This window comes from Nothobranchius furzeri, chromosome 2, assembly GCF_043380555.1.
Source record: "Nothobranchius furzeri strain GRZ-AD chromosome 2, NfurGRZ-RIMD1, whole genome shotgun sequence".
Classification (NCBI taxonomy): Eukaryota; Metazoa; Chordata; class Actinopteri; order Cyprinodontiformes; family Nothobranchiidae; genus Nothobranchius; species Nothobranchius furzeri.
In genome coordinates, this window is record NC_091742.1 from 14,379,779 (window position 1) to 14,511,162 (window position 131,384).

General features: G+C 41.5%; 5 protein-coding genes across 13 annotated transcripts; 2 read left to right on the forward strand and 3 right to left on the reverse strand.

Moving 5' to 3' along the window:
- Positions 1-2,187: 2,187 nt before the first annotated feature.
- Positions 2,188-31,910, reverse strand: gtf3c2 (general transcription factor IIIC, polypeptide 2, beta). Of its 3 annotated transcripts, none has more exons than XM_054748161.2 (20): positions 31,729-31,910; positions 31,106-31,204; positions 29,349-29,880; positions 29,164-29,279; positions 25,959-26,116; positions 25,809-25,885; positions 22,828-22,905; positions 22,314-22,409; positions 22,010-22,237; positions 21,818-21,929; positions 21,620-21,737; positions 13,016-13,047; positions 12,789-12,918; positions 12,498-12,642; positions 10,692-10,853; positions 8,521-8,599; positions 7,846-7,974; positions 4,683-4,889; positions 4,431-4,538; positions 2,188-3,140 (listed from the first exon to the last, which is right to left on the reverse strand). In XM_054748161.2, exons 2-20 carry the CDS (start codon positions 31,128-31,130, stop codon positions 2,958-2,960), a joined length of 2,715 nt encoding a protein of 904 aa, XP_054604136.2. In that variant the 5' UTR covers positions 31,131-31,204; positions 31,729-31,910; the 3' UTR covers positions 2,188-2,957. The 3 variants fall into 3 exon arrangements, with proteins under 3 accessions (XP_054604136.2, XP_070400460.1, XP_054604135.2); XM_070544359.1 differs by lacking the exon at positions 31,729-31,910 and adding an exon at positions 31,324-31,544 and having other exon boundaries at positions 22,314-22,406; XM_054748160.2 differs by lacking the exon at positions 31,729-31,910 and adding an exon at positions 31,324-31,544.
- Positions 31,911-34,961: 3,051 nt separating this feature from the next.
- znf512 (zinc finger protein 512) lies at positions 34,962-45,699 on the reverse strand. The gene is made up of 16 exons (XM_015947760.3): positions 45,560-45,699; positions 43,898-44,032; positions 43,752-43,804; positions 43,614-43,669; positions 41,407-41,975; positions 39,572-39,649; positions 39,418-39,486; positions 39,190-39,314; positions 38,819-38,905; positions 38,596-38,694; positions 38,359-38,526; positions 38,091-38,288; positions 37,897-37,998; positions 37,661-37,723; positions 35,762-35,860; positions 34,962-35,680 (listed from the first exon to the last, which is right to left on the reverse strand). Exons 2-16 carry the CDS (start codon positions 43,995-43,997, stop codon positions 35,105-35,107), a joined length of 2,442 nt encoding a protein of 813 aa, XP_015803246.3. The 5' UTR covers positions 43,998-44,032; positions 45,560-45,699; the 3' UTR covers positions 34,962-35,104.
- Positions 44,308-61,993, forward strand: LOC107377859 (uncharacterized). Its single transcript, XM_070541845.1, has 16 exons — positions 44,308-44,337; positions 44,587-44,748; positions 45,468-45,859; positions 48,063-48,192; positions 48,326-48,376; positions 48,515-48,626; positions 48,970-49,084; positions 49,875-49,943; positions 50,183-50,208; positions 53,696-53,887; positions 54,555-54,757; positions 54,868-54,886; positions 58,762-58,953; positions 59,179-59,381; positions 59,509-59,530; positions 61,089-61,993. Exons 1-16 carry the CDS (start codon positions 44,308-44,310, stop codon positions 61,184-61,186), a joined length of 2,016 nt encoding a protein of 671 aa, XP_070397946.1. The 3' UTR covers positions 61,187-61,993.
- Positions 61,994-64,217: 2,224 nt separating this feature from the next.
- Positions 64,218-80,849, forward strand: LOC107377860 (triadin). Of its 7 annotated transcripts, none has more exons than XM_015947765.3 (33): positions 64,218-64,469; positions 67,551-67,763; positions 68,565-68,615; positions 69,531-69,653; positions 69,726-69,752; positions 69,836-69,862; positions 70,134-71,738; positions 74,436-74,567; positions 74,640-74,807; positions 74,878-74,937; positions 75,598-75,636; positions 75,790-75,831; positions 75,902-75,967; positions 76,036-76,071; positions 76,149-76,196; positions 76,304-76,357; positions 76,425-76,472; positions 76,809-77,084; positions 77,538-77,582; positions 77,649-77,687; positions 77,820-77,852; positions 77,985-78,029; positions 78,092-78,130; positions 78,232-78,279; positions 78,379-78,408; positions 78,477-78,512; positions 78,588-78,641; positions 78,724-78,756; positions 78,826-78,942; positions 79,863-79,907; positions 79,981-80,004; positions 80,299-80,343; positions 80,466-80,849. In XM_015947765.3, exons 1-33 carry the CDS (start codon positions 64,451-64,453, stop codon positions 80,615-80,617), a joined length of 3,819 nt encoding a protein of 1,272 aa, XP_015803251.3. In that variant the 5' UTR covers positions 64,218-64,450; the 3' UTR covers positions 80,618-80,849. The 7 variants fall into 7 exon arrangements, with proteins under 7 accessions (XP_015803251.3, XP_070400466.1, XP_015803255.3 ...); XM_070544365.1 differs by having other exon boundaries at positions 76,809-77,057; XM_015947769.3 differs by lacking the exon at positions 78,588-78,641.
- A 10,314-nt stretch (positions 80,850-91,163) lies between these two features.
- On the reverse strand, positions 91,164-120,908 carry clvs2 (clavesin 2). The gene is made up of 5 exons (XM_015947770.3): positions 120,359-120,908; positions 117,792-117,966; positions 95,161-95,271; positions 92,949-93,181; positions 91,164-91,402 (listed from the first exon to the last, which is right to left on the reverse strand). Exons 1-5 carry the CDS (start codon positions 120,745-120,747, stop codon positions 91,309-91,311), a joined length of 1,002 nt encoding a protein of 333 aa, XP_015803256.1. The 5' UTR covers positions 120,748-120,908; the 3' UTR covers positions 91,164-91,308.
- Positions 120,909-131,384: the final 10,476 nt, after the last annotated feature.

Sequence of the window (131,384 nt, forward strand, 5' to 3'; positions counted from 1 at the left end):
TGTCTGTTCTGTGAGTTAACTTATCAACATATCAAGAGTTCAGGTCGCGTTTTAAGGTGTGAGGGATTGTAAAACTGTCTGGGGGAAGACACTGTAGGTGTCTGAGAGGTGAAACCAGCATTAACCCAACTTCATTGCTCATTCATGCATTTTGCAGATGCTTTAATCAAAAGCCACTAACAGATTACCCTAACAGACTTCGGTCTGTTGGAGGAAACCAGGAAATCCAAAGAAAACCCTTACTTACATAAGGAGAACCTGCTAGTTCCACGCAGAAAGGCAACAGTTAGGATTTGAAATCGCAACATTCTTGTTGCTAAGCATCAGTGCAACCAACTGTGCCACCATTTAGGTTTTCACAGCATCAGAATAAAAATAGATATAGATGTATTGATCATTTATTGAACCACTTCAGAGATACTTATATTGCACACATTGATATCGCGATATTGACACATTTTCAATATATATCGTAATGCATCTTTTCTTTTATTCTTGTATCTCAAAATATCCCAAATAGTCATATTAATTTCCTAAAAGAAGTGTCCCCTGTCACTCAGAGCTAACTCTAACCAATTAATATTTCAGATAATGGAATTAATCTTCTGAGGACGGAGTTAATTTTATTTCTTTATTGATTAATCAATAAATAAAACGTCAAACAAAAAATGACATAAAACCAAATTCTGAAAAACTGCAACAACGGTTTTTAACTAAAACCAGAGAATGTTGTTGTGAATATACTTGTACACATTCATAGGAATGTTTCGTCTGCTGTTTTTGTCTTCTGTCCACTGCAGTGCCTTCTGCGACACCGGCCAATAAAAAGAGGTCACCTACAAAATGCCCCGCCCACAAAACTGGCTCTTGTTTCCAACAAAAAAAGATTATTTAAAAAGTTTTCAGAGCAAATAAGGAAGTATGTGAACAAAATTTCTTGCTTTGAAAATAAATTTTTTTCTTTTTGAATGCAAAACTTTTTAGATTCAAACAAACAAACAAAAAAAAACATCACTGTTTGACTTGTATTTCAGTCTTTTATAGACAAATAAAAGTATTTCAGGTGCGCTTTTTGTTTGCAGTTTTTCAAATTTTGGTTGAAACTTTGTCATCCTTCATTTGAAGTGCTTTTTTGATTGATTTATAAAGAAATAAATTAAACTCCATAGAATGCCTTAAAGCTTTTGAACCTTTTAACAGAAAAAGAGACATTAAAGGAGAAGTTGTGGAAGTTTTTTATTCATCTTCCAGGAACTGAAACACAAGACGTTAGCTGCTTTTAACTAAAGACCAGAGCAAGTTTCACGCAAGCCGTATTTAGTCCTTAATAATTCTGCTAATTCAAAGGAAAAATCATAATTTTCTAAATAATTGTTTAGTGAAAAAAGCCATGGGAGCAGACGACGTCTCCGTCGTGCTTCTGTTAGGTGTCGATGTCGTAAAGAAGAAGCAGCAGATTGTGAAAACGTTGTTCGTTCAGTCAAAAACACTTGCATGGTTGTTAGCTGTTGTTTAAATATCACAATGAGACGTTTCTTGTTCAACTGCCAATCAGAGAATGTTGACAAGCCATGTGGAGGATTAATGAAAGAATAAAAACTAAATATGCATCTATATTTTACTGGATTTTTAAGGAGATCTTGTATTGTTTTGGAATAAAAATGCAAACAAACCCAACAGTTATGATGGGTTAATAGGTTTTATAAATCATGGTGACGTTCTGTAGAGGCTTTGTGAAGTTTTACTCTCTAAAAATGTTTTTAATTCCAGAAAATGTTTTTTTTTGTTCTGAAATGTCTGAGAATGCCATTTTTGTGCCGTTTGTGACGATAATGCTCTGTCTGCGTGTTGTAAATACAGTAAATATTGTGTATTTTTCAGTGTCTGACTTTGTGTAAATACATTTATCTTTCTTGTACAATCGGTCTGCATAAAGTCGGTTAAGTGTGAAACTGCGTAAAACCACACGTCACAGCTGTGAAGCTTTATTATGATGTGCTGCAGAAGTTCTTATTGCAAAGTGAAATAAAAAGCGTGGACATGAATGATGGCTGGTTTATTTGAAAGGCATCTGCGGCAACAGTCCAGCAGGAAGAACATTTGTCTGTGCAACATTTAAAAGTACCAACAGATGTAGGTGATGGACTTTTAGTTGCTTCATATTTATAAGTCCTAATAATAAAATCAGTTAATAACTTTAGACACAATCCTCTTTTTTCTGAAAGTATCAGCTTAAAACCATGAATTTAATCTGGATATAGTTGCACCAAAGCAGAGAAACTACCATCTATAATTCACAGTTTCTCTGTTTTTCTAAGGGTGTAAAAACACATTCCAGCATATTTTACAAAAACACATTTATATCACTGCAGAACAAGATGGAAACAACAGAAAAAGACAATAAAATGTGTCTATTTTAAATGTAAACCTGAAAAAATTCAAGTATTTCCTCAAAATGATGTAGCCTGAGTTTGTTTGCTGCTCCTAAAATAAAAAAATATATAAATAAAACACAAATTGAGCTAAAACTCTCAGTTTTTTCATAAAATCCTCTAGAGATGATGAGGAGGATTGCTTTATACAAATACGCCATTAAATAAAAGAATACTTAAGAGCGAAAAGTAGAATTTGTGTGACCAAGAACGAATAATAAAAAGGAACACCTTCATTAAACCAATCAACTAAGCAGCCGTCCAGGAAGACCGGGGCTAATTTCAAGGTTTAAATGACCTGTACCAGGAAGTGATGATGATGTCACAGGAGGACAGTCCTGCTCCGTCATGCTTGAGCGCTAATTTAGATTTGTTATTTACTTTGGGAACATACTTTAGCTTTTCAGTGCTTTTTATTTGCCCAGTTCTCGTTACACATGTAGTGGTGTTGGGGTATTTTTGTGCAAACTGACACATAACATATTTATCTGGATAAAACCTGACAACATGATCCACCTTCTGCTGCTATAGCTGCTCCTCCCTCTGGTCTTTCTGTGAGTAGAGTGCGTTGAACTGAGTCTGGGTGCCAGCAATCATCTTCTTGCACTGAGAGGTGACCAAACTCCTTAAGCAGTGAAGTCTCACCAGACCTGTCTGACCTCCAGAGGCGAGCCAGAGATGGCTGCTCATGTTTGGGCTGAACCGTACCTGAAGACAGGGAAGGGATGGTTTAGGGGAAGGTTCTGGGAAAAGCGGATGCATTTCCTGGAAGGGATGTAATCTACAGCTGGTGTTGGGATCTGTAGACGACACGATGTTTGTTGAGGGAAACCCAGTAAGTTTGTTTGACCTAATTGTTTTTACTTTACTAAATACTGTCGGGTGATTTTACTCAGACATAAAAATATTCTAACACATTATTTCACTTTTTATTTTATTGCATCTATTTCAAACAAACTGTTTTGTAACTCTTGGCTAACAAAATGTCGAGACATTTTGATGTAAAGGGTGTTATAATTTAAAATTTTATTATTATCAAGAACGGTAAAAATGGACCTTCCTCATGAACTTTTTTGGGTGTGAAATTTTTATTCCCTTGAGCCGTTTTCAGACTCTGAACAATATTGTTTTTGAACATTCAGCAGAGAAAATTTTATTTCTGATTATCATCAGTCACTCTGAGTGTGTCATGCAGGCTGAACATGGAAACAGTCTCCTGCACCCATCTCCTGCATTAGCTTCTGACAACATCCCAGACTAACATCTTACGTCCAGCCTGGCTCTACTTCCTGCCCTGGTTGTCACAAGAATAAAATATTTTTAATAATGTTATATTATAAACAAATAACATAATAACACAGCTTCAAACTTCAGACATCAGATAAAAATGCTCGTTATTTAGTCTGAGGAATGAAAACATGACGCCATTTCATGGACGCTGTTTTTGCGATAATTTCTAAACACAAGTGGACCGGATATGAATCCCTGAGGGACACCACATTCTTTAGTTTTAACAGTTATAGGAGTTTTTGATATAAATAGAAAACATTTTCTCTCTGAATGACTCAGCTGTCATCCTCCGGAAGTCAATAAAACAACCTCCTCCCACCATCACTATAAATCCTTCTGGTGTTTGTTCATTGTTTTCTCTGATCCCTGTCGGCTCATGCTCTCCGTCTCCCTCCCTATTCCATTTATTACCTTCAGACAAAAACTGAGGCATTTTAAGGGTTTTTCCTATAAAAGCGAGTCGATCCGTTCACCCCGAAGGGCAAAGACACGCCCTCAACTCTTGAAATTAGACTCATCACATTCTCAAATGGTTGCTCTCCATCTCCCCCTTCTTCCTCCCACTGAGAACGACAATTTTTCCTCATTTTCCACATCATCACAGCTGGCCTGACTTTATAGCTGCCCATCAGAGGAGGACACGACTCTCAGCTGTCATTCTGGTATTTACCTTCCAGAGGAAAATGAAGACGGCTAAAATGTTTGTACCTTGTGTAGCGCGGTCAAAGGCATTTCATCAAGATCCATCTTTAATTTTCCTTCTGTGCTCTGCATGCGTTTCCACAAAGCTCGCTTCTCTATTCTTTCAAGGTTTGTCTGGAAGTCAGAGAGAGAGGTATGACAAAATGATTACACAAAGAATACAGCAGCACCACTAAGATAAAGAAAATAGCAATCACAAATGATTTTAGAAGAGGAATGGGTGTTTGCATCCAAAACAACCGAGCAACATGGGTGTACCATATCAAAGTCAGAAAACTGCACGAGGTGTCTCTTAGCAGCATCTCTGTACGTCGGACCCATCAAAGGACGACTCGCATCGTTTCTAACTCCACCTCCCTCAGAAGCAGCATCACCTCCTTCCTGTGCAACATGTTCCTCCTTTTCAGGACCTTCGTGATCATTTTCAGCTTCATCACGTAACATCTTAGATGTGAAGTACGCAGGCTGAGGAAAAACAGTTAGATAGGTTGGTTGGTTTTACTTCAACTTATAATTTTACCAATCAAACGTAAACAGGTGTGGATGAAGCTGTTGTTAAAGAAATAGTAAAAAAAAAAAAAGACCAAAATAAGTTGAAACTGACAAAAGTAAAAGCTAAAAAAGTCAGAAGTCGCTTTCAAATCATGGCTCAATGGAATAGTGAATAAATAATAAACTGGCCCATTCAAGTGAGATGTCCCACTTCTCCAGAAGGTCTTCATATTGTTGAGGTTATTGGACTCAGAACAGATTCAACAGAGCAGGTCCACATTTGTGAACGTTTTCCTTGGTTGCTTAACGTTTGTGTCTGTGGCCATAGAGCTGCTGCAATTCACCAAAAAGCTCCATTGTTGTCTCATCATGATGTTCTAGAAGCCTTTATCTTTTATTCTAGCTGGAGACGGGCTTCCAGTCTTTTTCTGGTTAGAGATGGTTTTCTAGACTTTTCTTTTAAAGTGACAGTGTGTCTTCCCTGGCAATAGGGGTCAGTACATATCCAAGCCCCCACAAAGCGGTTGAAAAATTGAAGCAAACGCGGAAATGAAATAAATTGCAGTTCCACCCTCATCCACTAGGGGCTATTGTCGGAAGGGAGCAAATCCTCATTGACTCCCATGTTAAAAACACCAATTTCACAGCAGAAATAAACATGTTTACAGCCTGGTACCAAAACATGTTTTTGTTTAAATGATCTAGTTTACACTCATGACAACTCTGAGGGGGGTGAATTTTTTTTCTCACTCTTCTGTTTAAGTGTATTAAGAGCCTAAAATTCTGTATAATTAATGAGCATCAGACCCACGTGACCACAGAGCTAGCTCCGTGGAAAGGCCTCAGTAGAGCCTCAGTCTGGCTTGGAAACTGCTCCGGGATTTTGAGTCTCTGTGTTTGTGTATTCTGTTTTGGATATTATTTGTGCAATTGTTGGACAAAATGACTTGCTGTGGCATTAATTGCACTAATAGAGCGTCCAAGGAGTCTCCACTTCATTTTTTTCGGTAAGCAAAATTATTTTTATGTATTTTAGGTCACTGCCGAGCTGAGCTAAGATTTTAACATGTACTGTTTAACCATGAAATTTAAATGTAATAGGGTAAAACCCAGTGCATTTAACATAATGCTGCACTTTAGAAAATGGGTTGAAATATAACATGTTGGTGGAGCTGGGTTCCGACTATCAGCTTGTGGAGCTCTCGGGAGACCAATGTTTTCCACCCGTTTCTCCCCTCCCTGCAGCTCGGCGCATCTGTCTGATCGCGGCTTCTGTCTGCTGCGCGGGCTGCCAGCTTGTGGAGCTCTGAATGGAAACCGATGTTTTCCACCCGGTTCTCCCCAGCGGCAGCTCTGCGCATCTCAGATCGCAGCGGCGCTTGTCTGCTGTGCGGCTGCCGGCTTGTGGAGGTCTCGGAGACCTCTGTGTTCCACCCGGGTTTACCCAGCGGTCAGCCCGGCGTATCTCTGACTCAGAAGCTCTGGTGTTGTGCACAGTTAACTCCGGTTGTAGCTAGGTTGCTACCTCCGTTAGCTTAGCTCCCACCTCCGTGTTAGCTTTGGGTAAGCTTCAGGTTAGCTTGTAGCTAGTTTGACCGGGTGTCGTCAGTCGATCCCAGCCTTACAGCCCCACCCTCAGCTCCACCTCTCTTCCCTTTTGTGGAATTGTCTGGGCTTGACGGAACCTGTGACACGGTCAAAATGGCGGTGGTGGCCACCTCCCATTTTTCTTCAAAAACGTGTTATTGGAGTCTATGGAAACCCACTGTCCAAAATTTATATGTCGATGTACATACCTAAATCATTGCAAGCAAGCACTATTTTTGTGTTCAAAACTAGACCTTCCAACGGATGGCCATTAGGGTCAAAAATCCCTGGGAGCACAACCTCCAGCAAAATAACAAAAGCATCAGACTCCCAGGGCTTCCCCAGCACTTCATAAGCCTGGCGGCCCGCCAGGCTAAGCGTCATGCCCCGCCCCCCTCCCCGACCCTACCGTGTCCACTGACACGAACGGCGCAAGGAAACTAGAGCCCTCCATCAGCTGATACTAGTGAGAAACAGCAGTGGAATGTGTGCAACCCCCCCACCGGGACGGAGAGCGCGACCCCGCCGTTCGATACCTTTTGGGGCCGTGCCGACACTAAAGTGTAAGCGCCAATAGTCCCTCCAGCGTGTCCTGGGTCTTCCTTTAGGTCTCCTCCCAGTTGGACGTGCCCGGAAAACCTCACCAGGGAGGTGTCCAGGAGGCATCTTAACCAGATGCCCGAGTCACCTCAAAAGGCTCCTTTCAATGTGGAGGAGCAGCGGATCTACTCCAAGCCCCTCCCGGGTGACAGAGCTTCTTACCCTATCTCTAAGGGAAAGCCCAGCCACCATGCAGAGAAAACTCATTTTAGCCGCTTGAATCTGTGATCTCACAGTGACAATTATGATTTTGTCTGTTTGTAATAGAAATAGCCCAAAAAATTTGACGTAACATCAATGTATTCTGAGAGGTAGCGCTAGATAAACAAGAGTGCATTTTGCATGGGTGCTGATATTAGCAAGGCTCACAGATGTGGAGTTACCCAAGAGGCAGTGGTGTAAACGCAGGGGCAGAACAGCATGGCGATCCAAACATGGATGAAAAAGGCTTTTGACCAGAGTGGGTGGAATCAAGTAGTGACACAATTAATCATCTAAGAGTAAAAAATGTACTTCCAGAAAAAGTTACTTTGTTTGAGCAATAAGGTTTGAATTTTGTTTCTGTTGATGTGTTTTTACAGTACAAGCGCTCTGTTTGTGTTTTTTTAATGATCAAATATGGTTTGTCTAGCTTTAGCACCCAGCAGCAGCATCAACAGTAAAGTAGGCCATTTAATCCACATCATAACAGCTTTGTTACAAAAAAGGGCTAAAAACGAGGAAAGAACAGATTTCTACTTACAAATCGTTTCAATATTGTTCGTTTGATGTGAGGAGCGGCGTACTGAACCACTGGTAAAAAGGTGAAAATCACCTCACCGAGCGCGTCAGCTGATAGCACACCGTTTACCCACTCGGAGTAAGAGAGTGACTGGAATGACACAAACAGACCAATCAGCAGTCAGAAAACAGTTCAAGGATCAGTTCTACAAAGTCTAACTCAAAAATGTCTTTGTTAATTAAATGAAAAGCACATTTAGATTTTCAATAATTTCTAAAAATACCAGAAGATAAAGTGAAGCTCCTTTAATGCGGGTTATCGTGCAAAACCCCAAATCTCTATTTAAATATTTTCAAAGCTTCAACTTTCTCTCAATCTAACATCTAATTATTCAGAACAGCTGTAAAAGGTTCCCGAGCCTTAAAAGTGTCTCAAAGTTGAATTACTGAAATAAATGGACTTTGAATCATATTCTCATTTTTCAGGTGTCACCTGTAAATAAACAAATTAACATAAATATTAAAACACTCAAAAAAGAGTTGAAGCCACGAAGTGAACTATGAGACGTTTACAGGTTAAAATCAGCTTTAGTTGGCCTTTACTTTGTAATCTCCATTACTAATTTATCATGATTCAGATTACAAAAACAGAGAGATTGTTTTGGGATTGGTAATCCTGCTCATATCCAACACTCACCCACACAGCGATGCTCCGAGAAATAGCAAAGTAGGTGTTCAGGTTGTGGTCCAGGAAATGGACTCCCATGGAACCATGCCTAAAACAAAATCCACACAAATTTCTTTACAACTTAATAAATGAATACTGACTAAGCTAAGAAAGTTAGCTGGATTGGTTTTGGATCTGGTGAGACTTTTAATCAACTGCTGGGTGGAAAACTGGAATTCTTGGATCTTAAATCCCAAAAACAAACGATGTTCTGACCTAGAGTCCTCAGTTGTCTCCACGTACAGCCCTGTCACCATTACTGGCTTTAATAGCCCACAACATGGTTATTTACAGAAAACCCAGACATTTTCAAGTTCACATCTGAGCATAAATGACAACATAAACATTTTAAATGTTAAAAACCAGCCTCCAAACGAACCCGATCGGTAAAACCAAGACTTTGTTCTCAGGTCCTGAACTGAAGTGTGCAATCACATGTCTGCCTGAACTTACATCATGTGGAAACCAGTTTCCAGTTAAATTCAAACCGTATCACAAGCTACAGTATACTGCACACGTTTATTAGAGCTAGCTTGAATGCTAACTTGGCCTGCACTAAAGCTAGTGCTAACTTTAAGCTAACCTTGACGAAAAGGGATTTATCTTTTGTGTTTTGGAGCTAAATCATTAATCGTTCAACCCTACCTCTCATTTCCACCAGACGCGTGAGCGGTGTGCCACATAACAGAGGCCATTTACCCCTGAGCTCCCTCCCAACAGGAAGTGTTTAGGCGCTAAATGACTGTGAAAGCTAGTCCTGCGAGATCTCATAATCACATAAGAATTGCAACAATACGCGTGATTTCAGAGGTTCACAGAATAGCAAGCAAGGAGAAAGATGGCTGCATGCATCCAAAAAGTGTATTTTCTGTTCTGGTGACCTTCGCTATGAGGTTTCACAGAAAACAACACACTTTTTTTTTTACTAGTTAAGCAACTGGAAATCTGCATGTGACTTTTATTTTGAAGGTTTCCAGTTGTTTTACACTGCTTTTGCATTTGACTTCCTGTCTGGCCTGATGTGAACTATAGGGTTTGATGTGTAAAAAAAAATAGACTTGAAACGTGTTCTTATGCTTCTGGGACGGGGATGCTTCACGGCCCGTGGAAAGGAACCCATCCACTATAACGGCGGCTAATTGTTGCAAAGTATGTTCCATGACGCTTAAGCCCGAGTCATGCTTCTCCGTCAGCTCCAACAGGGAGAGACGCACGCACGGATGGAGGTGTTTTGCCCTCAGACGTCTCCGTCTCCTGGGGAGTGTTGCAAAGCAATTGCCCGCCAGGACAACAGAGGGTGTAGCGCTGTTCTGTGGTATCCTGTCATGTATCTGGTCCAACATAGTGTGTTTATATTGTGTTTTTTTGTATATAAGAGACTTTTTAACACAGATAAATTTGTCTCTCATTCTCCTCCACCTTTTCATGCGCTCGCAACCTCTAAACCCACGTTTCCTGTCATTTCAGTCTACAAATAAAACGCTTGCTGCGTATCTTTTCACTCCTCCAGTCATGGGGGAATGAAACGTTCATGTTTTTAGAGTTTTTTCGCGAGGTATTCCTCAAGCTTCTCCGTGCCTGCCGCTAGTTATCCTCGGCTCTCTTTATGTTTTTGAGGGCGCAATGGCGGCGGTGTAGACAACAGCGTCGTCCTGACCAATCACAAGCTTGCGTTCTCCGTCTCGACGGACGGAGGTTTAGAAAAGCGAGCTCGACTCCGTCCGTCCTTGCGGGGCTCTCCAGCAGTCCCGCAAGGATGGATAATGGCATTGCGTGTCTCCGCACTGACGCAGAAGCATAACTCAGGCTTTACGCATCTGATGGAAAAGAGGGGTCTCGCTACATCTCACTGTTAGCTCCGCTTTCTGTGTGCGGTACGAGACGTGGCCTTCAGCTCCTTCCCAAAGGGGAGGGGGAACAAGAGTGGGAGCTCTAGCTGTTATCTCCCCGTCTCTCCTTGATGATGTCATACTACGGACCACAGCTTTATAATACGCTATAGAAATTTCATGTTTTATTATTTCTTGATCATAAATCCCTATCATAACCTGGTCCTTTGAGCTGGATAACTGAATTACAAACTAAAAGTTTTTGCACTTTTCTAAATGCAAATAAAAGTTGTGACAGAGGTGGTTTCTTACGGCACGAAAGCTAAATCTTTGGCCTTCATGACCCCCGGCATATCCAACGGCCAGCACATCTCGTTGCTCAGATATCGTCTCTGGACCTTGATGGGCTCAAAGAGTCTCCTCAGGTCCCACGTCTTCACATAGCGGTCCTCACCTGCTGTCGCCAACAGGTGTCTGAGACGGAAAGAGAGACAGACACCGATATCAGGGATTTAAAAGAAAGTTTGTTTCAGCACCAAAAAGGCTGAATATGAGAAATTTCATTCTAGTGCAAAGTTTAAGGTAAAATCCATCATTCCTGCTTCCATCGATAAGATCTGCTGGGAGCGTCTGCCATAAACAAATGACGACACGGAAATCAATACACGTTTCAGTGGTGGATGAGCAAAAGAGGAGAAAATATGACAAATTATTCACTTCGCTTCTGAGAAGAAAAGGCAGAAAATAGAAATGGCTGCTTTATTAGCAGGCGGTTTAATTAAAAACACTCATCCAGACATGAAATTCATTCTAAAGTCAAAGAGAATTCATCAAATTATTCATTCAAGTACACGTTTTACTGTTAAAAACTAAATAATCGTGGTGCAAAGAAGAGAAAAAGTGTCCAGAAGGTCATGTTTTATACTGAATTAGTTCCAGTTGCTCCCACAGATGAGTGATGCTGCGTTGCTACTGACAACATTCGTTTCCCAGAGGCACTTCTGCAGTGAAAATGATCCAATGTGAAAATAAACTGTATTAACTGGTGCTGGACTCAGCGCTGCCTGTTTGGGATCAAACGGCCTCATTAGGACGTTTTAGGAGGGAACTGTAGCATAAAACAGAGGAAAATACACACTTAGTTTGCTAATGAGAGCAGAAATGTCAAAGGCAAGATCAGCTGATGCACAGACGTTTAGAAGCTGAAGCCGTTTTTGAAGATTGATTTTTATTTTGTGATCAGTGTTAAAACACGAAAGAAAGAAGTTTTAGTAGGAAATGATTTTTAGAGCATTTATTAAAGCAGATGTAATTCAGAAATGTAAAAAATACATTTAAAGTAAATTCTGCTGCACCAGCGGACTGCCCGGGGATGTGCCTGACTTTAAATCGGCTTTACCAAAATCGGCCGATACACACATATAAAAAAATATCGGCCTGATTCATCGATCTACCCCCAGTTCAGATGTTCATATCAGTAAAACCCAGAGTACCTCAGGGGTCATTACTGGGACCTCTAGGGCAGGGATCACCCACCCTGGTCCTGGAAGACCAACATCCAGCATATTTAGTTGATTCTTTGCTCCAAAACACCTGATTAAATAGTTCAATCACATAATGAGCAGCTCATCCATCCCTGCAGGAGCCTGTTTATCACTCGCTGATTAAAATCCGATCTGACGAAGCAAAAAAATCCTCTGAATTTTAGGTTTTCTGCAGAGCTGCATGAGCGTCTCAACAGCTCAGTGGCCTAGTGCTAGTGTCCGCCCTGAGACTGGGAGGTCAGGGTTCAAATCCTGGTCGGGTCGCACCAAAGACTTTGAAAAAATGGGACCCAATGCTTCCCTGTTTGACACTCAGCATTAAGGGGGTTAAACCACCAAATGGTTCCCGAGCGCGGCCGTGTCTGCAGCTTACCGCTCCCCCAGGGGATGGGTCAAATGCAGAGAACAAATTTCACACACACATCAGTGTGTGTGACAACTAATGGGACTTTAACTTTACTTTAACAACAGGTTTGTTAAGCAGGGATGCACGGTATATTAGTACATATTGGTATTGTCCGATTCTAGTAATTTTCTAACACATCAATATCAGAACAAAGGATGAAGAACCTACCTGGAAGCAGCACAGAAGGTCAGAGCCCTCACCGCTTGGTCATGAGCAAGTATGCACCTGTAAGGCAGAAGGGTCAAAGACCTGTCTGACTCTCGCACTCGCAGCAGAGCAGACTTCGTTGAAAGATCCCACAAACCGACGATACCTGGAAAGAAAAACAAGAACTCAGAACACAAAACAACTTCAAACTAAGTGTTTCCAGCTGAAAGGAGAAGAGCGAGAGTAGCTACAGGTGACTCGTGTGTTCGTTTTCAGAGTCAGAAGCCGTTCACCGGGAACATCGCTGCATACCATCGTAGAATCCAACAGCCATTATGTTGTGTGGTTTCTGAGGCAGCCAGTCCATAGAAAGGACCTGTCCACTCTTTTCTCTGCGGGGGGCTTTGATGGAGCCTAACTTCAGCGTCATCACACCTCGCACCTGTGGAGAGCAGCATCACTAACCAATCCGACGTTTAGGCAGAAGGTGATTTTAACATCGTAAAGCATAAAAACGAGAAACAGACACGAACTCCTACCTTGTATATTGGTGGATTAGCGTCATCTTTTTCTGTGAAGACACACAGACTCAAGTAAATTAATAGAACTTAACAATAAACCCTTAAAATGATAAACCTAGAACGATTTTTAGTAATATGTACCAGAAAACATTTAAAGAGCAAGTCACCCCCCAAATCTACTTTTTTCTCCCCGATAAACTATATAAATGCGTGTCTAGTCGTGCTGCAGACACGTGTAGTCAATAGTTTTGCACTTTAGTGGATTTTAGTTAAAATGTAAATTTTTTGCCTAAAACTGTCAGTGTTGTGTCGTTGTCAGGTAAAAACTGCACTGCATTTGAATTGAAATCTGCCATCGCCATTGGCTAAGAGGTACCCTAGAACATTAGCTGGTACCATATGATGTCACAATGTAGTTGTGAGCCTGTGTGTGTGTATTTGTCAGCTGCTCCGCCCTCTCGGTCTGCTAGACAACAGCATTTGTTGCATTTTTCAAACAGGAAGTGGAAGTGGAGTAAGAATCTGGAAGTGGGTGACTTGCTCTTTAAAGAATCCTACTTTCAACCTTCACAGTTTTACAGATGAAAATAAACTAAAACCATTTTGAGACTTTTTACAAATTCAAGAACCTTCAAGGTGACTTTTTAAGATTTCCCAGCATCTTATTTTAATGACGTTTCACACAATCGTGTTTATTTATTCAGCAGAAGCTTTTATCCAGAGCATCTTTTTGTGGGTACATGTGTTTAGTCTATGGGTGGGAACTGGGGCACCCAGAGAAAACCCACAAATCTTAACTCTGCAGAATGGTAGCAGCTGGGATTTGAAGCTGTAACCTTCTTGCTGCGAGGCAACAGTGCTACCACCAACATGCCCGCACCATGCCTTATGCACCAAACATCCGGACCTTTCTGGCACTAATTCAGCTGTGAAGACCCCGATGGACTCTGTTGTGCTTAAAAGATTTAAAATCCAATAACACAAGAGGGTATCGGACTATTCTAGATCATTAGTTTTACCCTTCTCTACTGATTAAGGTTCCTGTGAGTTCAGATCAATAGTGTCCAGTTCATCGGTCCGCACCATCTATCAGGTCACCTCTATCTAAGAAAAACACAAACTGATGCTCTCTGACCTCTGCAGCTCTGGACCAGGCTTTTACATCCCGCTGATGTGGAACAGTCTGCTGTCAGACAGAAAATCCTCTAAACGTTGAATTTAAGTATCGCCTCCAGTTTGAGCTACAATATCTCATGAGCCACTGGATGGATTTGATTTAAACTCACAACATTTTCACTGGATGTAAATCTGCAACTAATTCACTTTTAGAATCCGTTTTACACGTTAGCCAATTAGGGGCTAACACACACACGCACGCACACACACACACACACACACACACACACACACACGGGCACACACGCACGCACACACACACACACAGACTCACACACACACACATGCACGGGCACACACAAACACACACACACACAGACTCACACACACACTCATGCACGGGCACACACAAACGCACACACGAACACACACACACACACAAATGCGCACACACGCATGCACACACACACACATGCACGGGCACACACAAACACACACACGCACACACACACACACACACACAAACAAACGCACGCACACACACACACACAAATGCACACACACACACACACAAATGCACGCACACACGCACACATGCACGCACACACACACAAATGTGCACACACAAACACACACATGCACACACATGCACGGGCACACACAAACACACGCACGCACACACACACCCGCACACACAAACACACACACACACACACACACACACACACACACACACACACACACACACACACACACACACACACACACACACACTGAAACAGGAGCACCGGAGCTGTTTCTCCCCAGAAAGCGACTCGCGGGGATTCCTTCAGTCATACTAGAGACCCCGGCACGTTTACTGAAAAGACGAGTGAGACCCTTTAACGCGACAAACCCCAAGTGAGTCATAGATGAGTGACAGAGCAGGGATGTGAGACGAGTCGTCTACAAGAGCTAAAATTCATAGCTTCCAACACTAACAACCCACTCGGTGATGCATCTTTTTGTCATTTCAATTATAGATCCTCATCTGATGGAGAGGGCTGCTGTAAATTATGTGAGCTCGGGATGCCGTCTCGCGTTCACCCTTTTGTCTGCGTCCCTCCCTCTGCACATCACCCCCCACCCTCCCATTCTGCAGGTTTAACAGCCTCCGCCTCTCATTCACTTGCGCATTCATTCTGGTGACTGGATCGACAAAAGCCATTTACAATTATCTGTTGCAAACAGCAGCAGGCTGGTGGAAAAAGACCAGCACACACACACACACACACGCCAATTTCACCTTTAACCTTTTCAGGTGACACAGAAAAACAGGAATGACATCACCTATGACCGTATAAGATGCATTCAGTTACGTTCATCATCAAGATGAAAAAGGTAAAAAATATAGAAAATAAATAAATCTTTTTTATATTTTTGGTAAAAACAACTGCAGTGTGTGTTTGTCTAGGACCACACACACACACACACACACACACACACACACACACACACACACACACACACACACACACTGTCAGTTTTAGAGTCTCCAATTAAAAGGTGTCCAACAATTCAAAACCACATTTACCTTGTTGGTGAACATTGGTGGCTCGGAGTGTCAAATGTAGCCAAAAGTCTGTGCCACACCCCAACATTAAAGGGACTTTACGGAGTTTTGAATTTTTATGCTCGCGATTGCCCCCTCAGGCCAAAAGCGTAACGGCAGCTTCAATAGTAGGCTCGTGCACGAGGCGCGCATGCTGTATGTGCACACTCCTTAACACCTATGGTCACGAGCTTTGGGTAGTGACCGAAAGAATGAGATTGCGGATACAAGCGGCCGAAATGAGTTTTCTCTGCAGAGTGGCTGGGCTCTCCCTTAGAGATAGGGTGAAAAGCTCGGTCATCCGGGAGGAGCTCGGAGTAGATCTGCTGCTCCTCCACATCGAGAGGAGTCAGTTGAGGTGGCTAGGGCATCTGGTCAGGATGCCTCCCTGGTGAGGTTTTCCGGGCACATCCAACCGGGAGGAGGCCTAAAGGTAGACCCAGGACACGGTGGAAGGACTATGTCTCTCACCTGGCCAGGGAACGCCTTGGGATTTCTCCGGAGGAGCTGGCCCAAGTGGCTGGGCAGAGGGAAGTCTGGGCCTCTCGACTTAGGCTACTGCCCCCGCGACCCGACTCTGCATAAGCGAATGAAAATGGATGTATGCATGGAGTGTTGGGTCATTAATCAGGGCTCCTGGGACACTGTGAGCCCCAACAAGGTTTCACTGTTACATAAAGACTCAAAGACCAGATACCAGTTTTAAAAAGTTGTTCTAGAACCTGTTGAGCAACAGGTGTCATTTGGCCTGATTGGAAACTGGAAAAGAACACAAAGCCTCCAAAGAAACATTTGAACTAGCAACCTTTCTGTGAGGCAGCAGTGCAAACAAACCTGTAAGTGTGCCACCAGGAACCAAACGAGTGTGTTTTTCTCTTATTTCTATTTCATCCAATATGCACTGAGCTGATGGAGAAGCTCTCTGGAAACTGAACCCAATGATCCATGACTGGAAAATAAAATGGAAACCAGAAGCCATGAAGTAGTGGGAAAAAATGAAAAAGGAAAGAAGCGTCAGGTTTTATAGAGCCTTTTATGTCCAGACACTAGGTGTAAAACCAGGCCATGTGTAATAGAGTATGATACCACCCAGTTCACTGTATTTGATTAAAGTGGAGAGAGCAGCAGAATAGTTCCTCCTCCACTGGTTTCTCTATAAATCTGTTTAAGTGTGAAGGGAGGGGTAAATAACTTAGAAATTTAACTTCCTGGCAGAATCGAGTGTTCTCCTGTCTTCGCTCAGATGATGCTCCACAGAAGCATCCTTAAACATCTCTGATGGGCTTAATCCCAGATGACGAGGCTGAAACGCTGGTTAGACCATGGAATAGGTATTTATTTTCCAGGCACGTTCTGCAGAAATGCCGTGAATCCAGGCTGGTGCTGTGTTTAATCAGATTAGCGAGGGGGCCGACCCTGGCAGATCAACGCAAACACACACAGACAGAAGCCTGTTTCTGTGTATGATGGATGCTTTAGATAAAACGCTCATTAATCACATTGAGCAGAGTCCCGGAGGCGGCCGGCGCAGCCGCATGAACGGACCGGACCACAGCCCCCCACCATCCATAATGTCAGCATGAACCAGTCGTAACCACCGCCGCCGTTAAAGCTCCATGAGGCGCTTTTAAAGACCCTCGAGCATTTTCCTCAACACGATGATGAGGGTCGTGGAGGAGAAGCCTAAAGAAGCGGTCCAGTTAATGTCCGATATGATGGATGATCTTCATGTTTGATTACATACCGAGTTCATAAAGTTTAGTTTGAACTCATCTTAGATAAAGATCCGCATGATGAGGTTTGTAATTCATCAACTAGCTTTTCAGGAGAAAAAGCTGGATAATTAGTTGCTTTTACCATACCAACTTTATTTCTATGGCACAATTTAAGACACGGCATGGGAGCTGACCAAAGTGCTGAACAGGCACGATCAATTACAACAAAAAAGAAAAAACAATAAGAAGACAAAACACAACAATAAAAACTATAAAATCATAATATGATAGCATGAATCTCTAAGTCATAGAAGTAGGTTTTTAAACGAGATTAAAAAACAGGCAGAGAGGATGCCAGCCTAACTGTAATGGGCAGTGAGTTCTAGAGCATGGGGGCAGCATGGACAAACGCACGTTCACCTCGTGATTTATAGGACATCCGGGGAGTGCAAAGCAGTAGATGACCTCAACATATGAGTAGGTACATAGGGAGTCAGCAGGTCGGACCGATGAGGAGGAGCTAGGTCGTGTAGGGCTTTAAAACAAACATCAATATCTTAAAACGCACACGAAATGTGATGGGGAGCCAGTGAAGACGTTCCAGGACTGGTGTAATATGGCTATGTCGGCTTGTGTTTGTTAAAAACCTAGCAGCGGCATTTTGGACAACCTGCAACCGGTTCAGGGCAGAGACCGGAGTTCCAACTAATAATGCATTAATATAGTCCAAGCGAGAGGTGATGAAAGCGTGGATGACTGATTCCACGTGCTTCCTCTTTAAGATCAGTCTTAAACGAGATAGGCGGCGTAACTGATAAAAACAAGGCCTCACCACTGAGTTGATCTGAGGAGTCATTGGGAGGTTGGCATCCACTTTAACCCCGAGGCTTATTACACACTGCTTAGGGTTTAAACCATCAAAAGTGGAATGAGAGCCAGAAGGATTGCGGGTATCCTAGACAATAGACTCATTCAGCCTGAGCAAATTGGCTGCTAGCCAGCCCTTTTTGTTTTTCTTTATGATGAAGACAACAGATAAGCTACATAATGAGTGAGTCTGAAACACCACTGAGTGGCATTAGCTCATCTACACACACACACACACACACACACACACACACACACACACACACACACACACACACACACACACACACACACACACACACACACACACACAAACAGTACAAGGTCAAATCTGAAATCTAAAGCTTTAATAGCTCAGAGCAGCTTTTTACCCCTGAGACTCTCTTCTCAAACATGGAATAAAACACAAAAATCAGCTGTTAAACTAAACTGATCGATGAGCATCAATCAAATGTGGTAAATATTTAAGGTTGTGATCTAAAAACCTGAAAGAAAGTTTAGACATGGCTAATTAAATCTTTAGAAATTAAACACTGCCCTCTGCTGGACGCGACATTAAACTGCATCTCAAACCCTTTTAGCAGCATTTGGATGTTCATGAACTATTTCCCTCTGGACCTTGTTTAAACTCCTGATGCGGCAGAGGAAAGGTGTTAGGACAAACATGGAAGAGAATAGAGCAGCATCAAGACTCCAATAAAAAACAATTTATCAGATGTTTTCTTCTCCTTTTGCATCACGGAGGATATTTACATTAGTGATGCGCGGGTTAGGGTTTTTCTCAACCCGCGGGTACTGCAGATTTGATAACGTCTGACCCGCACCAAACCGCCCCGCATCACTAGGTCTATTTTTACAACCGCACCTCATTAAAACACGTTACTGGTTGAATGCGCTTTTATTCAGACAAAGGTGCGTTAAACAGTCCCCCAAATTGGCACTGGACACATTTACATTTTTACAGGCTAAAATTTAAAAAAATAATAAAATAGGCAGATAAAGAAAGTTTGAAATTAAATTAAAAGAGGGTTATTTTTATTTGTTACCCTACTAACAGTGCAATAAACCAATACAAAAACAGCACCTAGAGCCCCTGCTTGGGCAAACAAAATAGTAAAACAAACGCATTACCTGTTATGTCCTTGTTTTGTCCAGCCAATGCTGCTGCTGTTGTCTGTGCTGAATCTTTCCCAAACACGCGATTTAGCAGTTTGTCCCTCCTTTCTTTTAACAATGGAAACTCCCGAACAAATTTTATCCAAAATATTGTCCTCTATCTTTTTATGGATGTGGCTGCCTGTCACCTGCTTGCAGCTTTGGCGCACTTCACTGGCGCTTCCTGTACGTGCCTACATCATGGGGTCCAAGGTTATCTGCAGCGGAGTTATGTTTTAAAACGTGACCGTGTTTAAATAACTGTCTCAAATATTGTGATTTACAAAATTAAGCATTGATTAATGCCTTTATCCTCAGTGTGCATTTATATAATATGTATATTTCATGAACCCGCCCCAAACCACACCGCGCTGAAGTAAAAATTTATTGACCCGACCCCACCCGACCCGCGGGTTAGAAGTCAATCCTCTCCTCACTAATCTACATGCATTATAAGATATACATATAACATAAGGTTTGATTTTTTATAAAACTTAAGGGTGAAAATGTTTTTATAGGATGCTCTCCGATGCTACTCATGCTCATGAAGCAGATTCTATACATGTGCATGAAAACATGGAGGATCCAGGGTTTAATGTGCTGAAGGAGATGAAGGTGTCCTGTTGTCATAGCAGCTAATTAGATGCTTCATTTGGTTCAAAACCTTCTCGAAGCAAAGCAGACTTTAAGCTGATTCAGCCCTCTGTGTCGCATAAACGGGAGAAAAGGGAGGAAAAGTCCAGCTGCTAATCTAGCTCCACTAGAAGAGTCTGTTCAAAGGCATCAAAATGAGGAAAAAGCTACATTTCTGTGAATTTTCACACAAAGTGTAAAGCAATAACACTAGAAATGTGTCAGCAGTAGCTGCGTTTACATGTGCCAAATTTCGTCAATCCGATTGGAATCTTGGTTGATCGGAATTTCCGAATCTCTGTTCACATGGACACGAACTGAAATGATCCGATCATGCCGTGCGTACATATGCACCAAGCATTTAATCCGATTAAATAGGTTGAGCATGCGCAGAGTTGCCTTTCCCGAAAGAAAAATTGTAAACAAAGGCCATGAAACGAAATGAAAAATGTAAAAACAGAAATAACTATTCTTCCTGCTTTCCTGATCCATTTATTCAATTTAATATTTTTATTGAGCTCATAGAAGTTACGTTTTCTTCAGTGAATAACTGCAGATATATGCTTTGCTGCATTTTATTGTTGATTAAAATAAGGGAGGGTTATGTTTCTGCCTCTTGATCAGCTGGTCCGCGGGTCTGAAGTGACAGGTTTGCCGTTGCGCTGCGGCACAGAGGGGTGGGGGTTGGGGGGGGTTAGACTCATGTGTTATTACTGAGCTCTGTTGTGGCTTATTATTAATAACATGTGACGATCAGCTGAAACAGTTGAGAAAAATCTGTTCAAACAAAATAACAGAAGATGTTCAGAAAGTTTAGAAGCCTGTGTTCATCATTAACGAACCGCATCTCAGGTCATCTGCGTTTACGTGCTTCTAACACGGACTTTACTGTTGTCCAGAGTATTTAACCAAGGATGTTTTCCTACCCAACATCAGCCTCCAATCAGGTCTGTAAAACCCAGATTATCCTGTGTTCTTTACAAGCGCGTCTCCATCACCTGCTGCAGAAGCTGCTGCGTTCAAAGCTGACAGAAACGGGGATCCGTGCGCTGCAACCCCCGCAACAAACCTGCGTATTTCCAGTTCAGATTTGAACATGCTTGTCGAATGATTTGTGCAATAATCAGATTTTTATTTTACTTCCACAAAATGCAAGTTCTGAATTAAATATTACTGAAACGGGGACGGCTTGTCGTCGGATTTAAAAGCCGCCGCTCGTTAATTATGCCGTCATTTTTGAGGTCAGGCAGTCCAAATGACAGCGGAGAGGCCCGCTCGCTGTTGCACACATGCGCAGTGGGCATTATTTTACCCCAACAATCCGAATGGCTGTGTACATGCATGTCAATCGGAATGAAAAACGGAATAAACCACCTCTCTCAATCGGATTGAAATTTCAATCCGATCGGGCCGAATCGGATCAGAATATTCCGATTGGCATGTTTACATGCAGAATTTTCGATCTGAATGGGAATTCAATCCGATTAAATATGCGCATGTAAACGTGGCAATAGAGCAGGTTTTAGTGAAAATGTGACGTCTTACTGGGGGTGGGACATTTTTGGTTGGATAGCAGAGCATCAGGGTGAGGCAGGCTGTATATGGTGACCACGCCGTTGGAGGTAGCTACAGCCAGAAGGCCCAGCCGAGGCAGGAAAGGAGCCTTGGGGGATAAAGAGGTAAAACTACGTGTAAGTTTTATTATCAGAAACTGGCATAACTGGATAAGAAGAAACATGTTACCTTCCTGCTACTGCTGGGAGGCTCCCATCCTCCTGCAGGACACCACTTTAGCTGCCAGATGAAGCCTTTGTCCTGGGCTAAGCCGTAGACCAGGACTGGCTGGGAGTCTGGTCTTCAGGAGGGGGGGGGGGGGGGGGGGTACAGATGACTCAGAGAGAATAAAAAATGCAGATTCTTAAAGTCGATGTTTACCTGTTGTTGTACTTCAGTCTCCCACAGTCCCACAGCTGAACCAGTCCGGGTTCTGTGTAAGTCTGGTTCACACGGTGGACGTCGTCCATCCCCCGGTAGCAGGCCAGCGCCACGTACTGAGTGGCAGGGGCGCCATCGGGGGTCGGACACCACTCCAGAGCCCAGACCGGCCCGCCAGCAAACAGAAGCATGTCCCAACGATCCGAGTGAGCCGGGACCGACTCAAACCTGCCGGGTTCATCAACAGGAACGGGTTCAAATCGGTCACTTTTCCTTGTAACGACCCCAGAAACAGCGATCCCACCTGCTGAGCCGGAGCTTCTCCTCCTTCTGCAGACCTTCTCTGGTCACGCTGAACTCAACTGATTCAAGTTCTTCAGGAAGATATTTCTCCCGACTACTGGAAACACAACTTTTCCCTTTTAGCTTTGACTCACATCAGAACCGACATCTTACCAGACAAGTCTGTGTCTGTGCCATCGACAAAATGCTTTAATACATAAAAACATACTTTAATGTCAGCATGAAGCTGCTCCTTCCGTTTAAGTTTTAACTTCTAAATGTTCTACAACAATGCTTGTTTTTTGGTCTATGAGATTCTAGAAACTCAAAGTAGATGAGGAAAGTTTAAAAATCACACCATCATTTAACAAAACCCGAGTTCTCAGGAGGACAGAAGCTGCAACGAACACCAACAGGAAAATAATGAAACCCAGAGGTTATCAGCGTGGAAACAAAACAGAACCGAGAATCTTCACTAAAGTATGAAAAGCCATAAATGAACAGACAATAAAAATCAACATGGTGGTAAAAAGTACCTTTCTGCCACAAAGTCCCAGTCTTTGATGGAAGGAACCCACTCTGGAAACACCCAGCTGCTGTAGTGCTCCTCGCGGCTGAAAACACACAGAAAACGTCCCAAAACAACTTTTACTCACTTACTTTACTTAAAAAACACACTTGAAGCGTTTGGTTATCTGCATCCATGTTTCCCAACATTTTTGGGCTCGTGTTACCCCCCCCCCCCCCCCCCAAACTGCAGTTATTTTTTTTTAAAATACACAAATGTTTGCATTTAAATTCTTCCAAAAATTAGATACACGGCTTTGAATATCGATATAATATTGCTCGAAAAAATATCACGATACATAGCAATATCGATATTTTCTTACATCCCTATTTTCAACCCTTCATTAGTGAACAGTTTAAATTAGGGTGACCACATTCCCATTTCCAAAAAAGAGGAGGGGATCTGTGCCTATCGATGACTATGGCAACACCACACAAACCACGTTGGGATCCATTTTTTTCCAGGTGAAGAGCTAAAATTAATATCAGATTCTGCCAACAAAAGGGCTCTAAAACAAATCATATGTAAATATTTTCCAAGTTTTTGCAAAATTGTATTTTTCTGCTGCTTTAGTGCTGCAACAACATTATATTAGTAAGAAATTATTATACCTTTTGTTCTACTACAGCATCGGTAAGCTTCCTGTGCACAGATTATTAAGGATGCTTGTTTCAGCTGTGAGATTAGACGATAGGATCAATGATAAAATAAGTTGTCACACTGGAAACTTTCAGAGAATCCACAAATAGTGGCTTTCAAATGGTTTTGTTACTTTTTGCAAGTTTAGAAAAGCAGCAGATGAGACATCATGTCTGATAATTTAGTTTTTCATCTGATAATATTAGAACATGTCAGTAATGTCTGAGGGGCTTTTATAAACACCGTATAACTAACACTACTGGACAGGGTATGAATTACACAGAGGCTTCTGGGGAGCCCAGTAGGCCCCCAAAATGCCTTGAAACAGCCCTGGGTGTGTGACTGAGCTTTGAAGGTGTTCTGAATTGTATCAGATGTATAAATATTACATGTGTGTAACTTATTGTTTTATACAGGTAAAAACGTGTAGTGGAGATAAATCTACCTACATTTTACTTTTCAACACTTTATTTTGTTTTCTTGTTTTTATGTAACTATTTTCCTGTCCTGTCTGTCTCTCATCTTCCTGCATCTCCTCTAAACTCTCCAGTAAAACTGCTGCCTGGATTCTTACTTTTTCACCTCATCAGTTACTTATGAGCAGATCAAAGGGATCTCCTGACCACAAAGCGGAGAGCGCGTTTCGATGCGTCAGTGAGGTGAAATCACCGCAGCACAGGTGATGAGCTCCGCAGTAGCAGAGCGCTTCAGGCACAAATGAGACAGAAAGTAGAGAACATGTGCGGACATGAACGATCGTGTGTTAATGATAGTTTTTTGGTTGCACCACTTTGAGAATGGACCGTGCGCTGGACGCAGCAGCCGGGGGCTCACCAACGATCAGCTCTGTGCTCTCGGCTCAACAGAACCCCCGGTACGCTGAGAGTCCAAATAAATGATGTAATATAGGTATTAGGGCTGCACAATATCTCGTCGTAAATATATCGTTATCGTGATATCAGCATGCTCAATATGCATATCACAAAAAACAGATAAATATCGTAATGAATGGTCAGCTCAAATGTTTGCTATACATAACTGTTTCTGTCAATCAAACAGAAGCATGATGTTTTTTTTAACAAATCAAATAGAGCTCTTCACCCATTTGGCCAATCGGGTGGGTTCTCATAGGTTAGAGTCCCGCCCCCGAGGCGGACGGTACTTAATTTTGATGGTTAGCAAACACCTGTGTTAGCTTTGTTCTGCTCTTTCTGCCTTTCCCGTGATCCACAGATTGTCTTTTCTTGTTCATTTTCTTTTTCCCTTTCCTCACATCTTTAACTTTTCTCATTTTAATGATTTTTTGTCACTTTTTTATTTCTTTGTTTTTGATTATTTTTGTCCCTGAGTTAAGTTTTTATTTATCGCAAGTAATATCATCATCGCAATCTTAATCACTGTTATCGCATATCGCAGGTTTTTCTATTATCGTGCAGCCTTAATAGGTAGAAACCTTTTTTTCCGGCTCCCCCTGGATGTGTAGGATATCCAGCTCCCCCATAATTCGATCTCTGCTCCTGGATGAAAAACCGGACATTTTCATCAATACAAGAAACACCCCCCAGGACACCCTGGACAGAGAGTGAAAAGTGGACACATGGTCACCCTAGTATAAATAATAAGGACTAATCTGTTGTTTTCTTACTTTGTTTATGTAGCCAGCGTGAGTCCATGTGAGGTGAGCTGAGTAAATCAGCTAAAATGCTGCTGATAAATGATCACATTCAAAGATCTTTAGAGAAACTAAATATTTTGCAGAAAATTATTAATAAAACTCAAATATAAAAACATGGAGTCTGCTTCAGCTGGCTACATAAATTACTGCCGACACCACCGGGATTCGAACCCACGTCGGCACATGGCAAAACGGAGGCACCAGACAGGTGCCCGCCCTCACCACAGCCTTAAAGCAGCTGACTCGCCTCAGACGCTGTTGTAGGGATGTTCTGTAAGACCGGGTGTGGGCGGAGTTTCACTGAAACAAGCGTTTCATTTCCAGGTAGAAATTCAAGCTGATGAAAATAACTCGTATTTAAGATAAATGACATCTCAATGGTGTCAACGGCAATATTTTGTCATACACTGTGCCTACCTTTGTTCTCAGAGGTTTAAAATAGTGTGATATGGAACGTTGAAGCATCCCAGCCAATGGTTTTGTTTAGTTTTACCAGGGCACAACGAATGCTGTCCAATGACTATGAAACGGTAACGTGTCCACGTAGCCCCCGTAACGTACACCGGGTTGGGCATCACTGCGGCTGCTGGTGTAGGAGCAACAACACAAACTACAGCAGATGGAAAAATACTCACAACTTCTTTGTCGTCTCTGCAGCTTCCCACACCGCTTTAAAATAAACTACATTAGCAGGTTGTCCAACTGAACATGCCTGCAGGACAAAAACACCTGGATGAGTTGTTTTCTGAACCATCTCTTATAGAATTATTACACGAGTCACATACTTGTTGCCTGCTGGTGTTCAAAGGCACAAAAACGTCTGAATCTGACGCCACGTATTCTTCTTCTGATTCACTTTCCATCTCATCAGCCTCTTCTTCGACATTGGGTACAAAGTCTTCATCCTCTGGAGCGGCGCTGTCATAGCGTTTCCTCCTGCGGCCTAAAGGCCAAGCAGAGATAAACAACATCAGAATGTGAGAGATGCTGAAAGGTACAACCTTCACACATTTACTCAATTCACACACACACACACACACACACACACACACACACACACACACACACACAGTCACGTGTTAGCGCACTCACATATTTACTCAATTTACACACACACACACACACACACACACAGTCACACACACACACACACACACACGTTAGCGCCTTCACACATTTACTCAATTTACACACACACACACACACACACACACACACACACACACACACACACACACACACACACACACACACACACACACACACACACACACACACACACACACACACACACACACACACAGTCACGTGTTAGCGCACTCACATATTTACTCAATTTACACACACACACACACACACACAGTCACACACACACACACACACACACGTTAGCGCCTTCACACATTTACTCAATTTACACACACACACACACACACACACACACACACACACACACACACACACACACACACACACACACACACACACACGTTAGCGCCTTCACACATTTACTCAATTTACACACACACACACACACAATCGCACACACTCAGGGGCGTAGCACCAAATTCTGGGCCCTAGGTACAAGTCTTCTAGGTGGGCCCCCATGCTCAATTATTTAATATCTCTCTTACACATTTTTTGTCATGCTATAAGACAAGATAATAAATATGATCTTAGTTTAACCTGTATATTGAGCAAATACAAATGCCAGCATAATAAAAGTGAAATGCCCAGACTTCACATATAATTATTTTTATTTGCCAACAATGTGTTCAAGCAAAAATCCTGGAATTTATTTTCCAGTAAATGCCCACTGACGGGTCTTCATGTTAGCAAAATCACTTATGAGATCTTTAAAGTCCAATCCTTTGGCTAATTGGCTTTCAATAGAAAGAAGAGCTAGGCTGTTCAGTCTATCCTGGGACATCGTTGATCTCAAATAATTTTTCACCAGTTTCAGTTTGCTAAAAGCCCGTTCACCCCCAGCAACAGTCACAGGTAGTGTGCAAAAAATCCTCAGTCCAATACAAACTTCTCCAAAAATGCTCTGTAATTGCATCCTGTATAGCATTAAGCAGCTCAAGAGGAGACCGAATGTGTGGAAATGTGGCACCATATATTGTTCTCAGGTGTAGCATCTCATTCTCAAATTCAGCTGTGAGATCCTTGTAATATTTTCTCATCAGTGCCTGGCATGATATCTTCATCTGCTCTTCAGTCATGTCTGTCATGGTTCATGATGTTAAGCTTTGCTAATACTGATATATATTGATATATTAAATACATATGACATGAAATAAACCAGGTTCTCTCTGTGAATGTAATGTACTCTAAATTTTATAATCCCTGCATTATCAGCCAAATTATAAAATTGTCTGTTTTCAAGATCAAATATAAAGAAAATTAAAATAGGCTTAAATATCTAACCAAGTCAATAACAATCCTCTAACACCCGTGTCATCTTGCTATACGAAAAACAGTGGCAGCTTCACGTTCCTGAGATTACCACGAATCCATCGATACCAAGTTTGTCCTGCTCCATGACTGGGAAGGAGCTGAAATATCCACACAGAGTGAACCTGTTTTTACTGCGAGGTCCGCGAATTAATTGGCGGCGGCCGCCCGCGATAATAATTCTGATTAATATATATATTTATATTAATTAGTGTTTTCACTGATAACACTAATTAATTTATATTTGATCTTGATGGTGAAACTAAAGGCATTTAACACTGAACTCCTAACATGAATGCAGCTTCTGAGAGCTAGCTAATATCAGCTAAAACTGTGTTCTGCTGCTGCTGGCTGCTGCTCACCATCCTTCTACTTGCTTCTGTTCAATTAACTTTTCCTCCTTCTTTTCTTTTCTTTTCTTTTCTTTTCTGGAAGCCAGATTTGCCTTTCTTGGGAAAAGACATGACTGACTCCTGCCTCCAGCTCTGGCTGTCGGCATCTGCGATGACTCTTAGCTGTACATGCTGCCGTGCAGCCCCTGGCCGCAGGTGTGGACTAAACCACTTTGCACATTTTTAAGGGGTGATAGATGCCTCAGAGATTATTCAGTTATTATTTTTAAGGCGAAATTCTGTTTCTTAACCTCTTTATCCAGGTAAAGGGAAGTTTATTAAGACATTAAGTAAGTTGGGGGGAAAAAACAACAACAATAAAACATTTTTATTCAAAGCTGTCTCAGGGCCCCTCCCTGCAGTGGGCCCTGGGTAAACGGTACCCTTTCCCCCCCCAGTCCGACGCCCCTGCACACACTCACTTGCACGCAGACACACACACACACACACACACACAATTGCACACACTCATTTGCACGCAGACACGCACACACACAATCGCACACACTCACTTGCACGCAGACACACACACACACAATCGCACACACTCACTTGCACGCAGACACACACACACACACACACAATCACACACACACAAACACACACACAATCGCACACACTCACTTGCACGCAGACACACACACACACAATCGCACACACTCACTTGCACGCAGACACACACACACACAATCGCACACACTCACTTGCACGCAGACACACACACACAATCGCACACACTCACTTGCACGCAGACACACACACACACAGCGGGAGAACCGGCTGAAACTCCACACTCAGAAAGGCTACGTTAAAGATTTGAACCCACAACTTCTGGGAGTAGCTAGCCTACGCTACGCTAGACAATCACAGTTCTTTTTGCTTTACTGAGTTGCAGCAGAAATTAAAATCTGCTGAGGAACAAATGCTTCATCATCAACGTTGGTCAGTTCAGCATGGCTGAGAGAATCTGAAACTCCCAAAAAAAGTCACAAGCGGACCAAACCCTAGATCCCTCTGAGGGTCCTTTTAGGTTTGGCTATCTCTAAGCTAATGCTATCAGTTAGCATTTACAGGCTGAGTGTTTTCTCTTCCAAGATGGTAGAATCAAATGATTGATGTGGCATCTATACGTGCACTTTACCGTTTCTGTGTCCAGGACCTTTCTTTTCTGGGACACTGTCATCCCGGTTGGCGCCGGGTTCCTCACTGGCATGAGAGATCATCTCCTTTGCCAAGGTGTGCAGGTACTTCAAAGCTCTGCAAGATGATGTTCACGTGGTTTAACAGAAGCATTGCGGTGAATCAGAAGGGTGAAGCTTAACTTACGCCTTTGCAGCGCCTCTCCTGTGACGGCCGCCAGTCTGATCTTCAGGTTCTGCTGGATCCTTCTCACGAGGTGGATCCTCAACAACCTGTTGAGCCTTCTTCCTCACGTACTTCCTCTTTGCATTTGGAGTCACATTTTCCTGCTGGGCAGACTTTTCAGCTACACTTTCTTCAGTCTTACCAGCTGGGAGATTTCCATCAGCGGTGACCGTTTCTGAAGGCTTCGGCGTTTTTGGGGGTCTTCCTCGTTTTTTAGGAGTTGCTGCGACCGTTTCACCAACAGAATCTGTCGATGCTTTTTTCCCGTCAGATGGTTTTTGTACAGCAGCTCTAGGTTTTCTTCCTTTCCTTTGGCCCTTTTGGAGGCTGGCTCCATCCCCCTCTGAACTCTTCTTCGATGGTGCCTGCTCGATGGTTTTATCGACACCCGCATCGTTCATCTCATAATCCAAATACTTAGGATTTTTCTTCCGTTGTCGACCACTGGAGCTTGGTGAGATGTTGAATGACTGCTCTGATGGCTCATTTTGTCCTTAGAGAAGAAAGGCAGCATTTTTTAATACATCAAAACACTTACAAAAAGAGAAACAGGAGACGAATTAAAGATTAGTCTCGTCTGTATTTCAGCTCCAAACATTCTCAAACCATAAAGATGGTTAAATAAGAGCAACGTTAGGCACGTCGAACAATTCATCCAGATTATTTATTATATGTGGTGCTCAGCTTTATTTCCATACAGGTGTTTTTCCAAGCACTGACATTCCTCCCTGGACATCCGAGCTTACCATACCATAAAAAACATTTTATTTATTACAGCCCATTTTAAGTATTATGATAAATGAAATTTAGGTTGTTTAATAGACACTCTCACAACTTTTACTTGCCGCTAAACGGCTCAACTTTGTCACCTGCTGGGCTAAACTGGCAACTTAAGCCTCCTTAAAAAGTAAACTGGACATTTTCAGCTTGACATCATCATTAAACTTCTACTATAAGTTGTTTTTTCTTTCAAGACACTTCCTGTTGATGATAAAAGTAGACAGTTTTGAATGTATTCACTATTGTGAGAAACAAGTCTGAGAAACCTGGGTGAGGTGAACACAGATTATAAAATAGAGTCCTACAGATGGAGGCTTTCTGTGTTTGGAGCATTAACGTGCTGAACCATAGCGCTCCTGGTGTGTTTATGGGGAGAAGAAACATAGGAGTTTGATAAATATACATTGAATACTGACCAAAACATTTTTGATTGACCTTATCTTCTCTGTCTGAGCAGTAGTAATCATTATTATAAATTACATAAATTTAGATAGCATCCTATGACTGTAAACCATAAAAGGAAGCATTTTATAGTTTAAACTAGGGCTGGGCAATAAATTGAAAATGTATTGGTATCGAAATTTCTGACTCTTATCGAGATAATTTTTCCCATGTGAATAAATTTGATAATAAAAAATGAAAAGATGTGTGTAGGTTGGCAACGTTCATGTCCTTTTTAAGACGCTGTACCACCTTGAGTCATGTAAAAATGTCTCAACATAATACACGTGACAGCCCCATTTAGTGGACAACTTGTGTTTCTGCGCATACCTGTAGTTATCGTCCATTTATCGTTAGCGAGGTTAAATTCTCAATATATCGTGATATTGATTTTAGACCATATCGTCCAGCCCTAGTTTAAACATTAATAATATGATGAAACATCCTATTTATGTGGGACAGGGAGCATCCCTGGACTGATGTGAGGAGTTACAGACCTTCTGCAGGTTCACTGGGATCCATAAGCTTTGGGTTAACACTGATGAGCTTTTCCTGTAATTAGCCTTCACGTTTATGGAAGGCAGCTCTGCTACATGCTGCACAAACAGGAAGACAACAGAAATCACGTCATGTAATATTTAAAAATTATTGTACAAATAAAATAAAATATTGGCATTTAGGGACATAAAATAATGGGGTAAGTTTCATACTACACCTTTAGTGCGGCAGTTTCGTCGCCTGTCACACACTAACACACCAAATCCTAACATAAAATACACAGTTTTACACTGTTTCTACATTTAATGTGTGTACCATCGACATTAATATAGTGTGTACACAGATAATACACAAGTAAGAAATTACGTTCCGTATGTTTAACTATAACTCATCCTTTCGGCACACCTTTTAGAAGACATAACAAATAAAATGAAAAGGGTAAAAAGTTATAAACTTTTTAAAAAATCTGTTTTTTCTAGCAAATCGAATCGGCTTTTAGCGAAGCTACATGGCTAGCTCACGCGGCTAAGCTACGTGGCTAACAGCGTGAGGTAGAGCTACAGTTACTGTAAAATATCGCGAAACGGGGCGTTTCGTGAAGTCACCACCAGTAAAAGCTCACCATGAGGTTGTCTTTGACTCCCTCCCCGGTGGCGAAGCCTGGAAGTCCTCGTACCCGGACACACACGGTGGATTTCAGCAACGGCGGATCGAATCCCGAGCAAGGCTGCGGGAGAGGAGAACGTCGAAGATTCCAGGACTCGTGAAGCCGAAAGTGTTATTAATGTCTGGTCGTTAATTTGTTTTCACTGAGGAAAATACTGCAAACATCTTCAGCGTCGTTTCCGCTTAACAAACGTTACATTTTGCTTACACCAGACCGCCATATTACTGTATAAGCATGGTGGTTCACACTGCCCCCTGCAGGCAGAAGATGATATTACAACCAAAAACAAACGATCCAACTAAACAAAATAATCTAATCTGGATTACATAGTCTTTTATGTTATGAAAATATTGCTGATATAAACACAAACATTTTATATTGTTAAAGCTACATAGTTATTACTGGAACGTTTGGGGAAGTAAAAGAACGCAGAGAGGATTTCATCACCATAATAACAACAACAATAACAATAATCAAATAAGAGTTCTAAGCAGAACTTTGAACCCACCATTTTATTAATTTTTGGTCAGTTCTAGCTATTATTTTTAGGCTCTTTGATTAAACACCAGGCTGTTCATCTGTAAAATCTCATGCAATTAAAATTAATTTTATTTATTTAACCAGATGAGTCGATTGAGAACTCATTCTCATTTACGACAACGATCTGGCCAAGAGGGAGCAAAGAAAATCCTCCCGCCTAAACCTGTTTAAGGTCTCAGGAACAGGTGAAGCAGGCAGGTAACCACAGCAGGGGACACACACACACACACACACACACACACACACACACACACACACACACACACACACACACACACACACACACACACACACACACACACACACACACAGCTGAGGGGATTTATAACATCTAATAATTCATCTGAGAAATATGTATTTTTTTAGACTGTTGGACAAAACTGGAGTACCTAGAAAAAATCAGAAACCTGATATTTGAGCTCAGAACACGCTTGCTATGAGATAATGATGCAAACCACTGCAGCACCATTTAAGGTCTTTCTGTTTGTAATTAATTTTAAGAAACACTAAAAGTAGAATCAGAATTTATTTACTAAAATACGTAGCTAAGCCAGGTTGCATAAATTTTAAAAGAGTCTCCCAGTAGAACTTCAAATGCCCAAACCTGACATCCGAGTGGCTCGATGGTAGAAAATCTAAGTAAAATGATCCAGTAGCATTAAAAATTAAAGATAAGTCACCCCCAAATCAACTTTTTTCCTGATAAACTATATAAATGCGTGTCTAATTGTGCTTCAGACACATGTAGTCAATAGTTTTGCACTTTAGTGCATTTTAGTTCAAATTTAAATTTTCTGCCTAAAACTGTCAGTGTTGTATCGTTGTCAGGTAAAAACTCTGCACTGCATTTGAATTTAAATCTGCCATCGCTATTGGCTAAGAGGTACCCTGGAACGTTGGTACCATATGATGTCATAATGTCGTTGTGAGCCTGTGTGTGTGTGTGTTTGTTAGTGGCTCCGCCCTCTCGGTCTGCTAAGTAACAGCAATTTTCAAACAGGAAGTGGGAGTGGAGTAAGAATCTGGTAGGGGGTGACTTACTCTTTAAATAAAACTATCCTAGAATGAAATATGGCTACAATTTCATAAATGTATAATGATCTAGTCTTCATAGGTCTAACTAGTTCTGCTGCAGCAGTTGGTGATTTCTACCCTAATTGCATGAAATCTGCTGAAGCACAGCAGAGAGGGATGAAGAGACGCCATCAAGTAAATGTTTAAGGTGTTTTCAAAACATCAGGTTTAAATGAAATAAAACGACAAAAGCAAGTTTAATGGAAGAATTAGTTTGTATTAGAGTGCACAGGTGTACCTAACAAACTGGCTCATTTATAACAGATTAGAAGCCATAAAGTTACAAAATTTAGAGATTTATGATATTCTGAACAATTCACTCTTCACACGATTAATCCCACCAGGTGTCAAACACAGTGCTTTACCATAAAACCCGTTAAACAAACATCTCAGTGGTCACAACTAAGGCAGCATGGCAAAATAAAAACAACAAATCAATCTCAAGGTAATAAAGTAAATAAAAAAAAACACAAAACAGGGTTTCTAGATCAGAGTTAAAGAGAATAAACAGGATTTATTTATTTATGAGGGTTCGTCCAGAACAAAAATAAAGCAGATGTGTGTTTATAACTGGAATAATCACAACTCAGTGTGATTTAATGTGTCATAAATACACTGGAAGACAAATAAAAACCTTCATTTTTCCTTCTAAATGACTCAGATTCAGTCTGAAAGTTTGTGAAATTTAAAAAGATTAAATGCAATCTGGAATTTTTCTCTACCTAAATGTTCTTGCTGCTGCGTGTTGATCTACTCTTATCATGTAAAGCTGCAAATGTTGATGTTATATTATGCTTTAGTGCATATGAGAATTTTAAAGTAGTAAAATAATCAGTTTTTATTCTAAGGACTGATTAGATGACGTCACGTTTATTTGATTTTCAGCCTTCTGGATTTTTCTTTCAGGAAACCGGATTTAGAGCCAAAGTTTACTTCCTCCTGCAGCTTTCAGTCACTAATTATTAAAACATCTAAACCCTTATCGCTGTCATTCAGTCAAAAAAACAGCTGGAAAACGTCTGACATCAGATTCAATACTTGATAAAGTTTAAATGAATTATTGCACCATAAAAATGTAAAGATTTCCATGAAATTTGAATTTATTTCGGTTTCGGGTTCATTTGACTCGATCTAAATGATCAAACTATTTATTTTGCTTTTATCAACCTTAAAAAGCAAAATTTTACTGTGTTTGACAGATTTACACGAATCTTTGTGTAACTGGAGATGATACACGAGTCTAATGTTATTATTATTATCATTTCCGTGTTAGAGCTGCTCAAAAACAGCAAGCTAGATGGACGAAATGTTTGTTTTGCACATGACAAGAGTGACCTTTGACCTCTGTAGACTTTGCTACTTTAACATTCAAAGAGATTTTTTTACTCTATCAAACCCGAGATGAGACGCTGCTGCGGCCCAAAAAGGCTAAACAAGGAGAGGATTAAGGTGACTTTAGACTCCTTATCAAAGGTTCTGAAAGAATCGGACGATTAAAGTCGGAGCGAACGGTTCGTTACGGATCAACACACACACACAGAATAGTAGGACTACACGTCGGGTTAACAGACACGTTTGGTAGTTATCTCCTCGCAGAGCTTCAGCGGCCGTCTCACCTCTGCGGGAGCGGGAGGACTTCTGTCAGACAATCACCGGCTGCGTCGGTCCCGTTAACGAAGACGGAGACGCGTTGAGGAAGCGCATATTTTCCGAGCTTTTAGGCGTTTCTGTGTCGTTTCCCCGCCTCAGAGTTGGGCTCCAGGTCACCGGGTCGTTTCATGGTCCAGCGCTCCGTTTGTCTCCGCCTGTCCTGCTGCTCCAGCTCCGATTTGCTGGAGGAGCTGCTGAAAGCAAAGCAGCCGCTCCGCTCCCCTCCTCTTTCTCCTGTATCGTTTCTCTCCATCTCCACCATCCCATCGCTGCTCTCCTCGTGTTTAATCATGTTGACCATCTCCATGTCCATGTGGGTTTGCTCCGGTCCCGCCAACGCCTCCCTGCGGTCCATGTCCATCCAGATGGGCCCTGGTGGAGGTTCTAGAGGGGTGTAGTGGAGCACGGGCTGCTGGAAGTGCGGGTCGGCCTGCGGCTGGAGGTTCTGTCGCTCCGGATGAAGGAAATGGGCTTGGTGCTGGAGGTGGTGCAGCGGCTGCAGCGGGTGCTGGATCGGATGCTGCTGGTGGAGGTGGTACTGGTCAAGTAGCTGCTTGTCCGTGTTAGGGACCGCCTCCTTTGACTGGTTCTTCAGGAACTTCTCAAACTTCTTGGAGGCTTTTTTATTGGTGACGAACCAGTCCTGTTGGTTCACAGAGCAGAACCAGGAAGCGGGTTACAGTACCGGTACCGGGTCACCTGCACAGAGCAGCTGCTGAATTACCTGTGAGTGGACCGAGTTGATGTGGTACTTGACTCCGCTCTCAGAGTTAAACTCCTTGTTGCAGATCAGACATCGGTATTTTCCAGCCTCGAACTCGCCCTGAAATCACAAACGGCTTTCAGACGATAGTTTTAAACATCCGGTTGGAAATCAAAGCTCCGATGAAGCTTCGCTCCACCGTTACACCTCCAGGGCAGTGGCGGATTTAGCAATTTGGGGGCCCAAGACAAACACAGACATGGGGCCCCCTTACACTAAATTTTCGACAATCTTATCTTTAACTGGATTTGTGAAACTCTCCCCTCTTCTGACACGAGTTATTTCCCCTTTTATTAGTTCTCCTTTTTCCTGTCTCTCTCTCCCCTTGAGTGCTTTCTTCTTCCTGTCAGTGCTCCTGTGCTTAACCCCCAAATTCCACTACCTTCGCTCCGCTCCGGTCCGCCCCCGCCTTCCGCAGCCGCTCACTTCCGAACTCAATTTTTACTGGTACACGCTCTACAACGGCTCCGCTCCGGTGCGGAGACCTGAGGGGGGCAAACAAGCATGCGCGGGATTTTCGAGATCTTGCGATACAGTCCGAGCAATAAACGCGGAAGTGCGATCCAAACACCCGTTGTGTGGGAGAAGCATCGGCATGAACTGTTTAATCTGCCCATCCTTTGTGTTGAGAGATCAGCAGTGTTTGGATCAACAAAGTGTGACTACTTTGATAGTGGAAACTGTATTTATGGCTTACTTTTGTGCATTTAAACTTCAGCCGCCATTGATAGTGGTTAAAAGTTGTTAAACCTGTGCATATGAAACAAAAAACGCTTTTTTGTTTATCGATTTATTGTGAAAAACGGAAGTTGTGCTCGCTCCTTTTCCTGTTGGGCGGTTGTGATTTCTGTCCATTTACTGCGGAGGTGCTCCGACGTCCGGCAAAAATAGGATCGATTCTATTTTTGCTGGACACCGGAACAGAGGGCGGCGCACGGCGCCGCATTGCCGGAGCACAGCCGCAGTAGTGGAATAGCTCTGATTGACTACAACGGGACCGATTTTGCTCCGGCGTTCGTATCGGAGCGGAGCGGAGGTAGTGGAATTTGGGGGTTAGCCTTTCTTTTTTTTCTCCTATTTTACATTTTGGTCTATGTTTTCCTCCCTTTAAACATTTTCTATAGTCTTTCCTTCTCTGCTTCCTTTTGATGTTTACATTGAAAAACAACGCCACTTTTGGAAGTGAAGACAAAAGCTTTTTTAAAGCAAAGTGCTTCTTTCTCTTATTGGACCCACTAGGATAACTCCATTTCATGCTTAATGTTTTGACAACCGCTTTGAGTTTGTTACGAACGCTCCCACCTCTTTTCTTCTTCTTCTGCTTTATCTTCTTCTTATTTGTGGTCTTATGGCACTTGGCAAACAACAATTTGGTGCATTACTTCCACCGACTGGATTGGAGTGGAATGACTACCAGTCACTTCCTGTTTGCTCATCAGCGTCTTCAAGGAATAGTCCATTGTGGCATTAACAGAGGGGTGCTGGCGGTCAGGGCTAGGGGGCCCCCCAACAAAAGGGGGCCCCAGGCGGCCGCCGACCTATGCCTAATGGTAAAACCGCCACTGCTCCAGGGTTAGGGTGAACTTCTTTTATCATTTATTTATTTATTAGTTTGGGCTGTGTGTGAGTGTGTGTGGATTCTTCAGAATGCATGTGAAACATCCTATAATAAATTAAATAAATCCCCAGACACCGCTCCGTATCTGTTTTGTTTACTGACTCATCTGAGTGTTTGTGTTTACTAAAGCTGGAATAATCCTGGGTGATGCTGATTTATAGACGTGCTACTATTGATTTACTTGAGTTGGACTTTATTCTGACAGCAGATTAAACTCCAGAGAGCCAGAGATGAGCGCGTACCTTTGTGCAGAGCCCCAGGTGGGCCTTCAGGCCGGAAACACTGGTGTAGGTGCAGCCGCAGCCCTGCAGGAGGAAGCACCAGAGCTTCGCTTTAGATCGGACGTCTCTGTGTCTGCTCTCTTCAGGTTTTTAACAGGATGCAGAACTTTACTCTCACAGTTTCAGGTTGCTAGGTCACAATCAGATTGTTGCAGCTTCCCATTTGAGAAAGGAGGAAGCATCCAGATCGCTCCTACCTGGTTGGGACACTGGACTTTCCTCTGCAGCTTCACCTCATTCTTCCACTTCCTCAGCACCTCCTGGCTGAAGGCTGGCAGTCCAGGTCGGGTGTATTTCAACTGGGAATGTCAGAAATAAAGTATTTCTTTAGGAAAAACGGAACTGAAAACAACGTGATTTTCAGGTTAAAGACAGAAGAATCTCCTCCTGCCTTTTTATCATCTGGAACCAGGTCCGACTGGAACTTCCGTTTGGGCCAGTCTTTAGGAAGTTCGTTGTTGGCGATCTCCGCCAGGTGGAAGTTAGCCACCTGAGCCGAGGCTCTCTGGACTCTCCCGCTGGGAGTCCTCTCTGGGTTGGCTTCCCTCTGAGCCTTCAGGTCCTCGTCTTCCTCCATCTTCAGCGGAGTCTGAGGAGCAGCAGAGCGTCAAACATTTAGTCCTGACAGACTTCCTGAATGGGTAGACTCAAAGACTGACCGGAGCGTGCTCGGATTTCAGGTGGTACTCCAATCCAGCCTTAGACTTGTAGGTTTTGCCACAGTGAGAGCAGTTGAGGAGCATCTTCTCCAGCTCAGACTCCTCCTTGCCACACTTCTTCATGTGATACACGTATCCCATGATGCTGGTGAAGGCAGCCGTGCAGCCCTGCAGGGAAAAGATGAGCACGGCTTCATCTTTGTCAGGATTTTACTCCTGCAGGCCGATCAACCTCACCTCCTTTGAGCATTTCAGTTTTCCGAGTCTCTTCAGGATTTTCCGCAGCTTGTCTTTGATGGTGCGGTCGTTCAGGTCCTTGGCGTCTTCTGTTGATGGCTGTGAGGGAAAGAGAGAAGAAGCTTTTAAATTTATCTGAAAATCAAAGATAACAGATGATTTTAATAATGAAAAATACCAAAAATAGCTGATAAAGTCCTGGAAAAAGGTGGAGGAAACTCACCAAGTGGCTGTGGTCGGCCATGATGTGATACTTCATCCCCGTAGACGACTTCAGCTGTTTGCCACAGTGCTGACAGGTGAAAGGTTGCTGCAGAATCACAAAAACTCAAATAAACCAACATTGAACACGTAAATGATCCAACTCTAACTCTGAATCTAATCGAGTCAAGATGAAGCTCTAAATGCTCCATTTATGGATTAAAAACATGTTTAAATTAGGATTATTTTATATTAGCCCAAGAAATCATCTGTTGGCCGCTTCTGTAGCAGCATCTGCAGGAACTTCCTTCAAGCCTTCACAATAAAAGTCTGTTTTACAAATGGAAACAAACATCTGAGAAATCATCATCCTGATCATCTGGAGCGGCTCACCAGTCTGCAGTTCTCCATGTGCTTCTTCAGCCCCTCCACCGTCTTCCTGCTCACACTTTTACATTTTGGACACGTGACTCTGCCTTTGGCCACAATCTGAAGCTGCCAGCGCTCCTCCTGACTTCCTGTTTGAGGTTAAAGTAACAAACAACAACAAGCATCAGAAACAGCAGATACATGATAAACATCCTCCATGGTCTGCACCACAGGGGTAACCTCTGCTCTCACCTGGAGGGTAAGCGGGAGGTTCCTTCTTGATCGGGAGGATTGGAGGTTTCTGATCTTCACATATCTGAGCTGCAGAGGCGTTACCAACATAATTAATCAGTTTATGAAATCCATAAAATCAGAAGCGTCTGAGCTATGTGAAGAGGTAACTTACAGGACACACTGCCCCCTGCTGGTGGAGGGAAGTTTTTAGCGTCCACCTCTGGTCTTCGGACTTTCTTCATGTTCAGATCTAAAATAAAAACAGAGACAACATTTCTGAACACCTAAAGACTTCATTTGTTTGAGTTAAATAATGTTAAAGCGAGGTTTCATGGAATAAAGCCAATAAATTTGTTAGAAGATATTTTTATTTAAGGATGAAACTGAGACTAGCAGGACCTTGTGGCGAGTGTGTGTGTGTGTGTGTGTGTGTGTGTGTGTGTGTGTGTGTGTGTGTGTGTGTGTGTGTGTGTACTGATCTATACATCAAAGTGAGGACCAAAACAAGTTTTTTACCTGCAAACTGAGGACATTAGTACCAAAGTGAGGACATTTTGCTGGTCCTCACTTTGGGGCAATGTCACAGAACTCTACTGGGTAGTTTTAAAGGTTTGGTGTGAATTAAGTTTTAGTTAGGGTTAGGAGTAGACTGGTTATGGTTAGAGGTGGGGTTAGGGTTCCAGTCACTAAAATGAATGGAAGTCAATGACAGTCCTCACAATGAATGCTAGACTAGAGTGTGTGTTTGTGTGTGTTCGTGCGTGCAAGCGTGTGCGTGTGTGTGCAAGCGTGCAAGTGTGTGCGTGCAAGTAAGTGTGTGTGTGTGCATGCGTGTGCGTGTGTGCAAGTGTGTGTGTGTGTGTGTGCGTGTGTGCAAGTGTGTGTGTGTGTGTGTGTGTGTGCAAGTGTGTGTGCATGCGTGCAAGCGTGCAAGTGTGTGTGTGTGTGCATGCGTGCAAGTGTGTGTGTGTGCGAGTGTGCGTGTGTCTGCATGCAAGTGTGTGTGTGTGTGCGAGTGTGTGTGTGTGTGTGTGTGTGCACGCATGCACACACACACACACATTTAAACACCTGTATTTAATCAAACTCATAAGCAACATGACTTTAGTGGTCAACCTAAACAACTTCACATCATAAACAAAATAATATTCACCAACCATTGGTGTCTTTAGAGTCAACTCATGAGTAGAGCTTGCTTGCTTGTTGTACCTTGTTTGACTGAGAACAGAACCCCCACCATCTTTGCCCAGGTGTTTTCATCACCAATCGGTGGCCATTTTGCTGGTGCTTTCTGGGGGATGTAGTTCTCAGTGGCGGTTGAGCGCTATCAACTCCAATTGTTCAGTTTTAACTCAACACCTCCCACTTGAGCTCATGGTTTCTCAATCCCAATGAGGTGACACAAGTACTTTGCTCTTTCTGTTCTTCAATGGGAACTAAAATGACAAGGCGCCTGAAATCTCTATGAAGGATTGTGGCTGGAATTTTGTCATTATGTTTATGTTTACTGGATTCTGAAGCTGGCTCCTTTCCAGCTATCTTTCTGATAGAAACAGGATAACTGCGAAAGGTCCTCACAAGCACATCTCTAACTATGCCTTTGTTGTCAGTGTTGACGCTGTCAACTCGGGCTAGCCTGTACTATCCTCTCAGGGCGTTTTGGTCAGCTACCCAGACCACATCCCTCATAGCGACATTCCGCTCTTTAGTGTGCCATTTATTCCGTACAAACAGGTTTGGTCCAACCAACTGGCTCCACTTTTTCCAGAATTTGCTGACCTCCGTTTGAAAACTTTTAAGCCTACAAAGTTGGTGCCATGTGTGTGTGCGAGTGTGTGTGTGTGTGTGTGTGTGTGTGTGTGCGCGTGTGTGTGTATGTGTGAGTGTGTGCATGTGTGCAAGTGTATGTGTGAGTGTGTGCGAGTGTGCGTGTGTGTGTGCGAGTGCGTGTGTGTGTGTGTGTGTGTGTGTGTGTGTGTGTGTGTGTGTGTGTGTGTGAGGACTCACCAGGCCTCCAGACATTGTCTCTGTCCCTATTTGAGTTGCTCCAGGTTGGATCTGGACCAGTTTCCCATCCCTGGTCCGGCCCCGAGGAGCCCTGGTCTCTTCCTGGATCCCTTCCTCTATTCCAGGCCTGATCCCGGCCTCGATTCCGGCTCGCTGCCCAGCCCTGATTGGGAACGTGCTCCCGACCCATCATCCAGGCCTGATCCGGTCCAGGATGGGTTCCGTCTCTGCCTGACATCCACTGCTGCTCCTGACTGGACTGTCCTGCTCTGTCTCTGCCAGAACTCCAGATCTGGTTCTGGGCTCGGTCTCTCCCTGGAGTCCAGGCTTCGGGACCACGGTCTCTGCTGGAGCTCCAGCCCTGGTCCGTGGGCTGGGACGACTCCTGGCTTGTTTCTGGGCCTTCAGGCCACGCCTCCTTTGTTACCAGTCTTGGAGGAAGCCTCGGGGTGGGTGGAGCCATGGAGCCCAGGTCTGAACCATTGGCCAAACCACCTGATGACATCACTGCGCAACTGGTGGTCGCATAATCTACTGTTGCCATGGAAACATTCTGCAGGTCTTCATACCTGATATGGAAATTGTTAACAGATAACGATGACATCGCTGGTTACCATAAAAATATCTGCCATCTTGTCTGGGGTAAAAAAAAACACCAAGTAAAGAAGTCTGGGTTGTTGTTGGGATTACAGGAATTTTTTTTTATTTTGACGATTGTTTGATTTTTTTTAACAGAATCTGATTTTAAATTTGCTATAAAATGTAAATGTATCAAATACGAGTCCTGAGGTTCACAGCTGGAAACTGACCCGACTGAAACTGACTTTTTTTTTAACTTCAAAAAGTTTTACTTTAAAAGGTTAAAGAAAATACATTTCCAACTCTTTATTTTCGTCTATAGTCTATATTCTAGCTGGTCAGGCGGACACGTCTGCTGACAGCTCACCGGATCGTCGCCTAGATCTGTAGACCGTGACCGGTGTGTTTGCACCTCCAATGTGGAGCTACTGTGTTGCTATGGTTACATGATGCCACATTGTAAGGCTCCAGATGAGCATATTGATCAATAATTTCTATTATTAACACTTAACAGAAACTTCTGGAGCAGACAGTTACTCAGAATTTACCTTTGACCTCCTGATGAGGTAAAAGAAACAATGACACGTAGTTTCCTCTTTATGCTGAAATAACTCCACAACTACAGCTAGAGTTTGAGTTAAACTTGAGCTTTTATAGTATCTGAGCAGGTTTGATGGTGATTTAGACAATGAACTTAGACTATTATACATCAATAGTTTCTGAACATTTCAGCTCTGGACTCACAAAATATGAAAAGTCAAGACTTGTAATCCCAAATATTACTGGTCAGACTCTATAAACTCTTCTCTAAAGCTGTTAGCATACATTTTTCTTACTTTTGTTTGGGGGGGGGGGGGGGGGAGATCATCTCAACACCCCAACTAGGTGATTCATTACTGACTCTATCATTTGGAACCACTGTTATATGATATTACCTGATCTAATAGCTCAGATCTTCTCCTAAATTGGGGGCTTGTCCGGGATGTCTGAAACATGTGACAGAGGATGAACTTTTATACAGACTGTCTTGTCTAAAATGTTTTAGAGCGTGTTACCCTTGCATTTGTGTGTACAAATGCTCAACTGAATATGTTATAATAATGCTTATGTTTTTGTTTACCTTTAAAGCTTTAGAGCCATGCACACAAAATGAAATGTCAAAATATTCTTCTTCACCTGCAGGTGTGGCTTTTTGCCAGCAGAAACAGAAAAACAATGAGCTGCAGCTGAGAGTTGGAGAGGAGGATGCAGACACAAGAAGATGCTCATTTGCATTTTCAAATATTTGTTTAGGTTAAACAAGGTTAAGGTGTGGAGTTAGGACAAACCTCCGAAAGGATTTCTGAAGAAATATGCTTCTAAATCCTGATGCACAAAGAAAAATGTTTTATTATTGTTTTAATAAAGTAAAAAAAAAACTGAAATTACTAAAAAAAAAAAATACCTAGCCTGGCCTGCCAGACTCATCCTGTTTAATTTATCTGTGCCGAATTACACAGAGGAGGAGTCTGGCAGGCCAGGCTATGAAAAAACAGCCTTTATTTTGAAATTGTGGACCCTGCAACCTGCACCTATAAGCATCTAGAACATGGATGCACTTGGTGACAGCAGGCTGGAGCATCTTTTACCTTTTTCTGCTATAAGTTCTTTTCATCTTTGCAGCATTTTGGTCTTGAGCTTCGTTCTAAAACAGAAAACAAAGAATTGGGAAGATTTTCTTTTCGGTGCGAGAAGCCAGAAATGGATTTAAGCTGCAGATTTCTCACCTGTGAGTGCTCTGCCGTGTTCACCTCATCTCGTTCAGGAAATCTCTGAACAGCTGATTTTACAAAAGTGATCAAAGACATGAAATAAGTGAATTAAGCCAGATTTTCATGTTTTAAAATCAGAACATGAACAGTTTTTTCTGTACCTGAACATAAAAGTGCTGCTTTTAGCTGTGACTGGGCTGGTTTCCTCTTCCTCGGCATGTACAAAGGTGACATATCCCCTCTGAGGTGGGTGAGGTCCATACTAGAAGCGCCACCCCCACCTGAAGAAATCACCACTGCAAACACAACAAAAGCAGAAGAAGCTGTAACGATTAAGGGCTAACAACAACAACAATAATATTTATCTTATTTAGGTACCCAAACAAAATAGAATTATGTTGGAAAAACATAATTTATCACAGTTTCATGGTATTTTTCTAAAAGTGCCAATCACATTGTGCTAATTGTGTCTCATAAATAAAACAGAAATAAATGTAATTTCTATTAAAACAATAATTACTGTAAACAACGAAGCACCAATTCTGGTTTAGAGGGCCGAAATGAATGATAAATGACCCGCACTTGTATAGCTCCTCTCAGAGTAAGGACTCCAAAGCACTTTACACTACAGTGAATCATTCACCCATTCACACGCTGGTGGTGATGAGCTATGATGTAGCCACAGCTGCCCTGGGGCGCACTGACAGAGGCGAGGCTGCCGAGCACTGGCGCCACCGGTCCCTCCGACCACCAACAGCAGGCAAGGTGGGTTAAGTGTCTTGCCCAAGGACACAACAGCAGAATTCTCTGTCCGGAGCCAGGAACGAACCTGCAACCTCTGTGATTACAGGACAACCCGCTCAACCTGTTGAGCTACTGCTGCCCTATGCTTATAGGTTGCATCATCCACAATTTCAAAATAAAGGCTGCCCGGGCTTGGAAATACCAGATGACACACCTGATGACACTGATTTTGGCCAATTTCAGATTAACCCTCCCACTGTCCTCATTGGTGAACCCGCCAGGAAAGTTGACCATTGAGCAGGGCTGATGGTTTATCCCTTGAGGTCACGACCCATGACACCTCACCTGGATGAGATGGATGTTAAATAAATATGCGCAGAATACGTAAAAAAAAACAGAAATACGTGATTCTGGAGGGAACTGCTCGGTAAATTCATTGGAAAAATGCCTTTTTCCCATGGCTGCTGAAACAAAACAAGCAGCGGATCACCAATTAAATGGATCATATTAAACACTGATTCTGATCAGCTGATATTTTCTATTACCTCTTTAGTTCCCTCAGGGCCTTAAGCCAATAAAACAACATGAAACTTTATAAATAAAGTAGCTGTTAAAACCTCCTATTCTTCATTATGTCTCAGTTACAACCGGCTGGTTTTTATAAACGCATTTGTGCAGATGTGTTGGTCTGAAGTGACCAGATGTTGCAGCTGTGCTCCTGTGAACAAGTTGAGCCTGGTGTGTTTACACTGTTTCCATCACATTAAACATGTTTGGATGCGATGGACGTTTGGAGGCCACTGGCTGCACACAGAGCTGCAAAATGCATGAAGTGATGTTCTGAAAACCTGTAGAACCAGACATTTCTGCAAAGATGAAAACAAAATTAAATCTCCTACCACCGTGTCCTGGGAAAATAAGATTTTTAGTAACGACGACGTAAGGACACACTTCAGACGCACGCGCGCGCGCACGTGTGTGTGATAGGAAGATGATGAGCTTGTTTTTCTCCAGGCTGGAGCTCCACTCCTGACCGCTTTTCATTGTTTCTTAACGGAGGAAGAAATGCGTGAGCCTACCGTCCTACAGCTCCCCTCCTCTGGAAGGACGGCCAGCCTCCATGTCTGCGAGCCTGGCCTCCTCTGTGGCCTCTCCCCCGGGCCTGGAAGCACCAGAAAGGCGGACATCCAGCGGGTTCTGGTCCCTAAAACACTCCGGGATCCAACCCGAGCCTCAGCAGCATCCACATACAAGCAGGGCTCACGCACGCAGGAGGAATTCAGCCGTGAGCGGAACGCCCTCCTACTGGACGGAACAAGCCCGCATCTGCTGATGCGTTCACGGACCGTCCGACACGACGCGGTGCTGACAGCCCTACGGTTAAATACAACAGAAAACATGAAAGGGGACATATTTTGGATTTTTTATTAGTTGAAATAGTTCCATTGTTAATATAAAAAATACTGATGAAGCCTGTTGCACCAAATAACTCTCACATTGACAGTTTCAGCACCTTTCAGAACACGTTAACGCTAATATATAAAATAGTCTTGATTTTTACCTAGAATTTTTTATTTTGAATGAATCTACAGGTTTGGTTCATGAACGCGGCTGTAGTAGCCGCTAGTGTCCAGCAGGGGGCGGACACATCATTATTTTGGACATCCACACATTAAAGGATTGAGTGTTTCCACCCAGTTGACTTAAATAAAAGCTTATCAGGTCGTTGAAATGCATCCAGATCATAGTCGTGGTTCATCATGCTAGCTTAGCTATGCTAGTATTAAGATACTTTTTGAAACAGATTGTTTTAGGCGATGATTAGTTTTTATTCACCTTTGGAGGGAAGCAGCAGAGACCCACATGACAGCACAAAGGATGCAAAAGGCGAGTTCACATGCTTGTTTCATTTAAAGCCCATTATCTTGATTATAAAGCCTCTAAACCAGGGGTGTCAAACTCAGATTCACACTGGGCCCAAATGAAACTATGGGACAAAGTCGCCAAAGAAGCGAAACTTTATCGTCGTCGTCGTCTTCCTCCGCATATCCGGGTCCAGGTCGTGGGGGCAGCATCCCAACTAAGGAGCTCCAGACCGTCCTCTCCCCAGCCACCTCCACCAGCTTCTCCGGCAGGACCCCAAGGCGTTCCCGGGCCAGATTGGAGATGTAAACTCTCCAACGTGTCCTGAGTCGATCTGGGGGCCTCCTGCCGGCAGGACATGCCTGAAACACCTGCCCAGGGAGGCGTCCAGGAGGCATCCTGACCAGATGCCCAAACCACCTCAGCTAACTCCTTTCAATCCGGAGGAGCAGCAGTTCTACTCCGAGTCCCTCCCGAATGCCCGAGCTCCTCACCCTATCTCTAAGGCTGAGCCCGGCCACCCTACGAGGAAACTCATTTCGGCCGCTTGTATCCGCGATCTCGTTCTTTCGGTCATTACCCAAAGCTCATGACCATAGGTGAGGATTGAGACGTAGATCGACCGGTAAATCGAGAGCCTGGCTTTCTGGCTCAGCTCCCTCTTCACCACGACAGATCGGCTCAGCGTCCGCATCACTGCAGACGCTGAACCAATCCGCCTGTCGATCTCCCGATCCCTCCTACCCTCACTCGTGAACAAGACCCCGAGATACTTAAACTCCTCCACTTGAGGTAGGACCTCTCCCCCAACCCGGAGTTGGCAAACTTAATATTTTTTGAAAACGTGATGGCAAATTTTCACATTTTCTTCATCAACATGCAATTTTGAACCTTTTAATTTGGAAACAAACTTATTTTTTTATTAACACTGAATGTGGAAAAACCAAATTACACACAAGCAAGTCCATTTGAAATAAAACGCATCAGTGCTATTCATTACTTGTGGTATATTCAGCATTTTAAAAATCTATTCAGGATTTATGTTTTCTTGTTGTTTCTTAATTTTTCTTATTTTTTATTCTCCTTTTTTCTCCTGTAATAAGTGTCATCGCTGCTGTGACGTCTAGCTTTCCCCACTGAGGAACAATAAAGGGATTTTCTATTCTATTCATCTGTCTGCAGCCTTTCCACTTCCTGTTTACTGTAGGTTAAATCTTTTCTCACGGGCCAACAACAAAATAAAAATATCATTTTATCTTAAATGAAAATGCAACATCTCACCTGTTAACTTTCATGTTTTGGATCAGAAAAAGAGCATAAAACCAACATATTTAAAGCTCAGTTTGCTCCACTGGTTTACTGTGATGCTCACCTGTTCCAGCCAGATACCTGCATCATGGGGTTGATCTGAGCTGAGGAGGAGACTCCTGTTGTTTTGTTCATCTTCATCATAATAATGACAACATTAGATGACAACAGGTGCTCACATAGGTTTGTGCTGGTGAACATGTCTGAGCAGCTTGACCACGGTGTTGTGTGTCGGGGAGGAAAAACAACAACTACAGCAGCCACAGAGTCATGCTGGTTTGAGCGTGTCGCTGCTCGCTGGAGTTATATCAGCTCTGTCTGGAAATTAGTTGGAAAACTTTCTCTTTCAGTCGTGAACACATTACTGAGCGGTTAAAATCTCCGTTTCTGGGCTTCCACATCGGCAAATAGCCGAGTAAACTCGGCGCTGAGTGATCGGAGCTGCAGACACCGGCAGCAGACGCTGAAAAAAACACAAAGGAGGGGGTGTTTCGGCTCCACGCTAACGCCGCAAAGCATCATGAGAGTTGTAGTCTTTGCGGTAAAATCGGCCATCAGGTCAGTTTTAATATAATTTTGATATTTATCTCGCGGGCCACATAAAAATGCTCCGCGGGCCTTGTGTCTGGCACACGTGCTCTAAACGCTGAATAAGACTTTGTAACACGCTTTAGACGGGTTTAAATCAAGCTAACATCATCTCCAACCTGCCTGCTGTTTCCAAGGTCCTAGAAAAGCAGAATTAATGGATGTTTAATCTAATCTCATTATAGGTTCAGAATGAACAGCAGTTGTGGATTTAGTTGCAAAAAGTCAGTGATGCACTGACCAATGTGGCCTTTTTCAATGTGGCCTTTTTCCAGATGTACATATTTGGTACTATTAAGTGTGGCATTCTTAACAGAAAGAGTGGTGACATGGATATTGAGCTAAGATTTGGTGATGAAGTAGCTATGAGTCATCTCCAAGTTTCAGGTGCCAAACTTGGCACAAGATGTTGACATCAACTCTGTTTGTCTGTTAGAAAATCATTTCAATAACTATTAAAAATGTTTTATTGAAACTCTCAAAAATCTTCTTTGGATGAGATCAAAGTAGATAATTTTAAATCAATCTAACCCAATTAACTTTAATCACTACTTCTACTCTTACTTAATTCAAATTAAATGTCCACTTAATCAGGTCTTTAATACGGAATAAACAGAGCTAAATCTCGGAATTTATTTATGCAACAGAGACCAAGTGATGCACACGTTGATGTTCTTTTTCATATGTATGCAAACATGAGATGAAAATACACCATAACCCATTGTCTAAGTTAGAAAGTTAAAAAAACGAGCATCCCCTGAAGGCATCAGCATTAAAAGCAAGCGCGAGAGGAGCAGGGTCCTTCTGCCTGCAAGTTGTCTGGAGAAGCTGGTGCCATTAACCAGGTGAGATTCAGTCTTCTGCAGAAAAATCCACATTTATCTGTTTTATCAGGACTTCCGGATCATTTATAGACAAACAGGATTTTCCATTAAAACACATAAACACACATAAACAATAAACACAACAGCTGCTTTTATTCTGACTCTTGTTGGTTTAGGTTTAGTAAATATATGAAAACACAGAACATGTTCTCAGCATTGCTGTAAAGCACATTGAGTTGCCTGGATGTAGGAAATGTGCTACATGAACGAACTCATCTTGTAGCGCACGCGCACCCTCTCGTGGCTGCGAGGCTGAAGTCAGCTTCTGTTTCCAGCTTCCGATTGGGAAACGGCTAAAGGGCCATTACAACCAATTTTTCTCTACTCTGACCATCTTTAATCTGCTCTAGCTCAAAAACGACAACACTCACACTCTTCAAACCTGTTATCAGATCAAATAATAATAATAATAATAATAATAATAATAATCACAGTGTGGGATTTGTGAAACCTTTCCCTGATTTGTGAAACTTCAACAATGCCTGATTTATGCATTTTTTCAGCATCTGGCCAACACTGGAACATGCTTCACAAATCCCAAACAAGGTTGTATGCAATCTATTATTGCAGAATAATCTACAACAGGTTTGAACAGTGTGAGTGTTGTAGTTTTTGAGCTAGAGCAGATTAAAGATGGTCAGAGTAGAGAAAAATTGGGCGTAATGGCCCTTTAAATCTGGAATCGGAAGCTAACTTCAGCCACTTCTCGTGTCTTGGCTGAAAGAGAAAGTGAAAGTTCCTGTCTTTGCAGGGTAGAGCGCCTCTTTCTTCTGCGTAGCAGCAACATGACAGCAAGACAGGGAGACTACCAGTCTATGGCGTAAGTTCTCCTCACCACGAGCCTAGAAATAACGTTTCTGGGATGGGTTCTGTTGAGGCCATTGATGAAGTCTGTTAGAGTCTCTCCCAGGTATTTGTTAAAGAGAAACTGCTCTAGCACAGCCTTTCCTCCACATTTAAACAGTCTGCTTTATTCTGGATTATCTAAACGTGCTTATTTTAATCTCATATGTGTTATGTTTTCAAATGTTGACCATTTCCTATCTGCTCCCCCATCAGTAATGCATCTGGAGAAGAGAAAGTTGGTGAGAAACTCTTAATCTCTACTTTCAGTTTGAAGACCTGGTGTGAATCTGTGGTAGATGCATGCTTTTACAGTGGTGAGCAACACGACTGTGTCGTTTCCTTCCTGTTTCAGAGCTTTTAGGGCTGCTGGCTTCTCTGTGAGAGTCTTCAGACACAGCAGGCAGCAGGATCCGCCTGTCAGCAGCCTATGCCTCGCAGAGTGAAGCAGGAGATTTTAGCTGTGTCAGGATGTGGGGATGTTTAGAACCCAAAATGCAGATTACCCAGGATGAAACGAGGCAGGAGATGGTGTAAAGTAAAAATCCCTTTAGTTGGTGGAGAAAACAAAAGTAAATCCAGGCAGCGAGCGTCAAGTCCACAACTCCAACGCTGGAGAAACAAAGCTCACCCAGAGCATGAACAAACACTGACAGAATACAAACACATACAATGGACCGACACCAGACAAAGACAAGACAGGGCTTAAATAACAGGAAGGAGTCAATTAGGGAAATTGGCAGCAGGAGTGTGGAGTGAGGGCTGGAGGGAAGACAGGTGAATGTAATTACCAAAATGGGAAAACAGAATCTGAGGAGGGCCAAATAAACCTAACACACACACACACACACACACACACACACACACACACACACACACACACACACACACACACACACACACACACACACACACACACACACACACACACACACACACACACACACACACACACACACACACAGAGAACTGGAGCAGGATACACACACACACATGTATACACACACACACACACACACACCACACTGAGCAGGGGACTGAGAGACTGGGGGCTATAAGGACACAGAATGTGAATGAAGACCTGGAGGGGCTGGGGAGGAATGAGATGACACGGGACCTGGGAGGAATAATCTTACAGATTACAACATAAGACACATGACTGAGATGAAGACAAGGACACATGAGGGCGCTATGAGACGCAAAAGGGAATCTGGAGAGGGATGGAGGATACCAGGAGGCACAAAAAGGAGGGGGCAGACGCAGACCATGACAAGCTGCTAGAAAATTAGATTCATTCTAATGTAAGATCAGAAAATGATCCTTTAAAATGATAGGAAACTTAAATTTGAGTGCTGTATTTAAGAAAGTAAAGCTTTCCTGAACAGATTCACTTAAGACACTTAATTTTAGGTTTTGATTAACTGTTTTTGTTTAAAGAACCATGGCAGATGAATACATTAAGAGTTTGGAGACATCTCCCAGAGGCAGCTGTGACTAGAAGTTTCTCTTGCACATTCTCCAGGTGAAAGCAGCATTTAAATTAAAAAGGACATTTTGTGATGAAGCAAACAGAAAACGTTTGTAAATGCCGCCTAAAGTGTCCCGATGTGTAAAATGTGGGTTTGTTTGTTTGTTTGTTTTGGCTACGGTGAGTATGTGGTTGTTAACAGTTGGTTTTAGGATTCTGGCTACAACATCCGATTATATTTGTAAAAAAATACAAGTTATTTCATTTAAACTTTAAAGCAGCAACTGAATTGAACTGTAAATAGGCGCGTAGTCTGAGGGTTAAATACCTGCTTCAGGTGGTTTTGTGCTTCTGCAGACGTGCCTCTACTGACTGAGGGTAACTTACAGGAAAGAGCTTGTTCTGTTTGCAGAGACTTGTGGTTTATTCTCCACCAAGACAGCCAAATAGTTAGCCTCGTTTTCCTTCACCTAACCCTGTCTGCATTGTGCACACTGATAAGAGACAGTGAAGAACAAGAAAAACCTGTTTTAGGTTTATTTTAATGAGCCAAATGTTGAATTTGTTTTGCAGACTTTAATGAACTGAAGGCTACTGGAATATTTAGGTAAATTTGTAAGAACGCAAAAGTGGACTCACATACTTCTGACTGAAACTGTGTTTGAAAAGTGTGGTTTACTCGTTTATTCAATGCATTTGCAGTATTTGTGTAAATTGTAAAGAATGAGTCGTTTACATCTTACTTATGAACCATAAAATGTGAGATTCCATAGAAATATGAAATATCAGTCTGATGGATCTTTGACTTTTTTAACCAGAAGATCAGAACTTTTTATTGCAGGGATTAAGTGACACTTCGTATTAACTCCAAGGAAAGAGAGTGTCAGGTTTAAAATAGTTAGAAATTTATTTCTACACAATTTAAACAAGACTAACTTTAACATTCTGTGTACTGATGGAACTAGGGTGGAGTGAGACGTGACATGAATGATGATGATGGTGTGTGTGTGGAATGTTTTTATCAGAACCAGCGGATCCGGAGAAGCAGTTAGTTCTGAGTGGGAGTGAATGTTTCGCTCTAAACTTTAGTAGGAGATTTATAACACACATGAAACTCCATCTGTTGGTCTACGTACCCCAGGGGAAGCCTCCATTAGATCCAGAATGTCGAGTTCCTCAAGGATCTTCCTTGGTACCGAAGCCGGTAGAAAAGCAGCGGTGCTGACCAAACTAGTCTTGGAATGCTTCCAGGTCACGACAGGTTATCACTGGCGTCTCCGAGACCCTGAAGGGGTTGTGAGGTTCAGCTTTTATTCTGAAGGAACCGTTGCGGTCAGGTGTAACTTACAACAGATTTTATCCAGCTTGTCTGAGGTTCTTTATGACTGAAGAGGAAGTCCGGATGGCCTGTCTGAGACTTCTCTAGAACACTTTGAACTAAAGAAAAGGTGGTGTGGAATAGTTTTTATAATTGTCATATTTTGGTTTACTGGCGAATCAGAATTTGACATGCAAAAGAGGGTTTATACAAACACCACAGAAAACCATGCCTCTCGCCAGAAACGAAGGATCTGATTGGATCAGACAAAAGGAAATGTGTCATGTGGCTTTAGCATTACGTGTCATCAGTGTCTGGTGCAAATGTCCACGATTATAATTACTTGTAAAATACTACTGATCACAGGATTATAATATCAAGTAATGACATTGTCATTTCACAGATTGATTGAACATTGGGCTCACATTATTATTGGTAATTAACAAAGTTGTTGATTATGTATTTATACAATAATTCTTCATCTTGAGCTGTAACAAAGGTGAAGTAGTTCAGATGAGCAGAGTGCATTAAAGACCTTGGCCACTATCTCATGTAGATTAGCCTGTCAGAGACTTAATGTCTCTGCTCGAGCAGACACAGCAGATCATGACCTTTAGGTCATAAACAGGACATTTATGACGCTACAAAATCGATGCCTTATGAGTCATTAAAAAAGCTATGATGTTCTGAGGTGGGCTGAAGGTAGCAGGATTGCTCATTATAATTAATGATATGCACACACCTTGCTTCTGATTGGCTAACATAACCATATAAATAAATATTATTTTTGATCAACTTCAAATATGAAATTTTATTATAAAAAAGACATAAAAACCTCAAATGATACAAAACAAAACCAGAACAAATAAAAGCGACTTCAGATATAAAAAAAAAATACTCAAAAAATTGTAATTTTGACTCCATAATTTTCGTTTCTCCTCAGTTTTGGGGAGGAAGTTCTTCCCCATTGTGGCAGGAAAAACAAATGGAGCTCACCAAAAACTCATCAATGATCTAAGAAGTCTCGACCAAGTAGAAGTCTACTCTGCTGCTGATGCCGACTACCTGATGATTTTCTGTCCAATCGCTTCAAGAGTTGAGACTGACATCAGCCAGGCGCTCAGCGACGTTCCAGGTAAGCTATTTATTTAGTTAAAGTTTTACTCTGATCAACGACACGTCAACACCAATAATACCAATAATAACTATTAGTTAGAATGACAAACTGTAGCAGGAACAAAAGATTTTGCTCTGCAGGTCCATTGTAGCCTTCGCAGGTCTATCATTGGCCCAAATGATTTAAAGTCTGGCCAATCACAGTGCTCCATGTTTGTAGAGAGACTGGCGGGCTTAGTGCCAGACCAGTGATGTAGGGATACTACATTGGCGTCGGTTCAGGACCGGCGCTCGTTTAAAACAGCTTTGGCATCATTTTTGATGATTTAGACTTTTTAAAGTCCCATTAGTCGTCGTCACACAGGTGAATTTACACATCTGAGCCATCCCCGTGGGGAGCAGGGAGCTGCAGCAGTGGCTGTGCTCGGTAACTATTTGGTGGTTCGTTGCGTCATTCGTGTCAAGGGACACGGTAGGGTCGGGGAGGGAGGTGGTCGGGGGGGGGGGGGGGGGGGCATTACGCTTAGTCTGGCGGGCCAAAAGCACTGGGGAAACCATTCCTAAGCCTCTCCGGCTGAGCCCGACCACCCTCAAGAAACCCGATTCAGCGTTCGTATCCAGGATCTTGTATTTTTAGTCATAATTCGTCCATTCATCGTGTTTCTGATCAAAGGTTTTTCTTTCAGCGAACAAAGATATAATTCTGGTGGCGATGCACCACATCTTTAATCCTGATCATGTCATACCTGAAAGCAAGAAACACGTGCACAACCCAAACGTCATCCTCGCCGTGGATTGTCTGTTCCATGATGGAAAACTCCTCCTTGCTAGACGCAACGATAATTCTTGGTACGACATCACAAAAGTTCTTGGAATGCCCCATTCCCAGGTAACTAGGTGTAATCACCCAACACCTTTGGGATGATGTCACAGGGGGATCATCAGCAAACTGATAGTTGTACTAAAACCAACGCACTTTTTGTTTTTTTCTTTTTTCAGATCTCTTGGTTCAAAAAGTGTAAGTATGCCACGAATCACAGGTTTGACTTCACAAACACAGTTGTAGTGATTTGAACGTGTCGTGTTCATAACTGAAGCCCACCTTTCCAGAAAAGGTGGAATTTCTTCTCGAATACAGCAATAAACTAAAATACGGTTTAGAGGAGTCGAGAGAGAGGCAGCACAGAACTTTTGAATGAAGCCTTTGTTTTATATCTGGTAGGGCTGCAACTAACGACTGCTTTAATAGTCAACTAGTCACCGACTATTGAAATGATTAGTTGACTAATTGGATAATTATTAAATTGTTTTTAAATTTAGCATGAGATTGCTTCAATTATGTGAAAAATGATGATAAACACAAGAAAGACGGGTGCTTCAATGGAAAATGCATATTTTATTGAACTTTGCTGCTGATAGGCCAATTCATACTAAAAGTAAATTAAAATGTCTAACACCAGTTAGGCACACAGCTCAGTCAGTACAGACATAAATGCATAAATAAAGTTAAAATACTTTTGTCAGGCACAGTCGGGCATAACATTAAATCTCTTTTTAAAAGCGACAATACGTTTAAAAAAATGTAAAATGTACATCTAAAACAAAACTTATTGGCTTTCGTATTATTTAAATCTTACTGAGGTGAGTCAGACTCTGTTTCATTCAACTGTCCGACGTGCTTTCTCTTTAAGTGTTCATGCATCACCGAGGAGGACCTTGCGTGTGTTTTTCTGTACCAACACACTTGGTTTGAATCAAAACGTGATTAAAAGGCTTCTGAAGAACCTGAGGACCTTCTGAGAGGGGGTTAAATCATTGGATCAGATGTTTGGGGCAGGATGGTGGACCTTCAGACCTCAGTTATAAAACCCTTTCCAGACCTTTTCTGCCAAAAAGCATCGTCACAAAAATGAAAGAATCAAACACAAACTTCATGTTTTGTTCTAAAGCTACGATGAAGGTGAAGAACACAATAAAACGTAATCATCATCATATGTTGTTTGAATTATTGTAGTGAACAGCACGTGTTCCCTTTAAAAGTCTTTATCAGATGAACACAACCAAGATGAACATGATGGAAATATTTCTTTAGCTTTAAAAGAAACTCTGAATAAACTTTAGAAGTGATGAAGCTGTTACTAATAAACACTCAAAGTGTGTTTAGTTTGAATAATAAACAATGTTTTTTTTTCTGTTTGTTTTAGGCAGGTCACTCATTATTGGAAGAGCTGTTCTTGTTGTTGTTCTTGTTGTTGTTGTTTTGTTGGGTGCCACTCTGCTGGGCCTTCGGCTTGCCCGAAAGTTGTAAAACTATGAGACGAAACCAAAAACATTGTGATCTGCATTTCTTTAACCTGGTGGTGTTAACGGAACAAAGACCAGCGTTAAAGCCACTCTATGATTAATAATATATTAGGAGAACCTCTGTCGGGGTTTGAGTTTACAACCAGAAGGTTAATGTTATTTTTCATATTTCTGTGATGCTTGTCTAATGTTTCATTAATTGCGTCATTTCTTGTTTTAAAATAAATAAATAAAACCCTTTTCTTGATGAAAACACATTTCTGCCAAATCTATTTTTACAGGAACACATGTCAAACATGCACACTTGATTTTTCACCTGATCCTCAAAATGATGAATGACCTGTTATTGATAAAGCACTTTCTAGGGTTCTACAACCCCCCAAGGCGCTTTACAGCACAGTCAGTCATTACTCCACGGGCACGCACATTCAACTTTTTTTTCCCACATTCATCGTTTTTTTATTTAAGAGGAATGAAAGAGTTAAAAGTCATGTTCTAGCTGTTATTTAGAACTGAAATAAAAGCCCTAAACACAAAGTGACATCAAGTTATTCTGTAGAGAGTAAATAAAGAAGGTTTCAGTAAAGGTTGTGATTTATTATTAATTGTTTACATCTACCAGCCAGTAGAGGGCACCGTTGTGGGCTGTTATTAAGTCAAGCAGCTGCTTCTAAGCCCAGAAGATGTGTTTATCCTGCTCAGAAGAGGAGTGACCATAAACGATCTAAAACCAGAGTGAGTCTAGGTGAAGCCTACAGCAGATGGACCCAAATAAAAATGTCACGTGTCAGCAACAAACCTGATGGCTGGAAACGTTGTTCTACTGCTGCAGCTACAGCCTCCACACACTAGATGTCGCTTTAGTGTTCCTGATCCATATTTCACCTTTAATCCAGTCTTTCACAAACCCTGTGAAATGCTTAAGTAGACTTCTAGTATGGACGTTTCTACTGACCTTTGAGCCCAGTTTGGTCCACTAGGAACCGGTCCGCCTGCTGCTGTTTGAATTCCTCCCAGAAAACATGTTGAACAGGTAAAGCACGACATGATCAGAAGGGAAACTGCTTCTGAAAGGAGAACGGTGAGTTGGATCGATGTCAGACTAATCTGTTCGTCACGTAAGTTAGAATTGAAACTGACCTTTAAGACGCTGTGGTTTGATTTATTGCTTTTCTACAAGTAATTCAGCAGGATGTTGGTTTCGTTTAGTTTGACTTATTATTTTCCTTTTTCACCCTTTATCATCAGAGTCATGGCCTCCAACCAGCCAGCTGGTGAGGAAATGCTTTAATATACTGGGTTTCTATTATTATATAATTCCTCACAATAAAAATACCTTTTTTCTAACACCCCCACCTCTTTACCAGGATTAGTACCTTCCTCAAACCCTACTCATATAGTTGTGAATGATTTTTTTCTAAATGTTTGTCTGATTTGTTCCCGTCTTTTTGTTAGTTTGATGAAGTCTAATTTCTCTGTGAGTGTAATGTTAGTTATAGCGACGGGCCCGTGGGTTATCATGGAGATGGTCATTCTAAATGGGAGGAGCTTGATGAAACTGGAACAAGAACTCGAAGCTTTTCTAACTATGCAGAACGATAGGTTAGTTCTCTGGGAACAAACCCTAAAGCTGAATTGGAAGGTTGCAGGTTTAATCCCAGCTCCCGACAGAGAACGTTGTCGTTGTGTCCTTGGGCAAGACACTACCCGCCTTGCCTGCCGATGGAGGTCGGAGGGACCGGTGGCGCCTGCTCAGCAGCCTTGCCACTGTCAGTGCGCCCCAGGGATGCTGCGACTGCATTGGAGCTCATCCCCACCAGCGTGTGAATGGGTGAATGGCTGACTGTGTTGTGAAGCACCTTGGGGGGTTGTAGAACCCCAAGAAGGCGCTATACCAGGGGTGGGGAACCCTGGTCCATCGAGGGCCAGTATCCAGCATATTTTAGTTTCAACCTTGCTTCAACACACCTGATTTCAATCAGCAGGTGATTAACAGGCTTCTGCAGAGCCTGATGAGCTGCAGAACAGGTGAATCAACCACTGAATCAGAAGTGTTGGAGCAGAGACATGCAGGACACCGGCCCTCGAGGACCAGGGTTCCCCACCCTGGTCACCCCCACGTGGGCAACGGGGGCACAGGCGTTAAGTGCTCGCTCCGTAATCGGAAGGTTGCAGGTTCGAGCCCCGCTCAGTCTGTCGCTGTCGTTGTGTCCTTGGGCAAGACACTTAACCCACGTTGCCTGCTGGTGGTGGTCGGAGGGACCGGTGACGCCAGTGCTCGGCAGCCTCGCCTCTGTCAGTGAGCCCCAGGGCAGCTGTGGCTACATCGCAGCTCATCACCACCAGCGTGTGAATGGGTGAATGACTGATTGTGCTATAAAGCACCTTGGGGGGTTCCAGGACTCTAGAAGGCGCTATACAAATGCAGGCTACTTACTCGTGGGGTTATTTCACAAACAGATGATCATCTTAGCTACATGAGGCCAAAATTAACTACATTTTAGAGCCAAACCGTAAGATGCCGTCATCACACTGGTTACTGAACCGTTGTTGAAACTGATGTTTGATTATTTTTTACTTTTTTGTTAGTTTTGGGGAGAAAGTTCTTTGTCTTTGTGGCCGGAAATCCAAATGGAGCTCATCAGGAGATTATTGACCACCTACACCATCTTGGTCAAGTGGAAGTGGATTCCATTAGTGTCTCCGACTACCTGGTAGTTCTCTGTCCCATCGCTTCGAGGGTTGAAACCGACATTAATGTGGCACTCAGCAGCATTCCAGGTAAGATCCCAGCATGCTGCAGTGCACTGCGACCTTTGGTAGCAGGATGATGGACCAGGAAAAAAAACCTCACAGGAGTCATTTTTTAAAGAACCGCAACATCAAGGGATAAATATTAAAACTGTTGGAAATTTAACGGGATAAAGGCACTATAGTGATTAAAAACTAAGATGACTTGTTTTTGATTCAATTCTCTTTAAAAATGTGTTTATTTTGTGGTTCCAGTTGGCAAGCCGATAATTCTGGTGGTGATGCATCACACCTACGATCCTCATCGTAACATAGCGGACAGCTGGAGATACGTGCAAAATCCAAACGTCATCCTCACCGTGGATTATCTGTTCCACGATGGAAAACTTCTTCATTGTGACCGCAATCAGACGTCCCTGTGTGAGATCAGAACGACTCTGGGAGTCTCCTCTCCTGAGGTTATTAGATTTATTCATCTAACTCATCTCATCTGGATTAAACTGGTATTGTGATGAAGATCCATCATTGGTGTCCACTTCAGATGTTTACCTTTGTTAAAGTTTTTGTTTCTTTCTGCTCTTGCAGAGCTTGGGATCTTGCACCGAATGTAAGTATAGCAAAAACCAAGACTTTTACATCACCATAGAAACATGTCACACGTCCCTGACAGCTGAAGAAAATTCTGTGTAACTGAAGCAGATTTTAAAGGTGGGGTAGAAGATGTTTATCTGGAGCGTTTTTGCCATGTTTGAAGTGCTGTTCACATAACGAAGGCAACCGATAAATGACATGTTCTGTTAAAAATGAATGATTGTGATCACCTCTAAAAACGTACAGTCCTGGAATAACCTCATCAGGGGGCCTTTCTCAGTGTCAAGGCGCCTGGCCTCGCAAGACATCGCCTCGCAAGGCGCCTGGTCTTGCGAGGCGATGTCTTACAAGGCCAGGCGCCTTGCTCACCAGGACACTGTCCATCCTTGGTCAAAGAGAACGGTTAAATGGAACAGACTTGCATCATGTGACCACGGCTTCCACGGCGGTCACATAACGTCACGTGACACGGGAGACGACGTTATATTTTATATTTATTAGTTTCAATATAAATACTTTTTAAATTGTGCATATGTATATTAAATTAAAAATATAAGTGAGTTACTACCCGCTAGCCACCGAAGCTGCAACCACTGAGCAACTAACCAACAATAGATAACTTCTTTGGATCTAAAAAAAAAACATTTTAAATTAGCTGACTTACTTTTAAACTTGAAAATTGTCGCTGAAGTAGCTGCCGGCTTCTGAACCGCCATCCTTTTAAAAATACTGCTGTGTATTGTGGGTAATTTTTGACCAAGGCTAGGCTACAAGACACTTCCGTGTATCCTCGCTCAGCTATCTAAACGGCTAACAAACAGAGAACACACGCCTCGGTAGAACATGAACATTGGAACACGTCTTGGCGGCTCCTGATGACGTATCTCCTAAGCAACCGGGGCGAGGCCAATACACCAAGGCGAGGTTCCTTGGCATTGAGAAACACCCAAAGAATCAAAGGCATTGATCACTCATTTAATGAATACATTTGCAGAGGTCTCTAGTAGGAATTAATGTCTTGTAAGTCATACTCTGGGGAAGGGGGTGGGTGGGGGTGGGGGTGGGGGGGTTACACCATTTCCAGTAAGCAGCAGTCGCCCACATCACAGCTGAGCCTCAGACGACAGGATCTGGAGTCTTATTTCCTGATATTTGGACAGCTCACTTATGATTGGATAACAGCAACACGACTCTACCGCTGACCCTGTTTGCTCTGCAGCTTTGAGGTTCTATCTACGTTAGCTAGCATACCCAATCGTTATACGGTTATGTAGATGCGTGACATTAGGTATGTCAGAAATGGTGCCAACAACGAGTCGAACGGATAAAGTCACATTTTCATGGTTCTTTGAGCATATTGGTTGCACCCGGCCTCATGCAGCTTAGGGGCGGAGCCTGAAGAAAGGAGGATGGACCTTTGAATTGTACTTTTTCTAAATGTAATTTGCTAGAACCACCTTACCCTGCCTTTAAATTAATGTTAAACATTTTTTCAGTTTATTTGCATTAGGAATTGATGTTAGTGAAACTATATTAATGTGTCTCATTTAATTGTTCTTATTGTTTTTTTTTAGATGTGAAGAAAAAATGGTGGATCGTTGTTATTGCTGTCCTCGTTCTTATTGCTGTAGTCATCATCGCATCTGTCTCCACACACTTCTCTAAACGCTGAAACCGTGGGAAACTCAAACAAGTGCTCAACTGTTTTTAATTTTTAAATAATTATTTTTATTAGATTAAATATGGCGCAGCAGGATTACATGCAAGGCCCCGGGGGATAAGGCCTGAGTGGTTTTAGTGAAAGAGAAACTCAAAGTGCCCAAGTTTTTACCACAAAGAATTGCGTCCTAATATGATGTCAATGCAAGTCATGTTTCAAGAGCAAGTCACCCCCTACCAGAGTATTACTCCACTCCCACTTCCTGTTTGAAAAATGCAACAAATGCTGTTGCCTAGCAGAACGAGAGGGCGGAGCCGCTAACAAATACACACACACACACAGGCTCACAACGACATTGTGACATCATATGGTACCAGCTAACGTTCTAGGGTACCTCTTAGCCAATAGCGATGGCAGATTTAAATTCAAATGCAGTGCAGAGTTTTTACCTGACAACGGCATAACACTGACAGTTTTAGGCAGAACGTTTAAATTTGAACTGAAATGCACTAAAGCGCAAAACTATTGACTACACGTGTCTACAGCACCATTAGACACGCATTTATATAGTTTATCAGGAAAAAATGTTGATTTGGGGGTGACTTGCTCTTTAAAGAAAAATGCACTTAGAAGCAAATTTGGGATGTGTCATTGAATCTATTTTAAGCGTGTCTATAAAGCACTAGTGGGCCTGTTTTCTCTAAAATGAACCTAAAAACTGGTAAATGAGTTAAAACACAAACAATTCAAGTGCTTTTGAGCTGAAGGTTTGTTTTTACATCTAAATAAATATATGAGTCACATATTCCATGCTGTTGTTCTTTTTTAAAACACAGAAACGGTTCCGTTACCTGTTTTTCTCTACGTTTCATCTGCGGCTGCAGACTTCCTCAGGCTGACGCTGATGGTGGCGCGTCACTTCCTTCTTCGTTTATCCGCGGGCAGCAGAGGACGTTGTCGCCCTCTGCTGCCCGCTCTCCCCTCTCCGACGATGCAGTCCCATGCGCGGTCCAACGTGTAAACTCCATCGTCCCTGTTCATGGTCCCACATCCACGTCTCCTTATCTCGATTGCTTCTTTAATCCATCTTTTGTATTTCTGTTGTTCGGTGTTTATGATCCTTGTGTTCTAGTCCATTATATGATTTTCTCTTAAGCAATGATCTGTTACGGCTGACTTCTTTATTGTACTTTCTGCTTCTTCTTTTGCTGCTCTTGTGTGTTTTCGATTTGCCTCCTTCTCGCACTCCTTTCTATGTTCTATTGTTCGTGTGTTGAGTTGGCGTCCGGTTTCTCCTATGTATGTTTTATTGCAAAGTTTGCATGAGATTTCGTAAATGACTCCACATTTAAGTCCAGCTGGTATCTTGTCTTTTGGGTGCGCTAGTCTGTTTCTAACTGTTGTGTATGGTTTTGTTTGTGTGTTTATGTTGTGTTTTTTCATCGTTGCTCTTATTTTTTTCTGTTATTCCTCTGATGTATGGTAGGGTTATCACTGGTTTTGGTTCTTGTCTTTCTGGGTTTCTGGTTCTTTGCTTAGGTTGTTCTTTTCTTTCTGTTTTTGTTTGTTGTTTTCCTTTGTTTATTGTCCATGTCGGGTATCCGCAGGTCTTTAAAGCGTGTTGTATGGAATCCCATACAAATTCTGCAATAAAACATACATAGGAGAAATCTATGGTAAAAAACTCAGTTTAAAAAGCACGTGTAAAGCAAGAATACATAAAATAAATAAATAAATAGATAAATAACCTAATTAATTAATTAATTTATTTAAAAAGACATAGTGATCAGTTAAAAGCTAAGCTAAAAAGACGGGTCTTGAGCTTGTTTCTAAAAACATGAACGTTCTCTGCGGCCCTGAGGTCTCCTGGCAGCTCGTTCCAGAGACGAGGACCGTAGTGCTGGAAGGACGCCTCGCCGTGAATATGAGTCCTGACTTTAGGGATGACAAGGAGACGGCTGCCAGAGGAGCGCAGAGACCGCGTGGGTTCATACGGTATAAGCAGTTCTAAAAGATAAGAAGGCCCAAGACCGTTAAGACACTTAAAAACCATTAAAAGTTTTTTAAAATCGATCCTGAAACATACGGGGAGCCAATGCAGCGATTCTAAAACTGGAGTGATGTGCTCCCACCTCCTGGTCTTCCTTTAATAATGTGATTTTCCTCCATGTTGCACATTTCAGCTGAGCTTTTAGCGGCTGTTTAATAATAAATCTGCTTCCTTTGTTTTAGTTTTTGACTAAATGTTTAGTTTTATTCTAAAGTCCTCCTCAGAAACGTGTGCAGAGCAGCCGGCTGGTGAGAGACTGTCCCATCTCATCAAGCTTTATTATTAATTAATGATCATCAACTCTTTAGTCTGATTCTGTCATTTATGTTGATTTTAAAATACTGATGAAATCACAAGAATCAGATTTGGGACTTTAGCACATCCATCCATCCATCCATCCAAACCCCGTTCACCCTCCGTCCTTCAAGCAGAAGACTGAGCCGCTGTCTAGCCCTTCAGCTGTCTTTTATACTTGTATTTATTTTTTGTTTATTCTGGTCTGCGTAACACATCCGGTTCTCCCGGGTCTCCAACAAGCTGTTCCTGAGCAAAACTTTTATTTGTTTTTAAGTCAGATCTTCCACCGGGCTCCCCGGGCTCAGACTAGAAGAGTCCTGCTGGAGAAGTATTAATGGACCCTAGGGGCGGGGAGGGGGGGGGGGGGGGGGGGTGAGGTCACGACTCAGGCCTAAAAAGGCGAAGCAGAATACCACCAGCAGCACAGAGCTCTAAAAATAACCTAGAGGTGCTGACACGTGGAGCAGAGCAGCAGGAGATGATGACATTCTGATTTTTAGAGCTGCACGTTTGATTAGAAAAGAGAAATAAAAAAAGGGTTTTAGGAGCTAATAAAAACATTGTGTGTCACAAACTCTGTCTGAGACAAAGTTACCAGGAGCCCTCCTGACCCGTCGCCCCCGTGGTGGATCTAAATCTGTTTTAGGGGGGTGGGGGGTGCTGTATCCACAGTCCCGACCAGGAGAAGAGCAAAGACCGTCTGAACCTGGTCCCTGTCCGTCTCCCCAGGCCCATCGGACTGCCGTGGACGTTATCTGGAAATAAAATGCTGAATAAGGAGGAGTAGAGGAAGATCTTCAGCTGCACTCGTTCAACTTTGGGATTAAATCATCCAAAAGGAGTGGGAATATTTTCATCCATCTGTCTTATGGAAACATCATCTGCTAACGGAGGTTCTGACTTTTAGGGGCGACTTTTGTTGAGGAACCATGACAGAAACAACTGAAGGTAATCATGAAACACCATAGATCTGCTGGTGTGGACCAACAGGCCGTCGTGTATCTGTTAGATTATCAGATCAGCTGATTCTGTGGGACGATACCCTTGAGTTTATGTTTCCAAATCTAAAACAAACCCAAACAGCCTCTAAGCTGACAGCACCAGGACGGATCCATGTTCTGCTCCAACGAATGCCTGTAAAAAGTCTGGTTTACGCTCCTCTTCCACGGATTAACACAAAACTACACTAGCTGTGATGATATCTGCAAACACTTTTAGAGATTAAGATTTTCATGGTAAAGATGGAGGCTTGCATCATGCAATTTTGCAGGAATTCCATCAAATGTGGTCAATTCAAAAACTTCTAGTGTGTTTTTTAATCTGACGAGGTTTGACTCTTTGCTTCCTGGATTATCTTCAGATTAGTCTACCTGCTCTGCTGCTGTTATAGTCAGATTTCTTGCGTGTTTTTTAAATATTGCCAAAAACATTTTTGGGGATGCATCAAGAGTGTGCAGACAAAGTTGTTTCTGGCAGCGTTGTGCCTGCAAAAAGTAAACTGATGTGTCAGACTAGACTAAGGATTGTTAGACTGCAGATTATAATCAGGTGTGTTGAAGCAGAGAAACCCTGGAGGATCATGGATGGACATCAGAGGGTAAATAAAGTTATTTTCTGCACGAAGGTGCTAAAAGCATCATAAATCTGGCAACAAAGCTGCAGAATTTAAAGCCATCTCAGCGATACGTCGCCAGAACTTCTCACCTTTGGTTCAGGTATAAAACCAGGACTCAGGATCACTGAAACTAACACAAACCAGCATTAAAACGGTTTGTCAAACTGGATTATCTTGTATAAATCAGGTGGGTGGGGCCTAACATAGCCCCGCCCACACCTTCCTCACATTTAAGGAACCATAAACTAATTAAAAATTCTAGAAATCTTAAAAGTTTTGAAACCCTTGGGTCAAAACCTGAGTATTTGGGGATTGACGTGAAACTGAGCTAACACATGAAAACTCACCAGAATCAATTTAAATCACATTTAAAATCACACGTTTGAAAAACAAAACTAAAAGGCTATGCACTAATAATAATGCATTTTACTTATAATGCACTTTACATTACAGAGGTAATCTCAAAGTGCTTTGTACTACCCCTAATCCCTAAACGATAAAAGGTAAAGCATGTCCCTGAAATTAATTTATTTTATAAATTGTCCTTCTAAGAAATGTTCAGCTATCTTTTATACGTTCTTGCTGTGTTTGTCTTCAAATTCCATTTTTGGTTCTTTTTAAAACACAGACAAGGCTTTTCTTTATCTTGCTGACGTTTCGTTTGCGGCTGCAAAACATCCTCAGAGCTGACGCTGATGGTGGCGTCACTTCCTACTCCGTTTATCGCGGGCAGCGGAGGACGTTGTCGCCCTCTGCTGCCCGCTCTCCCCTCTCCGACGATGCAGTCCCATGGCCACTCCAATGTGTTAACTCCATCGTCTCTGTTCATGGTCCCACATCCACGTCTCCTTATCTCTATAGCTTCCTTTATCCATCTTTTGTATTTCTGTTGTTCGGTGTTTATCATCCTTGTGTTGTCCCAGTCCATTACATGGTTTTCTCCTGTGCAGTGATCTGTTATGGCTGACTTCTTCATTGTACTTTCTGCTTCTTGTCTTGCTGCTCTTGTGTGTCTTCGACTTGTTTCTTTCTCACACTCCTTTCTAATTTCTATTGTTCGTGTGTTGAGTTGGCGTCCGGTGTCTCACAAAACCAGTGATAACCCTGCCATACATCAAAGGCATAACGGAAAAAATAAGAGCAACATTGAAAAAACACAACATAGACACACAAACAAAACCATACACAACAGTTAGAAACAGACTAGTGCGCCCAAAGGACAAGATACCAGCTGGACTTAAATGTAGAGTCGTTTATGAAATCCCATGTAAACTCTGCAATAAAACATACATAGGAGAAACTTTCCATACACCTTTATGGACAATTCTCAAACCTGAAATACTTTGTTTTATTTAGATTTATTTGATCAGTAGAGGTTATTTTTAACGTACAAAAATAACCCAGTAACAAGGACACTTGCCTTTTTTATTATGACAACTTGTTGCAGAACACCTTCACATTCATGGCCGCCGTCCAACTTCACCATGATCCCTCCACAAAAATATGGGTTCACACGCAGGCGTTAGTGTGTTGGAGAGGCCTGTTGGCATCAGAGCAGAGGGGCTGGACTTCGGTGTGTGTGTGTGTGTGTTCTCTCAGCTGTTTGCGTCAGCAGTACCAGAGAAACCGTCAGTAGCTGCCAGCAGCGAGATGATTTGAGTCAACAGGTGGTTTCAGCTCTTCAGACACAGAAACTCTCTAAATGAATCAGCTGCTGTTAAAATATTAATTAAAAATTACATTAAAACTTGCTATAATAAAAGGACAAAAGGTCAAAGTTGACCAGGTGATAAGCTTATTTATGACAAGTTTCACAAGAAGAAATAAGTTTAAAACCCATCTTTAGGGTCAGATAACTGATTAAATGTCTCACTGATTGACACTTTAGGGGCGGAGCTTACAACTTGCACTGGAACCAGTCATCAAGCGTGGCTTTGGTTGCTCCCGGTTCAACTTCTGGGTTTTGTTCTTGGTTCTAGATCAGGTGTGGATGAAAGAACATGAATATTCTCACAACATTTGACCTAAACCAGGGTTTCTCAGAGGTTTTAGCAGAAAAGGATCATGTGACCACATCTGCTGCTGGTTTAAAGTTGTTAAAGTTGTTAGTATTCTCTTAATAAATGAGAGTGTAACAAGGAAATGTTTGTTTTGGTGATAATTATGTCAGGCTTACATCTTGAGCAACCATGAATTTATAGGTTTTTATCTGGTTCTGCACACGGACCTTCTAATGATAGTTCCACGACCCGCAGTGGGGTCCCGACCCCTACATTGGGAACCCCTGATATGAACAACACTGATCTCAACAGTTATACTTTATAATTAAAGGACCCAAGGATTTACATATGCCACAATTAAATTACATAATTATTGATATCTTCTGTTTCTGACCGTATTTTTTCCCTTCTCAGTCCGGTCGTCGACGACGACCACGATGGTCATCGACAGTAAGGCTGGAGACGGTGGGTCAGCAGCAGCACACATTCCCAGGAAAACGTTTTCGGATAACCTCGCCTCTACGTTCAGCTCCCCGCTGGCCTGGATCTTGGTCCTGGCGCTGATCATCACCTGGTCGTGTGTTTTCATCATCATGTTTGATGTGGTGGACCACAAGGCCATCACAGGTGTGAGGGATCTGCAGCTTGTCTTTTAGTTTAAGTATTATTTAGTGTTTGCTGCCAACGCTCCTCCATGAACGGATTTGAAACCTAAATCAGCTCTTTGTTTAAAACTGAATCTTCTTTGCTGTTTAAATGATGGCACTGAATCACAGGTACATGTTTCTTCACCTGATATTTGTTCAAACTGGATCATTTGTTCATGATAACGAATTTAATTACATTAATTCTGACTTTAAGCCAACCACATTTTTAAATATCTTCTTATTTTCTCAAATGATAAACCTACAGTATTTTTAAATCTGTGTTTTTTAGTTATTATACATAAATTAAATAATATTTGAGAAGGTGTAATTGTCTGCGTCAAAACAAACAGAATTTATCTGATTTAAACAGAAACTTTGCGCGTCACAGATAAAAGTTTCATCTTCCTTTATTATTTCCTCTTTTTGACTTTGTTTCTGTTTATTTTTGTGTTTCTATTCATTATTTTTACGTTTGTCTTGTTGCTTTTTTAATCATAGGGAAAATGTAAATAATCTTTATTTCATTTCTGATCAGCTGCTTTCAAACCCTCACAAACATCATTCTTCCCTCGTTTCATAAACTTTAACCTAATTTTTATAATAAATTAACACAAATACATCATTACTAACAACAAGCAGCAGTTTAAATGGTTTTACCTTACCAAACTTCATGACATCTTAACCTGTTTTAATATGTTTATGACTTTGCAGCAGGATTATAATCCTGATTATGGATTATGTAAATCATGATTCTTCCTTCCACCCCCTCCCCCCCGACCAGGTCACCCTCAGGCTGGGATCAGGAAGGTTTTTAAGGATTCAGGGCGTCGAGGCAAGACTCCTGACCTGCTACTAACTCCTCAGACCCGCTGCTGCTGAGTTAAACCACTAACTCAATAACGTCCATCATGGCTTCCGTCTTCACTCATCAAGGATATTCTGTCTGATTTGTGGTTAAAGTTGAATTTATTTTACTGTTTCTGTTTTATTTTAGCTTTTCTTTGTAAATTTTCTTTTTAAATATTTAAAAAACTCTTTAATAATGTAGATAAAACAGGAATTATGAGTTTTTCTGCAGATCTCTGCAGACTTCTGCAGATCTGCAGGTTCAAAGCTAAAAGTGTTGCACCAAAAGCAGAAACAAACTTTCAGTTTTACAGATTTTTTGCATGGCAAATAAAAATGATCTGATATTTTTGTAAAACGACAGAAACCAAACACTGACTTTGACCTTTGACCTAAGGTCTTCTCTGAGCTCATTGTTGATCTTGTGTTAACACGCGCCTGTATGCTCCAGACCAATGCTCCTGCTTTTAGGTCACACTCATGATGTTCATTATTTCTGTTGTGTGAAGTCAAACTGAACTCTGCTGGGATGTTTGCATTCCCTCTTTCCCTCTTTCATCAAATCAGTTGGAAAAATCTTTGACTTCGCAGAAATTTCACATGGATTTGAATCTGCTGATGAAAACACTGATGACTGAGGGTCAAGGTGATGTCTGAAATGCTTTGTGTGGGATTTTTGTTCCATGCCCATTGGTGATAAAACCAAAAGGAGGTGAAAACCAGATTAGATCTTTCCCAACATCCCGGGTTGCCTCCTGTTGGTTTTATACCACCCAGTGCCATAAATGTGAGGCTGAAAACTCAGGAACGTTGTGAAAGTTTGGATTATTGGTGACCAACACCAACAAAAACAGCTTTCAGCTGAAACGAGGGACTAAATCAAACTGATGTGATCCACCAGGAGGGCTGAGTAAGATCAGCTCAGACCCGGTGAAGGCCATGAACGACGCCGTGGAGGAATCCACAAACGTCATCAGCTCAGTATTCCGGTTTGCTGCAAACCTCATCGCTCCGGAGGACGAAGGTAGAGATGAAGAAAGCTTTAAACTGCTTTAGGAGATTTCTTTGGATTTACTGTTTTTCCTCCTCTTTACAGGAAACTTATACGCAGTGAGGAAGAAAGGTTTGCAGCTGTTGCATCTTTGAGGATTCAACAGAAAAAGAACGATAAATAAAGTTTCATTTTTTTCTATTTCTGTCCTGCAGGAGAATTTCTACCATCAAGAAGTAAAGGTCAGAAACTCTCAGGCTTTTTTTATTGTGACAAAACGGTCGGAGGAGGTTTGAGATGTTTTAGTGAAAAATCGTGAATATAAAAACGAACCTGGAGGCTTAAACATTCACAGCAGAGACAAAAGCTGCAGTTTTTACTTTTTAACGTTTCATTTCATCGTTAAATTATAGAAAAATGTGTCAAATTAAGTAAATATATTTATTTATTTAATGACTTAAACAAGAAAACTGAGATCATTAAAAAGAGAAAAGCTCAATCTTTTTATTTCAGTTCTTGGAATGAATGCAAAGAAAAGACTGGAGGAGATACAAGAAGAGGAAGAGGAGGAGGAAGAGGTGGAGGAAGGAGAGGTGGAGGAGGGAGAGGAAGAGGGGGGTGAAGAGGTCGAGGAGGGAGAGGAAGGAGAGGCAGATGAGGGAGAGGAAGAAGAAGAAGAAGAGGAGGAGTACGAAGAGGAGTACGATGAGGGGTATGATGAGGAAGAATATGAAGAGGAATATGAGGAGGAAGAATTTGATGAGGAAGATGAGGAGGAAGAATTTGATGAGGAAGATGAGGAGGAAGAATTTGATGAGGAAGATGAGGAGGTGGGAGCAGATGGGGAGGAGGAAATAGAAGAAGGAGATCAGGAGGAGAAGGAAGACAAAGTAGAAGCAGAAGACAATGAAGACGGAGATGAAGAAGAGGAGGAGATGGGAGCAGATGAGGAGGATGAAATAGAGGAAGGAGAAGAAAGAGAAAAGGAGGAAGAAGAGGAGGGTGTAGAAGGTAAAGAAAAGGAAGATGAAGAAGAGGAGGAGGAGGAAGCAGATGAGGAGGATGAAGAAGTAAAAGGTGTGGCTGAGGATGAAGTCACAGAAGCTGCTGCTGAAGAGCAGGATGCAGCAGAGGAGGAGGCAGATGAAGAGGGAAAAAAGGATGAAGATGATGAAGAGCCTCTATCAGCTGCAGCAGAAGCTGAGGTGGAGAAGGAAGATGAAGACGAGGCCACTGAGGAAGAGGAAGAAGTTTCTCCAGAACCTATTTCCACCTCTGATGACGAACAGTCACCTCTGTCATCTGATTCCGATTCCGACATTCCCGTTGGCATCAAGGACAGTGATGAAGATCTGACTCTACCTGATGAAGACGAGGGAAAAGATGAAGATAGTGACGACAACTTTGTTGACTCCTCAGACATCAGCGAGTCAGCACTTCTCTCAAGTGACGAAGAGGAGGAAGTTGATGAAGATGACAATGATGAGGTCACTGAAGAGGACACTGATGATGCAGCAGTTCCCAGAGACGATGAGGAGGATGAGGATCGGAAACTAGCAGGTGAGGAAGACCTTTCTCCTCCTTCTGTCGAGGAGGATGGTGAAGATGACGATGAAGATGATGATCTGGACCTATCAGACGACGGCGTGTCTGTTGCCACTTCTGAACATTTCGCAGATGATGAAGATGAAGACGAAGATGAGGAAGACACGAAAGATGACGACTTTGACAAAGATGTCCTCATCGAGCATAAAGATGATGAAGATGAGGACAAACCTGATGATGATGATGATGACAAAGAGAAAAAGGAAGAAGAGGAAGAAATCCCTCTCGCTGTGAGCTCAGACACAGGAGTCCTGGGTGATGAAGATGATGACATTGATCTGAAACCTGATGAAGACTCTGTTGGAGACAGTGACCTTAGTGAGGACACGACTGATGAAGATGATGAAGATGTTGACTCGAGTTCACAGGAGGAAGAAAAAGAAGCAATAGAAAAGATTGTTGGAAGTCAGGAAGACGAACCTGTAGAGGGAAAACCATCAGCTGAGGAAGTGGATGCTGATGAAGAAGATGATGAAGATGATGATGATGGGGTGAAGGACGTCCTGCTTGCAGGTAAAACAAATTTTTATCATATTAAAAAACACGAAACGTTTCAAATTATTTTGGAATTCTTTTAGTTTTTAATTATTTCCTATAAAATGAGACAATTTTGTCCTTTTTTCCTTTCTGTGGTGAACGAGAGTTTGTTGTTTATTAGTTGTTTGTTCTGCTGCATCAACAACAACAACAACAAGACTGCAGGATGCTTTCAAACCTTGAATTGGCATTTTTCCACACCTATTTTGTTTTGTGACAGGAAACAAGACGAGTCAGTAATCCTAACTTTACTTTATAAAAGAAAAAAATTAACAATAAAAGAACATAAATGATACATTTTTAACTTGAAAAACCAAAACATTAAACAAAATTAAAAATAAAACCTTAAGAGAGAATGTGAGTTTTTACCGTTAATCTCTGGAAATATCCACCGATAGCCATCGTTGGAAAAGAATGAAATGATGGCGAGTTGCTTTATAACCATAAAGATCAATGTCCGAAATACCTGGGGGCGGGTCGACGTTTCTGAGCGACGCCATGCTAGACACGATGTTTCCTTCTACGGGAGCCCGTGAGGACAAAACGCATTTACTGCGATTCCAAAACCGTTCATAAACAGCAGCTACGCTTACATGCACCACATTTCTAAATCTCTGTTTAGATGGACTCTGACTGAAATAATCCCATCAAGCTGTGAGTTAATTCAGTCAGATTAAATAGCTTGAGCATGCTCAGATTTGTAAAGCATCGCCATCTTGTCCGCACGTCTTTTCACGCGCATTTTACTTTCTTATTCTCGAGCTTTGTCCGTAGTTTGACCTTTGCAGCGGTTTTTGAGTTGGTCGATACTTTTGGTGAATTCCCGCTTCCTGCGCCTTTAGACGCACTTGAGTGTATAACTCAGCTTTTCTAGCCTTTCGCCATTGGGATGTTCAGTAATGTGGAGCTCCCGCAGAGAGACCTCTTCTGTTCACTTCCATGTTTTCCACTTGTCTGCAAAGGCGGAAGGACGTGAAGCTGAAGTTGCACACAGTGGGCATTATGTTACCCCAACAATCCGAACGGGCGTGGACACGGACATCAGTTGGAATGATGATAAGACAAAACGACCTTTCAATCGGAAGGAAATTTCATTCCAATCGGGCCGTATTGGGTCAAAATATTCCGACTGACATGAAGAATTTTTGATCCGATAGGCGCTCATTGGGATTAGGGTTAGGATTGTCCTTTTTCTGGAGGTTGAGATCCCAGGTACAGCTGCAGTTTTCCCTGGCCCGCTAGGGAAGAAGAAGAAGAAGAAGAAGAAGAAGAAGAAGAAGAAGAAGAAGAAGAAGAAGAAGAAGAAGAAGAAGAAGAAGAAGAAGAAGAAGATATAATTTCTACAGCGCCTGTCAAGATAAAAATCATGAGGCGCTTCACAAAAACAAAAAATGTAAAAATATAAAAAAGAATTTAGAAAATGATTAAAAAAATATTTTAAATGAGCAAAAAATAGACAATTGTGATTAAAAAATGGTTAAGAAAGAGAGAAGGTGAATAGGAAAGAGGGAAATTAGTGGATCCTGAGGAAGGTGGAATAGGTGGGAAGAGCAGAATAAAGAGAGAGTGGTGAAGAAGGTCATACAAAAGCCAGCTTGAACAAATGGTAAATGGTAAATGGCCTGTATTTGATATAGCGCCTTCTAGAGTCCTAGAACCCCCCAAGGTGCTTTACAACACAATCAGTCATTCACCCATTCACACACACATTCACACACTGGTGGGGATGAGCTACAATGTAGCCACAGCTGCCCTGGGGTGCACTGACAGAGGCGAGTGAGTCTTCAGCTGCTGGGAGAGAGGTTCAGACTCTGGGGGCCACAGCAGCAGATGATCTGTCACCTTTGACCTTTAGCCTGGTGCGTTGCACAACCAGTAGGCTTTGATCACTGGACCTCAGGGACCTGCTGGGGGTGTAGGGACTAAGAAGATCACCAATGTAAGATGGTGCTTGTCCATGTAAGGCCCTATAGACCAGAACCAGGATCTTGAAATGAACCCTGAAGTTGACTGGCAGCCAATGAAGCTGGAGGAGAAGCGGGGTGATGGCAAGGGAAAAGACAGACCGTCACTTTAAAATGATAATAAAATAATGTTTTTATAAATGAAACATCTGAAAGAAAAATAGAAAGCTAAGTGAAAAAATGAACAAAACCTTAAATATCAATAGATTTTCAGAACAAAGTCACTCAAAATGAGCCACAACTTCATATTAAAGCTATTTTATTTAAATAAACTGAATGAAACTTTAGTGTTCCACGTGGAAAAGTAGCTGCCAGCTCATTTTTTCCTTTATCAGCCAACAAAACTGTAGCTGGGAGTCATTTACAAGAGTGTTTTTTTTTTTGTGGTGAAGGTCGTTGTGGTACTGGAAAAAGAGCAGAAGGTTGCTGGTTCAATTCCAAACCACCTTTATCCTAAAACTTCCTGTGGAAACAGGAGAAAGCCTGAAAGATACGTTATGGTTAAATAAAAACCCAAACTTCACTCAGCCTATGATTTTAACTCAACGTGATGTCCATCCGTGGATGGATGCATGATTTAAGAGCCAAAACACAGTTCAGACAGAACGAGACACCTGTTCAGGTAAAATGTGTAAATAAAGCTCATGTCTGTGTTTCTGATCTACGTTTTATTTAAGCTAACTTGTATTTTATGTCATTTACTTTGAAGCTGTAGCTGCAGCGGCGCTCTCTGCCCAGCAGGAGGCGGTAAAGACTGAGGCAGACGATGCTGAGGATGAAGATGAGCTCCAGCAGGCTGATGAAGACAAGAAGGAAGAGAAGGATGGAGCAGATGAAGCTGGTGAGTGATGCGTGCTCGTTAAAAGGTTTTACTGAGTTTTTATTAATTATCCACCTCACCCCACCCCCACAGCTCCTCAGGAGGACCAGGAGGAGGGAGGAGAACCTGTGAGTGAGCCTCAGAAATCTGCAGACAAACCTGAAGAGGAGGAGGAAGAGTTTGATGAAGATGATGATGAGGAGGGAAAGGCAACAGTGGACGTGATTAAACCTGTGCCTGAACCTGAGGAGGAGCCTTCAGGTGAGGCGTGGGGGACGGAGGAGGACAGAGGAGGACAATTTCAGTTTTAATTTTGATGTCTTTGCTTCAGTTTGTCCCTGTTCACTCCCCAAGACTAAAGACAGTTTGTCCAAGACGGCAGAAAAAAAAGGTTTGTAAAGTTTTGACTTGTTTTTGGTGCCTTTAAACCAGGCAGGTGTCCAAATAGTGGCCTGTGGGCCGTTTGTGGCCAGACTTTTCTCGGTCAAGCTCAGAGAATCCCTCCTTTAACTCATTCACTGCCAGTGACGACTAAAGCCGTCATTTGTATTTTTTTTACTGTGTGGGCGTCGGACGAGCCCCCGCACCGTGAGAACAAACATCCCAGCTCTAAAGCCGATCTTCATCCTCATACGTCACACGTCACGTGATCAGGAAGCAGAACATCCATGTGTTAGGAGATCGTTTTGGGCCGCTGCTCTAAAAAAAGTGAGGCGTGAAGCGAAAAAGCTTCTGCCGATCACAATTCAACAACGGATTATGAAAAAACGGATAACGGTCGAAACGAAGGGATTCTTCCTGATGTAAGAGGTGAGTCTGCGCTTTGTTTTGGTTGTTTTGGCGTCGACATCATCCTAGTGCGCAACGTTGTGTGACTCTTAAAAAAACAGTAAAAACAGTGAGAAACGCTGGCAGCGAATGAGTTAACGTACAAACAAACGCCCCCTTTTGTAGCCCACAGCAGCATGCTCACCTGCAACACACCTGGCTACCTGAGATCACCTGCTACACGTTCACCATCAGAACTAAAACGTGTGGTTTCTGCTTCCAGACGCTCCCAGGAGGGTTTCAGCTGTGAGACGGAAAAAAGGTAAGACACAATAAACACATTCATTCCCACAAAAGGAGTTCCTAAGTGAACAAAGTTTCATTTGACTTGACAGATTGTGTTTTTTTTATTAAAATCTGCCCAGCTGAGTTTGTTTAGCAGATAATTATTTATTTGTTCTGGTTTTACTTCAAGAGAAAGAAGCTGTGAGGAAAGATGAAAAGCCCAGAAGAGAAGGTAAAGCGTTTCCTCCGCTGGATCTCAGCATTCCCGTTCTCAGCTCCAATAACCTGAGTTTGTTTTCCAGCTCTTCCCAGAATCGTCATGGAGCCAAAAGTGCGACAGATCAGGAGGTTGGCTCCGCTCCTGAAAGGTAGAAACTTCATTCTGATCATTCCCTAAATCAAAACCTCAATAAGTAAGTTTTCCTTTCTAAACAAGCCAAGATAAAGGAAAAGGCCAGGACTTCAAAAGCAGGTCAGTGATAAATAAAGACAAATAAACTCATAACTTGAAACAAAAATAAATAAATGATTGTTTGTTTTTGATCTCAGAGACAAAAACTAAACAACAGGAACCAGCGCCTGATTCTGCTCAGGAAGGTAAAACATTTAAACAAACTCAACATGAACGTTTTGTCTCTGGAAACTAAAAGATAAGCTGCTTGTTTTTGAACACATAAACTTTATTGATCTGATTTCTGTGACAGTTGGCCCCTGCAGACCGGCGCCGGTCTACTGCCCGTCTCCTCCCGGCTGGTATGGTAAGTCACACCGACGCTCCATCTGTGGAATTTTATTCCACCTGCTGACGTTTGGTTTGATTCCCAGTTCATCACATCGTCACGGACAACCCATATCCTCCTCCCACCATGTCAGGTAACCACACCCACATCCTGCCACATCATCACAAGGGCTGCATGGTGGCGCAGTGGTTAGCACTGTTGCCTCGCAGCACGAAGGTCGCAGGTTCAAAACTCGCTTTTCTGCGTGGAGTTGCGTGTTCTCCCCATGCATGCGTGGGTTTTCTCCGGGTACTCTGGTTTCCCCCACAGATCACAACATGCCTTATAGGTAAAAAAAAATAAATAAAAATTGTAAGTCGCTTTGGGTAAAAGCGTCTGCTAAGCACATAAGCAACATAAACAACAACAACACAAGTCTTTACTTTTCTCTAATCTGGTGAAAAATGAAACAAGCTTTACGTTTTCTCAGCTCCGTCTGCTCCGGTGGTGACCGTCCATCCGGGAGCTTCGCCGATCCAGCCTCCTCATCAGCAGCAGCCTCCTCTTCCTCTGCTGATGCAGCCGCTTTACTACCAGCCATACCCGCCTCCAGTTCAACCAGTGACGCCTCCTCCGGCAGAACCGGCTCAGCCAGTGCAGCCAGTGGAGCCAGTGGAGCCTGAGACCCCCAAACCAGAACCTCCGGTTGAACCTGAGGAGCCAACTCCAGCTGCTAAAGGTCAGCCAGCTGCAGCTGTTGTTCAGCGTAAGCATAAATAAATAAATAATTTAATAATTTAATAAATGAACAATTTAATAATTCCATAAACAAATATATAAATAAATATATAAATACATATTTTATTTATTTAATAAATATAATGTTATTATTTTATGAATAAATATTTAAATAAATAAATACATAATTTCTTAATAAACAAAGACATAAATCAATATTACATAAATAAATACAAAATAAATAAATTAATATTTTAATAAATTAACCATTTTTTAATTAAATAAATAAATTAACAACTACATAAATAAATAAATACATAAATAACTAAATGAGTGAGTGAGTGAGTGAGTGAGTGAGAGTTAAAGACCCAAGCAGCTGATGACAACAAGCAAGAAAACATTTAAACCCAATAAATTTAATATGTTTTTCTTTTGGATCAAACATTTTTTAACAAAAATAAGATTTTTCTTCCTTTTTCAGAAGCAAACACGACTGCAGGAGCAAAACCCGACTTCTCTACGAAAGGTAGAAACGAAGATGTTAATCTTAATTACAGCAACAAACAATAATTAGTGTCTCATTATGTTTCAGCTGTGAAGAAGAGAACCAAATCCACTGACTCAGCCAAAGGTACCTTCTGCTTCTACCTCCAGTGAATTAAGGCTGCAGTCATCAGAAACGACGACACAAAGAGCTCTGGGACCGTTTATTTATTCAGGAAAATTCACTTTTATGGTTGTTTTATTGTGATTTTCTCCTCAGAGTCTCCAGCATCTAAAGTTGGAACGAAGAGAGGTAATTCCTGCAACCGATGAGCCACTTAATGGTTTCATCAGCAAATAATAAGGAAATAAGAATCTGTAGAATTAACAACAAATTCATTTTGTTTACGTTGAATGCCATCAGCTGTTATGTTTATTTCCACAGAAGCAAATCGACAGAAAACAAAAGTTTCTGCTGTAGCTCAGAAAGGTAAAGTAGTCAAATAAAATATAATAAAATCAAATCTTTGAAAATGTTTTTTTTTCCCACAGTTAAACAAGAGAACAAAGTTCCTGTAGTGGCAAAGAAAGGTAAAACTTCTGAGTTTAAGGTTGAAAGACTTTATTGATAAACAACGCGGAACAATTTGATTTTATTTCTTCATATTTTTTGAAAACGTTGTTTTCTACAGAGAAGATGGCGAAAAACGAGAAAAAAGTTTCTGCTGTTGAAAGAAAAGGTAATTTTTAAAATTCATTACAAAAAACATAAAACAACAGTAAACATTATGTACAATTATTATTTTTTTTTTATTTGGCAAAAATCTCTGTCTTTGCAGAGCCGTCAACAAAAAAAGCAGCTAAGAAAGGTAAAAAAATTACACTTTGCTTAAAAAAACAGAAGGGAAAACATTTTTTACATCTTTGCTTTCCATAGAGACGCCTGCAAAAAAGAGAACGGCTACACAGACAGGTAGGTCTTCTGACTGAAACAATCTGCTCTGACTTGAGGTGAAACCCTCATTTCCATAATAATCTGATCCGTCAGCGCCTGCAGCTGTAAAACACACGAGGAAATCAGCATCTGGGAAGAAGACGGCGTGTAACGAGCCTTGCTGAAAAATGCCGTCATGTCAGAGAACTCACAGCTGATTGGAGAATAATTGTTTTTCATCTCTCTGCAGCTTCAGCCGTCAGGAGCAAAGCCAATAAGAAAGGTGGGATTCTGCTCTCGTTTTATTGTTTTAGTTTTAGGTGATTTTCTGTTTAAGATGCCCTTTCCGCAGCTTCAGGACCACATCTGCATCCCATTAGACTGAGAACACGACTGCAGAGCCACAGAACAGCGAACGCCACGTCTCAGCAGGAGAAAGAAAAACCCGCCAGACCCTCAACTAAACCAGGTTTGACCTTTTCAAGTTTATGTCTTTTAAATTATGTGATGTTTATTATTTATTCATTCATTCATCATCAGATGAAACCAGGTCAGAACCAGCAGCTGGACAGAACGGTTAGGGTTGTTAGCTGCTTCTGTGGCATAAATATTGTTTTTAACCTTTTCAGCAACAACAACAACAACAAAATAATGATGCTGTGAGAATAAAATCAAAATGTTGAGTCACAACAAAATAATAATCAGGCATCTTTTTCAGACTCCTTCTGATGCAGCATTTGCAGAAGGATTCCTTTAGATTTTCACAATAAGAGTCTAAAACACATCTTAACACATCAGAAGTTTATAAAAATAATTTATTAATGTGGCTTTCTGGTGAAACTCATATAATTGATTCATTTGATACATTTTGGATGATTTTAGGCAACATTTTTAAGTTTGACTCTTATTGTGAAGGAGTAAAACTTGTTCTGGGTTCCTCTTGAAATGAAAGTAGCAAAAAGATGTTTTACGATTTATTATGACTCGTTTCTGTTATTGGTTTGAGTCTCACCGTTAAGATATCTGATTGTTATTCAGTCATGGCTCTTTTGGAAACAGGAAGTTGACTTTTGCCTTAAGATGTTAAACATTTACTGAAAACAGATAAAACCTGAAGCCGATCTGCAGACAAGAAAAAAAAACCCAACTGTGTTACACTAAAAGAAAAAGCGTCTAAGAAAACGGAACATGAAGCCAAAAAGAAAGAAAACCAACATCCTAGCAAACCTGTTGGATGAATCTGAGAGAATCTCGTGGAAAACAGCCCAGATTATGACGTTGAAGCTGGTTTACGCCTGATGAAGCCGTTTTAATCTGAAGGAGAAAACATTGCAGCTTCATGCTGGAAATTTCCTCCAGATGGTCATTTTTCTGTTTCTTCTCCCACAGACAAAACTGTAAAACCTGAGAAGAAATCAGTGAAAGAAGCTGAAGGTTTGGAGTCAGAATTGTTTTTTGTATTTTGGGAAATTTTCCCTAAAATGCTGATCAACTTTTCCTGTTTCAGATCAAGAGAAACAACCAGAAACGGGTAAGAATGAAGAAAAGAGCAGAAGAGTCCAACCACCGATGATGCAAGCGTTTTCAAATAACTTTATTAATCAGATGTAGCCGACGTGAGATCTCCTCTCCACCCTTTTCCCTGGGAGGGTCAGATTATTATGGATTATTTGGACATTTTCACTTTTCAAGGTCGTTCATGATGGAACTCCCACTTCCTCCCCTGTTAACATTGTTTTAATCTCAACCATCTCTAATCTGAGTTTACCTTCTCACTCAGACACGTTCATCCCGCCTCAGCTGGTTTCATCTTTACTTCTTGCAGGAAAACTTCAGACTGAAGAAAACATCACAGAGAAGAAGAAACCGAGTAAGAGTTTCTGATCAATAAGAGCAAATATATGAGTGAATCATCTTTGGCCTTCTCGGATTAAATCCCCCTAAATTATGTTGGAATTAATCCAGTAATCTCCACCTTGCTGTTTTTCACAGGTCAGAAATTTTTCCAGTGCATCTATTTTCCGGGGAAGCACGCACACTACCCTTTACGACCTTTCACCCCGGCCATGTCCCCCGCCATGTTGTCCCCTGCTGTGAGGTCGATGCTGGAGCAGCAGAGAGCAGCCAGAGCCTCGGGACAGTAGGACACAGACTTCCTGTCCAGCTGAGGGACAGGAGGACCCTTTTGTCCACAACTGTTTAATCTTTACTCTTATTTTTTTCAGTGGTTGAGCTCCCAGAGTCTCTGCTACTCCGCCACACTTCCTCTTCTGCGTCAGCTCCGTGTAAATAGCTCTGTAAAGTAAAGGATAACATCAGAAATTCCTATCTGGAAAATCAAGATTCAGAATTTATGGTCAGGTTTTCCACACCATCTCAAACCCAGGAGCTTTTCCCCAACACCAAACATCCATCGCCGTCATCCAGCTGCAGCCTGCAGGCGAGTCGCCTTCAGATGTTTGTTTTTCATTCAGGATGACTTTATGTTTTTCATTTGCTGCACAAATCCAAACGTTTCAATGCAAATTTTTTAGGTTTAGGAAAACAAAAGGATGCACAGCTGCTCACATGAAAACTAAAATCACACAGAAATGAGAAATAATGTTAAAACCAGTTTTATTCTTTGGTTTAAATAACACAGTGGTCCGTAAGATGGATTTCATACTCGATATGCAATCTTAATGTCTCACGGTCCTTAATTAGATGTAATTTAGATGTAAATTAACTTCATTACATTCAAAATTTAGATAAAGAATTATACAAACTAAAGCAATAAAACAAAACAACCAAGCTGCATGTATTAAACAGAACAGTGTTTATTAATAATTCAAGCTACAATGTGATCAGACTCTTTAATGAGCTAAAAATCCTGTTTTTATTCTGATACATTTATATAATAAAAACACATTAAGGCGATGAAAACTTGTTCAAATTCAGGATAAATCTGCAATCATTTTATATTTTAAAACAACAACTCAGTGATTTTTCCGCGGTGCGTTCAGGGGCAGGGGGAACCACAGGACAACGATTATATGACCAACAAGAGACGCTGCGGAGTCGCTGCAGTGAATGAATGTAGTTTTGTTTTTCTTATCAGCTTTTTAACTGCAGCCCAAAAGAAGCTGCTCGCTTACTTCACCTGATTTGGCGTTTTCACGGCTGTTAGTGAGCTTTTTCACCAGAAACCTCCCGTTGTGTCTTATTGAACACACTCCAGATGTTTCTGTGAACAAAGGGGAACTAGTGCACCGGAGGAGCCACTCCTAACCGTCCCTCCTAGATGGGATTTTACCCTCTGATGTTGCTTCATGAATGTTTTTTTTAAACAACCGAGTCAGTTTCACCTGAGAATTATGAAGCAAAGCAACTTTCTGATGATCTGAACAAGTGAAGTTACAGAACTGAACTTTTATGTCCTGAAGGCAAGAGAAGTGATCAAATGCAGATGCTGAGTTTGTAAAGTGAACCAGGAGGAGACGTTTCATCTGGATAATGTGATGTTTGGGTTTCTCCAGCATTAAGGACGCTACGGGCCTCCATCAGCAGCTGACATGTGTTTTTATCGTCTCCTGCTCGATCTCTGGTGTGAATCCTGTGTGTCCTTTTTAGACATCCTTAGATTTCAGGCAAACGTTTTCACTCTTCTGATAGATGGTCCCAGGAAACGCACATCGCTAAAGTTAGCTTCTGATTTGGAACTTTAACTATTTGGGTCATCTTTCTTTATCTCTGCTACAGCAGCAAAATGTACTAAAATGTCCCAGAAATGACATTTGTGAAATTTTTAGTGAAGATTAATCTAATTCTGCACAGTCAAAGTTTTGCAGGTTTTGAACTAGAATTGATCAAAAATAACCCCAAAGTAAAAGAGCTAAATTGGTAGGTAACTTTAGCATTTTTCATGTTACCTGATGTCATTTTCCACAAATTTTTGAATGCCTGAAGATTTCTGAAATTTATTTATTTATTTATTTATTTGTTTGTTTTTTTTCGAACACTTCTCCCTTGATACTTGATGCTTTTTGTCCAGTGGAGTCTTCATCCCTGACACCTGATGCTACCTTCTGGTGGATTTTTCTTCTTCCGACATCTTTTCCTCTCAGGAGTGGACGCTTTTATTTTGACACCTTATAGCTGTTGCTTTTTGTTTAACCTGATGTTCCTCATCTGACAGAATTTTTTCCCATTTTTTGATGTTTTTATTGTCTGACTTTTTTTTTTCCTGACACCTGTTTGGTCTGAGGACGTCTCCGTGACAATTAAAGTTGTCCTAAGAGAGACACCATAACAGGAAGAAACCATTTCTGCTGAGATGTAGATGAAATGTCTTTCTGAGTGAAGCAGTGGAAGGTTTTCGGTCATCAAATTGATTTAAACAAAGTTTTTCAGCTATTATGTAGTTTGAGGAAAACTCTTTGATGTTAGAACGAACACAAGGAAAGGAAGATGGAGAAATCAGTCAGATCTTATAAAGTCTGGTTTTGTTCCAATCTTCATGTTTTCACACTGATTTTTGCCCTTAAATCAGGCAGAAAACTGGTCTAAGCTTGAGCAAGTCCCTGATAAACAGGTTTGTTTTTGTGCATGTTCCTCTGAAGAAGCCTCGCTGTGATAGAACGTTTTATTACTGTGCATCTCTTTGATTTGCTGCTGTTTTCCTTTCTTTTCTGTTTCACTTTGCTCAGAGACATGATCATATTTACTGATCTGGGTCTTCGGGCAGAAACATCTTTGTCCCGTAGCTCTGAAACACCACGGAGCAGTTTGTGGGAATGTTTTTGTTGTAAAATTTCTTATTTTCCTATTTTATTTCTACTCTTAAGACAGTATCTCACACAGCTGCAACCTTTTATTGTGACATCATGTGGGAACAAACCACAAAGTTACAAGACCATCATGCAGATTTACTTTCAGCTGTTGTCTCATGAAGTTTACCAAATTTCTCTTAGTTTGTTTGTCAAACCTCCACGTTTTAAACACTTTCTGACTCATAGAATCTGAAGTGAAAAGAGGTTGAAACCAGCCCCAGACCACATGAAATGACCCCGCTGTGAGAGGATAGGATTCTGGATGCTGCCAACACCAACTGTTGCAGCCTGGTGGGATACATGTGCCTCTGCTATAACCTTTGGTGCTTCGTACTCAACTTTTGACTAACCTTATAGCTTCAAGTTGAAGTTCTCTGCTAAGATTTTTAGCTCCGAGAGCCAAAAGATACTGTTTCTGAAGCTCTTAAATTATATTAAACAGATAGAGTTCCCAGTGAGGACACAAGTCAGCTGATGAGACCATGCTGTGTGTGTTTATCAGTTTACTGTTAGGCTAAATTTCATTTATTCTAAAGGATCGTATTACAGCAGATGCTGAAAAACTAATGCTAAGGGCACAAATTCAGAAAAGATGCATTATGATGATTTATTTTACAAAAACACACCAAAAATGTCTCCTTTATCCATGTTTTCAGTCTTAATGCTATGCTAGGCTAGCTCATGCTAACAGTTTGTAGATATAAATATGTGATTTTTCTTTTGAGTGATTTAAAATGTTCTTTTAGTAGAAAATGATGTTTGTTTTTTCCTTCAAAGGACAAACTTGAAGTTCATAATCAGCAACAGCTTTTGTTCGTACCTGGCTGTTGCCATTTTGAAAACTAAAACTTTATTGTTCAGTATATAAAATAAACAAATTTTACGTCTTCATCCTTTTTTTCACATATTTCTGAGGCATTTTCTCACATTTTGTTCAGTTTAAAGTTGCTTTATGTGGAATTTTAGGATTCTGTTGCACAAATATAAAATTAGCTTTTGTTTCCTGAGAAAGTAAAGAGCAAGTCACACCAAATCGACTTTTTTTCTGATAAACTATATAAATGCGTCTCTAATCGTGTTGCAGACACGCATAGTCAATAGTTTTGCACTTTAGTGCATTTTAGTTAAAATTTAAAAATTTCTGCCTAATGCTGTCAGTGTTGTACCATTGTCAGGTAAAAATGCACTGCATTTGAATTTAAATCTGCCATCGCTATTGGTTAAGAGGTACCCTAGAACGTTAGCTAGTACAATATGATGTCACAATGTTGTTGTGAGCCTGTGTATGTGTGTATTTGTTAGCGGCTCCGCCCTCTCGGTCTGCTAGGCAACAGCATTTGTTGCATTTTTCAAACAGGAAGTGGGAGTTGAGTAAGAATCTGGTAGGGGGTGACTTGCTCTTTAAATAAATGTAAAAGAAATGATGTAAAAATACCACTTTTGATTATATTGCAGCAAAAAGAGTGAATTTATCTAAAATAATAGATTTTTAATTTGTGGCATGACTCAGCTTATTTACTTTGTTTTATTTTTTAAAGGTTTTGAGCACGATTGTAATTAAAATAAAGAAAAACCAACATAGAACATATTTGTGAGCTTTATGCTAGCTCCACTGTATAAAAACACAGCCGGTTATGATTGTTTAATATTTGTATATAATATGAAATAATGTTGTTTGATGCTTATTGAGACAAGCAGCCTGATCCCATCACTTTTCAGGTGGATGCTAATCTTTGAGGGACGTTGTTGCCCAGTGAAATGTGGACTAGTTTATTCATGGAGTTTTTTGTGTGTCATACTTTAAATAAATCTTTAGACTTTATTGTGTCTCATGATCATTATTTTCATCTGTGTGAAGGAAACTGGTGTGAGGATGCAGTTAGAAATGTATTTTAGATGCACCTGCCTCACCTGTTCAATAACAAATATCTGATCAACCAACCAGATGATTTTAGATGATTTATGACCACATGGACCCAATCATAACTGGTTTCTATAACATGACCATGAGTTCACCGGACTCCAACGGCCTCCACAGTCACCAGACCTCAGACCAGTCCAGAACCTCTGGGATGTGGTGGAAACGTCGGTGGAACAGGATGGATGGAGCTGATATCAGGATGGACCAGAACCTCTGGGGGAGACCTTGTTGGATCAATGACCATTAAGGTTGTTTTGATTGAGAAACCTTTTTAATTTAGAGGTTAGTCTTCTAAAATCTCTTCAAAATAAGAGTCCATCTTCTGCTCATTCGGTTTAAAGAGTCTGAGAAAAAAATGGCAGAAATCTTAAAAACAAGAGAAAGCAGACTAATGAGAAAATGTCCATCTTTATTTTGATCATTTTACATTTCATCAAATTGTCTTTAAGGACATTCTTACATAGAACACCTGCTAACTGAACAGTTTCTGTTCCTATAATAAACCGGCTTTCCATAATAACGTCACAAATCTGCCTTAGCGTGGTCATCCTACAGCTCCTACTGCAACTATACAATCAAAGAACAGTGCCATAAAAATCTGGTCAGTGAACGGAGAGTTATGCATTCATGTTTGCCGAAAATTTCAAAAAAGATCATTCAGTGTCTTCAGAGCACAAATACATGATCATCAGAAACAATACATTAGATTCTGAAAGGAAGAGGTGGCTTTGGCTGAGACAGGAACATTATTCAGTCAGTGAGAACAAGAAATCTTACAAAGTCAACACTTTTGCATCAAAGGTGGGGTGTCCAAGTGAAAAATAGTGCCTAAAACTATTCTGTGCATGTGTTGTCCAACAGCTTTTACTGTGAAAAATAAACAAATACAGTGTTTATAACTCTGAGATGCAAAAAAGCAAAGAACATTTTCTGTACATCACTGGAAAAACACTTATTTAATCACTGTTTAGTGGCAAATACTTAAGATGATAACAAGAATAGACCAAAACCTGTATTTAGGTTTCAGGCATGGAGAGAATGTTCTCATTAAAGAGCAAGTCACCCCCACATCAACATTTTTTTCTGATACACTATATAAATGTGTGTCTAATTGTGCTGCAGACACGTGGATTTTAGTTAAAATTTTAATTTTCTGCCTAACAGTGTTGTGTCGTTGTCAGGTAAAAACTCTGCACTGCATTTGAATTTAGATCTGCCATCACTATTGGCTAAGAGGTACCCTAGAACATTAGCTGGTACCATATGATGTCACAATGTTGTTGTGAGCCCGTGTGTGTGTATTTGTTAGCGGCTACGCCCTCTCGGTCCGCTAGGCAACATTTGTTGCATTTTTCAAACAGGAAGTGGGAGTTGAGTAATACTCTGGTAGGGGGTGACTTGCTCTTTAAATAAAGAAAAAAGCAAAGCAGCTGTTAGCATGTTGATCATCGGCTGGAAAAGACTATCTTAAATTTGAGACAAAAGAATAAGAGAAGCTTTGCAGTTTCATCCTCCTGCAGACCACGTCAGAAACCACCATGGAGGTCCACGGCAGAGTCATGCAATCAGTGAGAGGTCTACTAGATGATAAGTAATTAATTTCTTTACAGCTAAAGTTAAAAGCAAGCTGCAAAGAGGACAAAAGATACCTAAAAAGACTCATTTCCTTCATATTTAAAGCTAAATATTGTTCGAAGCTGCTGGATGGGAGCATGGTGAAACTTTTGCGACTTGCACGAAGTCACTAAACAGGTTTGGTCATTTTTAGGATAAAAACAAATGTCAGAAATTCAAGGTTACATTTTGAATAGACCTTTTCACACTTTCTGGAAAAGGAACACAAGTAAAAGAAAAGTAAATGTAAAAATCCACCGGATCTTCCTGTAATCTTGTATATCATCTATAAATGATGAAATAAAAACTAAAAGCTCCAAAGACTCTAAACAACATTCATTTTGTTGGGCGCAAATTCACGTCTTAAAAACAAACACTTTTAAAATAACAATACTAATGAGTTGTGATTGTATCATCACTATTTTTTATGGGACAACAAAATAACAAAGGTGCGTAAACTTTTGTTCTGCACAGAAACCCAGCTCAAAAGCAAATAAAAACGTTTGTTTGTGTTTAGATGTTTAAATAAAGTTTTTACACGAACGAACCTCCAGGATGGTTTCCTGACTGGTTTTGATCCTTTTTGTCTTTTCCAGCTGGTTCCTAACGTCATCCCTAAAACTGCTGAGTCAGACTTTAAATCAACATAGAAAAACATTCAAAATGCTGATTTTTCATAAATAAAATCTACATCTAAACTGTTTACACACCAAACAGCACATACGCACCTGAAGTCTGTAATAACAGCATTTATAATCAATTATTGACACAAAAGTCTTGAGCATCACCAAATAAATATCTGTAGTAAAATTAAACATCTTCACCCAAGTGCGTTTCGTTGGCATTTACGTGTTTTTACATGAAACAGACTTTTAATATTTCACCCTTAAAACCATCAGCAGGCCTGCAGGAACCTCAGATGCTTGCTTCTTTCTCAGCTTTTACGTGTTTATTTCATGTAAACATTGTATCCTAGCAACTGGAAGCATCTACAGTCAGTGTGTGTGTGTGTGTTCCTGTTCAGAGCTGTAATCTTTACTTTTTTTTTTTTTACTAATTCAGATTATTTGAATTCCCACTGTTCTGTTGTCTAGAAAAATAGACATTAATGATGTTTTTATGTGAAACAGAAATTAGATTCTGGATTATTTTAAAGGAAAAGTTCTGGTTATTCTAAACTAGTTCAGTTACAACGATGCATTTGGTAAAACATACGAGAGCCCTTACAGAAAAAAAACTATAGAAATGAATAATTATTTAAGTTCAGTGTGTTTCTTCCAGAATAAACTGGTTAAAAAAATCCCCAAAAAAGAGCTTTGGAGATTTTGTATTTCTGAAAAAATGGTGGCTACTTAAAAAAAAAAATTAAGATAATTTTCTCTTACAGAAAACAGATTATTGAAATATATGTTATTTTTAATTTGTGTCTCCTCCCAACTTGTCCATGAGTAAAAAAAACTAAACTGGGTCAGCTTTAGAAAATATATTTTTGTTTGCGTTTAAGTGCAGCTTATAATAATAATAATAATAATAATAATAATAATAATAATAATAATAATAATAATAATATAATAATAATAATTATTATTATTATTGTTATTATTATTATTATTATTGTTATTAATAACCTCACGGACACGATTTATTTATTTGTTCATAATCAAATAGGAATTACTGATATTTTGGGAATTCCATATGAACCCTTAATGTGCAAAAATAATCTGACAGAATAAAAACTTCCACAATAATTTCATGAACTTTTAAACAAAAGGAAAACGAAGGTTTGAGGAGGAGAAGAAAAAGTTAAATTTTCACGTGAAACTGAGTCAAGTAATAATTTTCATGACCAGTTCACAGGATTTTTGTTCTACTGCGTCGAACGGATTCAAAGAACATTTAAAGTTCCTGATCTGGACGCTGATCTGAGACCAGCACAGACGCGCATCAACAGGATGGTTTAACATTCCATCTGTTCTCCCACCTGATTCTTCCAGCCTGCCGGCTGATCTCTGAACAGCTCGGATGGCCTGGTCGGTTCTGCTCGACTCGTCAAAACCAACAATTTTCAGCCAGATTTTAACATTCAGCTGTTAAAAACATCCTTTGATTTGTGGAAAAGGAGGAACCAGAACAGCAGATGTGAAACTGTACAAAGTCAGAAATAGAGTTTGTGTCTTATCTCCTCTAATCTACATTGTATTTAAATTATAATTTCTAAAAGTTCTAAATGTGGATCATCTCAAATAAAATTGTAATCTCTAAAAGTCTATATTCTGAATATTGATCATCTCAAATAAAATTAATCTATTTAAATATATTTGTACAGGAAATAAATGTAAAAAACATTAAGATTATTTATGCTAACTTTACTTTTAACTGTGTTTATAATTACGACAACAACAACAATAAAAATACTGCAGGAGATGAAAAGTCTGTTGTGAGTGTATTCCCTGAATTTGCTGTGTTAAACTGGATGAAGTGGAGATAAAAATGTTTTATTATGAAGAATTTAACTGATTTAGTCATTGTTTTCTATTTGATGAACAGGAGTTTAACTAAATAAAAATTTTCTGGGTATTATTTTCAATTTCTAAATTTAAACCATTTAGATATTATCTGAAATTTATCAGATAGGAAGAAGAAGGGAAATAATAGTAAGTTTCACAAAAAGAGGAAAAATATTAAGATTCGATTCAATTTTTCTCAGAAGAGCAAAACTGTGAAGTTTAGATTATTTCTACCTTTAACTGATCAACAACACGGTGAGGAAAACAGAATTACCACGTTTGATTGTTAATTAATTTATCCTAAATCAATAAAATGGTAAATTAACAAATAAATCTACAAGTTGAGGGAAAATATATAAAATTTGAAACCTAGAACTTTCAAATGCTCTCATCATGATGCAAAAATATCCCGAAATTCCAAATTCTTCTGTCTTTTAAAGTGAAAAGTTTAATGATTTAGAACAGGATTTTAAAATTCAGACGTTTTTCTTTTGTTTGTTTGAGTGGTTCCAATGTGAAAGATAGTCTGGATGCATGTGAAAGTAAGACATGCAACAATTCAGACTGAACTTCGGCATGAAAAAAGTTTCTGCCTTAACACGTAACACAAGTCGGTAACAAACCACACGGTCTGTTTAAGAGTTATCTGAAAAAATAAATAAACATTTTTAACATAGAGCCAAACACTGAAATAAATACATGCTTGCTGTAGCATCCCCTTTTGTCTGACTTCAGATCCCGGACAAGCCCCCAAATCTTTTTCAGTCCTTGCACAAAAATGCATAAAAACCTTACCTATATAAATGTTTTAAACAATGTTTAAAAATATTCCTACAAATAAAATATAAAGAGTTAGGAAACCCAACTAGAACAAATAAGAGGCTGAAATCTAACCACCGGCTGTTTCGAGGCTTTCTCCATTTTGTTTGTTTATGGATGTTATTTATATTAAATATACAGTTTAAAATTGTCTGGTACCAGTGAGTCATTTTAGTGTTTTAATGCAACAAACGTAGAATATTTTAACGTTTGCAGGATCTTAAATTTGAGGGATTTCATTACAGAGGACAAATGAAAGAGAAAACTGTTGGACTTTTCTGTTACAGGCCAGGATCTTTTATTGTTTCTACTTTGATAAAATTATTCTTAGCCCTATTCTTTTAGAATTTGGAAAATAAAACTCCTGTCCATCTTCTTCCAAACCAAAAGGATGTTGTGATGTGTTTGAGAAGAGCCTGCAGCTCTGTGGTCGTTCTAACGGCGGAGGAAAAGCACTGCGTTCTCGGACATCTGGGTCAGAACAAGAAAGAAAAATGGCCGAAGGGGAAAAAGCAGATGATTCATAGAGCCGACTCTTACCATAAAGGGAGGTTTGCTTTTCCAGGAGACAACTGGAGCGAGACTGAAAGTTTTGGATGTAATTTTGTAGGAAAGATGTCATTCTCCCCTGAAAGGAAATGACCGATAAACCCGATAAAACCAGCGCCGGTTAGGGTGGAAGAGGTGGAAGCAGCCTTTTAACATCCTGTCTGGTTGTTCTGAGCCCTCTCTCCTGCCCAGAAGGAGAGACTTCTTCAATTACTTCGCAAAAAGAGACAAACACAAAGAATAATACTGCTGCTAGGAAGCTGTGGCCTGAATCCCTCGTTCTTCTGACCCTTCATCTGTACCACACGGCTCCTCCTCTGAGGTCTCAGACACATCGTCTCTGCTTGTTCCGGATCATTTAAAGACGTAATTTTTACAGTTTCTGGAATTGGCACTTGACATGTAATCAAATAAATAAATATACTGAATAGAAGACCACCAGAAGCTCTGAGGTTGCCTTTGGGTCTGAGGAGAAGTCGCTCTGGTCGTCTGCTTTAGTCCAACAGCAGCAGAACGCTATGGAGGAAGCTGTTTCTGCAGAACAGGTGCACAGGTCGCTCAGTGTAGCTATGTGTCGGAGTACTGATTTGTTTGTGCCTCTGTGGCGTTTGGTGGGTTTAGTCCAGCGAGAGCAGTGGCTGCATGTTGTCCTCGTCGCTCTTCGCTTTGTCTGGTCTCTTCAGGACTCCTGGTTCCACCACCGACTGAGATCTGCACAAACGGAGATGATGGTCAGCACCGCCGACACCATCCTCTACGGGTCGGACGAGCAACCTCATCTTAGCAAACACAAAAAACTCAGCAAGGCTAATCAGTACTTGGTACCATGTTAGGAATCATGACTCATCAACACAAACAATAAACCAAATAACAAAGAAAGAAAACAATGAACTAAACACAAAATCTAAGTTACAAACGTTCATATAAAAGTTGATTATTACCTTTCTAAATATTTTTACACAGTTTCTATGTTTTCAACTGTACAACCCTCATTACTCCTAATGAGTACAAAAAGAAAACCAGAATAAAAAAAATATATATATATAAATATTTATTTGCAGAAGATGAAGATTAAAGAGCAAGTCACCCCCTACCAGAGTATTACTCCACTCCCACTTCCTGTTTGAAAAATGCAACAAATGCTGTTGCCTAGCAGACCGAGAGGGCGGAGCCGCTAACAAATTCACACACACAGGCTCACAATGACATTGTGATATCATATGGTACCAGCTAACGTTCTAGGGTACCTCTTAGCCAATAGCGATGGCAGATTTAAATTCAAATGCAGTGCAGAGTTTTTACCTGACAACAGCACAACACTGACAGTTTTAGGCAGAAAATTTAACTAAAATGCACTAAAGTGCAAAACTATTGACTACACGTGTCTGCAGCACGACTAGACACACATTTATATAGTTTATCAGGGAGAAAAAAGTAGATTTGGAGGTGACTTACTCTTTAAAGTTGAAAACTCTTTATCCCTCTTACTGCTGATGCGTCGACGAAACATGGCTTCCATATTTACCGTAACTCTTAGACCACTTGTGCACTCAAACAGACTATCCATGTTGTACTTCATGCATGTGTAATATTAGAGTGTTTTTTTCCATATTTGTTCACGTCGTTTATTTTCCAGCTGTAGTTAGTTTGTTCGGCTGTGTTCTGTGGAGGTTTTTTGTTATATTTTACATTTGTGTTATACTTTGATTATCCAGATTTATTGAGGAGGAGCTAGATGGATGGTTTTGACATCACAACCTCCTTTTATTAGAGGTGTGGAGGTGCACTCTGGGCAACAAACACGTCCAGGATGTGCAAGAGTGCAACATGTGCAGCTGGTCAGCAGCAGGAGGCTTAAATCTGATTTTGCAGTTTCTGTTGACATTTTTCAGCTTGATTGCTTGAAAAAGAAAGAAATAAATCAGGACATAAATTAGTTTTTGCACTTTCAGCCAGTTGTGATGATGAAATCCTAAACGTTCTCCCTCCTCTAAGGTGACTTGTTTCTTTCCTACAAAGGATCTCTTTTATCATCTAATTTGTTTCCTATAATTATGCAAAAAACTAAATCTATATAATCTATAAAATAAATCAATCTTCTGCTGATCACTAAAGACTTCTGAGTTTGGCCCAATGAGCCTCGTTTATTCTGTTTCATAAAATTTGTTGTAGGATATTTCATATTTATGAGGATTATTGTTGTACTGGTTGGAGGGAACAAGATTTATTTAGAAGGAAGTCATTTGAAAAGCCTGACCTCTTCATGCTTTTTGGGGACAGGTTCTTCTCCAGGTCCCTCTCCAGGTCCTGGACCGACAGGGTGTAGGACTCAGGGCAGTAGTCTGGCTCCTCGTCGTAGGCATGGTCCAGCAGCGTACGGGCCCACGTCCCCATGTCGTACGGCGGCATCATCCCTCCCAGCTCTGACGGCAGGATCTCAGGGTGGATGAGCTGATGGAGGCTGTTCAGGTTATTCCCGTGCATGAAGATCTACAGAAACATCATACGCTCTGGTTTTAGGGGCTGTTTTGCATTTTATTCCTTCATTTACTTGAACGTTACCATAAATAGCAACGCCTGGAGACACCAGAGTAAATTTAAAGTATGATATCATTAAAGGTGGAGCACGTACTTTAAAACTTTTAAAGTAACTTCAAAGATCCTTAAATGTGACGATCAGGTATTTTTACAGTTTGTTCCCTCCCCCGAGCATCTACAGCAAAGCTAGTCATTTACACAAGCCCAGAGCGGTGACCTATAGGAGAAAATGCCCCAGGTCCCAGCATGCACTACAGGGTGGGACACATCAGTCAGCTTGGCACACTCACCTAGCTTGAATGCTAACTTGACCTGCATTGAATGAATGTCAATTTGCAAACTTTAAGCTACCACTGGAAGAGGAGGGAGGGGAACGAGAACGTATTTATGAGCAGGAACATGCAGCAAAAACATGTGGCCACAGCGGCCCTTCACTGCCATCACGGTGCTACTGTGCACGGAATGAGGCGTGGCTTTCAGCTCCTTTCAGAAGGGGAGGGGGAGCAGAGGCAGAGCATAGCTGTACAAGTCTTGCAAAATCTCCTCCTCCTCTGTTTGATTATGTCACGCTATGGTTCCCAGCTTTAACCATAAACATGAATGCATATATGCCCCAGTGGGCGCTGGAGAGCGAAGCAGTGTCACCACCATATTGGATGGGTTTCTCAGCCTCCAAACCCAACTGGAGTCAACAGAGAATGAGCAACTACCGGTATGCTCGTTTTTTGTGCATCCTACAGGCCACGTGGGATTACTATTAACTTTTCTAGCCTACCTGTTGGGATTTTATATTTTTATTTAATTATATTGATATTTTAACTATCATGCCATACCATATGTCTGACTCTGTGAAAAAGCATAAAAAAAGTTTTTTTTTTTTTGGGGTAAGCACCTTCCTCAGTAGAAATAAAAGCACTGGGGCAAATAGAGACCCATCCAAGATGGTGGCTGGCCACTATGGCAGCTCCAATAGGCAGCGCCAGTCCACGGGGTATCTATGTATATGATGTTTGTGGCTTTAAGGACCAGTCTTGCTAAGAGGTGCCACCCTTGGGCACACTTTACTTGGGGGAACATCCAAATTTAAAGTGGAGACCAAATTAGTAGAGACAATTTGTTGTTAGAGTTTGGGTTTTGCAAAGCATTTTCCAAAATTTATTCTAGTTACCGGTACATTTATTTATTTTGTGCTCCATGAGCCTTGGACAGATTACACTTGGGGCTCATCTGGGACACCTCCTAATTTTAAGTGGAGACCAAATTAGTTTTAGATCATTTTTTGGTAGGGTTCGGGTTTTGCTAAGCATTTTCCAGGGTAAATTCTAGTTACATTTATTAATTTTGTGCTCCATAAACCTAGGACAGATTACACTTGGGGGCTTGTCCAGGATACCTCCAAATTTTCAGTGGAGACCAAATTAATTTTAGAGCATTTTTTTGTTAGGTTTAGGGTTTTGCAAAGCTTTTACCAGAGTCCATTCTAGTTACATTTATGTATTTTGTGCTCCACAAGCCTAGGACAGATTACACTTGGGAGCTCACCCGGGGTACTTTAAACATGTCAGTAGAAACCAATCATTGTAGGAGTTTAAAAAATGTTTTTCTTCTCCAAAGTGGGTTTTAAAGTCAAATGTGTTCTGAAACCTCAGGTTCATCAGCGTCTGGATTTAACAAAAGTGGACATTTATGTTTCCTTAGTGTTAGCTGCATTATTTATCTCACAGATCCTTTGAATCATCTAGAATCATCTAGAAAATAAATCAGGTATTTCAGAAATATTAATACAAATATAATAAATAGACTGATTAAAGGGTAAATATTCTGGGTTTGAAAACAGTTACTTTTGTATTAGACTTTATTCGGAAAAGAAATTAAAATTTATCTTAATAAATCCACTTCCTGGTTTGAAACAATGAGTCACACGTCCGTACCCGCTTCCTGGTTTTGTCCTTGAGGAAGGGTCGAATGACGGTGTAGAGAGCGTGGATGTACCAGGGCTGGTTCACAAAGTGGATCCCTCCGAATCGGGCCGGAAAACTGTCCTGTTTGAGACAGAAACCACAAAGCTCTTCTGTTGTTGCACAGCATGTGAAAAAGATGCTAACTGCTGCATCGTACACATCTTGTCTCTAATGAACCACATAAGGAGATCTTCATGAGAAAACAAGCTTGACATTTAAACAACACTCATGAATTCATCACCCATTAACAAGACGAGGCGTTTACAGCAGCTTGTGTTTTACAAACCTGAGTCGAGCTCCATCAGAATGATTTAAAGAGACTCTCTCACAAGACAGAACGGAGACTTGGTAAACACAAAATTACCCCTGTGACTCTCCTGTCTCCTTTCATTAGATTACTTTGTAAATGTCCTCTAACGGCATATTCAGGAGGAAATGACCCGGGTCTGTTTCAGAGGCTCGGTCGGCAGCATGAGGCCCGAGGGAAATGAGCCACGTTCATGCAGGTTAGCGTGAAGCTGCGGTTCCTAGAGGTCTGGCCAATTATCATAATTACACTTCACTGCAGGTGTGTATGGGAGGCGAAACGTGGCTGTGGTCCAGCAGTATGTCCAGATTATGTTCTGATCGAAGAGCCGGCTGATGGAAATTGCTTTGGGCAGACGTTTATGTGTGGGAGGACAGGAGGCAGAAACAGCATCTGAGGTCAGGATTCACAGAAAAGCAGCCCCAAACCTTCAAAACCTTCTGCTTCAGCAGCTCCAGGGTGACATCAGAGGCTGTGAAAAGGCCTAGTTCTTTTTGCTTGTTGCGTATCCTCGTTCTCCTTCAGTAACGGTCGTACAAATGTTTATATCGTCTGACTTTTTCCACGAGATGTTCTCCAATCTGCTCCGTGTCTGTCGCTAAATGTGTTCGGCTCTCGTTTTACTGTTTTGAGGGGGAATGGCAGCGCCGTTAATGAAGTTAAAGGAAGCAGCATCCTGACAAATCCAAGGGCGCCCCCAAGGGGTGGCCGCCCCTAGAAAATTGATGACCCCTCCAGGAAAAGCCAGTGTTAACAAATCATATTAATGTTCAGTCAAACCATATATTAATCTTGTTTATTCAAGACATAATTGTAAAACAAAATAAAAATATCACAATTAATGAGTAAAGAAACAATCAGAACAAAAAAATATACATATGTTTCTGCTGCTCACCAATTAAAAAAGGTTTATCTCTATAATTTTTTTTGTGAACACAGCAACACAGGTGAATAAATCTAAAAAAAAATAACATTTTAAATAAAATTTGGGGTAAAATTTGAAATAACTGAAATGCATTTTTCTAAAATGTTTGTGTTTGTAAATTTTAAGTTAAATGTTTTGGATATGTACTGTTATTTTAATAAAAACGAATAAAGGTGTAATGCAGTACATTGCCACAGACTAAATTCAACCAGAGTTACCACAAGAACCAATTTGGTGTGCCACCCCAAAAATGTCTTTGGCCCCATCTGGCCACTCCTATCAAAATTTTCTGGAGGCGCCCCTGGACAAATGACAGGCTTGTGGTTCCCGTTGCTTTCCATGGATATTTAGAGAAGACTCCGTCTGTCTCTGCGAGCCTGTTGGAAAGCACTTGCAACGACCCTAACCCTAACAACGACGGATAATGGCGTTGGCCGTCTCCGAACCAACGCAGATAGAGAAGTATAAACTGGCCTTAAATCCAAAACTCAACAACTGGACCAACAGTACTCGGCACAATGATCAACATGATCAAAAACAAGCAAACTAAACCGATTATTAAATGAGACGCACAAAAGGAGAAAAAGCTGGGATCAGAAACACCAAATAAGACAAACTAAAACCCTATAAACCACAAGAACCAAAAACTACAGAATGTAACACCAACACATCAAAGTGTCTAAACAGATTTAAAGTTCATGATAAAGTAAAAAGAAAAAAAATGATTATGTAAAACTTCAGTTTCTGGTGTTTAAGTTGGTTAGTTTCTGCTTGTTTTGGCCCATCAGATTAATTAAAAACAAAAAGTCTCACTCCGATGATTCATGTAAGCATTTAGTCAGACCTCACCACAGCAGGAATCACTCAGCTTACTTCAGTCGTGGTGCTGAGTATTTGCTGCACACGAATATTAAAGGTATAGCAATCAATGTTTTTCTTCCGGGTGGATCACGTCAACCATCGCGCCGCAAAAATGTCAATTTCTGGTGAAGCCAATCCGGAGTTAGTTTTCACTTCCTGCGCATGCGTACTCTGTGCACCCATGCATTCTCATGGAAATCAAGAAGAGGCTAACGCGGTCCAGTCAGCTCCCCACAGACGCTGCTGTTGCCGGTTTTCTGCTCGAGAGGTAAGCTAACGTTCTGCATGCCATTTTTAGAGCCTCTTATTACACAATACGGCCGGCAGCTACTTGTAAACAGGCGCTGGGAGAGTGTTGCGCAAAATGGAAAGGGCGGTTCTTTCCTGAAATTCACAAACATCGATTGCTATACCTTTAAATATTTCGGTCGTGGTGCTGAGTATTTGCTGCACATGAACATTAAGAATTTCGGTCATGGTACTGAGTATTTGCTGCGCATGACCATTAAGTATTTCGGTTGTGGTACTGAGTATTTACTGCACATGACCATTAAGTATTTCGGTCGTGGAACTGAGTATTTGCTGCACATGAAGTATTTCTGTCTTGGTACTGAGTATTTACTGCACATGATCATTAAGTATTTTGGTCGTGGTACTGAGTATTTACTGCACACGATCATTAAGTATTTCGGTAGTGGTACTATTTGCTGCACACGAACATTAAGTATTTCAGTCGTAGTACTGAGTATTTGCTGCACATTACCATTAAGTATTTTGGTCGCGGTACTGAGTATTTACTGCACATGACCATTAAGTATTTTGGTCGCGGAACTGAGTATTTGCTGCACATGAAGTATTTCGGTTCTGGTACTTAGTATTTGATGCACATGAAGTATTTCGGTCGTGGTACTGAGTATTTACTGCACACAAACATTAAGTATTTCGGTCGTAGTACTAAGTATTTACAGCACATGACCATTAAGTATTTTGTATTAAGTCTCAGAAAGAATGAATGAAAGGAGGAAAAGTAAAGTCAGCACATTTTCTTAAAAAACAATCATTATCTGACAATGTAGAAGAAGTGTGATGGTATCGTTTGTAGGAGAACAAAGATTCACGTTCATGAATCTGAAAGCAGACTCTGAGAGACCGAGGACTACACATAGCGGGTGGCTGGATTATTGACTGGGAACAGCTGAGATGATTATAGATGAAACACACGTGAGCATCTGAGGCCACCAAAAGGTGGGAAACAGCAAGTCAGTGACTAAAACAAACAATGTTAGTAAATTAAAACACACTTTGGTTAAAAACCAAATACAACTGGAAAATCCACAACTGTAGCAGGATATCAGAAATAAAGTTTACTCAAAAAGGTTCAAATGCTGAATCAAAATCTGCAGGCAGGAGATTTTTATCACTTTATTTATCAATTTATTGTTTGTTTGTTTGTTTGTTTGTATGCTAGGCATGGTCAGAAAAGCTCCAACTACAAAAGAATAAAAATGTAAAAAATAAAATACAATTGTGAAAACAAGTAAATAAGGCACAAAATACAAGCTAAAAATAAAATGTATGCCTCTAAAACAGCACATAAAGAGCAAACATCGTTAGCTTTTTTTCCTAAAGATTGTTTTATTATCATCAAACTGCACAGCGATTTTAAAAAGTTTTACCTGCAGTTGAGAAATGAGAAAACTTAAATATTCATAAAATTAGGTTTTCTGGGGACCACCGGGTCAAACCCACTCCAGGGTTTTCCTGGATACGGCCCTGCTGCGGGGCACAGCTGAGCATGTGCATGATCAAAAGAAAAAGTGACACAAAACGGGAAAGAATCTGCTTGGACCAACAAACTGGTGAGACTTTTTATTTAGTTTTTCTGTTTCTGCCCAACTTCCCGATGCTGAATAATCTCCTCCCCCTCATGCCCGTGGCTTCACTGAAGAAGGTAAACACATTAGAAATGGTTTTTTAAAAGCGTGGTACGGTTTGAAAAAAATAAAGAAAAACACCCACTTCAAGCTTTGCGACACAAAACACTCCACTAGATTTTCCCTTTAAATCTAACTGGGGGCCACAGCCCATTGAGGCCTGTGAAATCATGTTGGTGAAGACCATTGTTTTCTTTTAACAGTAATTAAATAAGACTCGTTTTGGATTATCCCTCAACTTTGTCAGCATAAATGAATTTGTGCATTATGGTCATTTGTTGGATAAATGAGGTTTTCTCAATAAACTAAAAGTTCGGGTTGTGAGAAATCAAACAGGAGGTTTGGAGATAATTACCAGAAATAAAATACATTTAAAAATGCTAAAGTCAACTTTTAGCATTTAGAATGAACCAAAACAGTTGCTGGTTAAGTTGTTTGTGTTGCCATGCACTCTTCTCCTTAGCTAATTGGCAATGTTTGTATATTTCATTTACCATGGGGGTCACAGGTTACCATGTGGGTCAGAACACTGGCTTTTTCACCTTTACTCCAGATCAATGCATGTCTACGTTATTTCCCACCTGATGTGTTGTAATCACAGTAAAGCTGCTCCCATCATGCATCTTCCGATCTCCTACTGATGTAGTGATTTTATCTCTGAAACTCAAGTGGCCAAATCTGGGTTAATTCTCTGCAGGTACTAGATTTTATCAGGAGTGCTTTGCTTGGAGGCAAGGAGAATAAATCATTATTTTTTTCCCAGTGTGGCTAAGTTACATTTGTTTAGTAAGCCTTGGGCACACTTTACTTGGGGAACTTCCAAATTTTAAGTGGAGACCAAATTAGCTGAGGGAATTTGTTGTTAGAGTTTGGGTTTTGCAAAGCATTTTCCAGAATCAATTCTAGTTACGTTTATTTATTTTGTGCTCCACGAGCCTTGGACAGATTACACTTGGGGGCTCATCCAGGATACCTCCAAATTTTCAGTGGAGACCAAATTAGTTTGAGAGCATTTTTTTGGTAGGGTTAGGGTTTTGCAAAGCATTTTCTAGGGTCAATTCTTGTTGCGTTTATTTATTTTGTGCTCCACGAGCCTAGGACAGATTACACTTGGGGGCTCATCCGGGGTGCTTTAAAAATGTCAGTAGAAACCAAATTAGTTTTCGGAGTTTAGAAAATATTTTTTCTTCTCCAAAGTGGGTTTTAAAATCAAATGTGTTCTGAAACCTCAGGTTCATCAGCGTCTGGATTTTACAAACAAAGTGGACATTTATGTTTCCTTAGTAAGAATCTGAATTTTCATAATAATAACTGAGAGTCAGACTGGATGTAACTATATGAGCTGAAGACGAGCAGGAGGGGAAACATAAATAGACTGAGGTGTTTTTCTTCATATTAATGTGGTTTCAAGCTAAAAAAAATATCAGATTTTATGGTAGTATTTTGTTTCATGTACTGATTTTTTCAGTTAAGAAATAAACGAAAGAAAGAAAAATGCCTACAAATTACTGATAGTGTGTTTAAATTTGTATTTTTTAATCACCTAAAAGAGTTAAACCATCATAAACCTCATGATTAATTAACCAGCTGCTCATCATCACTATTAACCAAAACTTCTAATTAATGAGATTCATAATATAAACATAAAGCTGATTTTAACAAGAGAAGAATTGATGCAAATGCTTTTTTGAGTTTTACAACCGTGGCATGCTGCAGGGACTTGACCTCACATAGTGGGCATTGATGGAGTCCAGTCAATGCAGAAGCTGGCAGAAGGATGCAGGGTCAGGTTTCCGTAGCAGCAGCACAATCTGCACAAGGTGAGTCAGCATCTGATGCTGGAGACGACTGCAAAGTGCACACTAATGATTTAAACACATTCTGTAACCCCACATCGGCGGTAAAACCCAAAACAGCCACAGAGATTATTTATTTAACAGATTCAAACTAATTAGGCTTTCTCTCAGAACATAAAGAACCGATTGATTTAACAATGAAACAGTTTTTGTTTAAAAGTGTGGCTGCAGGAATGAGGAAGAGGAGAACGATGGATCACAACTGCTCATACAGGAAGTCAAGCTCCAACCTGAGAGTCACAGCTGAGCGTTTGTCTACCATGTTTAGATGAAAACCAGATCCTCCAGTTCATCAGCTGTCCAGTCGGACATACAGAGTGCTGCACCTGCAAGCGATCCGCTGTCATCTGGTGTCATCAGCTCCCTCAGTTCAGGGCTTTATTTTGAGGAGAGCATTTAAAATCATTTGTATTTAGTAATTTTATTGTTTTTAGGTCAGTTCAAATATTTACTGGATGTTAATTTATGATTATGGATGAGGAGCAGGTGTGGGCGGAACAGAGACAACAGCTATGGAGGTCCGTGGGGAAAAAACTCACTTCCCTGAAAATATTCAGAATCCTACGAGAAAAAAAGTTTAACTTTTCTTTTAGAATTTAATATATTTTTATGGATTTACAGACAAATCCCTTAATGCTAAAAGCTGGAATTGGAGTTTTGACGTGTAAGCATCCCAGACCGAAAAAAGAGAATAGTTTAATCAATCTAATTGAATTGCTTCAATTGGTAACAAGCAATTTAATTAAGTTTATCCAAACTAAATTATTAGAATTGTACTAATAATTTTAGTTGGATAAACTTAATTAAATTGCTTGTTACCAATTAAAGCAAATTTTTAAGTTGGATCAACTTTTTCTTTTTACAGTGCAGAAATGAGCGTCCATCAGCTCCGGCGATGTCATCAGACCTGACGCATGTCGCCCAGCGCCCGGCATGCACTGGAGCTGCGGTCATAAATCTTCAGTTTCTGTTCAACACATCAGGTTGATGAGCTCCGTCCAAGTTCTGCTCTGCTTCTGTCACTTTTCATCCCTTGAATGAGTTCGCTTGTCTTCAGAGGGGACAACCCAGACAGAGGGGAGGCAGACACGCACGGCGTGCACCGAAGGGCCTTTCTTGTTGGTTTCTAAGTATCGCCTGCAGTGAAAACGTCTTCTGGTCCGGTGAGCGGCCGTAATGCTGAACTGGAAAAGAAGATGAATCAAGAAAAGGGCTTCTGCTCACAGAAAACGTGGCTTTTTCTCTGTGAAGGATCTTTTATTCACTCTGGGTTGAAGCAGTTTTTGGACCACATTCATCCCTGGACTCTACCTCATTTTCTGATTTCTTCAGAATATTTTTATTCAATTATTTTACTCAGAAGTCCTTTTTTTTCTGACTCATCTCCATTTCACTCTTAAACATTTGAGTCAGATCACTGAAAATCACATTTCTTCCTCTCTGGGCTTCCATTTTTTCTTTTAATTCAACTTTTAGAGACGAGAGAGAACACCGAAAATAAAAAAGGATCAAATACATTTAGATAAAGTCTATTTCCTTTTCTTTTGCATGAACCTCTCTGACATTTGTATATTTATTTGTGAAGTGTGGCGCTGAAAGGAGTCATGAAACTCTGGGATTTGGTGAGATGTTTGTCTTTTTATCCATAAGTCCAAGAAGTGTCTTCATGTCTGATCAGTCTGGGAGTTTTACACAGTTTGGGACTTTAATCTCTTGATGAATCCATCAATAAACCAGCGTTAATCCATGGAGGTGCTCCTGGATTTCAGAGGAAGTGGAATGTTTTTTATCAGACGAAGTGAAGAAGTTAAGTTGATATTTCAGACTCACTTTCTTAAATCAGAAAACAGCAGATTTGGGTATTTCATGTAGGGATTCTCCTTTTGGATATAAATTGTTGTAGCAGCAGCCGGCTCCGGACTCTGACTGGTCCTCTTCTAGTCCCGCCTTCTCTGTTAGCTGATTGGTTCTTTTGTTTGCATTGTTACCGCCTCCTGACTGATTTTTCATCATTGTTGATTTTCATCTGGTCTTTTAATTGTTGACAAAAACATTGATCAGTTTAGTCACTGTTTAAGTTTTATTCTGGCTTTTCTTCATTTTTGTTTTGTTTCAAACGTGAAAATATATTTATGGTGAACAAAATGAACCCGAGATAGGAATAAACATTAGTTGTTTATGTCAGCCCAGTTTTCCTTCTCAGACCGATACCGACGTGTTAAAAAAACACCGACAACAACTGATACCGATGTTGATGCAGATAAATCGTACGTTCTTAATATAGACTAAATATTCTCGTTTTTGGTTTCAAAGACTTTTTTCTGCATAGAGGAAATAAAGTTGTCATCGGTGAAACTCTTTTTAGACGAGGATTTATTTCTCCTCACGTCCTTTTAGAGACGTTATTTTCTCTGAAGAGCAGCAGCTGGAGATCAAACTGCTCCTCTACTTCCTTTTAGATGTTGGGAGTTAATTAAGCAAGTTTTGATGGTTAATGGAAGGATACATCAGAAACGTGTGTGTGTGTGTGTGTGTGTGTGTGTGTGTGTGTGTGTGAGAGAGAGAGAGAGGTGCAGCGACCAGGACCAGATTACAGCAGATTATTAATTTCTTTTAGTTAAAATCTTGTTAAATCTGCAGTTTAAAAAAAAAAAAGGTGAACCTGAGTCAACATTTACGGTTTAAGGCTTTGAGCTGATTCTGATAAACTCGTTCTTGTTGTGTCATATGCGCCACACTCTTCAGCTGTTTGAGTCAGAGGATGTAAAACTCACTTTAAATGAACACAAACAGAGTTTTTGTTGTTTTCTGATGCAGAATCCGCTCACAGGCTCCTAGATCAGATCTTGATCTTTGGCAGAGAGCACAAACAGCTTCTCTTTGAAATGATCTTCAAACACTCAAATCAGCCAAAAGTCTAAGGAGCTTATTTTACTGAAAGGAGGAAACATTTGGTCAGAATGTCGTCCGTCTGCAGTTCAGAGATAACAGGCGGGATGGCGAGTTTAAATAACCCGCTGAACACATTCTTTGTTCACAACAACCTTCTGATTCCAGACCTGGAAGACAGATTATTGACTCTGGAAGTATATTTGAGCACCGATTTCATCTGCCGGTAAACAGTGGAGCGAGTTTTGTTCATTGCAAGCTGTGATTGGTCAGAATGAAACACATGCTGAAGAGTTTTAAACAAAGGAAATGATGAAGATGGATCTTTGGGATGACATCATGTTGATTATTAGTTTACGTTTAGCTCAGTATCGCTAAAACCAGCAGGTAGAGACATTCCTGTGGTTTTAGCTGCGGCTGCCGGCCTGACTGGACCCAACATTCATCAGTTATAGAAGCAGTCATCACTTCCTGTGAGTTTGATTAAAGCCAAAAACATCCTAACTCACATTGACAGGTGAGAATAAACTTCAACTGTTTACACACTTTTAGACCATAGAGACAAATGAAAGCCTGCTGTGGTTTTAAAAAGGTTATTTAGAATTTAGCTTAGCTTTTAACTGATTACTATCACCTTTTAAACAAATTAATTCATTAGGTTATTTATCTATTAATTCATTTATTTATTTTATGTATTCTTTCTTTAAACATGCAATTTAAACAGTTTTTTACCATAGATTTATGATCGACATTATTTTAATATCTATATAACTTTTTATATTACAATTATCATTTTAGCTCTCATGGTTTTATATTTTAACCTTAATTTAACCTTTTTCCAGTGCTTCCTCTGTGGGAGTCCTCTGCCACGGTGGCGGTGGTCGGCTGTGGCGGCCTGGGTGCTTTCCAGGTGTGCCTGGGTGGAGGTGGTGGGTCTCCACCCTCCCTGCCCTGGGTGCCCTGTGTCAGTGCCTCGGCTGCTGCTGTAGATCTGCTGCTGTCGGGGCGGATGACTCCCCTGATGGTGTTTCCTTATCCTTATCTTAGCTGGTCTGGCTCATCTAATCTCAGGCCATCGTGTTTGTTCCGTGGGGGGGGTGGGGGGCATGTGTGTGTGTGTGCGTGTGCATGTGTGTGTGTGTGTGTGTGTGTGTGTGCACGCGTGCGTGTGTCCTGGAAGATGAGTGTTGTGAAGGGTTTTTATTGTCAGACTGTTTTAAAAATTCTGGGCATGGGAGGGAATGTGGGCATGCAGGGCTTTTTTAATCTGTTAAGCAGTTTGAGTGTCATGTATTGCATGATTAAGTGCTATATTAATAAAGTTTGATTGAAGTTTGATTGAATATTCAGATTGTTGCATTCACATTTCTGCGCAGTAATTGGTGCCAAAGAACAAAGTTTCAACAGATTTTGTTTTATTTCCGGAGGAGATTCAGTAGGTCACTATTTATCTCCTCATGCATATTTCACGGGCATTTTGGCACCGATTTCAGAGGAGTCCAAGTTATTCTGATGGGGTTCTGGTGTTACATAACACTAATGCAGAGCGGATCCTCGGGGAGTTCGGTAAAAGGAGTTGCAGCCGGCTGGAGCTGCTTGAAAAAGCTGCAGATCTGTCGCTGTAAACCCGACATCTACCAAAATCAGCACAAAGCAAAGAGCACTTCTGTCTGAAAACAGGTGAACTGCTTGGTTTTCTGTGGATAAATGATGATAAAATGAATATTGGATGTAATTAATGTGAGAAAACAAACACTTTGGGTGTTAAAACAATACATTTGAAACAAACGGTGAGAAAAAGAAGAAGCTGCTTCTGCAGCATCGCTCAGACAAGTGGTGATGAACGACCAGACTAATTAAGTTGCAGTAGATTCATTTTGATTTCATCAAATAATCCAATAATTGTCTAATTATCTTTAAAAGAGAGCAGAGGAGTATAAAACTCTGTCTGTACAAATAAAGCTTCGTCTGATTGGTCGGCTTCATGCTGCCTGCGTAGAGGCTGCACGTCTAACTTTCACTTCACGTGACTGTAGAAGATTTCTGTTAAAGCGATAATCACTTATGTTTTTTCATTTCAAGGCATCAAATAGTGCAGTTTTATCAAATCTAAACAAGTCTGAGATGCACGCTGATCTCGTTGTTCAGTAAAAGAACGTTTCAGTCTAAAGCCTTAAATTCTCTAACAACCTACCAGAATGTATCGATTCACCAAACGGACTCACTACAACCCATGCTTTCGTTCTTTTTTAAACACAGAAACAGTTTTGTTTACCTGTTTGTAGCTACGGTTTCGCCGACAGCTGCCGGCTTCTTCAGGCTGACGCTGATGGTGGCGCGTCACTTCCTTCTCCGTTTATCTGCGGGCAGCAGAGGACGTTGTCGCCCTCTACTGCCCGCTCTCCCCTCTCCGACGATGCAGTCCCATGCGTGGTCCAGCGTGTAAACTCCGTCGTCCCTGTTCATGGTCCCACATCCACGTCTCCTTATCTCTATTGCTTCCTTGATCCATCTTTTGTATTTTTGTTGTTCAGTGGTTATGATCCGTGTGCTGTCCCAGTCCATTATATGGTTTTCTCTTAAGCAATGATCTGTTACGGCTGACTTTTTTATTGTACTTTCTGCTTCTTCTTTTGCTGCTCTTGTGTGTTTACGATTTGCCTCTTTCTCGCACTCCTTTCTGTGTTCTATTGTCCGTGTATTGAGTTGGCGTCCGGTTTCTCCTATGTATGTTTTATTGCATATTTTGCATGGGATTTCGTAGATGACTCCACATTTTTGTCCAGCTGATATTTTGTCTTTTGGGTGTACTAATCTGTTTCTAACTGTTGTGTATGTATGTATGTATTGTAAAATTACTGAAGCCACTTCACGAAAAAGGCAAAATAACAGAAAAAATGTACAAACACTGGATTCCCACAGCAAACATAACACCAAGAATATATGGAACACCAAAAATACATAAACAAAACACCCCACTTAGACCAATAGTTGACAGCATAGGTACACCAACATACAACATGGCAAAAGATATCAGCAGAATCATCAGCCCGTTATTAGGAAATACAGACCAACACTGCAAAAATAGTATAGAATTGGCAAAAGAACTAAAGGAAATTACAATAGAAGACAACGACATACTCATCTCACATGACGTCACATCTCTGTTCACAAAAACACCAACCCAAAAAACCATAGACATAGTAGTTAACAGAATCAGACAGGACAAGACTTTACATAAAAGGACAAACCTCACAGCAGATGACATAGCACAACTGATAGGACTGGTAGCTAACTCCACTTACTTCACATACGACAACACAATATACAAACAACTGGAAGGCTTCGCCATGGGTAACCCGTTATCAGCCACCCTGTGCGAGTTTTTCATGGAAGACCTGGAACAAAAAGCCATAGCCACTGCCCCCCCAAACTGCAAAATAAAACTATGGAAACGCTACGTAGACGACATACTGGAAATCATACCAAAAGGTCAAACAGAAACACTAACACAACACTTAAACAATATTGACGACACGGGCAACATAAAATTCACTTATGAGTTAGAAACAGAAGGCAGCATAGCATTTATGGACATGAAAATCACCAGGCAGACCGACGGGACCCTAAACATAAACACATACAGGAAACCAACACACACAGACCAATATTTATTATGGACATCAGAACACCCCACCATACACAAAATGTCAGTAATCAGAACATTATATCACCGAGCAAACATAATAACAGAAGAGAGAGACCGTAAACAAGAGGACAAACACATACAACACGCTTTAAAGACCTGCAGATACCCGACATGGGCAATAAACAAAGGAAAACAACAAACAAAAACAGAAAGCAAAGAACAACCCAAAAAAAGAACCAGAAACCCAGAAAGACAAGAACCAAAACCAGTGATAACCCTACCATACATCAGAGGCATAACGGAAAAAATAAGAGCAACAATGAAAAAACACAACATAAACACACCAACAAAACCATACACAACAGTTAGAAACAGATTAGTACACCCAAAAGACAAAATATCAGCTGGACAAAAATGTGGAGTCATCTACGAAATCCCATGCAAAATATGCAATAAAACATACATAGGAGAAACCGGACGCCAACTCAATACACGGACAATAGAACACAGAAAGGAGTGCGAGAAAGAGGCAAATCGTAAACACACAAGAGCAGCAAAAGAAGAAGCAGAAAGTACAATAAAAAAGTCAGCCGTAACAGATCATTGCTTAAGAGAAAACCATATAATGGACTGGGACAGCACACGGATCATAACCACTGAACAACAAAAATACAAAAGATGGATCAAGGAAGCAATAGAGATAAGGAGACGTGGATGTGGGACCATGAACAGGGACGACGGAGTTTACACGCTGGACCACGCATGGGACTGCATCGTCGGAGAGGGGAGAGCGGGCAGTAGAGGGCGACAACGTCCTCTGCTGCCCGCAGATAAACGGAGAAGGAAGTGACGCGCCACCATCAGCGTCAGCCTGAAGAAGCCGGCAGCTGTCGGCGAAACCGTAGCTACAAACAGGTAAACAAAACTGTTTCTGTGTTTAAAAAAGAACGAAAGCATGGATTTACAAAGACACAGCAAGAACACACCTAAGAGGACTCACTACAAGCTTCTCCAGAGCCGCTGTTGGGTGTTGTCCTGTTCTGCAGTAACGTAAATATTTTAAACGTGCAGGTTTGGTTTGTCTTTGTCCCGTCAGACGTGATTACTGTTCACCCTGCTTCAGGTTGCACCGAGGTTCATTCACTCAGAATAAAGATTTGCACGACTTTTCACCACAAACATCCAACAGACACGAGTCCAGGAGTTAATAAAAAACCAGCTCTGGTGTTACGGATCTGTTTTAGACCATAGATAAAGGAGATTAGGGTGAGGAAATGTAGAAACCAGTGGATGCAGACATCAGTCACAAGCTGAAGACACACTGGAAGATAGCTTTTTTGCTGATTTTTACCCACAATTCCCAGTTGGAGAGAGTCTGCACCATCAGCAGTAATGGAGTATAGACAGTTTGGATGGTTGGCTCAAACTCTGCTGGTGTGTGGGGAACTGACCTGAGCTGACCTCAGCAGCAGCGATAGCGTGATGGGGAAACAGCCACACAAACAGCTGATTACCAAACACGCTGCCAACAGCCAATCAGAAACACTGGAAGCCGACTCAGAAGAGAACAGGAACAGGAAATGTAAAAACAGTAATGGTTGCCCTTTGACTCGTAGGAGATAGGTGTAGAAGACTATTCATGTTCAGCCTGCATGAAAAACTCAGACCGATTTTAATCAGAGGTAATCATTTAAAAATGTTTTTTCAGTGTCCCGCACCTTAAACAACAGAAAAAGTGCTGAACTGAAAAAATTCCCCCCAAAAAGTAGATCTTTAAATAAAACGTTAAACGTTATTACCGTACATTAACGTAACGTCCAGAAATGGTCGGTTTTCGCCTACAGATTGACCTACAGGCCACCGGTCATCTACAGACATATTTCCACCCTCTGAGGTGGATTTTACATTCCACCTTCCAACAAGCAACAAGGTTGAGCAAACCTTGTTGACATTTCAGGAGGAACACAATATCAGCCTGCGTTCCCAAACAAAGCCTTCTTTTGACAACACCATAGGATTGCTCACTCTCATGAAAAGGAACACTTTTACAACTCATAAGTTAAATAATCACTAAATAATAATATGATTGAATGACCAAATGTTAATGAATACTAATGAAATGTTTTGATTAATCTGTGCTTAAATTACTGTGGTTGAAATTAAACATTTAGACATTATGATCAGTAGTGTTGGTTTAACAGGTGAATCACTATTTTCTGACAGCTAACACACTCAGACACGTGACGATGACAAGGTTAAGCTAATATCCTGACACATTGTTTTCTGTTCCACAAATAAGAACATCCTGTATCTGACGCAAGGCGTGATGTTCTGAGGTTTGCTTGTTAACACCCATTAACATGGCACGTTGGCCAAGAAATCATAATATGAGAATATTAAAACAGAGCTCACTTGACAGTGAGTCAGTTCTAGAGAAAGCTATGGACAGGCCGTCTGTAGCAAACCCTCTTGAGCATTTTTGACAAGCTGTCAAAAAACCCTGCTACACGCTGAAGTTGACACAGCAAAACTGTTCCTTCAGCTATTCAGAAACAGCTGTTCTAGACGCAAACGACTTCATCTATCTGTTGTGATCCGATAGACGACTCTGGACCGACCTAGTCGTGCTGCGTTTGTTTTCTACGAACTTCGGCACCTTGGGGTCAGCCGAACCCCCCCCCCCCCCCCCCAACATCTCGGATCTTAAAGGGAGTCTCCTCAGGGGTACGTAGAACACAGCCAGAGTGTGTCTGATGTGGTTTTGATAAGAATCAACCTCCCAGTTAATGCGAACCAAATTCTTTCCATTTTCACACCCAGAACTCAGTTCTTCTGAGTTCTTCTAGATACGAAGGTTCTGATAATCTGGCATTCACACATAGTCACCACACATCACATCCCATCCACCTAGATTCATCCAGCACAGTTGTCTTAGTTAACTTGTCTTGTTTTTAATTTGTTTAGAAAATAAATTTCTTATCTTTTATAAACCTGACTCGGTCTGAATTGGGACGAAGTGTGTTGATCCCTGAAAAGCAAAGAATCCCAGAATCTTCTGATTAAACATACAAGACCAAGTAGGTTGATATATTTATATAGAGTATCACAGCTCATTGGTCATAAGTAGAGGTAATATATTAAGCTTAAAAGCAACAATATTTACCCCTCTACATATAATGGTGAGCCAGCCTTTAATATCACTTTAATATTAATATCACTTTTTTATTTTATTGATAATTTGCAAATAAAATATAACCTATTTGCCCTAAATGAATAAATATTCCAAAAATAAATAAACAAATAACATTTTATAACTTTTTTCCATAAAAGGGTAAAATTTTGAATATCTGTTCTTAATTTCATGTAAAAAATGTTTTTAATTATTTTTTAGATTAAAAAATCTGATTAAAATGAGCAGAAAAAAGACTAAAACTGGGGACAAAAATGATGAGTGTTTGTACGTTCCACCAACAGCGCCCAACATACATCCCATAATACACCAGCCATTTACATGGACCGTGGTGCGTTCGCTGACACCTAATCAGCCGCCTGCGAACATCTTGAAGGAAAGAAAAAAGCTGAGAAAGACGGAGAAGTGTGTTTCTGTCTCGGCGCTGAAGACAACAAAAGGGAGCCCATCTGGAGGAGAGGCCAAAGCAGATAGCGAGGCAGGAGGACATGTTGCCGTGGCAACGTAGCAAGGGTGGGATGAAGCAGGAGGGGGCTGCTGAGGAAGAGAGGGAAGGAGGAGGCAAGTCATGGATGTCAGGGTTTTCACGTGAAAAGTAAGCCGAGAAAATAAACATTTAGTACGATTTGTTCAAATTTCAGATCTGACTGTGTTTCCATGGAAACGGTGAACAACGGCCGTGTCGATAAGTGACTGAGCTGAGTAGAGAAGAGGAGACGGGGAAATGGGCAGGAGGGGGGGGGGGGGTGATATCATTAAAGAAAAGGGTGGGGGAGGGGCAGAAGGTGTGAAGGCCAGAGGGGCGGGAGCAGACACAGAAGGATTACTTCACTTCCCTCCATCAGTCTTCCTTTTGTTTATTCTTTTTGTTACAGCGTCTGCTGCTGAAGAGACGTTTGTGGTCAGTGCGTCTCCTGGAGTTTAATCACATGATGAACATCTTCTCCAAACCCGGCTCCACGATGGGGTTAGGGCTAGGCTAACCCATAAGCATCAGCACCACACGCCAGGCAGCCCGTTAGCAGCTCGGTTGTCCACATCAGGGCGAATCGATCCCTTGTCAGATAATGGCCTCAATTAACGGGAGCTTTGGGTTATCGACGGGTTCCTGCATGAATGATGCTTCATCAGGTAAAGCTCACTGTTTGACCCGCGGCAGCACCTGGGCCTGCCTAACCCTCGGCTCTGTCATCGTCTTAAACGTGTTAAATACATTTAAACAAGGACTCGCTTCTGAACCCTGAGCAGGTTTGGACTGACCCTGGTCTCCAGTCTGGTTAGGGGTCTTCATGGGAGCATCTCCAGGTTTGGGAACCTCAGGATTATGTTTTTGAATCTTATCTGAGTTTAGGAGCTAGAATCTCTTTCTGCTTCCTGTAAGCTGTAGGTTAGTGGTCGCTTTAAGCTCAGAGCCTCTGGACAACCCTAACCCACCTTCTCAAGGTGATCCACAGCTCTGAACTGCAGAGGTGGCCTTCAAACCCTCAGACAGTAATACAAATCACAAAAATGCTAAAATTATTCTTTTTCTTTTAAATTTCATGAAAAAGCGACGACTTTAATGCCTCCGTGATTGAGAAAACACCTGATTCACTCCTGACATTTCATGTATTTAAATAAAACTTGTTTAAAGAAGAAGATTCTGTTTTCTTCTAACTTTAATCCCTCTAGCATGTAATCCGGAGGGATTATGAATCCCATCATGCACAGTTTCAACTCCTGTGTTTTCTCTTTCAGATAATCTCTTTTATTCGATCGTGAAGAAGTGGGAGAAGCTTTTAAATGCAGAGTTTTATTAAAATAGGGTCACTTAGCTTTAATCCCACCGGTCTCAATCTGCAACGAGCAGCAGGTTAAAACCTGGAGCGGTGCACGAGCCCCTGGTGTTGGAGTTCATCAAATTAGAAATTTCACTTAAATTATAAAATCAGCCCCCCCCCCCCCCCCCCCCCCCATGGAGAGTGCTCATGAAGTCATTCCCATTGGATAACATTTTTCTCTCACAATAAAAGGTCAACCCGCACATGATGGCGTCCGTGCCTCGACCCGTAACACAACATTGTGTTGTATTAGGTTGTTATTGTCACAGTGTTTGTGTTTAAAGCAAGATTATGGGTTAGAATGTGTTTTTTATTATATGTTAGGAATTTGTGTTTATTTATGAAACAATATATATTATATAACTTATATAATATATAACATAACTTAATAAATATAATATAATAAATATAATATAATATAATATATTATCATATAATGTAATATAATATAATATAATATAATAAATATAATATAATATAATAAATACAATATAATATAATATAATAAATATAATATAATATAATATAATAAATATAATATAATATAATATAATATAATATAATATAATATAATATAATATAGTAAAATAAAATATCTGAATTGCAGCATCGAGGTGAAAAGTAGGATTTGATCAAACTTTTTATTTATTTATTTCTAAGATGTTAAAAGAAAATGCAAACTGACACGTTTAAAATGAAGAATAATAATATAAATCAGATGCATCACTCACAGGCTGTTCCAGTAAATATTTTAACATAAAAACACATCAGTGTAATCTTTTCTGACAATTTTATTACAGATGATTTTATATTTTTTATTCCAGCCTCACCGATTCATTTACTTTGTAATTTTCTAATCAGCCGCGTTTCGATAACAACCTTTTATTTATGTTTTTTATAGTGTGATTTCTTGATTATTCATTTTCATAATCACAGAATTTTTGATTGTGTCTTGTTTCTCTGTGAGGAAGGTCGTTTTTTCCCTTATTGCTCGTTGCGGCCTGCTGCGCTCACACCTGAACTTCATTCTGCTCATCAACCAACAGCTCACCTGCATTTATACACCTGCTTGGTCCGGCTCACTGGGCTTCAGCCGTCAAAGTTTCACTTCCATTTACATTTGCGTGTCCGTATCTCAGGTCCTGACATTTGTAGAAAATGAGATCAAGATTTTAAATCAGATGAACCCTGAGTCGAACTCGGTGGAAAGAAAGAGGGTCAGAAGTTTGATTCTCTAGCTGCTGCTGTTCCAAAAACAACATAATCTGGGAATAAGTGCATCCATCTAGCTTTCCTTAAACAAGGAAATCTGTTTCTGTATTTGTCAAGTTGTTTTTAAGCAAAAACGACAGAGAATTTGAGTTTGTTGACATCAAAAATTGGTATTCTGATCTGAAACAACATCAGACCCCTCCTAACTGGATCCCAGTATGGTCAACAAACCAGTAACAACAATAATCCCACAGATTAAATTCACCTTAATATAAAGTTTATTTAGTCAGGTTGCATTTTGAGGTCAGGAACCTCATTTTGGGATGTTCAAGTCAGGTCACGTCGTTAAACCCCCCAACAGCATCAACTCTGCTGCTCTAAACCCGCTGCAGCCCGGATGGAGGTGACTCACTCACAAGCAGACGAGTCGGAGTGACTCAGCTCACCTCACAGCCTCAGTGCTCCTGATGTTTGCTCAGTTCATCCTCCTTCCGTTCAGATGAGATAATGAATTCAACGGTTTCTGAGGGAAACGTCACGTCAGAGACGGAACGTCATTTACCGCCTCCTCCTGTTTAGTTTCTGCTTTAGAAATGGCTCCTTCAGTAAAAATGTGCATTTAGAAGGACCTTATTTAAGATGTGAATTAATACAAAGTGTTTTTTGTTCTTGGTTAAACGAAAATCATTAAGGTTGATTTATTTAATGTGTTATCACAGAGGAATAAACCCCATTTTTCCTGTTTTCAGGAGAAAATTATCAAAGTTAACGCCACTATCTTGATGATTTCAGCTCCATTTTCATTATAAATAAAGGAAATCCAGTTAAAGTGCCTGGTTACAGCGGTTCTGCTCTGCTCTAAACAACAATCGTCCATCTGAAGGAGCTCCTGAGGATGAATCAGGAGTAAGCTAACGGCGATCATCTATGATTCAGATGCTAATCTGGTTGTGGAGAGCTGTCAGAAACGTGCTAATGTGCTCTCCTCACAGCAGCTCACAGCTTGAATCTTCTGGGTTTTTTCCTTCAGTCTAAAAAAACTAAACGGATTTTCCACATTAACGCTGTCAGCAGCACAAAACCAATGTTTATACATGAAAAATCCAATAAATCATCCAGTTGAGGGTTGGGATGGGGCTGGGCGACGAGAAATTCATTCTGGATCATTAATTTTTCACAGATTTACGTCATTTACAGAGAAACTCAAAACTGTGTTTAAAAAGGTGAAGGTTCAGTTTTTTAGTTTCCATCGGTTCGTCTGAAATCACCTGGTCCTCCATCAGTGGTCGGCACCGCCAAGCTTCTGTCCCTCCTAGACCCGGTTCACGCGGCAGGATTTAAAATTGTCAGAGGATTTTCTAAACGTGGTGATGAAAAGTCGCAGATATAGCCGAGCTTGGTTTCAGCAGCACGGCAAAAAACAAACAAACTGATTTCATACACGAACTTTCACCCGTCAAATGGGAAGGCACGCAAAAGCTCACAAGGTCAAAAGTGACTTTAAAGTAAGCTAACATGGCGGAGGAGGGGCTTGCAGCGTGTTTTCATTACTTCACTTTCTGATTGGCTACGCGACACATTCAACAGGCAGCGTGCTAGTTTGTCGTTCAAACAGATCGAGACAATCCAAAATGCTGAATGTCCCAGATTTAGGATCAGAGTGACTCAGATGTGCTTCAGAGCAGACCAGAGCACTCTTAACACACCACACATGGCAGGGATATCTGATAAGATTATCTTTGGAGCTGTTATGGTAATTGGGGGCCTCCTTAAGATTGTTGGATGGGGAAAATCAGTTCACGTTAACCAGGCCAAAGGTTTTTTTAGTTCTGTTTGAATTACAGCTGCTAATTATTACAAAATAAAAGTCATTCAATCAATGTAATCGACATCCTTCGTACACTCATTAGACTCCAAATGTTAGTAAAAATAGCAGAATGAGGGCAAAACAATGATGTATGATATGTGCCAACAAACCTCTCTATTCATCAATCTTAAACACACACACACACACACACACACGCACGCACGCACGCACACACACACACACACACACGCATGCACGCACGCACACACACACACACACACACACACACACACACACACACACACACACTTGGTGGTGTCCTTTAGTAATATTTTTATGCAGTTGTGTTTCCAAGCCTCAACATGCCTGGAAAATGTGTTTTTATTCACACAACTTCCTGTTTGGAAGGCTTCCGTAGCAGCCCTTCTTGGTTTTATTGCAGCGCTTTCTGTAAATGTTTTCATCAGGTAGTAATTAAATGTATTTATTTGTGTTTAAATTAACTCTAAATAATTATAAAGTACTTTATATTGATTTCAGAAGGATAAAAGTAAACCAGCTAATGTTTACTCAGTCGCTGTAGTCCTCTTACAATGTGAACTCTGGTTGTGTTTTCATTAGTCTGTTAGTGACTGAAGCATAACGTTTGGTGGTTTTCCAGTCGAAATGAACATTTATACTAGAGTAACGCCCTTTTGAAGTAAACAAAGATTATTAACAAAAATCTAGTGTGTTACATGAAGCTTTTATTTTGGCGAGCCACATTGCAACATTTCTATGGTGATTTTGCCCACGCTCCATGACTATTTGTGTTTTTAATTTGGCCACGATAACTGTGATTAGGATTCTCTCCCTAATCCCGCAGCCCCAGATCCTCTGCTGGTGACGGCATGTCTTCGTCCTGCTGAGGATGCAGCTTCTGTCTGTCGTGACTCGTCTCTTCCTTCAGAATAAAACTCCAAACCCAAGCTGCCAGAGCAGACCTGCAGCAGGACACAAGCCCAAAGCCTTCCAGTTTCTAAATCAATCTCACTATAAAGCGCCTCGGGTTCCTGGATGGAGCAAATAAAACCTAACTGAAAATTACCTGCAGTAGATCCAATTTTATGTTCGAGACTTTACCTTCCCTGAAGGAAAATGGTCCAGCGGCGGCATAAAGATGTCCTTTTCACTGCTGATGGTAATGAAAGATGGTGACTGTGAGCCGGAGGTTCTGCTTTGTTGCTTTTATTTAGTCACACAAAACCAGATGAATCCATTTGTGGCTTTTTGCTCACAGATAATTTTGTTCCTAAAGTTTTTCTGCATCCCAGTGCATGTTGGCACCCATCCAACCACTCTGCTGGTTTGTGAGATCAGCTAATAGATGAAAGCATCTCTACTCAGCAGCGCGAGAACTCCTCCTGGAAACAAAACAGCCCTGAAGATCTTATTCATTGGGATTTATTCTTGATTCGAACATTTAATAGAACTCCTTAGAGCGGCGGTTTCTAAACTTTTCTGCTCCTGACCCAGATTATGAGTCACTGAGATCAAAACGTCATCAACAGCTTTAACTCATAATGCTTTATTTATGGACACTGACTTCTTTATATGGATTACCACTGAAAAGGAGCTTTTATTTTGGAATGTCAGTTCACACCAGACTTCAGCAATCAATGTTGTTTATGAGGATCAATAAATGAAGTACCTGCAATTCCTCATGTGTGAGTTTCATTATTACCGATATTCTGAAATCCTTTTCCCAAATGTTAAGTAATACTTGGTTTTAGGGCGTTTACATGTTTGCATTTGTCTATCCAGACACATCCAGAAGATCAAACGTGTCTTTTCTTTCAGGAGGAGCCTAAGAAGCAGTTTTCCTGAGTGAATTTACCAATTTTGCATGAATACAAATGATTCCTGAACCAAAAGCGCCTGATTCAGTGGTTTAATCGCCACTCAGCTTCTCACCAACTTCTGCAGAAACCTGGTAATCACCCATCGGGTTTGCTGGAGCAGAGAAACATCTAACGCCTGCAGGACAGTCATCTAAGTGCTCCTAAGTGAAATCTCAGATGGAACACAGCTACAATTAAACAGAGATTTGTGAAACGAACATCTTTGGATGAAAACCAACCCCAGCAGAGCTTTGCGGCGGTGGCTCCTTACCTGCAGCCCCTCGATGGCCAGCCGCAGCATGCTGGGAGTCAGTTTGGACGCCTGCTTGAAGGTGAAGTTGCTCCAGTCGATGATGAGGATGAATCCGTTAACCTGCAACTCGGGATCTTCGATCATAGTTTCCAGCGACAGAAGGATTGCTCTGAGGATGTCCACAAACGTGTACCTGAGGGGTGGAGGGGGGGGCGGGGTTTAGATCTGTCAAAGAGCCTCAAATAGAAAAAATAGAAAAATTCTGCTAAATTTTTGACATTTTTGATGTTTGACTTGACATAAATTAACGAATCAGAACTTCTCAACTCCTCTTTAACAGTTTTTAAAAGCTGCATCCTTGTGATTAATCACAAATGAAGCATCTGTGAAGTCTGTTAGTCAGATCCGCCAACGACTTCCTGTTCAGTTTAACTTGGTCTTAAATCACGCAGCTCTTTGAGCTCTAATTGTTTCTAGCGATGGCCACATGGATCCTGCTGCTGGTGATTGCCTCTGATTCCTCGTCTTCAACCTTTCTGCTCATTAGGTTTCATGTAAATTTGTCTTCACCTTCTTTTCTTCGTCCATTTGGGAGACTTTTTTCTTAAAGAAGAACAAATCTTTAGTTTTCTCCACTAAAAACTTTAAACAGACACGTTTAAATCATAAATCTGAGCAAAACTGACCCAAAATTAAAATGAACATCTTATTTTAAGGAAAACTTAAATGAAACAAGCTAAATGTCCTAAATTAAAGGAGCAAAGTGTTTCTTCCTGTAAGTTTTAATCAGTAAGTCCATAAATCTGCGATCAGACCTGGAATCACGGTAGCCTGGCCTGCCAGACTCGTCCTGTTTAGTTCTGCACAGAGAACGCGTCTGGTTACTCACAGGCAGAGCGGCACATGAGGGGCGGGGCTAGGCAGCTCAAAAATAACCAGTCAGAAAAAGACGGAAATGCCGTCTGTACCGCTGTAGTTTTTTAACTGTAGCAAAAAAAAAAAAAAAGACGTCCGGCGACGGCGCAAACATCATTTATTCTTTTAGAAGAAAGGCTTTTAGCGCTTCTACTTGTTGTTTTAAAGACATTCCAGTCATTTAGAACAGAGGAAAGAGCAGCGGCGAACTCCGCTTCAGTCGCCATGTTTATGACAAACTCTGCGTTGTGGTGTGTGACGTACGCTGCTCAGCGCTGATTGGCTCGGTTAGGATTCTCACGGGGTGGGGTTATTAGATGAGGAGACTTCCCAGACCCGTTCTCTGTGCAGAATTAAACGGAGGAGTCTGGCAGGCCAGGCTGGAAACACTGAGGGTTCATAGACCAAACAAACTGGTCTGATCCTTGATAAAAGCCAAACTAAATCAGGTTGTGGCCTGAATTCTGCCTTTAACCTCAGCCCAGATACTAATCCTGACCGACCACAGCACGGTCTGTGCGTTCATGCAGAGAAAACACAAAGATGTAAATAAAACGACAGCCAAGGATGCAGGTTCAGTCCAGGTTGGACGTAGTTTTTATGTTAGAAATAGGAACTAAATCTAAAGTAATCCTGTGGAAAGTAAATGTCATGACTTTATTTCAGACTTGAACCTTTTATTTGTTCACTATAACCACCAATGAAGGTTGAAGGTTGGATTCCCACCATCAGTGGTGTGTGAAACCAGCGGTTCTCATCCTTGTGTTGAAGGGTCTGCAGGTGATTTATGGGATTGAGAGGAGCACAAAGCGTGTGATTAACGTGTGCGACGCTCGGTGAGAGAGGATAACGAGACTTCTGTCCTGCAGCCAAACGGCAGTTAGACACTCGACTGTTCTGAGAGGAGCTTGTTTTACGGACATCTGGATTCTTTCTCACATTATCTTTAAACACGCTGTCTGCAGCTACAGCAAAGTTTTAGGAATTAATTACCAGAAAAGAAAAGTCCAAACAGTAAATAAGTGCTGGCAGAGATGGTGGAAGGTCTACGATGAGTCTGTCGGATCAGAAATCCTCTGTGGAAAGATAAAAGTCTCCCCGACTCCCCGGGACCAGGATGGGTGGAGGAATGGGATCATGGGGTCAACAGAGGTCATGAGGGGTAGTTCTGGACATTTCTGTCATGAACAAATCTTTCCTACCATAATTTCGCCTTCACTGGAGCACCTGCATGCATTGACCTGGAGGTTTGGTGTTTTTCAGTGTGGACTAAAATAACCAAAGTTTGACTAAAATGAATATTTTAGCCGCAGATTTATCCTTTTCATTTATTCTGGGTCAGTAGGAACAACTTTACAGCACATTTAAGGACAATTTTATGATCAGATTTCAAGTTTGCTAATAAATAGTTTTATAAACAGGAAATTAACCAGTAGGTGCTTCTTTTATCAGCTGTGGTTCTTTAGATTAATACAAAACTCTCTTAACTGTGGCAGAGAGTGACTGGAGTCATTAGTTTTACCCACAGAAGCTGATAAAGGAGCTTGTTCCACTGAGAGCTTCCTGCTTCCCGAGTGGTGCTGAATGGACAGCTCCACAAACAGAAACATTTGTTTATTTGTGTTTATTCTAATGAGACCGGTTAAACCACATAAAGCATCTTTCATTACCTGCTTTGGTCCCAGTTGGCTGCAAACAGAACCAGAATTTTCCTCCCGTATCTGTCCAGGTTGGACAGAACCCCAGGGAACCCGTCCTTCAGGGCCTGTTTGATGCCCGGATCGGTGGCTTTCAAGTTCTTGAACATGTCCAGGTTCTGCTGCCTGTACTCAAAATACTGAGCCAGCAGCCGGAATGCCTCGAAGTGGTTGAACTTCCGGGCCCTGAGGAACCTGAGGATGAAAGCATCATCTGTCCTGAGGAACCCAATGTCCGGACGGGTGATGATCATGTCCCGTACCTCCTGGATGTCCTGGTGCAAAGTCTCAGAGTTTTCCTTCAGCTCCACCTTGGCCTTCTCCAGGGTCTCTGGAGAGAGGCCAGCCTGTAAGTGAGTCATCCTCTGCAACAGCTGTCCCTCCGCGGGGGGTCCACACCACAGCAGCCTGCACTAGAATAAACTCGTCCCTCCGCAGCAACAGGGCAGGAGGCGCTGGGTTCGGTTCACTGATCAGTGGCTGACTTCAGACAGAGGCCTGCTGCTCTCTAATCCACCCTGAACTGGTTCCGACGCTGCTGGTGGGATCATCCACTCCTGCATCTTCACCAAACCGACCATCCACGTTTACGCACCGACTCGTTTCCGTTTCGCCTTCAAAATCCAACTCGATCCAAACGTTTCTGCGCGGATTGGACGTGTGGAGTCTTCCACGCTTCAGGCTGCGCGTCCAACCTGCTGATCCGGGAGTCCCGACAGGCAGCCGCGCGCCCCCATCACGTCAAAGCCTCTCCTCTCGTTCTGTGACACAATGACGACGGCAGCATCACCGTCTCCTCGGCGGTGGTCAGGCAATGCGGCACGAGCCTGCAGCCTCCTGCTACATCAACGCCACTAAGCCTCCGCCTTCAAAACGCATCTCCATCCGCCGACCTGCCTTTGGCTCCGTTACCGGAAAAACGTCTCTGCGTCCAAATTGTACCTATTTTTGTTCTCACCGATCCGCTAGGGTCTGGGCTGAATCTGGATCGCTAAACTCAGAATGTGGGGAGGGGGGGTCCAGCAGCACATGTGTCCCCGTGAGGTTACGTTCCCCTCCTGCCTCCTGGCTCTGGGTTTTGGAGAGGGGTGGGGTGATGAGGGGGGATTACCGAATCCGCTCCTCCTCCCGCTGCCGTCTGCCCGCTGACTGACATCCAGAAAGTCTCTGCTGCGCTGGGAGGGATGGGCACCCACCGGAGAGGGGTGGGGGGTAAAGGAACAGAGGGATGCAAGTGGAGGAGAGGGTGACAGAAGGATGGAGAGGCAGAGTGGTGAAAGGAAGATGGAGGAGTGGGGGCGTGAAATCAGAGGGGGGGTGGGGTACCTGAAGAGTGCGTGGTGGGGTGTCTGGTTTTAGGAGGCCTGAGGCTAAAGTCCCGGTCCCACCCCTCTCTGACCCAGTTGTTATGCCTGCTGCAGCTTTTCACAACTTTTAGCTAAACTGGAGAAATAATTTAGGGGCAAAAGATTTTTTAATTTAGGGTTTTGTATCTTTTATTCCAGCTTGGTGCTCCATCTGAAATGAATTATTAGACTCTTAAAGCCTAAAAACCAACAAAGTTCAGGATCAGGATTCAGCAGCTCTAACCCTTCTTCTGCAACAAGAACGTGTTTGACTTTTAGTCTTTATTCTCAGCATGGAAATACAAAGTAGGCCTCATAACGTCTATGCACAATTTAGTCCATTTTTTATTTTATATATTTGAAAAGCAGTAAATGACATAAAATCTGCACAACCTGCTTGTTGTAAATGAAACACAGTCTGGTGTATTTTGTGGCACGAGCCTTTCTCTGAAGAAGGAGATTATAGATAATTAGTCTGGAAATAAGACAAGATAATTCATGATGATGTAAAAATATGTTTTTATTCACAAAAACACATTTTAGACCTGCATCTTAAAAACGAACCTCTCTTTTCTTGTTTAAAATCAACATTTCAACACAACAATACGGTTTTCTGCATCTTTTTGCACGTGGATTTTAAATCTTCACTTTCAGAACAAAAACTGTTTTGTTTTAAAAGAAAAAACAAAAACACTCCACATCTTTACTAAATGGTACAGCAAAGTTAAACAAACTGATTATAATCTGTAAAATGATTAAAAGAAGTTTAAATGTCGACTGAAGCTTTTTCTTTATTTTCTGCTCATGTTTTCTTAACCAAGGGCTCCTAAAAGGGTTTTAAACTCATGTTTTAAGGATAAAAAGATTTAGTCAGATGCATTTTTAACTGTTTCTTTTGGGGTTTAATGGTGCAGAGGGGTCCCAGACTGGTGAGTAAAGCCTGCTTCTTGCATCAGGATAAAAGAATTAAACAACAAAAGAACCGACGGGAATCGGAGGGAGGCTGGAAGCCCAAAACCAGGAAAATGTGGGACAGAAGAGCAGGAAGAGGGAATTTTCTCTCCATCAACCTACTTCTGCTGAGTTACATAATAATTCAGAGTGAAGGCCACGCCCACTGCGTGGTTCTGTAACTGACATGATGGGGGGGGGGGGGGGGGGGGGGGCACCTGCTCAGCAGACAGCTGGACTTTAAAACGCTGAATTAATTCTGTTGCATCTGATTTCCTCTCTGGTTTACAGCAAATGTTTGAGCGTTCAGCTCTGTTACCTCTGCCGCCGGAACAAACAAGACATTTAAACACAAACAGACGGGTTTATTTATCCCTCTGGGACGAGCAGCAGTTTGGATCAGGATGAAAAGAGAATGGGGGAAATGATTTTTTTTAATATTATCAAAATTATGGCATAACTTAAGAATCAAATGTCAAAATAAAGATATTTGAGTGAAATATGGAGAATTCTGCTTTGATCTCATCAACCTTTAAACTAGCAGCTCATGAACCAAACTTCACCAAGAAAATCTGATAAAAGAAAATAATTCTATGGAAATTGTTGCATTAAATACGTTATTATATGACATAATTATTCATTCACTATTATTTTATTTTTTGTCAACATTATCTATTTCTATCTGTTATTTTTCAAAGTATTTTACTATTTGTTGTTTTCACCAGAGACACAAAAACACCATTTTAAACTAAGTATGACTCATTTGTAAACATGCATATTATTTAACCCTTTATTGTCCAAAATGAACAGGAATATGATGTTTTTTGTGGATCTCAAAGCGTTGGGTGGGTTTGATAAGTTGTTCTGATCTGGACCAGCTGTTGGTTATCAGACCAGATGTTCTCCAGAAATAAAACATGATTAAAGAATAACTTCTGACGGAAAAGAGCTCATGAAACAAATGAGATTGGATTAAATTAAGTATTTTCATGATTGTTTTATCTCTTAAGCACTGGTCTGCTGCTCATGCAGCTTCAGTGTGAAGAAGGCTTCTGGCAGAAGCTGAAAGCCTCGGTTTGGGGGGAGGGGTGGACCCTGAATGGAGTCTGGGGCCTAGATGGCTCCCAGGGGGTTCACAGGGGTGGTGGGGGTCACATTAAGTGAAATCAGCTTTGGTGGACTGGTGCAGGAGCAGCTTAAATGGACCAGAGAAGAAAACAGCTGCTGGTCTTTAATTATGGATCCAGTCCTGGTTCTGTTTATTAAATTATTCATCAGCATCTAAATATGAAATCCTGTTTATCTGGTAACAGAACTAAACATATAGAAACGATGATTTAAAAACGCAGATTTAGTATTTTTCAGCTGTTTAAATCTTAGATTCTCTCTGACGCCCTCTGCTGGTCAATCTGCCTCAACGCGACTTGAGTTTTTCCTTTTGTTCATCCTAAATGTGACTTTAAACATCCAGAAAGATTCAGCTCAGAAATGAGACCGTACCAGGATAAAGGACAGAGACATTTCTGTTTGAGACATTTAACTGACTAATCTCAGCGCGTTAGAGAGGAGGAACCTCTAAATATTAGTGCCAATCACACGTTTCCACACTAAAGTCTCACTCAAGAGCACTATTCAGGTACAGTACAACAGGTGTGCTGAAGCAGCTCCAACACACCTGGTTTTAATCGGCCACCCGATGAGCTGCTGAACACGTTTTAGTTGTTTACCTGCTCGAACACACCTGATTCAGTCACCTGTGTAGCAGCTCATCAAGCTCTACAGACACCTGTTAACCACCTGTTGATGAAAAGCAGGTGTGCTGCTGCAGGAAAGCCTCGAAACTTGTTGGACGGTAGCCCTGGAGGACCACAGTTGGAGACTGTTGCCTAAAATGATCGTTTTCATCACCTGAAACATTGATTGAACGACCAGCAGGTGGCAGCATTAGTGTGTTAGAAACACCTGATCAGGAGATTTTAGAGTTCTTCTCAACAATATTGTGCATAAAATACTGTTTTTATATCTAGTTATAAATAAAATGCGTTTTCATTACATTGTGTGTTTGGTTTTGATGATATTTGTTTGGAATCTGGTTAAACATTAAATACCAGGAGGAATATTTGGAGTCTTCTACCATTTAGACTCGTTTCTGAGGACGACACGGCGCCACCAGCTGAGATGACACGAGCAAACTGGAAGTTCTGCAGCTCACTTTGATCTCAACAGGAAAACAAAGAAGAGCAAAGATGAGAAAAGGGGAATTTATGGAAACTCTGAGTTCCTCCACTAAGTCTGAAGATGTTTCTCTGCACGGGGCCAGGTCACCGGGTCAGAACCAGGCTGATCAGGTGGAATGAAATAGGTCATGACCCCTGTAGTGATCAAAGACCAGCGTGAACGCGACACACCCCTGAACCCATCCACTCCTCTGAGAGCCAACCCACTGACCCAGACAGGGGGGTTCCTGGAAAGATGGAGGGATGGAGGATAGGAGGGAAAGAAGAAGAACTAAAACTTTCTTCTTCTGGTGAATAAAGTCGAGAAGATCCAGAACCATTCAGGACGTTTTTATTTCTGTCTCATTTTCTCAGCCTTCTGCTTCCTGTCACAAAACTCACAGCTATAGTAAAACGACACACTTTTGTTTTATTTTTACTTCCAGTGGCCATCACCCTTTTGTGTTCATTCATAAACTCATCAGAACCAGAACAATCGGACCTTTGTGTCCCGATACAAACGATTTACTCCAGTGGGAGACCAGCAAGTGAGTGAAATTTTAATTAGAGAGGAAGGGAGACCCAACTGTAGTCTGGATGTTTTAAGCTGGCTTCCTGCCAACACACACACACACACACACACACACACACACACACACACACACACACACACACACACACACACACACACACACCTTACAAAATAAAAGCTAAAATTCAAACATCAGCTGTTCTTGGTTAAAGCCTGACTGAGAATGCAGAACTACCCAAAAGTTTGGAGCCAAAATGAATAAATTACCAAAAAATAAATAAAAAAATAAAATTATAATACTTCATCACATTTTGATGCATCACATACATTTGAACATCATTTCTTTTTATTTCATCATATTTTTGCACAGACTTGTGTTTCTACACATAAAACTACCCTTGACCACAAAGTACAACAACTAAAACAGTGTTTTGCACCTTTAATCTCTGTGAATTAGGATTTTCACCAGGAATATTGATCAGCTGAATAATTTTCAAATGTGATAACAGCTTACTGAAGACAGAGTGATGAATACATCAGCAACCTAAACAAGAATGTCCCAGCCTGTGGGCATCTGCATCAGGTTGGGTGGATCACGAGCTTTGCAGTTCTTAAAGCGGACACATTCTGACTTTTTGACTCCTCTAATGCTTCCAAACACAAATAAAGCCCGTCCATCTGTTTTCTGTCAGTGTTTGGTTTTAGAAATTAGGTGCCTAAAATGAGCAGTTTTTAAAAGTCCCCATTTGTGATGTCACAAAAGGGAAAATGATTACAGAACCATCCCTCTCCTGTCGACGCCGGAGGAGCAGCAGTTGTACTTTTCATGGTTATCGGAGCTTCTCAGGATAAAGCAGCCAATCGGGGGTGGGTGGGCGTGGTCTTGGGATGGGAGGAAAACAGACCAATGTTGAAACGGTTTGCAATGGTGATGAGCTGTAGTCATGTAAAGATAAACAATCAAACACAGTTCCAGTCAACAATGCCTTTTATTAAAGGGTTTATTAGCAATATGTCTATATTTAGAGGGAGGATCCTTGCTTTCAGTTTCCCTAAAATCACTAAAACAGCAGAAAAATGTTTAGAACGCCTTGTAGAAACAACAGGCCTTCATCATGTTTGGTTCCTTTATTATTACCATCATATAAAGAAATCCTCATCCATTGTTTACCTAGTTCTCACCGTTTTAACAGAATCGGTCCACATTGATGCAGAATATCAGAATAAAAGCTATTTATAATAACTTGGAGTTTTACTGATGAACAACGGAGAAAAAACACAACAAAAGGAAGTTTTAAACTGTTGCAGTGCAAAGACCAAAGGACTGAAAAGTTTTATTTCCACAACAAAAACGTTCTCTCGTTTCTCCGCATTAGCATTTAGTTTGGGTTTACCGGGATCCAAGGAGGAGTGAGGTAATGGGTTCTGGAGCGTCTGATTGGCTCCTGGGGAACGGCCTATGGTGGTCCCACACAAAAGACCCGAGTTCTATGCTGCAAGGGCCTGAGAGCAAACTCCAGTGTGAGCGCTGATACACACACACACACACACACACACACACACACACACACACACACACACACACACACACACACACACACACACAACTCTGAAATTCCTTGTTGCTGATGAAGGAGCCCATTCATGCCCGCTGACAAATTACTACTGAAGCATGAGACTAAAGGACCCCCCGTCTCTGCCCCCTCCCCCACCCCCGTCTCCCTGTTTCTGTCCCCTACCCCATCCCTGTCTCCCTGTTTCTGTCCCTGTCCCACCCCCAACCCGCCCCCCATCTCCCCATCTCACCCCTCTATGGACTGTGTGAGACTTGTGTGGGAGAACATCACACAGCAGCCATGAAAGGAGCTTTATGTTTAACTGCTCTGAGCTCCGACGTCACGTTCTGCTGTGGAGAAACTTTGTTCAAGCGTCATTCGGCCCGAGAGGAAAGATCTTCGGTTTCTTCGAACGACGATCATTTCTTTTGACGGAGGATTCAGATCAGATCAGAGTTGATAAACGACAAAAACACGACAGAAACAAAAGATTCTGCAGATTCAGGGAGTCCAAATCCAGAGCAGGAAATGACGGCGCTAAGCATAGGTGAGCTGGTTGCTGAGGTGTGAGGAAGTTTGGAGAAATGAAACAGGCAGAATAAAATAACCAAATGAAAAGCATTCATTCTTCTGGGATCTTCTCTGTGTTGCTTTTCACTTCCACACAAAGCTATAGAACAGGTAAATCCTCACATATGAAGGTTACAAACATGCAAATCTCCCCAAACCCAGACAAGATTAGGATTAGATGATGTCCAGAAGGACGTAATCTCTGGTCACCACTGCTGGTGGTGCATGTGAGAAATACATAGGAGTTACTGGTTTTTCTTTATCTGCTCTGTCGTCGCTTTTCTCTTCTTTTATTTGCTCAAACATATTTTTCCTCTCTTATCTCTTCCTGTGAGACATCTGGGCCAGGTCATGAAACAGGTTTTACCCGGTAAAATAAAAAATTAACCAGATTATTTATAGTTCAGTTGTTCCAGCAGCCCCGCCCACACCTGTAGAATTATGATGTCACCGCAATCAGACCTGGGAGTGGGATAAAAGATCTCAAAAAACAACACAGCCTCCCCAGTTTAAGGTCAAAGGTCATGGTCTGACAATCACAAAGAGAAGTTCAGATCAGAGTCACACAAAGGCTCGTCTCACTTTGGTCCAAAATCATCTCGATGATCCTCAAGTTTCATCCAAAAACCTGTGGAGCACTGACGACGGTGAGACAGGCACTGACACAGCGATGAGACAGGCACTGACACAGCGATGAGACAGGCACTGACAGCGATGAGACAGGCACTGACAGCGGTGAGACGGGCACTGGCAGCAGTGAGACAGGTACTGACAGGCAGCGGTGAGACAGGCACTGACGGCGGTGACAGGCACTGACAGACAGCAGTGAGACAGGCACTGACAGCGGTGAGACGGGCACTGACAGGCAGCGGTGAGACAGGCACTGACAGCGGTGAGACGGGCACTGACAGTGGTGAGACGGGCACTGACAGCAGTGAGACAGGTACTGACAGGCTGCGGTGAGACAGGCACTGACGGCGGTGACAGGCACTGACAGACAGCAGTGAGACAGGCACTGACAGCGGTGAGACGGGCACTGACAGCGGTGAGACAGGCACTGACACAGCGATGAGACAGGCACTGACAGCGGTGAGACGGGCACTGGCAGCAGTGAGACAGGTACTGACAGGCAGCGGTGAGACAGGCACTGACGGCGGTGACAGGCACTAACAGACAGCAGTGAGACAGGCACTGACAGCGGTGAGACGGGCACTGACAGCGGTGAGACGGGCACTGACAGGCAGCGGTGAGACAGGCACTGACAGCGGTGAGACGGGCACTGACAGTGGTGAGACGGGCACTGACAGCAGTGAGACGGGCACTGACAGCAGTGAGACAGGTACTGACAGGCTGCGGTGAGACAGGCACTGGCAGCGGTGAGTCAGGCACTGGCAGCGGTGAGACAGGCACTGACAGCGGTGAGACAGGCACTGACAGTGGTGAGACGGGCACTGACAGCAGTGAGACAGGTACTGACAGGCTGCGGTGAGACAGGCACTGGCAGCGGTGAGACAGGCACTGACAGCGGTGAGACGGGCACTGACAGCAGTGAGACAGATACTGACAGGCAGCGGTGAGACAGGCACTGACAGCGATGAGACAGGCACTGACAGTGGTGAGACAGGCACTGGCAGCGGTGAGACAGGCACTGACAGGGGTGAGACAGGCACGGACAGTGGTGAGACAGGCACTGGCAGCGATGAGACAGGCACTGACAGCGGTGAGACAGGCACTGGCAGCGGTGAGACAGGCACTGACAGGGGTGAGACAGGCACGGACAGTGGTGAGACAGGCACTGGCAGCAGTGAGACAGGCACTGACAGCGGTGAGACGGGCACTGACAGCAGTGAGACAGATACTGACAGGCAGCGGTGAGACAGGCACTGACAGCGATGAGACAGGCACTGACAGTGGTGAGACAGGCACTGGCAGCGGTGAGACAGGCACTGACAGGGGTGAGACAGGCACGGACAGTGGTGAGACAGGCACTGGCAGCGATGAGACAGGCACTGACAGTGGTGAGACAGGCACTGGCAGCGGTGAGACAGGCACTGACAGGGGTGAGACAGGCACGGACAGTGGTGAGACAGGCACTGGCAGCGGTGAGACAGGCACTGACAGGGGTGAGACGGGCACTCAATTATTATGGTCCAAGGGCCACACACAAAAAAGTCCGCGTGGCAGCAGATTCAGCCACACCATAAAACAGCAATAAGTTAGATAGATAGATAGATAGATAGATAGATAGATAGATAGATAGATAGACAGACAGACAAACAGACAGATATCCATGCCTTGATGTGGGGGCTGGGGGGTACGCGGCTAAATAAGTTTGGGAACCGCTGCTTTAGACAGTACAGGCCAAACGTTTGGACACACCTTCTAATTCAGGTGACTTCCTATTGGAGCTCATCGAGAGAACACCAAGAGTGCAAAGCAGTAATCAGAGAAAGGGTGGAGATGTAGAAGAGAATAGAATCAAAAACACGTTTTCAGTTATTTCACCTTTTTGGGTTAAGTACATAACTCCTCATGTATTCATTCATAGTTTTGATGTCTTCAGTGAGAACCACCAATGTAAATGATCATGAACATAAAGTTATAACACATTGAATGAGAAGGTGTGTCCAAACTTTTGGCCTGTAAACAAACAAACTAACTAACAAACAAATAAATAAATAAAGGTCACAGCAGGAAGATAAATCTGAAGTTTTAATAAAAGTTGGGATTAGCTGGACACACACACACACACACACACACACACACACACACACAGATTCCAGCTCCCCAGTGGGTGGCTGCTGGATGGTTTTACTGTCCTGACAGTAATCCTCTGCTGGGTCGTGGGCCTCCACCAGTCAGTCAGCCGCTCGGCCAACTGGAACAAAGATGTGAAATCTCTGCAGACCTGAAGAAGTGGGTCAGTCAGCCAAACAGAACCAGACGTTCTACCAACACATCATCAGTGTTTCTGATGATGTGTGGCTCATTCACTTCTGCTTCTATTTATTAAAAAACTAATAAAGATAACCATTGTAGTGGTAACTGTTGGCGTTTACGGACACCTCTGATAGCAGAAATGTAAAAGTTTTATGGTTTGCTTCAAAAGGTTCTGCTGGTTCTGACTGATGTGAGAAAAGTGCAGAGAAGCAGAACTTTTCTCTCCAGAGCTTCATGAACATAAACTTGTGTTTAAATGATGTAAAATACACATTTTACAAGCTCAGAAACTCATTTTGGTTGGGAGGAGAAACAAAACTTTGTTCTGATCAAGTTTAAATCGGGTTCTTGGTTTCAAACAACAAAAACCTGCTCTTGGGCATCAGAGATGAGTCCAGATGATTGGAAGCTCGACTCTCGTTACCGTGGCAATGGAGTCCAGTGCATTACCATTTCTGTCCCCATCTTTGTTTCCACGGTTACAGTCAGCCAGGGGTGGACAGGAATAATAAAGGCTCAGGGGCACATGAGGGGGAAGAGTTCAGCAGTTTCTGAACTTCTAGGAAGGCGGATGAAATCAGATTGTTCAGACTTTTGAGTCTTTTAGTCTCACGAGATTGTTAAATTAAACAGGATGCCAGGATTCTCATCTTCTTTTACTTTTGACACCTAAAAAGGTGGATTTTATGTCATTTAGTATGAACCTTTAACCAAAACTTAACCGTAGCTGCTGTGATGGACTGGCTTGTGAACAGCAAGAAGAGGATTAAATAATCTGACAGAAGACAGCACATTACGCCCACTCTTTAATCACTCCACTGGTTGCCCGTCCACTTCAGGACCAATTTCAAAATTCTGCTTCTTGCACATAAATCTTTGAACAGTCAG

What these genes read in the sequence shown, in the direction of transcription:
- gtf3c2 (XM_054748161.2), bottom strand. Translation starts at nt 31,130, where the DNA reads ATGGATCCCAGTGAACCTGCAGAAG. An exon ending in TCCCAGTGAACCTGCAGAAG is followed by an intron (nt 29,881 to 31,105) that starts GTCTGTAACTCC and finishes TTCTTCTCTAAG; the next exon opens with GACAAAATGAGCCATCAGAG. An exon ending in CCAAAAATGTCCCACCCCCA is followed by an intron (nt 13,048 to 21,619) that starts GTAAGACGTCAC and finishes GTGTCTTCACAG; the next exon opens with AAAAAGATGACGCTAATCCA.
- znf512 (XM_015947760.3), bottom strand. Translation starts at nt 43,997, where the DNA reads ATGGACCTCACCCACCTCAGAGGGGATATGTCACCTTTGTACATGCCG. An exon ending in AGAACTTATAGCAGAAAAAG is followed by an intron (nt 41,976 to 43,613) that starts GTAAAAGATGCT and finishes TTTCCATATCAG; the next exon opens with GTATGAAGACCTGCAGAATG. An exon ending in TGAAATCCGAGCACGCTCCG is followed by an intron (nt 38,289 to 38,358) that starts GTCAGTCTTTGA and finishes GCTGCTCCTCAG; the next exon opens with ACTCCGCTGAAGATGGAGGA.
- LOC107377859 (XM_070541845.1), top strand. Translation starts at nt 44,308, where the DNA reads ATGACCCGCACTTGTATAGCTCCTCTCAGA. An exon ending in CCCTCCCACTGTCCTCATTG is followed by an intron (nt 44,749 to 45,467) that starts GTGAACCCGCCA and finishes TGTGTGTGATAG; the next exon opens with GAAGATGATGAGCTTGTTTT. An exon ending in ATCTGGAGAAGAGAAAGTTG is followed by an intron (nt 50,209 to 53,695) that starts GTGAGAAACTCT and finishes GTTTCTCCTCAG; the next exon opens with TTTTGGGGAGGAAGTTCTTC.
- LOC107377860 (XM_015947765.3), top strand. An exon ending in GGACCACAAGGCCATCACAG is followed by an intron (nt 67,764 to 68,564) that starts GTGTGAGGGATC and finishes CCCCCCGACCAG; the next exon opens with GTCACCCTCAGGCTGGGATC. An exon ending in TTCTGCTGTAGCTCAGAAAG is followed by an intron (nt 78,030 to 78,091) that starts GTAAAGTAGTCA and finishes TTTTTCCCACAG; the next exon opens with TTAAACAAGAGAACAAAGTT.
- clvs2 (XM_015947770.3), bottom strand. Translation starts at nt 120,747, where the DNA reads ATGACTCACTTACAGGCTGGCCTCTCTCCAGAGACCCTGGAGAAGGCC. An exon ending in AGGACAAAACCAGGAAGCGG is followed by an intron (nt 93,182 to 95,160) that starts GTACGGACGTGT and finishes ATGTTTCTGTAG; the next exon opens with ATCTTCATGCACGGGAATAA. An exon ending in TCCCCAAAAAGCATGAAGAG is followed by an intron (nt 91,403 to 92,948) that starts GTCAGGCTTTTC and finishes CCGTTTGTGCAG; the next exon opens with ATCTCAGTCGGTGGTGGAAC.